Source organism: Muscardinus avellanarius (assembly GCF_963383645.1).
Source record: "Muscardinus avellanarius genome assembly, chromosome: 3".
NCBI lineage: Eukaryota > Metazoa > Chordata > Mammalia > Rodentia > Gliridae > Muscardinus > Muscardinus avellanarius.
Genome location: NC_137788.1, coordinates 45,431,737 through 45,574,040, shown reverse-complemented (window position 1 = coordinate 45,574,040; position 142,304 = coordinate 45,431,737). Strand labels below are relative to the sequence as shown.

Sequence of the window (142,304 nt, the reverse complement as noted above, 5' to 3'; positions counted from 1 at the left end):
TTTAGGAAACTTTCATCAACCTGGCAAGACCCTGATTTAAAAAAAATAATGTTAGGGCTGGGGGTGTCGCTCAGAAGAACTCCCCTAGATTCAATCCCCAGTACCAAAAAAAGAAAAGAAAAAAAAAATTGCTCAAGCCCCAGCCCCAGCGATCTTCTGCAAATAGCAGCCAAATCATCCCATCCCCAGAGGCTTCTGGCACAAATTAGCAGCCAAGAAACACCTCAGGGCTCAGTTCACCTAAGCACAGACAAAATTTTGGTGAAGCCAGGAGAGGGGTCCCCGCAGCAGCCTAATTCTGGGCTGTCAGTGGACTCATGGGACAAATTCAGTTCAGAAATGAAGTCAGAGTGGGTTGTGGCAGCTTGGCCTGAATCACACTCCCTGCTGGGGCTGGCAGGGGAGCCCTGAAAGGCCAGCATCCTCTGGGTCTCCCTGCTCTAACCAAAGGTCTGGCCACCAGACCTTGTCTGGCCATGTTCCCACCTGATTTGTCTTTCTTTCTTTCTTTCTTTCTTTCTTTCTTTCTTTCTTTCTTTCTTTCTTTCCTTCCTTCCTTCCTTCCTTCCTTCCTCTCTCCCTCCCTCCCTCCCTCTCTCTCTCTATCTATCTCTCTTTCTATTTTTCCTTTTTTTGGTGGTACTGGGGTTCCTGGAAGCCCTTCTACCTCCAGGCTATACTCCCAGACCTTTTTTTTTTTTTTTTAACTTGGAAACAGGGTCTCTTAAGCCAGCACGGCTGGCTTCGAACCTGTGCAATCCTCTGGTCTCCCAAGCGTGGGGATTACAAGCGTGTGCCACCACGCCTGGCTCGCTCTTCCTTCCCCTTCCTTCCTTCCTTCCTTCCTTCCTTCCTTCCTTCCTTCCTTCCTTCCTTCCTTTCTTTCTTTTACACCCCCATTCCTAATTTTTATTCTTTATTTTGAAACAGGGTCCTACTAAGTTGAGGAGGGCCTCACTAAGTAGCTGAGCCTGTCCTCAAACCACAATCCTCCTGTCTCAGCTTCCCAAATGCTGGGATTACAAGCGTGCGCCAACATGCCTGCTCCCACCTGATGTGTCTTTCTGATTGGCTCCAGACATACCGACCTGCCCCCTGCTGTCTCTGCCTGGCAGGTCCTGATGCCAGGGAGGCAAGGGGCTCCTGGGGGTGAGGTGCCTGGGCTGGTTCTAGGCTCACTCTTGGGGTGTGGCTGTTTCTGCCCACTCCTTACCTGGAGCCCAGTGGATAAGGGGGCACGTGAGCTCCCAGCCTCCATGAGGAATCTTCCTGGGACTTTCACACCCTGCCCATCCTTCGAGGACGGCATTAGACACCTCCTCCAGGAAGCCCAGCCAGAGAGGCTCAGGTACAGCCATGGACCCTCGGGTGCTCAGGCTTCCCAGCTCCCTGTTGAAAACTCCAGGCTCCCGCTCGCTTTATGTTTTGAACAGTCCTTGAAGCCACCTGAGATACTTCCACTGGGTGGTTTACTTTCTGGCTCTCTGATTGAATGTAAGCTCTGTGGGGGAGGGCTTTGTCCTTTTTGCTTGCCCTGGTATCTACACGTGCCAGGGCATCCTCAAATGTTAAGGAAAGAACAAATGCAAGGAAGAGTGAGCAGCCTGTGCAAAACTCAGGTGTGAGCCACGCGGGAGGTGAGGTGGGGCATAGAAGGCGGGGTCCCAGTGCAGCTCCTCAGGAGGTGGGGCAGCAGGGCAGCAGTCACAGCTGAGAAGGGCCTGGAATGCCAGGCCCAGGCTCAGAGCATGACGGGGCCATGGCAGGGTGTTAAGGGGGGGGGGCAACAGGATTGTATCTGGGTTTCAGACCATCTCCTGACTGGGTGGGAGGAAGGACTTTGGGGATGGAGTTGAAGCAGTGAGATCGTCAAGGAGGCCAGGGACTTGGCCAGGTGAGGAGGAGGGGGCACCTGGCCCAGGTGGGCAGCAGGGGAGGGTGTCCAGGGTGCCATCAGGAGAGGGTCGGAGGTGGGGCCAGCCGGGGCTGAGTGGCCTGAGGAGTGGGGTGGGGTAAGGAGGCCTCTCATACTGGGTTCGGGGTTCATCCTCACCAGCCATGTACTGGGGAAGCTTCACCCCAGGGGAGCGGGAGCTGGCGCCCGCACCTGGCAGCCCATCAGGACTCTGGCAGGCACTTGCTTTTGTGTGTGTGTGTGTGTGTGTGTGTGTGTGTGTGTGTGTGTGGTACTGTGGATGGAACCCTTCTCGGGCTATACTCCCAGACCTATTTTTATATTTTTTAAATTTGGAAACAGGGTCTCCTAAGCCAGCGAGGCTGGCTTTGAACCTGAGCAATCTTGCTGTCTCCACCTCCCAAGCACAGGGATTACAAGCGCATGTGTGCCACCACGCCCTGCCAGCACCTGCTTTTAATTGTGGGAAGTTGGAGCCAGTGTTCACCCATCCAGTGTCTGCCATGACAATGGCGTGTGAAACCCCTGGGAAAGTTCACTTGAAGCCACAGCCGGGCTGGGGTGCACAGTCCCACCAGAAAAGGTGGTCGGCCGGCACCAGTGGACGTCTGCCAGGTGCATGGGTGCAGTGGGTGTTTACATGCATTCAATCCTCACAAATAGCGAGGTAGAGATTTTTACCCCCAGTTTACAGGTAGGAAAATTGAGACCCAGGAGGCTAAGTAACTGTTTGAGTCAAAGAGTGGCTGAGCTCTTTCCACATTACCATGCTGCTCTTCAAAGGGAGGCTGAGCAGAAGACACAGGGCAGGCCAGGCCAGGGATCAGCCATCGGGAACAGATTTCCACCCACCACGTTTCTGCTCATGATCCCCATGGCTGTCCCCAGCCTGCCTTAGGGGACTCTGCAAACACCAGCACCCATGTGAGGGCGAGAAGGGTGGGCAGGGCAGCGGCACCTCATTCCTCAGCGTGGCTTGTGCAGGCTAAGGACAGGCTGCCGGTCCTAAACTCCATCCCCTCTGTCTGGGCTTCCACCAATAACATGGCCTGCCTTAGAGTTCCCACGTGATCTCAGGTCAACCCAGCTGGACTGTGAATGACCTACACCTGCCAGTTCTGCATGTTTCAAGCCCAGCGAGGGGCCACAGACTGAGGAGTCCTGGCCCACAATCCCAGCTCTGGCCCCGACCAGCAACATGACCTTGAGCCTCATTTCCCAGAGGGCCCAAGCAGCCATGGACAGGATGCAGCTAGTACAGACGTTTGTTTATTTTAGTCAAGTTGGTTGCAAACATTTAAGAGATAAAAGATTAGGACATTTTATTTTTTGAAAATCTAGATTTCCAGCTTTTCTTGAAAAATCAGATGATCAGTCCCACTGGGCAACAATCCCTGGCTTGAGGTCCACTGTCCAGCCCCCTCAGGCCGCAGCCCCAGGAGGCCAGTGGGGCTTCTGCTCCTACAGTCAAGCTGGGAGAATCCAGCCTCTTATCTCAGGGTCACTGGTCATTAGATAGGTGCAGGGTTGATGGTTTAATAAATGAATAAATGCTGAAAAATGAATACTAACAATATTGCCTTCTCTCTGCTCCATACCTTCTCAGAGGACAAGGGGGAGGGGTCTGGTGTTTTATAAACTTTAAAGTGTTAGAAATAATAGCATCAGCCGGGTGTGGTGATGCACACCTGTAAACTCAGTATTTGGGAGGCTGAGACAGGATGATTGCAAGTTCAAGGCCAGCCTTAGCAACTTATTGAAGTCCTCAGCAAACTAGTGAGACCCTGTTCCTAAATCAAAATTTTAAAAAAGGTTAAAGCCGGGCATGGTGGCACACGCTTGTAATCACCACGCTTGGGAGGCAGAGACAGGAGGATCTCACAAGTTCGAAGCCAGCCTCTCTGGCTTAAGAGACCCTGTTTCCAAATAAAATATAAAATAGGTCTGGGAGTGTAGCCTGGAGGTAGAAGGGTTTCCAGAACCCCAGTGCCACCAAAAAAGAAGAAGAAGAAGAAGAAGAGAGAAGAAGAAGAAGAAGAAGAAGAAGAAGAAGAAGAAGAAGCAGCAGCAGCAGCAGCCGGGTGTGGTGGTGCACACTTGTAATTCCAGTACCTGGGAGACAGAGACAGGAGGATCTGGGTTCGCGGCCAGTTCACGCATGTCAGGCACTCAGCTACTTAGTGAGGCCCTCCGCAGCTTAGTGAGACCCTGCTTCAAAATAAAGAATAAAATTGGGCTGGGGATGTAGCTCAGAGGTAATATGCCCCTGGGTTCAATCTTCAGTACCAAAAAAAAAAAAAAAAAAGAAAAGAAAAGAAAAAGAAAAGAAGGAGATAATAATAGTATTGAACACGTATGTTACACTTACCAGGCTCCTGGCCATGTTCAAAGTGTTTTCTTCCATTACTTCTTCTGCCCCTCACCATGGCCCCAGGAGGTGGGACTTTTTTTAAAGGACAGTAGTACACCACTCACGGGGCTCTGGGAGGATTATCTAATTAAGGCAGGTAAAACGCCTTGAAAAGAGTGCGGCACATAGGAGGTGCTCGATGAGTGCTAGCCACGGACACGCATGCCGGGCGCTGAGCTCGCGTAGTGAGACGAGCCCCCTGAGGCGAGCTGGGAGGAGGTGAGACGCACCCGAGGCCACCAATGATTGGCAGGAAGCCACGCATGGGCTGGAGGGACTGGACTCGGAGACAGCCTCTGGCAGGGCAGAGAGCTAGGGCTGCGGGAGAGTCTTTGTGGTCCATGTTGGGGTGTGGCGCTTCCTTCATCCCTCTCGGGGCCCTAGCTCTGTGACGGAGCTTCATTGTGCGTTGCCAACTCCTGGGCCTTTTCTCCAGCTGTCCCCTTTGCCTATCAGCTCTCCCTTCTCCTCCAGAAAGATCTCTATCTTCCTGAAGATGGAGTCTGTTGCCTTCCCCTGAAACTCCACAGCCCCGTGGCCTTTGTCATACTCCATCATATACCATCATGGCCATGTGTGTCTCCCTCACCCCTGAACAGTACACTGAGCAGTATTACACAAACATATATGCCCCTCCAAACACACAGCAACACCCTTGGAAACACACCACGCAGAAATATGCCAGAACTCTCTTTCCAGTCACACCAAGGCACTGGCATGCACCGGCATGCACATACCGCCCCCACGTATGACCAGGACTCCCTGGACATGTTTCTACTGAAGCAAGCGATAGGGTAAGATTTGTGCTTGCACGCGCGCGCGCACACACACACACACACACACACACACACACACACTGCATACTTCTAAGCACTCACAAAATCACACCCCAAAATGCACATGCAGAGACATGCACGCCACCCCGCAGTGGGATGGTTTACTGTTCACTGATATGCCATCCTGTGCCCACACTGGACTCTGAGCGGCTGGGCAGGCTCTGGCCTGGGGGCGTCTCCTGGGAGACAGGCTGGAAGGCCCAGGAGCAGGCCTGGGAAAAGGGGCCACCCCTCCTGTGGAGCTCATGCCTGGAGGGGAAATGGATGATGTGTCTGTTGGTTCTTAGAGGGGGAGAGTGGTCCTCAAATGAGGGCTCCTGGGGTGACTCCTGGTTCCCTTACTTTCAGACCTCTCCACCCAGCAAGCCCCTGCCCCCAGGCCACTGCTCCAGGACCCTTGGCAGACTTGCCCCTTAACATAATGGGCCAGCTTTTGTCAGTATTGGCAGAGTGCTGGACCAGACCTGGTGAGAACTTGGCCCCCCGGGACCTCCAGGGTCTCCTCTTAGCCCGGCACTGCCAGCCCATGAGCCCATTCACTTTAGGAACATGGTCTCATGGGATCCATTGGCGCCTTTGACAGGGAGCATTCTTCTGCCCAGTACTTGGGAGGCTGATAGAGGAGGATCACAGGTGTGAGGCCAGCCTCAGCAATTTAGCAAGACTCTCAGCAACCTAGTGAGACCCTGTTTTGAAATGGGCTATAGCTCAGAGGTAGAATGCCTCTGGGTTTGAGGAGAAGAAAATGGCCTGCGGTGACTCAGCCTTCCCAAGGTGGCTGCTGTCCCCGCACCCCTAGGCTAGGGCAGGGCTCCCCTCAGCTCTCACCAACCACCTGGGGAAGCAAGAGGAGCAAGCAGGATCCAGGGGGTGGCATCTTTCCTTGGGGCGTGGCGAGGCAGCAGGAGAGGTGTTCCTGGGGACAGCTGGCCTTCCGGGCTCAGGGAAGCCCTCTCCTGCACACCTCGGGTCAAGCTGTAGACACCTGGGGGACACAGTGGCTGCTTTTACCAGGACCCCAGTCCCACTTGCGATGCTAACAGGCTGTGGCCAGGCTGCCAAGTAGAGGAAGGTTCCTGTGGGACCCCAAGTTCTCAAATCCCTGACCCGAAGGAACTGAATGTCTCAGGCTGTCTTGGGCCCTGCAGGAGAATGAGCTGGCCCTGGGCTGCCATCAAGAGCTTAAGAGATTAGAGTATTAATGCCTAAAACTAAGAGACCTCCATGCCAGACTGACTGCCTTTAGGAGCTAGACAGGTTGCCCATGAGCAGACAGAACTCGGGTTGAGAGAACCACGACACTGAGCCGCTCAGGCCTCAGCCTCCCTGGCTGGACTTGACTGGAGATTCACACCATGGCCCCCTGTGACGGGCCCCGCCCATCAGCCAGTAAGTCCGAGAGCTAAGATGGCGCTGAGCGGAAATTCCCCAGAGCGCTTAGGTGGTAAACAGCTTTCAGGAAGTGACGACAAGAGCATGAGATACACGGGAACACCGCATGCCATAGGGCAACAGCCAATGGACTGGCTGTGCCCATGAGTTGTGCACGTGAACGGTCTGCTGATTGGCTGTTGGGCTCTATATAAGGGGAGGATTTCTGGGGAGAGGGGAGAGAAGAGGAAGAAGATCTACGGGAACTGTACAAGAACCTGGGGTAATAAAACTGCTTGAGGAAGATCGTGTAAGAGTCGTCACTGCGACCGACAGCCCCCGTGTTAGGAGGCTGCTGGGGGGGGGGTGCTGCCAGCTGCCCCTTCACCCCACCATAGAGCACTTAGTATGCCTACAGGACCACAGAGTGCTAAGTGTGCCTACGGGATCACCAGTCTTATTCTTTTTACCAGATTCAGAGGAAGCCCCCCACTCCCCGCCTAACCTGCCAAGGTGACGGAGGCCGTGTGCTGTGATATGATGTGTCTGTTCCCACTAAAACTCAGGTTGAAATCTAGACGCCAATGGAGCAGTGTTGGGAGGTGGGGCCTTTAAGAGGGATTAATGTTTTTCTTGCAAGACTGGATTAGTTCTTTCAGGAATGGATTACTCCTTACAAGGGCCGGTTGTTAAAAACTAGGTCAGTGCTTTTGCCCCCTCCCTCTCTTCTGCAAGACTGGCTCTCTCTGGCTCCCCTGGCCATGGGATGCCGTCTGCCATATTATGACATACCAGAGGCTCTCACTAGCTCTGGCCTCTAGATCTCGAACTTCCCTGCTTCCTTAAACTATGGGCAAAATAAACCTCTTTTCTTTATATATTACCTGGTTTCAGGAATTCTGTTACAACAACAGAAAACAGACCAACACATTGTGTAACTGAGTTCTTCTGGAAGGTGTATGGACAGAAGTGATGTTCACTATTAAAACCCCTATGGTGACACTCCTTGCTTTTTCTTTGCTGCCCACAATGGCGTTGTGTTGAAGACAGTGTTCCCTTAAGCTGGAAGGAACTTGGATCCCTGTGTGGACGTGAAGGAGAGGTACTCAGGAGACCCACTGACCTATCTTGAACTTGTGTGAGCAAAAAGTCTGTTTTTATTATTACTTCATTGAGATTTCAGGGCTGAGTTGTTAACTCAGCATAGGTTAGACCAGCCTGACTACTAACCTCCCCTTTAATGAACTGTATAGTTGGAAATTATATATAGGCTGTTATTTGAAGAAAGAGCTCTGTGACTAAAATCTGTCTGAGATGTCTTCTCTCAGGCTCTTGTAGCTCTGATATCCTTGGGATTCTGTTTGCAGGTAGCTTCAGGACAGTGGAAGGCAGGAGCCTTGAACTGGTCATGTATGCGACTGTGACCTTGGGCTGGCATTACATTTTTCTGAGCTTCTGTCTCACCTGTAGAGTTCCTGATGCTTCACTTCAGGGAATGAAGTGAGGACTGATGGGGACCTATAAACTGTAAAGATGGGGTGTCATCATACACCCCCAACTCCCACCCCAGGCAAGGACAGGGAAATAGATTTCAAAGCTTTATTTCTAAGGATTACCTGGAGAACGTCTAGAAGTCCTAACATTTCATTTGTTCCTTCAGTAGGCAAATATTTATTGTCAGCACCCTTTGCTGGGGGGCCACAACCTTCCCGTCCTTTCTCTCGTGGACAGTCTCCTGTGTTGAGGGAGGAGGGTGGCGTCCACCCCCATAGCCACGATGGTTCGCCTCCACTGAGCGCGCACTGTGTGACCAGCCCCATGGCTCAGTTACGCCTCAGTGAGTGGGCGCTTTCCTCATCCTCAGTAGGAACAGAGAACGGTTGAGCTGCCAGCCCAGAGTTACAGGCGGGACATGGGGAAGGCGGGGACTGGACCCAGGAAGTGCTGTGCCGCCATCCACACACAGCCGCAGCGCCCTGCGGGTGCTCCCACCTCTGCAGTGTGTGCTCATGAGCACGCTGGCGGGGTGCAGGCGGGGTGCTGGTGGAGGAAAGGAGGCTGTTAGGAGTGGGATTCTAGGACAAAGCCGAAGAGTAAAAGTGCTCTGTTGCTTTAACCCTCTGTCCTTACTATCTCTTCAGTGCCCTCTTGGCTCACTGGATATGAGCTGCTCACACTTCTCCTTCCTTTGCTTTTTTTTCAGTGCCTCTTTGCTGCCCTCAGGATTCAGCCCAAGACCCTAGGCGTGGCATTCGAGGCCCCAGGAGGTGCGCTCCCAGCCCTGTGTGCTGAGTATTGCATACTTAGCTTGAATGGCTGTGTGAGCAGAGCCCCCAGCCCTGCCTGCTCCCTCGCCCTGGGGCTCCTCCAGTTTCTCTCCACCTGCAGCAGTCCTCCACTCCCGCCTGGCTCCCAGGGGACCTCCAAAGCCCGTCTCCAGGCAACCAGCCCTGGGTGGGGGGTAAGGACCAGGGCATAGGAGGTAAGGGCTTGCTTTATCTGCAGCCCCAAGGACAGTTACCCAGACTGGTTCAAAAGGAAGCCAGGGCCAGACCACAACTACCCAATGAGATGAGGGCCAGGCTGTAGAACCAGCATTTAACACATTACACACACACACACACACACACACACACACACACACACATACACACATGTAAATATACACGCACATAGACATACAAAAGAGATGGATGTTGTTGAGTAGGCTGGTCATATAATTTATTATCCAATTCAGGACCTTTCTCAGAAAATATAAAGGGTGACAATGAATGATTATGTTCAGAAAACAGTTGTAAACCAAGTATGCCTTGGGATGCTTGTCAGGATGTATACCCACCTTGGATATAAAGCATAAACGTAATAAACATCTTTGAACCCAACTTAAAGTTGAGAGCCTGACGGGCACCATGGGCTCCTTCCTCCTTATCCTGTTCTCCTGATTCCCACTGAAGCCACCACTATCGTGAAACTCATGCAACTCACTGCCTGAGTCAAAACAAACAAACTGGTATCACATACATGGGAAAATGTAAACACCCTAGTTTGGTTTTGCTTGGTTTTGAGCCTTATAAATGTTGGATCCTGCTGTGTCTTCAACAAGCTCTTCTCACCCAGCGTATGTTCCTGAGACTCCTCCGCAGAGTTGGCTGCAGCTACGTTGGATTCATTTCCACTGCTCTATAAGGTTTCATTATATGGAGATGCCACCATTTATTCCTTTTCCTGTTAAAGGCACTAGGATGGTTTCCGGGCTTCTGCCATCATCAACAGTGTTGCCGTGACCATCCTCTTACAGGTGATTGTATGCAAGAGTTTCTCTAGGGTTCACACTTGATAATGAAGTCACTAAATATTCCACTTTGCATATGCCAAAGCAGGTGCAGCAATTCGCACTGCGTTAGGAGAATGTAAGGATGCGTGCCGATTCACACCTCACCAATTCATCTCACCGTCAGACTCCTTTTTCCTGAACAATCTCTCTGTGGTCTTAATTTGCATTTTCCTGATTTCTATAAGGTTGAGCCTCTTTTCTTCAGGTTTGTTTTCCATTCATGTTTCTTCAGCTGTGAAATGCTTATTCGTATCCTTTGCTCTTTTTTAATTGAGTTGTCTTCTTAAGGATTTGTAAGAATTCTTTATGTATTCAGAGTAGTCATGTTTTGTTCATTATTTATGCTATAATATATTCTTCCAGTTTGTGGATTGTCTTTTCAATAATTGCAAAAAAAAATTAACTTGGAGGAAGCAGAGACCAAGCATGAGAATAAGCACTTCAGTAGAAACAACATCAACAAAATATCACTAATATCCTCAGAGAAATAAAATATCACAGCTCTGAGAAAAGAACAAGACAATACAAAAAATGAAGTCATAGAACAAAAAGCTCTTAGAAATATAATGAGATATTTTTAAAAAATTGTGGAAAGTTAAAGAAATTTTCCAGTTGGGCATGGTGACTCACACTTGTAATCCCAGTGTTTGGGAGGCTGAGACAGGATGATCACAGGTTCTCCATAAGCCTCAGCTACTAAGTGAGGCCCTTTGCAACTTAGTGAGACTCTGTTTTAAAATAAAAAATAATAAGCTGGGTGTGGTGGCACACACTTTTAATCCCAGCATTAAAAGGATGCTGAGACAGGAGGATCGCGGTTTGCAGACAGCCTCAGCTACTTAGTGAGGTTCTTTGCAACTCAGTGAGACCCTGGGTTTCAAAATAAAGAATAAAAAGTAGGGCTGAAGGTGTAGTTCGGAGGTAGAATGCCCCTGGTTTCCACTCCCAGTACCACAAAAATATAAATAAAATAAAATAAAATAGGGCTGGGGATATCGCTTGGAGGTAGAACGCCCCTGGGTTCAATCCTTAGTAACACACACACACACACACACACAGAGAGAGAGAGAGAGAGAGAGAGAGAGAGAGAGAGAGAGAAAGGAAGAGAAATTTTCCAGAATGAAGAACAAAAGGGCTGAAAATAGATGAAAAATATATGAAATATAGAGAACCAGTCCGGGTGAGCCAATATTTGAATAATCAAGTAGTCTTAAAAATAAAAAAGCATAAAGAAATCATTATAAAGGTATGTATAAAATTTTTTCTTCAACCTGAAGATGGTAAGTTTCCAGAATGAGAGAACCCAGTGCGTGTCTAGCATTATGAACAGAAACGGATTTACTTTAAGACACACTAAGGCCACAGAAATCTAAAAGCATCCAGAAAGAAAGATAAAGGTTTATAAAAGATTAGGAAACAGAATACCATTGGACTTTTCAAAAGACACTCAAAGACAATGTGCAAACCTTCAAAATTCAGATAGAGCCAGAAATGGTGGCGTACGCTTGAAATCCCAATACTTGGGAGGCTGAGACAGAGTATTGCAGGTTCACAGACATCCTCAGCTACTTAATGAGGCCCTCTGCAACTTAGTGAGACCTTGTTTTAAAATAAAGAATGAAAAATAGGGCTGGGAGTATAGCTCAGAGGTAGAATGTTCCTGGGTTCAATTCCCAGTACTACAAAATAACTAAATAAAGAAATAAATAAAATAAAAAAATTAGAAAATTATTTCCAACTTGGAATTTTATACTTAGCCAAACTAGCAAATAAATGTAAGACACTTTTAGATAAGTAAGGCCTTTAAATTTTACCTCAAAAACCTCCTTATAGCCAGGTATGGTGGCACACGAATGTAATTCCAGTACTTGGGAGGCTGAGACAAGAGGATCATAGGTTCCCAGCCATCCTCAGCAACTTAGTGAGGCCCTCCACAACTTAGTGAGATCCTGTTTCACAATAAAAATGGAGCCGGGTGTGGTGGCGCATACTTGTAATCCCTGCACTTGGGAGGTGGAGACAGGAGGATCCCACAGGTTCGAAGCCAGCCTGGCTGGCTTAAGAGACCCTGTTTCCAAATAAAATATAAAATAGGTCTGGGAGTGTATCCCGGAAGTAGAAGGGTTCCATCCCCAGTACCACCAATAAATAAATAAATAAATAAATAAATATAGAAATAGGGCTGGGAGAGTAGTTCAGAGATACAATGCCCCTGGGTTCAGTCTCCAATCTCCAATAACACACACACACACACACACACACACACACACACACACACCCTGAGAAGAAAAGACCCATCAACTCCTGTATTAGTCCTTTTTCTGTTTGCTCAATACCACAGCTTGGGTAATTTTTAATGAAATGAGGATTATTCTTGTTCACAGTTCTGGTCCAAGGTTAAAGGAGCACATCTGGCGATGGCCTTCTTCCTGACTGAGTACCAAGGCTGTGCAGGGCCTCATGTGGTGAGAGACAGAAACACCTAAATGTATCTGGTCTCTCTCCCTCTTTTTATAAAGCCAGTAAGGTTCCATAATGAAACTCCGCCCTGATGACTTCAATTCTAATCACCTCTCAAAGGTCCTACCTTTAAACAACAGAGTCAGACTAAGTTTCTCCCCTCTTGATACCTTACAGTGGGATTAAACCCCAACATGAGTTTTGGAAGGTATAAACCATAGCATCTCCTTTTAGAAAGCTGTGGGGAGGCGTTCCCCCAAATACGATGACACGGGAACTTGGAAGTGAGGGACTGAGCGCAGGGCGCAGAGCAGAGCAGGCTCCCAGGGGAAGGGGAAGGAGAGTCTGCCGGGGCGGGAGCAGCTGGCCTCCCCAGCAGCCAGCCCCAGATGGAGCAGTCGGATCTGTGGGGAATTCGTGGAGAGGAGTAAGTTGGTAGAATATTTCATGCGGATGATTGAATGAAGAGGTTTATGTGAATGAGGGAGTTTGGGAAAGCATAGGGATGAATATGTGGAAAGCTAAGCAAGAAATAAAACGATAAAGCATCAATCACTAATTCTAGAGAAAACACAATGCTATGCAGAAAAATGTTAATCACCGCACACGGCAAATACCATTTATTTTATTTGGTCACATAAATTCTTGACAGGATATGACAGCAAAAGCACAGGCAACAAAAGAAAAATAGATAATTTGGCCGGGTGTGGTGGCGCACGCTTGTAATCCCCGCGCTTGGGAGGCGGAGACAGGAGGATCGCGCTGGTTCGGAGCCAGCCTCGCTGACTTAAGAGACTCTGTTTTCACATAAAAATGTTAAAAAATAGGTCTGGTAGTGTAGCCCGTGGGAGTGTATACCAGAGGTAGAAGGGCTTCCAGGAACCCCAGTACCACCAAAAAAAAAAAAAAGATAATTTGGAATAAACTCAAGATTTCATATACCAAAGAACACAACCAGCAGAGGTAAAAGGCTACCCAGGGTGAGAAAAAAACCTTGTGTTCTGAAAAAGTGTTACTATTTAGAAATATGAGAAATCCTATAGCTCATCATTAACAACAAAAAAAACTGATTAAAAACTAGACAAACGGCTGGACGTGGTGGCCCATGGTTGTAATCCTCGTGCTTAGGAGGTGGAGACAGGAGGATCGCGCAGGTTCGAAGCCAGCTGTGCTGGCTTAAGAGACCCTGTTTCCAAATAAAAATATAAAAATAGGTCTGGGAGTGTAGCCCGGAGGTAGAAGGGTTTCCAGGAACCCCAGTACCAAAAAAAAAAAAAAAAAAAAAACCCTAGACAAAGGATTTTAACAGACATTTCCCTCAAAAAGATAAACAAATGGCCAATAAACATCTGAAAAGATGCTTGAATCATTAATCATTAAGAAAATACAAATTAAAACCACAATTAAAAAAACTCACACTCTTCAGGATAGCTATTATTAAAAACAAACAAACAAACAAGCTGGGCGTGGTGACACATACTTGTAATCTCAGTATTTGGGAAGCTGAGACAGGAGGATCACAGGTTCGAAGACAGCCTCAGCAAGTACTGAGACTCTCATCAACCTAGTGAGACCCTGTTTTAAAATAAAAATAAAATAGGGCTGGGGGTGTAGTTCAGAGGTAGAATGCCCCTGGGTTCAATCCTCAGTACCATAAAACAAACAACCCCCCCAAAATAAAAGTGTTGGCGAGATTGTGGAGAAACCGAAACCCTTGTTCACTGTTGGAGGGAATATAAAATTGCACAGCTGCTGTGCAAAACAGCATAATGGTTCCTAAAAAATTTTAACTAGAATTATGACATGATTCAGCAATTCCACTTTTCAGTATATTCAAAAGAATTTAGAGCAGAGACTTGAAGAGATATATGTAGACCCATGATTATAACAGCATTATTCACAATAGGTAAAACGTGGAACCACCTAGGTGCTCACTGATGGATGAATGGAGAAACAAAATGTGGAAGATACACTAGAATATTATGTATGCTTAAAAAGGAAGGAGAAGCCAGGCATAGGAGCGCATGCCTGTAATCCTAGTACTTAGGAGGCTGAGACAGGAGGATCACAGGTTTGGGGCCAGCCTCAGCAACTTAGTGAGACCCTTGCAAAATAAAAAAATAAAATAGCGTCAAGGGTGTAGCTCAGAGACAGAATGCCCCTGGGTTCCATCCCCAGGACCAAAAAACAAAACAAACAAAAACAAAAAGAAAGAAATCTAATACACACTATGACATGGATGAACCTTGAAGACATTATGCTGAATGAAAGAGTCAGAACCAAGGACAAATTTTGTAGAACTCTATTTCCCTGAAGTGCCTAGAGTAGCTGAACTCATAGAGACAGGAAGCAAAGGGTGGCTGCCAGGGGCCGGGGGTGGGCGGGAGAGTCAGTGTTTGGAAGATAAAAATGTTCTGGAGATGAAAGGTGGTGGTGGCTGCACAGCAATGTGAATACACTTAATGCCACCAAACTGTAAAAATGACTAAGATCGTGAATTTTGTGATGATATATTATCACAATTAAAAATAATTTTTAAAAAGCCAGGCGTGGTGACGCACACTTGTAATCCCGGCATTTGGGAGGCAGAGACAGGAGGATCGTGATTCACAGCCAGCCTCAGCTACTTTAGTGAGGCCCTTTGCAACTCAGTGAGACCCTCTTTTGTTTATTTATTTTAATTTTTTGCTGGTACTGGGGTTCCTGGAAGCCCTTCTACCTCCGGGCTACACTCCCAGACCTATTTTATATTCTGAAACAAGGTCTCTTAAGCCAGCGCTGCTGGCTTTGAACTTGCATGATCCTCCTGTCTCTGCCTCCCAAGCGTGGGGGGGGATTACAAGTGTGTGCCACCATGCCCGGCTAGACCCTGTTTTAAAATAAAGAATAAAAAATAGGGCTGGCGGTGTAGCTCGGAGGTAGAATGCCCCTGGGTTCTATCCCTAGTACGGCAATAAATAAATAAATAAATAATATATATATATATATATAGCAATAATTTTAAAAATTCAAATGACAGAGTTAGAAAGATGGGTGGGGTTGACCCAGTCAGTGTTGTGTCTGAACATGAATGCACATGTGTTTAGGGTATTGGCATGTATGTTGGAAAGCTAATTCCTTGTCTTCACAGTAGGAAGTCAAAAGACAGTTCCTAAAACTAAAGATCAGGAAACTGAAAGAAATGTGTAATTTAATGATATGAAAGTACGTACCAAAGGATTCAGCAGAGTTGACAGCAGTCGCCTCTGGGGAGAGAGAAATGGAGGTGGGGAGCAAATGACTTAAGCTTTTCCAAACAAGCCTGGTAGAACAATGTGATTCTCTAAACTACGTGCAAATAAAACTTTGATAAAAATTTTTCAAAAAGTACTGAGCACAGTGGCCCACACCTGTAATTCTAGTACTTGAGAGACTGAGACAGAGGATCACAGGTTTGAAACCAGCCTCAGCAATTTAGTGACATTCTGAGCAAACCAGCAACACCTTGTGTCAAAAATGAAAAATAAAAAGATAAAAAAGGTGCTGGGCGTGGTGGCGCATGCTTGTAATCCCAGCCTTTGGGAGGCAGAGACAGGAGGCTCGCAGTTCGTGGATAGCCTCAGCTACTTAGTGAGGAGCTCTGCAACTCAATAAGACCCTGTTTCAAAATAAATCATAAAAAATAGGGCTGGGGGTGGAGCTCAGAGGTCGAATGCCCCTGGGTTCCACCCCCAGTACTGCAAAAAAAAAAAAAAAAAAAAAAGTAAAAAGGGCTGAGGGTGTAGTTTGAAGGTAGAACACCCCTGGGTTCAATTCCTAGAAATACACCACACACACACACACACACACACACACACACACACACACACACACAAGTAAAAAAGAAGTCAGATCAAAGAAGCAAACAGAAACTTGCCACATGGCCCCTGGAAGGCCTTGATACACACCTGTCTCAGGTGCAGGGGTCAGGGCTCCTGCACCCCATCCCTTCTCCCAGAACAAATGGGGGCACTCACAGCTGGTGGCCCTTAGAGAAGTGATACTTCTGCATGGATGAGGCCTGTTGTTTACTTGCAGAGTCACACATTCATTTTAATCTGTGTTGGAAAAATGCAATTAGTATATCAAACCTGTGATTTCATGGAGATTATTGCTTAGGATGAAGCCAAGCTCATTAACTGAAAGGATTTAAGGAAAATACACTTGTCCCTTCCTATTTATGAGTTCTACATCTTCAGATTCTACCAACGACGGATAGAAAAATATTAGAGAAAAATGCATCGGTATTAAGCACGTGTAAACTTTTCTCCTTGTCATCGTTCCCTACACAATACAGTACAACAACTATTTAGCATTTTCAATGCATTAGGTATTCTAAGTACTCTAGAGATATTTAAAGTATTCGGGAGGATGTGTGTAGGTTATATGCAAATACTACACCATTTATATAAATGGAGGACTTGATTCCATGGATTTTGGCATCCCTGCAGATAAGATCCCAGGACCACTCCCCCTCGGATAGGAGGGACAAAGCTAGGAGGACAGTAGAGGAGACACGTGGAAATAAGGAGTCACTCAAGGTGGATGGGAGCCACTGAAGACAGGAAATACTGACCCAATGCAGCTCCTCAGGTTAGGAGGGGGGCACAAAGCCTGGAGAGGAAGAGTCAGACAGTGGAGGAGGCCATTGTGACCCCAGCTCTCCTGAGAGCGCAGGCCAAGAGGAAGAAACCCAGGGTAGGTTTCTCCTGCCTTCTAGGAAGCCCTGGGCCACTGTCATCCTCCCGCTGGAGTCTTCCTAGTAAAAAGGAGGCCTCCGTGGCGGCTCACAGCGATTGCATTGATGAGGGCTGTGGAAAGTCCCTCTGGGGTGCTTGCTGACTCTGTATCGGAGTCGGCAGCCAGGGCAATACCGAGAGCAAGCACCTGCATAGTGTGTGTTACGCGCTGAAAACCCTTCTGGGAATCCCACACGTGTTAACCTCTTAATCCGCACACATCCTATGAGATGGTGCGGCAACCAGCCCACAGGACAGGCCCTGAGGATAGCCCCCGGGAGTCACGCTCCCACTCAGAGCAAGGCTGGCCCGTGTGATCAAGAGGACATTGCAGAAAAGATGGAGTGTGCCCCAGAGGTTAAGTCCCAGGTAAACCTGAGTCCGGCCAACAGCTCTGTGTGCATGTGTGGTGGGGTGGGGTGAAGGGTGGGGTTACTGGGGACTGAACCCCAGGGTATTCTACCTCTGAGCTATACCCCAAGCCCTATTTTTTGTTTGTTTTTGAACAGGGTCTCTTGCTAAATTAGTGAACACTGGCCTCAAATCTGTGATCTTCCTATCTCAGCCTGCCAAATATTGGGATTATAGACACGTGCCACTGATCCTGGCTCTACCAGTATATTGATGGCAGCCTTGTGAGGGATCCAGAGCCAGAATGACCCAGCTGAGCTGCCAGCGACGGACCCACCAGACAGTATTTATTATTGCCTTGAACTGCTAAGTTTTGGGGTCATTTGTTACGTAGCCACAGATAGCCGATACTATCAGGTAGCACTGATTTCTCCATTCTGTAGATGAGGAAGCTGAGGCACATCAAGGTCAAGTAATTGCTACCTAAGGTCACACAGGTAGCAAGTGACTTGAACGATAGCGGTTTGCATCTATCTGGAGTTTATTTCATGAATTAGCATCTTCCATTTTTAGGAAGGCGTCAAGGAGACCCAGACACAGAAGGGAGCGGCAGACAGTGACACAAACGCAGAGAGACTGTGACAAGGAGAAGCGGACACCGCTGGCCGCACACACGAAGCGTGGCGGTTGTGCTTCTGTAGAGTGAAGGCAGGGCCAGTGGGAGAGCTTCGTGTCCTTGCAACCTAGCCGGATGGGCTCGGGGCCTCTGCTCTCGGAGCCTGGCTGAGCAGGCGACACAGCCTTGGGTACGGGGCACCGTGGATGGGATCTGACGTACCCCAGCATTTTCCTCTCTGGCTTTCTCCTCCTGTGCCGTCACTGTCTGTCCCAGGCTATCTGCCCCCAGGTCAGAGACCCTCCCTCAAGGGCAGGGATAGAGTCTTGCCATCCGTGAACCTCCCTAGCTCGGGGCCAGCCAGGATGGGCCGGGTGAGGGGCATGCCGACGGCCCCCTGGCCCTGGCCCTGGCCCTGGTGAGGACTCGTTTGGCCACAGCTCCCTTTAACAAGTCAGTTTCTGACTTGAGGGGCTCTCCATTGGGTGAAAGATCCAACAATGGCAGTCCAGGGAGACGGGATGCACGGTACTGGGGCCAGGGGAGCAGGAGGGCCTCTGTGATGGGGCCGGAGGCTTCCCGAGGAGGAGGAAGCCCGGGAGCCAATGAACCGAGCCCAGCCGGGCCAGAGTGGTCTAGGCAGGGGCTCAGTCTGGCCAAGGTCTGAAGTGCCAGTTCTTAGGGGGTAGAGTAGGGAGCAGGGGTGCAGAGTGGGCTCTGGAGGCAGGGTGTCATGCTGAGAGCAGGTGAAATTAAACCTATATCTGCCTCATGGGGCTTCATTGCCCTGGGGCTCAGTGTTTGGGGTTTTCTTTGGAAATCCAGGGCAGGGCAGGGCCATGTGCTTGAGTCGCCCAGGACTCAAGAGAGAGGAAGGGTGAGGGCAGGCGTCAGAAGCTGCCAGGACCTCAAGGTTCACCTGGTGTCTCCATGTTCCGAGGGCGGGTGGGGGGTCTTTCTCCCTCCCCCGGGAATGAACCACTTCAAGGGCCTGAAAAATTCCCAGTTCCAAGTCTGCCTTTTAGTGGTTGTGTGGCCTCTCTGTTGTCTGTCTGTGAAATGGATACACACACAGGCTGTGTGCAAAAGCTATAGTGATGGAGAGAGCAAAAGATGAAGTGCTTGGAAGAGCGCCTGACCCTCCAGAAATCATTAGCTTATATTAATATTTGACGTGACCTTCTTTTAGCATTTTCAGTTATTTGGACATAATTTATCTAATGTTTGTTATGTTCCAGAACTTGTCCTCCTGGGCACAGAAACCCTCTGTAAGGGCAGAAACAAACACTGGTCCAATTGCCCTGTGCCAGGGACCTAGAGATGCAGGAGAGCTGGTCTCTGCCTTCAGGTGATGGCAGTGCAGGGTCCTCAGGGCTATGACAAATGGAAGCTCAGAGACTGCAGGGAATTGACCCAAACTGGGTGAAGCCCGGAGAAGCTGGGAGGGCCTCTGCTTAGGGGGCTGAGGCGGGACAGAGAGATGCCAATTCGGGCAACTTGACAAAGGCTCCCTTGGAGAGGTGGGGGAAATGTCTGAGATCTATTTGTAGTTTGTTCTTTGAGTATTAGGAATCCATTAAGTATTTTATTTTTTCTCTGGTACTGGGGATTGAACCCAGGGGCATTATACCTCTCAGCTATACTCCCAGCTGTATTTTTATTTTTTATTTCGAAACAGGGTCTCACTAAGTTGCCTAGAGCCTAAGTTGCTAAAGCTGGCATTAAACCTGCAATCTTGTTTCAGCCTCCTAAGTACTTGGATTAGAGACATGGGCCACCACACCTGGCCCATTAGGGGGTTTTGAACAGGAAATTATGTTTGAATTATAGTAACGATAAGTAATATTTATTATGTTGCTACGGTATTTTGGGATGCTGTGCACACACACGCACATCTAAAATCTCTCGGCAGCCCTAAATTGATAAATACAGTCACCACTCCCATTTTTCAGATGCAGAAATGGAGACACAGAGGTTGAGTAGCCCAAGTTTTCATAGACAGAGAAGGAAGGAACAGGCTCAATCCAGGCAGTCTGACACAAAGCTCAGTGCTCTTGGCCCTTCTACCTGCTGCCTCCGAACCTCGAAGATCTGAGAGCTGTGATGAGCCTTAGAGACTCCCCATCTCCCCCATTTCATAGATGAGAAACTGAGATTCAGCGGTGGGAATGGTTTTCCTAAGACCACAGAGCAGAGGAGGAGGGCTGGATCTGGAGGTCAGCCTGGGTAGCACGAGGGGCTCTGTCCTGGGCTCCCCCGCACAGGCATGGCGCCGTCACCGTGGGCAGCGCTGTCTAGCATGAAATCCAAACTCTTGTTGTGGCTGACAAAGCCCTCCTGCCATCAGGGCCTGGCTGGATCCCTGCAGCCTCTCCTGAGCAAACCCCCTCCTGTCACCAGGCTCCAGCCTCCCTTGAGGCTTCTACGTTGCTGTTCCCCCTGCCAGGAACACCCTTCCACTTAATCTTATGTGCTCAGGCTCCTTCTTGCCATTCAATGAAACTCCCCTCCTCTGGGAATTACCCCCATACTCTCTTATCACCCTGGTTTGTTTCTCCCATAGCAATTATGATGATCCAACATAATCTTCTTTGATTCCTTGCTTTTGCATTTGTCTCTCCCAACTAAGATATAAGCCTCAGGAGGGCAGGCAGGGGCCGCACTATGTCTACACTGCATCTTTGAGCAGTGCCTGTCACATAGGAGGCGCTCCATACATTTTTGTTGAGGGTTCATATGTCTGCATTTGATTGTCTGTTGATGGTCTGTCTCCCCACAAGCCAGGGATCTCCATGGGGTGGGCACCATGTTTGATTCACCTTGGCATCCCCAGGCCCAGAATATGCTTGTCGAGTGAATGGATGATCAAGAAACGGGTAATAGCAGGCACACCCTCAGGTCTCTTACGGTCCAAGTCCTTTCTTGTGTGTGGTGCTGGGATGGAACCCAGGGGCATTCTAGCTCTGAGCTACACCCCCAGCCCCACTTTGTTTTTATTTTTGAAACAGGATCTCACTAAGTTGGCAGAAGTCTCACTGCTTCCTGCAGTTGTCCTCAAATCTGTGATCCTCCTGTCTCATCTTCCCAAGTATTGGGATTACAGGTGTGCACCACCACACCAGGCTCTAAATCCTTTACTTGGGGTGATCGCAGCCATTGCTACTAGGCTACCCTGTGGGGAAATTCAGAAGATTCAGAAGGCTGTGGAGGCTGGGTGGCTTCCAGGTCTAAGGTTAATATCGCCCACCCACCTGCCAGGAGAAGGGCAAGAAGGGAGAGGGGTGGACCTATTCCTGGGCCTTGGCACTTGCAAGCCAGACCTATTTAGCTGCCAGTGTCCTCAGAGCCAGTTCTCCACAGAAAGTTGTATTGTTGGGTTAGGCTTACCAGCAGCCAGCTAAAATCTAGTCCCAGGTTCTGTCCTCCACACTCAGCCCCCTGGAGTGGGTGATGTGAGGCTGCAACACCCCAGAGCCCCCTTTGGCCAGAGGCGGGCAGATGCTCGGCGGGGATGACACATTCCTTCTGTGGGCCGCCATAGTCTTGCTTTCTCCATCACAGCAAGGATTACCTTGTTGTCCCTGTGGGAGCCCCTGATTGCCGGTCTGTCTGGGCAGTTTTAGAATACTAAATGTGAATGAATGAACAGTCTATTAGCCGGGCCCAAGCTACCTGTCTCACATCCCTGCCTGTGATGGCATGAGCCTGTAACGTTCATAGATGCTCATGGTCACAGAAGGTAGCCACGTGTTCTGAGCTGATGACGGTGCAGAGGTCCTGCCCAGCTCCCCCAGCATCTCCCTGGTCACATTGTGGTGCCCCTAACGCACGCAGCACAGGCCTCTGTGTCCTGAAACATTTCCCCTCCTGTCGTGGCTCTGCCAGACATCCCTCTGCCTCAGATCTGCTTGTCACCTCCTCCAGGAAGCCTCTACTGCCTCCCTTGGGTCTGCTACCTCCGGGAGCAAGAGCCTCGCTTGGCTCCTCCTGTGTCTGCAGCGGAGTCCTGCGCGGGGGTAGAGGGATGCTGGCGAGGGAGGAGGAAAGCCAGGGAGGAGGGAGGATGGGAGGAGAGAACCAGGCAGGGGGGAGGAGGGAACCAGGCAGGAGGGAGGAGGGAACCAGGCAGGAGGGAGGAGGGAACCAGGCAGGGGGGAGGAGGGAGCCAGGCAGGAGGGAGGAGGGAACCAGGCAGGGGGGAGGAGGGAACCAGGCAGGAGGGAGGAGGGAACCAGGCAGGAGGGAGGAGGGAACCAGGCAGGGGGGAGGAGGGAGCCAGGCAGGAGGGAGGAGGGAACCAGGCAGGGGGGAGGAGGGAACCAGGCAGGAGGGAGGAGGGAACCAGGCAGGAGGGAGGAGGGAGCCAGGCAGGGGGGAGGAGGGAGGCGGCGGCGGCGGGAGGAGCGTGGGGCGGCGGCGGCCGCGGGGGGGAGCGCGCGCGCCGGCGGCGGCCGCCCAGGGCCGGGGCCGCGCGCCCAGCCTGAGCCCGCCCCGCCGCCGAGCGTCACCGAACCTGCTTGAAATGCAGCGGAGGAGCCGGGGCGGGCGGCAGCGGCGGCGGCGGCGGCGGGGGCAGCGGCAGCCCCTGCGCCGCGGCGAGGACTCGGCGGACTGAGGCGCGGCGGCGGCGGCGCGGGGGGGCGCGGGGCTGGGCGGCCGGATCCCCGGGCCCGCCATGGGCCGCCCGGAGCGGGGCGCGCTCCGGCCGCTGGCGCTGCTGCTGCTGCTGCTGCAGCTCCAGCATCTCGCGGCCGCGGCGGATCCGCTGCGCGGCGGCCAAGGTGCGTGCGCGGCCGGCTCGGCTCCGCGCCGCTAACAAAGCGCGGCCCGCGCCCGGGTCTGCCCGGGCCCGGCTCGCGGGCGCCGGCCCTGGGGGGGGGGGGCGGGGGCCCGCCGGCCGAGAACTTGCCGGGGGGCGTGCGGTGCGGGTGAGCCGCGCGGCCCTGGGTGGGCGGGCGTGCGCCGCGCGGAGCCCCCGCGCCCGGTGGGTCCGCCCTGCGGTCGGGTGTGCGGCCGGTGTCTGAATGGAGGGTGTATCCGAGTCGTGCGACGCCGACGGTAAATGTGTGCCTGCTTCGCGGTGCCACCCAGCGGCCCGCCGCCCGCGGAGGCCGTGGCGCCCTGCCCTCCCTCGGGCCGAGGATGCCCGCAGCCCCGCGCCCCCGGCAGCCCCCGGCAGCCCCCGGCTTTCCTTCTCCCGGCGACTTCCCCGCGCTCGGGGTCGGCCACCCGGCTCACGGCCCCCTCCCCACGCAGGCCCGGCCAGGCAGTGCGAAGAGGACCAGTTCCGCTGTCGGAACGAGCGCTGCATCCCCTCGGTGTGGAGATGCGACGAGGACGACGACTGCTCGGACAACAGCGACGAGGACGACTGCCGTGAGTGGCCAGCCGGGGCGCTCGGACCTGGGAGGGAGGCGGCGGGCGCCGTGCTCGCTCCGTGAGCACATGGCTCCCGCCGCGGCCGGCCACCTGCCCCAGCCTGGTGGCTCTCCCGAGCCGGCTGCCGCGCGTCCTGGTGGGGCCCGGGGCGGAACCCCGGGCGGAATCCCGGGCGGGCCGGCCCCGGGAAGCGCCCCGCCGGGTGGCAGGGCGGGGTCTGGGCGGGGGCGTCCCTGCGCCCCGGCCCCCTTGGGCTTCCACCTGAGCGCCACCCGGCGAGCGCGGGTTTCAAAGTTCCACGCGGCTGGGGCCGCGCGGAGCTCCTTTTCCTGGCCGTGTTTTGTGAATGAATGGGCTCCCCGGGGCCCCTGATTGGCTGGGCTAGGAGCACCCCATAGGCCTCCGTGGACCCAGCCACCAATCGTGGAGCCGGCGGTGTGTGCTCGCCGGGCGCAGGGGCCGTGCCCCGGCCGCGCCCTGACCGCATCCTCTCGCGCTCTCCCGGTAGTGGTGCAGGCAGGACGTCAGCGCCCGCTACTTTTTTGTCGAGTCACGGTGAAGACCTTTCCGAGCCACCCTTCTTACCCGACTGCGCTCTCCTGCCAGCCGGGTCTAGGCCTGAGTCATGGGCACCAGGAAGGAGGGGGCCGGGAGAACGGTGCACTTCCTGGAAGGGGCCCGAGAAGCCCAGGTGATGGGTGAACCCTCGGCTGCCTTTGTTGAGCGTGGTGCTGGGTGCAGCTGATTTTGAAGTTCCTTATGGGGCTGTGGGGTCTGTGAGATTGGACTTCAGTTAGGGAGTGGTTGCCTGGGTGAAAGGAGTGTAGTTCCAGGAACAGACTCAGGTAGCAGGTAGTCGTTCATTCATCATGACTGAGGCCCCCTTGTGCCAGGTGTTGGGTACTCTGGAGAACGTGCCCACCCCATCAACCTGGAAGCACAGGGTCCGAGGGAAGGGGGCCTCCGGTGGGCAGGAAAGGGAGGGGACACATGGATGGACACGTTGTTGAGTCCTTGGGTTTTTCTGACTGTGTGCCAGGTAGCCTCACTGTTCACTCTTAGAACTAACCTAGAGTGGGCTCTGTGCACATGTTCCCACTTGTCTTAGTTTCCCCGCCTGACCACCTGGGCTAATAATTCCTGCCCTGGAAACCTCACAGGACTGTTCTGAAGACTAATTCTGAAAACATGTCATTGGAAGTAATGAGACTCACATGTGCTGATCACTAACTGTGCCAAGCACCAAATGCTTATCTTATGCCAACTCCTGTAATGCAGGACCAAAAACCTTGAGGCCCCGGGGCTTACGCTGAGCTCCTCAGCAGCTGAGCTTCTAAGTAGGAGTCTGAATTTAAGCATCTGTCTCCAGTGGTCTTAGCCTAATCATGACCATTTCCCAGGACATTTGAAGTTGTGAAAAATGGCTGTGGCTGAGTCTCATGTCTGAATTGTTCTTCTGGTCCCCTTAGAGGGGAAGAAGGGAGCCTCTGTGCTGGCAATGCTGATGTCCTTGGCTCTCTAGGAGGGTGGCTAAGAAGCAATTGCATTTCTTGTCATCTGCTTCATAGATAAAGACTCAGAGAGGCTGAGCGGTTTGCCCAGGGCTGCAGGCTGACAGGACTTGGTCAGGACCGCTGCCTGCCTCCTGACTCACTGTCTGCTGTGGCGGGGAGTGTGCTGTGCTGGCAGGCTGTACTCTAAATGTCAGGCCTGTCACTTTCCATCTCTTCCTGAGGCTTCGGGGGAGATGGAGGAGAGAAGTAGTTGGTGGCTGGGTGATCCCAGCTGGGGCCAGGTGAGCTGAGGTGGGCAGTCTGGGCTCCTGTGGTTCTGAGATAGATGGGCTTATAGGCTGAGTTAGTGGACAAGAGCCGATGACTCGGAGGGCATGAGGTGGAGAGGTCGGCGGCTCTGCTTGAAGTGCTGAGTGTTGATTTCATGCCACTTGACTTTTCTGAGCCCAAGTCCTCACCTGCCAAACAAGATAGCTGTCCCTCCATGCTTGGTTATATATGTAGGAAGTCATCTCGCAGAGCTGGAGAAGAAAAGAAATGGATGAGTGTCCCACCTCTGTCACCTTTAGAATCCTTTCTTTTTCTATCTGAGGGGTCCCCCACTCCTGGCCACCTGCTAGCTGCACTGAAGTATTTTCCCTCAGGCTGGACTTTAACCTGTGATCCTCCTGTCTCAGCCACCCAAGTACTGGGATTACAGGCTTGCGCCAACACACCTGGCAGGCTTTCTGTCTTAAAATCGGTGGCATGGAGCCCATGTTATAGAGAACACCAAAGGTCAGAGAGGTGATGTGCCTCTCCCAGAGTCACCCAGCTCCTCAGGGTTGAAGCTGAATCTCAAACTGAGGCCTTCTTAATCTGATCCTAGTGGACGTGGCCCTTTGGAGATACAGCTGTAGCTGGTGGGATGGGAAAGGGAAAAGCTCCCGGGGCTTCAGTTTCCAGCCCAGAAGACCTTCAAAGTGGAGGAAAGGGCTGGAAGCCAGAGGGCCAGGCCCAAGAAAACCTAGGAGCGGCTCGGCCAGGGGAAGTCAGATGGGATTCCTGGGGGTGGGCGTGGGTCACGGAGACCAGCCGCCCACTGGGCCCCGCTTTCCTGTTGTTCCTGGTGTCTAGAGGTAGAGGTGGGGATTCCGGTCTCTCGCTAGGCCTTTTCTTCCAGAGTGACAACCACAACACGATAAACACCTCCTGAGCACTTGCTGTGGGCCAGGCCTGGCCCGGGTCTCACACATATCCGCCTGTGCCCCTCTGTTCTCTAAAGCGAGGCAGCCCTGTGATGTAGCCCAAGCATTCCTAGTCTGTACAGGCACAGAGAGGTTAAGTAACTGGCCCAAGGGTCAGTGATTTTAGGGGAGCCGGCTGGGGTATGAACGCAGATGCGCAGCCGTGGAACCATGCTGTCTCTGAAGCTAGCTGGCAACCTTTGATGGGCATCCCAAGATTCCATTTCTCTTCAGATGAGATCGTGTGTGTGTGTGTGTGTGAGTGTGTGTGGTACTGGGAGTGGAACCCAGGGGCTTTTCTACCTCCAGGCTATACTCCCAGACCTATTTTATATTTGATTTGGAAACAGGGTCTCACTAAGTTGCTGAGGCTGGCTTAGAACCTGTGCGATCCTCCTGTCTCCGCCTCCCAAGCGCTGGGATTACAAGCGTGCGCCACCACGCCCGGCTTCTTCAGATGAGCTCTTAAGGAAGAATTCTCTGTGACTTTGTGGGTAGACAGGTGGACTGGTTTGGTGCTCACATACCACCACCTCCAGTGTATTTCAACTGTCTTGTTTCCCCGGTCCTAGTTACCCGGCCACCTCATGGTGAATAGAGTGGCCGTAGCCCAGCCTCCCACAGCCAGACTGCAGGAGCCCACGGCCTGCCAGGCAGCTGCATTGTGAAGTCCGGGCTCAGCACAGCTCCTGGCTGGAGCCCACATCTGGCTTGCAGAGTGCAGCCTGGATGCCAGGCCCAGCTTCACCTGCTCTTCTCTGAACCCCAGTTTCTTTACCTGACCAGGTAACTCTACCAGAGCCCTCCAGCTCTCAGGTACCCTAGGAGGAAGCGAGCATGGGTGACTCTGCATTTGGCCCTCCATGCCCAGCCCTGGTGCCCCTCCACCCCTTCCTGCCTCTCCGTGTAGTCTGGCCACCAGACTGTAGCTCTGTAATACCGTCACCCTTCTGCTACTTACCACCAGGCCTTGGCATGTGCCGTTCCTTGTGCCCTGAATACTTTCTGCTCCTTCCCTGACTAGATCTTTCTGTTGTCTTCAAAGATTCAATGTGGGTGTCACTGCCTCCTGGAAGCCTTCCCCCTCCCTTTTCCCCTGCCCCAGGTTGAGATAGGGGAATTGAGATAAGGGATTTCTGGACCTTTGTGGAAATCTTTACTCAGTGCTGTCCTGGATCAGGCATGCCTGTTTGATGCCCCGGCTGTCACCTTTTGGCTAATTGGCCGTGAGGGTGATAGTACTCCCTCCTTCTGGAGGTGCTGTGAGGATTAAAAGGGATAAGGTACTTAGTGAGTGGTAGGTGTGTTTGAAAGGCAGTGGGGACACCTCTGTGGAGCAGTCTCACTGAGGGCTGGAAAAACTGCAGGCCACCCAGGAGCCCCTGCTTGGCCAGATGTTTCTGAAGGCTCCTGAACCAGGTGCTCACCTTACATCCAGAGAGTCCCCAAGGCCACTCAGCTCCCAGATGACCTGGAGGTGGCAGAAAGCAGCCTGGGGATGGGCCAGGGAAGAAATGAGTCCAACAGGTCTGGTTGGTCTCAACAAGGAGTAGCCTGGGGCCCTAGGAAGCAGGTCCTGTTTTGCCTCCAAGTGCCTTTCCTCCTAGCTGCACCTGCCTCCCTCTGCAGGCCCCAAGCTTGCTAGGAGTAGGTCTGTGCCCCTGGAGATGGTCCCAGCAGACCTGGGGAGTGTTTGCTGAAGGCTTTCCTTTGGGCCTTCCCATGGGCCCTCCTGAGCCAGGTTCTCTGTGGGTCCCTTGGCTGCTTAGGCCTGCTAGGACTTGGGCTGCGGTTAGGGCTGCTGGCTTCTTCCCCACTTGTCCGCAGGCAGCTGACTTGAAAACATCCCCTCCTTGGGGAAATGCTGGTAGCAGGAAGCCATAGAGCCCTGGCTGAAACCAGAGAGGGACCCCTAAGGAGGCAGAGCCCAGAGGGCAGGTGGATCAGGTGCCTTCCAGGGGTGGAAACAGGTAGATGCTCTTCTGGCCCCAGGGTGAGTAGTCATACCTTCAGGCCCATGCTGTTCCAGGAAGCTAGTTCTGGGACTTGGGGAGGGCGTAGGGCTGTGACCTGGGGCTCTAGAGCCAGGCCCTGAGGCCTCCCGCATTTGCTGGGCCTGGTAACACCTGCCCTGCAGATGCCCACACACCCAGGCCCCCTAGTCTTTAAAGGCCGGGCACAGTGCCACTTCGCCCAGGGTGCCTTTCCCAACCTGTCCTCCAGCTTCTGAGCCCCCACAGCATGCCTTGTCCTTCCCTCTGCCAGCCTTGTGTTGGGCACTGGGACTCCAAAGTCAGTAGTTCCCCAGGGAATTCCTAACAGCAGCTAGTGGCTGCTGCCAGGTGCCCCTGACTGTATCGGGCAGTTTGCTTTCTTTAGCTTTGCTGCTCACAACATATGACGGCCATTCTCATATTATTCCCCTTTTAAAGAAGACGAAATGGAGGCACAGAGAGAACTGACTTGGCTGGTGATGCTGGATTAGACCATCTGCCTGGTCTAGAACCCAGACCCTACCTCAAGCTTTCCTCTCTGAGCTGTCCTCCCTGGCGGGATCAGAGGGCCTGGTGTTCAGAGAGCGTGGGGAGTGGTGTGGTGTCCAGCAGCGCCCCCTGGCTCTAGGTTTCTGGCCTGGGGCTAGGAAGGGGCCCTCTTCTCTGGAGACCCCACAGAACCTCAACTTAAGGCCCCCTTTCCCAGCCGCCCATGGGTCTGAGCCTTCACAGTTTCCAGAGGCTTCTGTTAGCTATTCTATTCAGAAAAGGGAACTGAAGACTGACAGTTTGTCGCCGATCCGGATGGTCCTGAGAAGCCTCTGTCCAGTGTCCTGTCACTCCCTCTTGTCCTCTTGGTCACACAGGCCCTGGCTGCCTCCTTGCACCTGGGCTTCTCAGTGCTCACCCTGCAGAAAGGTGAGACGGAGGCCCCAGTGGCCAGAACTCAGGCTCACCAGGGATGGCGCCTGCCAGCCCTGCCAGGGGGTGTGGACTGGCCCCTGGGCTCCCCCAGGCCCCTGAGACCTGGCTGTCCTGACCGTGAACTCCTCACCCACTGTGCCTGATCCCACCCCTGGCCACTTTTGATGTATTGTCAGACCCCTACACACCCTCAGCCTGGGAGGGTAGACTGCAAGCCTGGGGCACTGAGCGCCTAGGTCCACACAGTTCCCAGGACCCTCACTGTTGCCGCATACCTGCCCTGTGGCACTCACCAGACAGACACCCCCAGGGGACTGCAGTCTAGGAATCCATGAGGAAGGCCACTGGCCACCATCCTGCACTGGTCACTGGCCTTGCAATGCTACAGGCTACAGGGTACTTCATCACCACCACCCGGAGGCTGTTTCTGTTTCCAGCCCTCAGCCTGTCCTGGCACAGGACAGACTTTTCCAGTTGTGCCTCAGGGGATACACTTGGGAGACAGACAGTGTGAGGTTCAGTTTTCATCCCCACTTTCCTGAGGAGGAGGTTGAGGCTCAGGGAGGTCTCCAGATTTGCCCAGTTATGGGTAATGCTAGAGCTGAAAGTTACTTCAGTTGATTCTATTTCTTTATTTTTCCCATGGAAGTAACTTTTTATTATGTGAAAGTAATTTCATACTTGCAGTAACCCCCTCTCCCCACACACACACAGTAAGACAAAGCAAAAAAAAAAAAAGGAAGGTGGCCATCTCCCTTGGTGACACTACTGGTAAGCGTGTCCTTCCACAGTTTTCGCATTATGCCAGTTGTTTTCTCCTCATTGTACATGACTTTCCGTGTCAGTAACAGTGGATTCATGCCATTGTTTAAAAGGGCTAGAAGAGTATTGCATTGTGTGAATTGCCCATAATTGGATGACATGTTCTCCTTTGGATAGACCTGTTTAGTTGCTTCCATTTCTTCCCCCTATTCTGCACAATGCTGGGAGCAGCATCCTGGGCACTATATCTTTGTGTGTTTGTCAGATTCCTTCCTTAAGTTACTGGGAAAGGATAGCTGGGCCTGTGCATCTAATTGTTGCCACTATGCTCTCTAGAGAGGTTTGGTTCCCCCATCTCTCAACACCCCTGCCTGCCCCCCTTTCCAGTGAGGCCGCCAGTCCAAAGGCCTTCCCCTTTCCTGAGCACAGGCCTACCTTGTCCCAGCCCCAAGGGACAAAGTAGCCATATCTAGGCCACACAAAGCAAAACAAAGCGAAAGGCAACTATGTTCTGGCCCCAAGGACTCCCCACCCCCTGGAACAAAACAAGAGAACAAAACTGTCCTTCATCTTCTCAACCTATCAGCCGAATCCATCTCCTCCATGGCACTGCAGACATTGTTCTGCCTCTGCCCCCAACTTGCTGCGTGACCCTGGGCCAGGGCTCCCCTGTCTGAACTTTGCTTCCTCTTCACTTCTAGGTCCTTCCTCCCACTACCACCACACTGAGCAGACTCCTGCTGCAGCTGGGCTCAGGTTGGAGTTTGGCCCGTCCCTCTTGGGGGCTGTGCCCTCGGTGTCCCTTACGGCCTTAGGGAGGGCTGGGGTGAGTGCAGCTGGCATGGTGAGTTGGATTCTGGGTTGGTAGACAGAGGGCAGCTGGGATTTTAGCGTCCACCTCTAGAGCAGCCCTGAGGCGCAGGTTCCTGGGACCACTTTCCCTTCCACCTTATGCAGTGATTAGGTTGGATGCAGTCCAGTGATGGAGAGAAACGGAGTGAGGTCCAGCAGCTTAGGAGCCATTCTGAAATGAGGATAAGGAGCCCACATCATGGAGGTGTGCAAATGGGTGGGACCCAGAGCTGGGCCCTGGGAATGAGCATTTCCATTCCCCTCTTGAGCCAGGGATACCGGCACAGGGAGTGATGGAGCAGAAGGACCATCAGCGCTTCCCCTCCTCCTCCTCCAAGGACACAGCGAGAGGCCAGCTGCTGAAGCAGCAGCAGGGGAGATGTAGGTCAGCTGGCCAGTGGGGAGGGCCCGGCAGCCTCTCTGATCGGGAGGGGCTGCAGGGTCCTTGCATCCCCTCCTGCCTGCAGCCCTAGATCTGGTTGACCAGCCAGCTCTGCATGGTTAGCTGTCCACTGGAGGCCTCGGTTCACCCATGGGTCCAGGTTGATACCCAAGAATCAGTAGCTGATGAGAGGCCCAGGTTAAGCTGCCCAACTGAATGGTGGGCTTTCCTGACCTGATCCAGGGACACCGAAGCCAGCACTCCTCCCCACCCTCCTCCCCCGCTTCCTGGACCCCAAGCTGCCATCTGCTGCCCCCGACTCTCTGAGCCCCCTCTTAGTCACAGCCAGGGGCACACGAGCTTGTGTTTGGGTGTGTGCTCGAGAAGAGAGGGTGTGCTTTGAGAGGGAAGTGGCCATTCATTCTGGACACACCACGGAGCCCCTGGGGCCAAGGTGATGCGTTTCCTCCCACACCCACCAAGGTGGCCCAGAACAAGCCAAAGCCCCCCACCAGGTTGTTGTGGCAGAGAATTATTTGTAGTTGGAGAGGCGCCAGCAGTCTCTGTTCCCAGCCTGCCCCCTGCATGGCAGCCTCTCTTCCCCAGCCATAGCCTGCAGTGCGCTGCCCGGCCCCACCCGAGCCAGCTCGCCCCCCCTCACCCAGTGGCCCTCTGAGTCTGCTCACCCAGAAGATGGCATCTCTACTACCCTTTCTTTTTTTTTTTTTTTCAGTACTGGGGATGAAAACCAGGGGCATTCTACCTCCAAGCTACACCCCAGCCCTATTTTTTTTTCTTTATTTTGAAACAGGGTCTCACTGAGTTGCAAAGGGCCTCACTTAAGTAGTAGCTGAGGCTGTCCTCCAACTGTGATCCTCCTGTCTCAGCCTCCCAAATGCTGGGATTACAAGTGTGCACCACCATGCCCGGCCTCTACGACCCTTTCTGCACTTCTCAGATTCTTTTGTCTTCTGGAGAGTTAAGGTGTTCATGGCACGGCCAGGCCTCAGGTTGGGGAAGCCAAGGAGCCTCCCCCTGTTCCTGGTAGCTCAGGAAAGAAGCAGGGACAGAGGCAGTAAAATCCAACCCATCCAACCCTGCAGGCCTGCTCAGCCCCTCACAGAGAACATGGTCTAAACTGTACACACAAAGCCAGAGCCAAGTATTCATTAGCAGAGCCTGCATCTGCTTAGGGATTTGGGGGGTTTTTGTTCCCCCCTTCCCTTTATTTTTGCTGAGCTCTGACCTGGCTGGTTTTTGTTTGTTTGTTTGTTTGTTTTGAGGGTCTGGGGATGGAACCCAGGGGCATTTGACCTCCGAGCTACACCCCCTTCCCTATTTTTTATTCTTTATTTTGAAACCTGGTCTCACTGAGTTGCAGAGGGCCTCACTAAGTAGCAGGTTGTCCAGGAACCGTGATCCTCCGGTCTCAGCCTCCCGAATGCTGGGATTACAAGCGTGTGCCAACACGCCAGGCTTTTTTTTTTTTTTTTTTTTTTTTTTTTTTTTTTTTTTAACTACCTATAAGCCAGCCAGAGCAGACTTTATATTGGCTGCCTATGTGACACTCTGTGGTCTCCTCCCCTCCCTGCCTGCCACCACTGCCTGCTTCTCCGGGCTAGGACCTCCACCTTGCGAGGCCTCTCAATGTTGCCAGCCCTGGGTTTTAGCTTCAGCCTTTCCACTTCCTGGTGGGGAGGCCTGGGATGAGTTCCTTGAGATTGAACCCCAGATGCCTGTTTTGTACAATGTGCGGAATATTCATTCTTGGCCCTTGGAAAGTAGCAGAAACCTCAAGGGCCACAGTGTACAGGTTCTACACAGCCAGTCTTTCCCATGCTGTGAATTGGACCAAACCGAGGCAGAGCGGTGGGTGGCCTGTGTGGTGTGCCTGCCCTTGCCTCCTCCTTCCCTGGTGGCCCGGCTTCCCTCTAGGCCTTTGGTCCCTCCCTGCCTTGCAGATTCTGAGGTCTCCCCTCTGGGAACAGAGGCTTGAAGCCCTTGTCACTGCTGGACGCTGAACCACACTGTCAGTATTGGCTTCCGGGCTCTTAGCCCTGCCCCAGTGACCAGGCAGCCTCGCTGTGGCCCCAGCTTACCATGTGGCCGAGAGAAGTCCCTGCCCCTCCTTGGGGCTCAGTTTACCCATCTGTACTGGGAGAGAGGATTACATCAGAGGTGTGAGCCACTTTGGGCTGTGTTTGAAGTTGAACCCCAGCTCCTCTCCAGGCCTGACTCCACACCTCTGCTTGGTATGCATGTAGCCAGGTGGGAACCGTAGATGTGAGAGCCCCTCCGGCCCCTGCCTTATCTGTGAGAGGTCAGCCCACACTACCTCTCCCGGCTGCGGGACCTTGGGCAAGTTACTTCACCTCTGAGCACCTGCTTCATCTTAAATGAAGCCATCTCTGTCTGTGCTCGAGGTAACTGCTGGATTGATTATGGAAAGTGCTAGGAGCGGCACCTGGTACATGATTGATGCTCATTTCAAGATCAGCCAGCCTTATTGTGACCTCTAAACCTTCATCTCCCATCTGTCCTCTAGGGTCCCCCTCCTGTGCTGGGTGGGGTAGGCGGAGCCTGGAAGCCCCCAGAAAGATTCCTGCATCCCCCCCTTCTCTCCTGTGGCCCCAGACTGGAACTTACTGGCCCAGTTTCATTAGGGAGAGTCCTTCCAGGGACCTCATTAGGAAATGAGCCCAGAGCCTCGGGGACCCGTGCAGGAGGAGGTCGCCTGGTGTTTGCCCTGCCCCCCAATATGCCCAGGATGGTCAAGGTACTTGGCCATTAGAGTTGCAACTGGGGCTGGGATGGATGTGTGCAGTGATAGAGCTCTCACTTCGCACGTGCACGGCCCAGGGTTCAATCCCCAGCATCACAAAACCAAAATCCAAACTGGGGAAAAAAAAAAAAAAAACTAACGCATCTAAGACACGAAACACAGGCAGCCAGGGCTGACGGGACTGACTTGCCTCCATCCAGTGTCCCTTGCTCTGTTTCTCCTGCTCCTGGACCATGCACTCCCTGGGTGGATGAGGCAGCCTCCCGAGCCAGTGCAGCATCCCCCAGGAGCCTGGCACGAAGCTCAGGTCACTCGCTGGCCTGGGGCTCACTGGCCACCAACCTAACTCCTGTGCCTGGGCGGCCCTCCTGTTAGACATGACCCTTCTGGCCATCCCTCTGCCTCCTACAGCACTCCTGCCCACTCTGAGTCCAGCTCCCCCGCCCTCACTCCAAGCCTGCCCAGTGTCCCTTCCTCTCTGTTGCAGTCCTTGCCTCTAGGACCAGGAGGCATGGCCTGTGACAGCTGAGGTCACGCGGTGCTGTGGGCTTGGGGAGCTGCTTCTCTGGCTCTGCCACACCCCCAGTGTGGGGTTCATGGGGTGCACATCCTTAGCACTCTTCACCTTGGCCTGTAACCATGACTTGTCTCCTAGGGCTTAGAGAAGGGGAGGGTGAGGACAGATATGCCCTGCCTGGAGCTGGTAGAAGCACATGTCTGTGTGTCACATGCGCAGACCTGTGATGACCTGTGTGTGGCCAAGCACACGGGCAGGGCACCTCTTCGTCCCCTGTGGGCCAGTCCGTAGCACAGGCATCGCCTAGCCATGGTCAGGACTCTGGGAATCCTTACCATTCTCTTCCCTCACCTGACATGGTCCCCATCCCCACCTACCTGCCAGTCCAGGCCCACTCCCCAGCCCACTGCCTTGCCCTCCCCAACCCCACAGCAGCTCCTTTCCAACCTGTCCTGTTTGCAGTTCACCTTCTGCTCTGTAGCCAGGTGCTCCTAAAGCTGACCTCCATTGCTCGGCATTCTGCAGTAAAAGCACTGTGCAGATTCAAGGCTTCCCAATGAGTAGCCGTTCAGAACCCTTCACCCCTAACACGCCCCTGTCTCTGCAGCCCTGTGGACTCTCACCATCCCCGTTTCCAATCTCCAGGATGCTGCTCCAGCAGCGCCCGTGCAGACCCGTGGCCCAGAAGGTCTCACCCCTGCAGAAGGTCTCACCCCTGCTTATGGGGCCCCAATGTACCACTAGAACCACTGTTTGTAGGGAGCCTCCCCTCGGCCTGCGGGTCAGAGCCTCCTCTGGGCACCCCCTCCTGTGTTTCCCCCATCTCTGTCCTTGTCACTACATTGGGTTGACCTGGGTGAGAGTCTGTGGTTCAGGACACAGACCACCACCTCAGGGGGATGCCCATGGGGGCGAGGAGGGGGTGGAAGGTGTCTCTGGGCCTTGCAGAGGCCTCGTGCCTTCCACCCTGTACAGTGTCAGCTTCCTGGGCTTGGCATGATGCTGCTGTGAGTCCTGGAGAAGTCCGTGCAGACTGGGCTCCTGGAGTCCTCCTTCTGGCGCTCGCCTGTGCCATGTGCTTTGCCAGCAGCCAGGCAGGAGCTATGGATGGAAGAGCAGACCCTGCTCTGGGAACGTCGCTCCCCTGCCTCTGTGTGACCTCTTCAGCCTCCTCTGCTGTGAAGGGGCTGGAAGACCTTTGAGCGCATGCATGCGCTGGCTAAGCCTGGTGTCGGCACTGCAGTAGAGCAGAACTTCTTCTCCAGTGGGTCTCAGGAGCCCTGGGCGCACTTCACAGGTGGGGGAGTAGGGGTTTTCTCTCTGCCCATGAAAGCACCCCCCCCATTTGCTTAGCGCGTTGACATTGCCTCACATTTGCCCCCTCGAGGTTGGTCGGCTCCCCCTGGTCTGCTCACAACTGTCTCTGTTTTAAAACTAAAAGTCCCACGTCTCAGGAAGCCCTTTGGTCCCTGGAATGGTGGGCCAGTCTCCCTGCACCCTCAAGCCCTGCCACTGTTGCCCCAGGTCAGGACCAGGGGATTCCATCACTTGCCAGATTAAGTGCCAGCTCACTTAAAAACAATGAAAAAGCTAGTTTCTCCTCCACTTTTGGGGAGAATTCAAGAGGAATAGAGCCTCCTGAAAGCCTGGAAGAGGCAGAGCTGGACTTCCTGTCTGGGCCTCAGTTTGCTCACCTCCCATTACCATGATGAGGGTCAACACTGACAGGCCTGCCTGCGCCTGTGCCATTGCCATGGGTGCTCAAGGCTTTTCCTGTCTGCCCAGGTCCCAACCTGGCCACACCTCTCCCAAGAGGAGGTCAGTGCTAAGAGCCTCATTACCACGCTAAATAGGAAGAGGCTGGAAACACCAGCCACCTGCCCTGCACAAGGTTCGCAGTGGGTAAAGCCCTTTCTAGGTGCGGTCTCCAGGCTCCTAGGAGCCCTTGTGGGGTAGACCTGGCAGGAATTGTTATACCCATTGTACAGATGGGGACACTGAGCCCTCAACCCCACCAGCACTGACTCTTTGGTGGCTGGAGAGATGGGAAAAAAAAATGGTGGCCATGCTGTGATTGGTCACAGTGGTTGTACGTGGGGGCCGCTGCCTGGCTGGTCCTCTTCCCCTCCACGTGCCCACTCTGTAGATGTCTTCATCAGTAGGGAAGGATGGAGACAGATGGAAGGGGAGGGAGAGACGCAGGAGGGGGAAGAGAGACTGGGGGTGGGGGGCGCTGGAAGGCAGGGGGAGGGGAGGGTCCAAGCCGCGTAGCTACTTCCTCTTGTGGTTCTCACAGTCTGTCTGCACCAATTCCTGACAGATGGAGGAAAGGGGAGAGCTGGTGCCAAGAGGCTGTCACCGCAGGCGGGCAGAGCCGGGGAGGGTGCTTTGTGGCCAGGATTTGTTCGGGGAGGGGGAAGCAGCTGGTGGTCTGGCTGTGGGGCTGCCTTGGAGCCCGCTCCCCAGAAACTGCTGAGGGGTATATGCCTGGGGGGCAGGAACGTGGGCAAGGGCTGAGCCTGCCTCCTGTCTGGGATGGCCGTGCCCCTGCCAGGCAGACAGTTGCCTCTCCCTCTGACCTCCACACCCTGCTTTCAGCAGGGCCCTCCCCTGAGGACACCTCCTGGCCACCCTCCCTGGGTGCTGGGAGTGGACAAGGGCTTTGGGAGTGGTAGAGCTGAGCTACTGCCAAGGTGAACCAGGGTAGGAAGAGCCTGGGGACAGGGAGGCCCTCAGGACACAGTGGGCTCAGAGCAGGGGCCACCCAGGCCAGAGCCCAGCCCCATGTCTTGCTGCCCCAAGCCCCCTTCATGGCATGGCAAAGGGCCTCCCTGCGTTTCCCCCAGACTCTGGGACATTCTCCAGGGGTGGGCAGGCCTCACTTGGGGTTGATACCTTCCTCATTGTGTGTCTTCAGAGTATGGGTTTCTCCAGGCAGGACTGGTTTACGTGCTCTCTCCAAACCCCACCCTGCCTCACCCCCAGGGCCCAGCTTGGCCAGCACAGAGAAGGGGCCTAGTGAATGCTTGTTGAATTCATGAATGCTTCGCGTGCTTAACTCCTGAGACGGAGGCTTCACTCCTTTATAAAGCAGTTCTTTCCAAGATTTCCAGAAAGTTCTTTCTGTCCTGAGAGGCCTCATATGCCCCAGACCTGTCACAGGTTTCATTAGAGCCTCTAGCTGGTCCTGCTGCCCCAGAGCAGCCCTGTAGCTATCAGACACCCCATGTCCAGCCCGTCCAGCTCCTCAGCGGCCCTGACAGTTTTGGGTCTGTCTCTGCTGGGCTGATCTTTGGGTACCTTCTGTCCTGGGCCTACCTCTGTACCAGGCAGGGCCTCATCAGTCCTCACACTGGGCTCTGTGGTGGGTGCTCTGCTCTCTTCACAGGGGAGGAAAGTAAGGTAGAGGCCATAAGGGATTTAGGGGCCACGTGGCTAGCCAGTGTCTGACCAGGAGGTTGGGTGGGCTGGCCCCAAAGGCCTTTGGAAGCAGGGGATTGCGCCAGGCCTTGGGGGTGCTTGGGGTCTGGCAGGAGGCACTGGCTTGGTGAGGGGTCCTGAGGGTTTTTCTGGAGGTGGGGTCTGCCCCTGCCCATCTCCTCTGGCCTCCCCACAGTTCCATGCATGTCCTTGATACCAAGCCTCCATCTGGGTAACCTTCAGGTGACAGGGCCTGGGGCCCAGAGCCCCTTCTACCCCTGAAGGCAGGGTGCAGGTCATCCAGGGCAGACCCAAAGCCTTTAGACTGACGTGACAGGTGACCGGCCTGCACAGTGACCTGAGATGGATGCAGGATGGCAGCCGGGGCCCTGAGTGTTGGGGCCTTCTATCTTGTCTGGTGAGGTGTTGAGGTAGGTGGGTGGGGGCTGGGCTTTTTTTCTGCCATTGCTAATGTTGGTTCTGGTCTGAAATATCCTGCCATTAATATTAATAATGGCAATCATTAATGATAAATTACAGTGTGCCTGCCCCAGGCCAGGGCTGGGCCAGCTGCCCTGGGGAAAGCCAGGAGGAGCAGGGTCAGTATCAATCCAGAGAGCAGGGGCTGCGCCACCCGCTGCACTGGTCTCCCAGCGCCTGGCACTGGCTGGGCACTCAGAGCGGGGTGGCTGGGCTCTGAGGGGCGGGGGCGGGAGACTGAGAGCTGGGAGGATGGCCTAGTGAAGTCTTAGTGGCTGCAAGAAAGGCTTCTGGGCCTCTCCAACAGGCTGCCTGCTCGGTGGCCAAGGGCACGTCTTCCTTTCCTTTATCATCCATGGATTCATTCCACAAATATGGCTGCAAGGTCCTGTGCCCAGCCCAGAGTGGCCCCACAGCCTGACTTTGGTTCCTTCAAGAAGCTCTTGCCAAATCCGGGCGTGGTGGCGCACGCTTGTAATCCCAGCATTCGGGAGGCTGAGACAGGAGGATCGAGGTTCGTGGACAGCCTCAGCTACTTAGGCCCTCTGCAACTTAGTGGGACCCTGTTTCAAAATAAAGAATAAAAAATAGGATAGAGGGTATAGCTCGGAGGTCAAATGCCCCTGGGTTTCATACCAGACCTGGAAAAAAAAAAAAGAAGGAGGAGAATGAAGAGAAGGAAGAAGGAGGAGGAGGAGGAGGAGGAGGAGGAGGAGGAGGAGGAGGAGAAGGAGAAGCTGCTCTTGCCAGGGAATGTAATGGGCAGCTATGGTCCCTTTGTCCCAGCCATAACACTCTGGGTCCCAGGTCAGATTGCATGAGACTTGGAGAAGTCAGCCCCCACCCTGTGCCTCGGTTTCCTGTCAGCACAGTTGGCTTATGGCAGTTACTACCTCAAGGCATTGCTGGCTGGGATTAACTGATTTGATGATAATTGTTCATTAACACTCACTGATGCTTGTTAGGGGTGAGATGAAGATCTTGGGGTCCCCCTGCTTTCCATGCATCACCCCATGATCCTTCACAGCCTCGTAAGGGGAGATTTGCCCTGCCCTTTACTGATGGGGATGCCGAGGCACAGAGGTTGGGAGACTCACCCGAGGTTGCACGGCTTGTGAGCGGCGAGGCAGGATTCAGACCCTGGTTTCTTGCTTTCAGAAGCTCAGGTGCAGCCATTGCACCAGCCCCTTGGAACAGGTGTGCAGAGCTGGGCCGAGCTTCTGCATGCCTCCAGACCCCAAGCCACTCCCAGCCTTGGTAAGGGACAGCTCCTGTCAGGGTTGTGTCCGGAGCTCAGAGAGCCCTCCTTGGACCTCTCACCTCCCACGGGAGCAGAGGCGCGCAGGCCAGGGCCCGGGCGAAAGCTGGGGGATTTCCCGACTCCTGTTGAGATCTGTCACAACATTAATGTTAATTAAGCCTTGTTAATTCAGCCCTCTGCTTACGCAGAGCTTCTGACAGCAAATTACTCATAAGTGAGGCGGTAAATTTATCGCTGCATTTTCCCAAACACTTAGCAGCAAAGACTGAGCTGGGAAAGGCAGAGGGAAGGCTGGAGGGTGAGCGATGGTCAGTACCCTCCAGCTTGAACCCTGCGTCCCTCAGGGCCCACACGTGGGGCTCCCTGGCTGAGGGTGAACTCTGGCCCTCGCTCTCTGCCTCATCCCTGTCTCCCACAGCAGACCGCTCCCTCTGTGCTTTGTACACATCCTGTTCCTTCCGTTTCCTCCCACGGCACCTTCAAGCACACCCTGCACATAGCTGGCTCAGTAAAGGCGGCGTGGATCTGGATGTGCAGCCCCAGCCACCTCCTGGGGGGGCCAGCACCTTCACACTGCAGACCGAGCTCCAGGCTCTTGAGGTGTGCAAGTAGAGCTGGGAGAGAAGCCTTTTCCCATCCTGGTCACGCGGGACCTTTGGAACCAGGATCAGGCCCACACTCTGGGCAGGTGGCCCTTGGCCCTGCCCTCCTGCTGGCTAGGTATCAACACAGGAGGTGAGGGGCAGGGCCTCACCTGGTGCAGCAGTCCCTCCCTCTAGGCTCTGCTGCCCTACTTGGCTTCACCAGGCCTGGTATATTTGGAATAAACCCAGGCATGGGTATCTAGAATTTTTTTAAATTAATTAGAGCATTAAATGGTAGCCCGGTGGGAAAATCCCACCATCTGGCTATCACAGGAGAGGCAGGGGAAAAAAAATCTCTGCATATTTTTCTGCAGTGTGTGAGCATCATATGAAGCCACCTGTGCATGCGTGGTCATATAGCCTGTGTGCTTCACATGTGCATGATGTGATGTGTGTGTGTCCAGTGTGTGGTACACATCTGAGTGTACAAGTGGGCAGTGTGTGCCTCTCTGTGTGTACACGTCCATCTGCACAGGGGTGTGCCATGTGCCTGTGCCTGCGGGTCTGGTCTGCAGGACTGTCTTAACAGGCTTCTGCGAGTGGGGTCTGTGCCCAGGCCTGGCTTTTGGGCACCGTGAGTCCTGCAGGTCCAGTTGGGCTGTATGTAGAAAGGACCTCGCGAGCCTTCCTTGTGAGTTGATAGGATGGGATAGGCTTGGCAAGGGCACAACTGGCCTCTTGGGAGGAAGAGGCAGAGCTGGAATCCTTGACCCTTGATTGACAGATGGGGAACCCCAGGCCTGCCCAAGCGCAGAGCCAGGCTATGGAGTGGCCAGGACTGGAGCCTGGGCCTCTGTCCATGTGGTGCTTTTTCTGCTCCAGCTCCTCCAACCAGCACATTGTGCCTATGGCATCCTTTATGCTGTTAGGTTTTCATGGCTCAGAGAGGTTCCCACAAGGGTCCCACCTCCCTTCCTCAGGGTGCCTGGGGGCAAGTTCAGAATTCCCACTGCAGATCCTGTTCCTCTTGCTTCACAGAGGGAGCAGCTGGGATGCTGGAAAACACTGCCGGTCTACTGACTTGATTTGTGACCTCATCCCATCTTGTCCTTCTCGGAACCTCCCGGACTAGTTGTATGGACTAAATGAGGAGGCACATGCAAAGGGTTCCACCAGCCTGAGGTGAGGTGGACAGATGAGGGCCTGGCCCAGAGGCAGCCATTATACTGCCCAAGTCTATAGGTCCCCAGTGTTTGCTGAGGAGTGGGCCAGGACATGAGGCCCAGGACAGGGGCTGGTGCCCTCCCCAGCCTTGCAGGTGAGCTGAACTGTTTCCTAGAGCTGTCTGCCTGGTGGTTAGCACTGTCCTCCCGCTTGGGCCCCCCACAAGTGGCTCGTGGAAGGGGCTGGGGAGCAGAGGCCCACGCCCTCACCCAACAGGCAGCGATGCAGGCCTGGCGAGGGTGGGTGGCTTACTGAGGGGGAGCTGGGCCCAGAACCCAGGCCTCCAGGCCCCTGGCCCTGCTCTCCCATTACCACATCGCTGTCTTTGGAAAGGAAGAAAGGGGACGACAAGAAGGGCCTCATATACCTGGGGGAAAGAACTTGGGGTGCCATCCAGCTGGAGAGAACTTGAAATGGGCGAAAGCCACAGGTCATTATGCACAAAAGAAGGATTTCAAAGAAATGTCTTAATGATTATCGTTTTTACCATCCAGTATGCAGAATACTGGGTGGTAAATATAGTTTGAATCTCTGGCTGTAAATTCTTTGCAGATAGAAAAGACCCAGTGTTCCAGGTTGCGAATCATTCATTCACCATCATGTGCTCCTGTGCAGAGCTTACCCTGTCTCCAGTGAGCTGCTGGCCTGGTAGGGAAAGAGCAGAGTAACAGCAACACAGGGTGATGAGTCTGCAGGCCAGAAGCGGTCCCAGTGCCCCGTGGGATCATGGGAGGCTTTCCCAATAGACTGGAAGAAGGTGTCCTCCATGCAAAACTTCCAAAGAATGAGGCCAGTGTGCTCATCAGATCCCTGGCCTCTCAGCAAACTGGCCTTTCGTGGGCTCTAGCTTGGGTAAAATTGCCTTTCAGCTCTCCTCCTCACCCACTCTCCCTGGACTTGGGCCCTGCACGTGGGCAGGGGGCCATCCTAGAGGACCTGCTCCCTAGGGGAGACTATGGGACAGGAGTGGAGGCAGCTGGACCTCCACTCGCCACCCGGGGCTGTGACCATGTGGGATTCCTCGGGGAAGCTGCTTCTGAAAGTGTCTGCCCAGTGACAAGTCTACCCACCTAGACCTTTCTCTCCCTTCTGGTTTATTTTTGTTTTGTTTTGTTTTATCTGTACTGGGATGGAAACCAGGGGCATTCTACCTCCGAGCTACACCCCCAGCCCTATTTTTTATTCTTTATTTTAAAACTGGGTCTCACTAAGTTGCTGAGGCCCTCAATAAGTAGCTGAGGCTGTCTGCAAACCATGATCCTCCTGTCTCAGCCTCCAAATGCTGGGATTACAAGCGTGCACCCCCACGTCCGGCTCCCTTCTGTTTTATATGTGGAGAAAACAAGTCAGAAAGGAGCCAGGTGGCCCAGGACAGCCAGCCAGGCCTCATGATGCCCTTCAAAACTGCTTGAGAGCCACTGTACCCAATGCCGTGGGTGGGGTGCAGCCGGCCTGTGTGTGATCACACAGTGAAGATTGGCCGTCACAGTTTTTATGAGGACAGCACAGGTCCAGCCCAAGTCAGCTGCCTGTGGTCACATAGCTAGTCAGGGACAAAGTCGGGATTTGAGCTCTGGGTCCCTTAACCTGTTCCTGAGAAAGAGGGCCTCGGCAGGCAGAAGACCAGAATCTTCCCAACCTTGGTGCTAGGAGGAAATGCTCCCTTGAAGAAAAGACCAAGGTGCGTTGAGTTGTCCTAGGGCGGTGAGAAGTGCTCGCAGGGTGGGCCGTCTCAGACGTGGCTTCCCCTCCATCCAGGTTGTGGTGAGACCTGTCTTACTAGGGGAAGCATGCTGGCTCAGGACTTCTGCATAAGGAGTTCTGAGAAGATGTAGAGGTGACCATGGTGTGGGCCAGGATGCCTGTGCAAGTGAGTTTACCTGGCCCCTGGCCTCGCTCCTTACCTGTGCCCGCCTCCAGCCAGGTGGTTGTGCTGCCGACCACGACGGGCCTCAGGTGGTGGGTGGTCTGGTCAGAGCCTGGAGCCTCAGTCCTCCCAGAAACCAAGCCCCTGAAGCTCTTCTCTGAGCAAAGGCTACTAACACCTAGCAGGGTGTCTGGCCAGCAGGAGCCCCTCGCTTGACTCGTTGGCTTCCAGCAATAGAGGCTTTCCAGTTAGGACAGGAGTTGGCAGAAGCTTGGCCCTCACAGAGCCCGGGGTGAGCACCGGGCGAGGGGAGCCCCAGCACCTTCACCCTCTCCCTGAAGCGGGCCCTCTCCCTGAGCACTCGCCAGGCCGACCAGCGTGGTTGCACGTGGGCCTGCCTCTCCTCCCTGCTCTGGCAAGCTGTCTCCCAGGAAACGGGGAATTTCCCTCATTCCCATCATTAGGGTGCCAGGGCAAACAAACAGCCTAATCCAGATGAGCCCCAGGCCACAGTCACTCTCTTCTAGGGTTTTCTCTTTATTTCTAGCAATTTTGAGAAGCCTGGAGTAATTGTTATTCCACGCAGGTTAACAGAATTGCTGCCTCCCCGGCATTATGCCTTAATTTCCTTTATCACATAGCAAGTTGGAATTAATCGCCCCTCTCCTCCTTTTTTCCCACCGAAACCTATTACCCAGCCTGTCTGCTGGTTAAAGTCATTTTGTGGCAGCTCTTGGCTCCTTTCCACTTCCCTGGGAATCTTTCTGACCAGAGCCAAAGAATGAGGAGGGGTGAAAAATCCATTTGTACAAAGTGGGGATCTCCTGTTGAGAACTTATTTCCCTCCCTGTTCAGGAGGAGGGAACGTGTCCAGCCTCCAGCCAGCACAGCTGAGTGAGGCCCCCGTTGCTGAGAGCATTCAGGGGAGCCCTGTGGCCATATGTCAGTGGTGGGAACAGGATTCCTGCACCGGTGGGTGGGGGAGGGGCAGGCCCTTTTAGCTCCAACACCTGGATTAGACTCCGTTATTCGGAGATTCTAGGGTTTTATTGTTTGTGAGATATATTTTCTGTGATTTCAAAATTGGAAAGATCCTGTGACTCCATTAAAAAAAAAACTTTCTAATTTTTGTACTAGAAACTGAACCCAGGAACATTCTACACTCTATACTATACCTCCCAGCCCTTTTAAAAATTGCAGCAGAATAGGTCTGAGTACTTTTAAATTGTGTGTTTTAATACTCTAAGACTATGGAGATATGCTATTATGTGATATTTTATGGTGGTGATTCTGTGAGCCTCTTAGGCTGCAACTGTGGTCCATGCTGAGGGCCCAGGAAGGGGTGTCAATGCCTTGCTGAGATGGCCTTGGGAGTGGGACCGCACTGGATGGCACTTCTCTGGCCTCATTTCCCCCATTTATGAAATTTGAGGGCTGGGCCAGATGGCCCCCAAGGCTTGAGTCCCAGGTGTGTTCTGCCTGCAGCCCCTGCAGCCTCCTCCTGAGCCTCCCCACAGCATCCTGGGTCAACTGGCTCCTACCCAGCTCCTTGTGGGACCCGAGCGGAGCCCCTTGTCCATCTTCCCCAGCCCTCTCCATCCATAGGAAGGCAACTAGCTCTCTCAGAGTTTCCACAGGAAGGCCTCGGCAGTGGTGGTGGGAATGAGCCGTAAACAGCATCACCGCCAGCCCAGATGGCCCTCTTTGCCATGTAATTTCCATCTACAGTCTCCTTTCTAAAAAAATTTTATACTAGCTGGGCGTGGTGGTGCACGCTTGTAATCCCCGCTCTTGGGAGGCTGAGACAGGAGGATCGCACAGGTTCGAAGCCAGTCTCAGCTACTTAGTGAGGCTCTCAGCAACTTAGTAAGACCCTGTTTCCAAATAAATATATAAAATAGGTCTGGGAGGATAGCCCAGATGTAGGAAAGCCCCTGGGTTCCACCCCAGTACCACAAAAAAAAAAAAAAAAAAAAAAAAAAATTTGTACTAGAGACTGAACCCAGGGGCATTCTACCTCTACACTATACCTCCCAGCCCTTTTAAAATTTTTATTTATTATTTATTTTTGTTTTGTTTTGAAACAGGGTCTCACTAGGTTGCTGAGAGTCTTGCTAAGTTGCTGAGTCTGTTCTCAAACCTTCAATCGTCCTATCTTGGCCTCCCAAGTACTGGGATTATAGGCATGCACCACCATGCCCAGTTTACAATCTCCTTTAATTCTCACCGCCTGAAATTGTTGGTCCTGTCTTATAGATGAGGGAACTGAGGCCCTGAGAGGTTGACTTATCTGTAATCATATACATTGTTCTCAGGACCTGAACTCTTGAGTCCCTTGCTCTTAGCACAGTGCTGGCCACTGTGCGAGCTCCTGCCCTGGGGACAGACTCTTCAGGACTCTGCTACTGGGTGAGGTTTGTGGACCTCATGCTCTCACTTTCCCACTAGAACCAATTCCTGGGAAAGTTTGAAGGCTGTGATAAATGGTCCCCATTTCCCCAAGTGCAGCAAGAAACCAGAAACCGCCATTTCTGGCTGTTTGTAGAACCTATCTTTTCCTTCTGGATCAAACATATTGTCTTGGGGTGGGGCTTTCCTCGGCCCCACTGCTACCAGCCCAAATCACCTCTTTCTCTGAGGTCCAACCTCAGGCTCCCCTCTTATGGGCAGTGAACGCTCCCTAGCTCTTCCTCCTGAGACAGGTCTAGTCCTGAGACATCTCTGGGGAGATGAGTGCTGGCTAGTGGGGCTGCACATTTTTGTCTTGATGTTGACAGCTGGGTGGTGCAGCCTGGAAGGGCTCTTTATAGGCACTGTCTGAGCCCAGCCGGCCAGAAGCTGCAGATAAGCACCCAGTGGAGATCAGTCGGGGGGTGCTCTGGCCTCTGCAGGCTCTGGACTGGGGTCCACTCCTTCTGCTTGAACAGGGTGCAGGGAATTTTCAGACACTGTCAAACTGACGCCTGAGCTGCCTATGACGGGTGGGGAGAGTTTTGACAAATGGAGGAGGAAGAAGGGCCCTGGGCCTGGGGAGGGGCCAGACTTTGGAGTGGTTTTGGAAGGCAGTCAGGTGGTCAGGAATCAGAGCCCGTGACCATATTCTAAGGGAGTTGGGTAGACAGCAGGACAAGAAAAGAGGGTGCTCTGATTATGGAGTGGCTGCTGGCTGTGGATTTATGGCCCTGCACCTGGAGTCACAGGTAGATGGCCAGGGCCTGGGGATCAGGCCGCAGTTCCCTCCTGCTGCCGTCTTTGCTATGGGCCAGGTGGTGGGCAACTCCATAACTAAAGAGGAAGGAGCTCATCTTGTCCAACCCATCATGCCATGAAGAGAGCAAGGCACAGAGTAGGCAGCGACTTCCACAAAGGTCACAGGGCACAGCTGGGCCTCTCCCCCTTGGCCGAGTAGGAGATAGTCCAGTGCTCACCTCATTCTCTGTGGGATGCTCTTAACCTCTCTCCAACAAGCCAGCGGCCTCCCCAGCACAGCCTGGACAACTCCAGAGGGCCACTGCTAACCTGCTGGTCTCCTGCTGGGCACACAGGTGAACAGAGGCCACTGGGTGGCTCTTGAGGGGCTGGTGCTGGTGGAGAGTTCAGGCTGTGTCTTAGGCTTGGCCTGCCTCACACCTGCTGGGGAGAAGCCTAGCCCAATACGGAGGGCTGCCCCACAGAAGCAGCAGGTGGGTAACAGGAGATGGATTTCTCAGTAACAGGGTCTCTCTGCCTGTTTGTCACTGGGATGGGCCCATGGGGCCTCTCTTTGGAATGTTTCTCCTACCGGCCTAATTGGGGAAAGCATTTGCATTTTCCCCTCAAGCCCGGCTGCTTCCCAGCAGGAACAGTTGCTGCCTAGTGGGTGAAAGGTGCTGCCTGCACAGTACTGCCCACAGCAGGGGCCAGAGTGCAGGCAGGGCCAGCTCTCCATAGCTCCCTCCATGCGAGGCAGCATCTGCACCCAGGGGTCTTGGGCCCCTCTAGCCCGGCCTCCATAGCCCTGGCTGTCACTGATTGGAGCTGAGGCCCATAGAGGCCTGCCCAGGGTCAGGCAGCATCATGGTGGCGGAGTGGGCTGGACTGAGAGCTGGAGCCTTCTCACCTGCAGAAGAGCAGTGGGGCCGCCCCCTCCCTCCATCAGGGGCTGGTGGCATGGAGGGCACCGCCTGGAATGTGAGGGGCCTAGGTGAGCTCTGAGGCCACAGGGAGGTGGTCTGGCCGGCATGGATGGGAAGAGGAGTCTGAATTCCCTCTGCTCTGGGTCAGGTGCTGCCCGCCCAAGTTGAGGGGACTCTGAGGCAGAAAGCCAGGCTGGACCCTGGCCTTCAGAGGCTTCCACTTTGAGGGTCCCCTGGGTTTTCTTCCTGCTGTTTCCTGGGGCCTGGCCCACATCCGGGGTGGGTCTGGCGAGCTTGGGAGAAGGGCAGGAGAGGGGCTGCTTTCCCGGCGTGCTGCCTGCTCCTCCACATTGGCTTCTTGGCAGGCACCAGCCAAGGACCCCTGCTGGTCCCCTCCTGCCCATACCTCCCCAGACCCCCCTCCTGTCACTGGTTCAATGCCTCCTGCCTGTGTCCACAAATCACTGGGACAGGAAGACGCCTTTGTCGCCTGTCCTCTGAGACGCTCATCTTCTCTGTGGCGACAGGGAGTCCCACATACCCCAGCGAGGGCTAGGGCTTCCCCTGGTGACAGCTGGGTGGGGTCAAACAACGTTGTCGAGAGCAGCTGGGATGAGCTGGGGTCTGGGGAGGGGTTGGCCGTGGGAAGCCCCAGGTGACCCTTTGGGAGGGACTTGGAGCAGCTCCAAGAAACACAGCTCACTGTGTCATGGAGTCACAGATCCAGAATGTTGGCTGTGGGGGGACCTTGAAGGTCTGTTCGTGTAAGGAAACGAGGAACAGAATAGGACGCAGCCACATGGTGTGTGAGAGGTATGGGGCCACAGATAGTCTCTGAGTGCCTACTTGCCATCAGACCCCGTGCCAGGGGTCCCGGGGATGAGGACACTGAGGGAAGAGCCCTAGACCAAGTCCTGGCTGTGAAGTCTTGGTCAAGTCCTCCACTTCCTGGCCTCCCTCCTTACAGGGGACCTGGTTGAGGTCGCCTGGAGACCCTATCTCTTCAGTGGGGCTTGGTGCTGGCACTCATGGAGTGACATCTCTGTCCTCTGCCACACCATGGGACACCAGGTGATCCTGACACACCCCAGTTTTCCCTCAGCCTGGCCCAACTTCCTCCCTTGCCTCCCCTTCAAAGATGTCCTGCAACTGTCTCCCATGTGGCTTCCCTGAGTGTGGGACCTCATTTTGACACGTTGGTGTTTGCACCTCCTTAGTGGAATGATTGGGCAGAGTGGTCAACCTGCAAGATTTTAAGGAAGGCCTTTTTCAATTTAAAAGCAAAGATGCAGCCAGGCACGATGGCACATGCCTTTAACCCCAATACATGGGAGACTGAATTAGGAGGATCACAGGTTTGAGGCCAGACTCAACAACTTAGGCTCTCAGCAGCGTCACAAGGTTCTTAGCAACTTAGGGAGACCCTATCTTAAAATTTTAAAAAAAGGGACTGGGGAGGCAGCTCAGAGGTAGAATGCCCCTGAGCTCAATCCACTGTACCACAAAGTAAATAAATAAAAAATAAATAAAAGCAAAGATGTCTTCACCCAAAAGTGGTTCTCCCACGCCACCCTTTTCTTCTTTTATCCTCTGCTTCAAATCCTTCAGATGTCTGCCTGCCTCCTCAGCACCTGCAGCTCTTTCCTTCTTATTCTCCCCAGGTGGGATGGGAGGGCGGGATGAAGGGACTGGGGTGTCACCTGCTGATGGATGGTGGTGCCTGAGCCCTAGCCATAGCCCGCTGGGCAGCACAAAGCCTAGGCTGGGCCCCTCCCCCACGCTCCGTGGGTGCCTGCACACTGTGGGAACGGTCTGCCTCCCAGCATTGCCTAGAGCCTTGAGTCAGCGGCTGTCAGCGTGTGCTTCTGGGACTCAGAGAATCAGCCCCTTGCGGGGATGGAATCGCTGCCATCCACAGCTCATCGACACCTCTGACTCTGGCAGTAACTGTCATGGAGCTTAGAGTGCACAGATCAGTGCTGTGGCCTTAGAACTGTGGGTCCTTAGAAAGAACCTGAGACACAGCAAAACTGTTTTAAATATGATAGGCCATGGGATCTTTAGGAACAGCACATGTGTGGGGAGGGGTCAGAATTTGAACCCAGAGCTGCTGGATCCCCAGGCAGCTGGCGATGTTCTTGGAGCCCAAGGGTCCCCTGGAGGCCCCAGCAGGGCGTTGAGGGCCTGATGAAGAAACAGCCGACAAGGTCCCCCACCTCCTTCCTGTCCTCTTCCAACATGGTAGCTCCATTTTTTGTTTGTTTTAAACGCTGGCATCTCACTTGGGAAAGGGTTCCTTTGCTCTGAAATGAAGCATAGTCTGCCAGGCCCTGCGCTATGCCCCAGCTCCGTGCCAGGCCCCGCTGCAGCCTGAGAGGGTGGTGCTGGTGGTGGGTGGGTGGCAGGCAGGGCCCCCTGTGAGGGGTGCAGGTTGCTGGGCCACCGTCTCCTCCCCCTCTCACTCCTGCTGTGTTGTTGCTGCAGCCAGAGAACACTGGGGTCTGTGGTCCCGTTGACTGGGGTGACAGTTTAATAGTAGCTTCCTGGGCTGTCATTTAAATCTGCCTGCCAGGTTAGTAGGCCAGGGGCGGGCTGGCACGCCCCCTGCCCCCACCCGGATCCTGTCATTCTGCTGGCCGTGGTCGTCTTGGCAACGCCAGGGCCTGTCGAGCTCTGCAGAAGGGCAACTGTGGGGGGAGCAGCTCTTTCATCTCCCCGACCCAGGGACAAGTGGCCCAGCTGCCTTAGGGCTGGCTGCAGTTAGAGCCAGGCCACCCAGTGCTGGCCCAGGCCTGGGAGAGGAAGTGGAGCATCCCAGTCCCTTCTGGGTGTGTGTTCCAAGGTGTAGCTTTGCAGATTTGCTGTCTCCCAACTGCACTAGGGCCCCAGGCCACTCAGCGCCTGGTGGAGCTGGGATCCACTCTTCCTAGGGCCTCTCTCTGCCCCTCGCTGGCCCAAAGGGCAGGCAGCCTCTGACACCCCACATTGCTCATCTCCCTGACCAAGTAGCTTGGCATCGATTTCCTCTTCTCATCCTGAGCCCTCCTCTCAAAGAGCTGCTGCTCAGAAGACCAGGGTCTCCCCGGTGAGGCCTCCAGCTCCACTGTGGGCTGAGGGCTTTGAGTGTCCGATTGCTCACGGTCTGTTGTGTCCCCGAGACACGGGGGTCAGACTCCTCCAGGTGACTGTGTCGGTCCCTCCTTCTGTGGCCTCATCTTCTCATCTGTGGGATGAGGGGCTTATACCACACAATACTTTTCCACAAATGGCTCACTGGGCCACTTTGTCTTGGGAAATTAATAGGCATGGCATCCACAAAAGGAATTTCTTGGTTAACCAAATTTGGAAGCACTGGAGGAAGCAGTACTAGAGGCCTTCTCAGAGCCTTGGTAAGAAATAGACATTACCATGGATCTCCAAAGGGAAAAGAGCATTTATTCCCATGTCTGGTGGGTGGCCACCCCTGCACCCTGTCCTGCCCTCTGTCCCCTTTGGCCCTTTGGCCCTTTCATGGGGCCAACTGTCCATTTGTCCATCTTCACCAAATCCCATAGCAAGCTCCAGCAGCTTGGGGCTGTGGGCTTTGATGGCTGTCCTGTGCTTGGCAGGAGGCTGGAGGGGTTGAGGAGCTCGAGGACAGCCAGGCCCTGTGCCGAGCCTCTGAGGGGCAGCCTGGTGCCTGGTGGGGCCATCTGCCCTGGCACTTGCCTCCTCTCCAGGAGGTGATGCCCCAGGAGGCCCTGTTGTCCCGCTTCCTAGATACCTGTCATTGCTCTCTCCACACATGGTCCACTCCTCTCCCTTGAACACAGTGCCCTCCTCTGTCGGCCTGCCCTGGCTTCCTGGCCTTAGTGGGAATGGAAGTTAATACTTGGGCTCAGGTGTGCCCTCCCCACCCCCACGTGCTGTGTCCTGGACCAGGCACTTCTCTGGGCGCGTAAGATGCGGGGGATCTGACATGCAGACACTCAGATGACCAAGAAGAAAGCACCAGAGCAGCCGTCGTGGCAGCCCGGCCCATCTTTGTTCCAAAACCAGACTCTCTGCACTGGGGCTGCGGATGAGTGTGGGGAGTGGGGAGGATTGTGTGGGAGGGTGCTGTCTCAGGGAAGAGTGCCTCTGGGTGGGAAGCTGGGAAATGCTGAGTGATCATAATAATTTCTCAAGATCACAGTCTTGGGGTGCAGAGAGTGGCTTGAGAACCAGGCAGCCCCACACCTCCATGTCCCAGTGCAGAGGCAGGCCCAGGCAAGTCTGCTGACAGGCCCTGCATCACACACACACACCACAGGGGCCGGGCGGTGGCGTCATACTCCTCACAGGCACCTTTATGCTTTATGATCCATAAAGCCCTGATGCTGTCCTTACCCCTCAGAGCTGGCCTGTGTGTTTTGTAAGGCAGACACAGTGTCCCTGAATGTGGATGAAGCGAGGCTCAGAGTAGTTGGGCAGCTTGAGGAAGGTCACAGAGCCCATGTGCTGCAAGCAGAGCCCAGCTGACCATGGCCTGTCTGCGCTTCCCTCGGCCAGTCTTCCTGTTATAAATAGCAGCTCCTGCGTCCTTTGTCCTGGATTTCCCACTCTCCCTGCTCTGCCCTGGGGTCGGCCCCTCCTCACCACCCTCTGGAATCCCGAGTCTTTTGTGGCAGCCCATCTGTTGCTATGGCACCAGATTATGATGTCGCAGGCCCTGGATGATCATGTATCACTCCTGGGCTGTGGAGTATGGGGACTCACAGAGGTGGGCATTGTCCAAGGGGCAGACTGGCACGCAGGGACATCAGCCCCTGGAAACGGAGCCACGGTCTGGAGCCCAGCTGGGGAATCGCCCTGGGAACCGGAGCCAAGGCCAGGACAGCGCCAGGTCTGGCTCGGCTTGTTCTGACAACCTCAGACCGATTGCTCGGCCCCCGCACTTGGCCAGGCTGAGATGGTGGACGAGGACCATCGGACCGTTACATGGCATGACCCAACCGGGGTGTTCCCTGAGGTCTCCCCTTTTTACCTTTTGTCCTGTGGCAGTACTGCATGGGAAAGCCGCCTTCCACTTGGTCAGAGAGGGCAGGGACTTGCCGGAGCAACCCAGCGAGGCGGCGGCCCTGTCGGGATTGTTTTAGCTCTAATGCCAAATCCTTCCATGAAGTTACACTTCCAATAGGACCTTCCAAGGTTGTGTAGTCTAGTCTCAAACCTGAAAATTGCCATGCTGCCTCAGTTTCCCGAGGGCAGTGCAGGAGCAGAGCCCAGGTCATCACAAGCCAGGTTTATTCTGTTTCACACCTCTGGGCAGATAGCAGGGCACGGTCTCATGCAGGTGCCTCTGCTGTGTGACTGATCTGCCCCACTGGCATGCCCTGCGTGCCCTGGGCCCCGAGAGGCACGTGGCTGCCTTTGCCTCTCCAGGGTCCTCATTCTTGTTTGGTACTGCCGGGCAGCTGCAGGCCTTGGTGGAACGAGCTTGAGCTTTGGCAGCAGCCACATTTCTGTCACCTATTGTCTGTACCTCTTTGAGCCTCAATTTTCCCTTCTATAAAACGGGATTAACAACAGGTAACAGGATAGCTGTGAGGAGTCTCGGGATAGGGGTGAAAGGAGCCAGGTGGAAATTGTCCAAGCTGGCCTAGACAGTGAACACGTCTGACACCCGTGGGACCCCTGCCCCTGGCTGACTTCTGAACCACCCTTCAGGACTCTGACAGTGCTTTTGGCTGCTCTGGCCTCTTGCCCAGTGCCTGCCAGGGTCTGGCACCCAGGAGGAGGCCAGAGTATCCCTGAGCATCCAGAATCCCCAGGAGGAGAAGGTCCTGGGAGGCTATCTGGCTGTCTTGCTCCGGGTGCAGAGCTCTGCCGTCGCCTTGTTCGGGGCACTGCCCTTGCTCTGAGCTCCTGGACATTGGCTGCCTCCTCTTTCTTGTGTCCCCAGAGCAGAGGTTCGTTGAATGTTGACCAAAGCATTCTAACCATTTGGGAATTTTCTTCCACTTTCCCCACTGAGAACTGGGGAGCTGTGATGGGAAAGAGCAGACATCTGGCTGAAATTTCAAACTGTGGCCCTGCTCTGGCCCAGTTGTGACTTTTGGCATGCAACTTAACATTTCTGGTCCTGGATTCCTCTTGCATCGGATGCAGATATAACTGGCCTATTGTCCTGGGATTTTGGTGGTAAAACAGCCAGCACAGGCACTGGTACCCAGGAAGCGCTCAGGAATATTAGAACAGGAAAGAGAACAAGGAGATCTGCTTCTTGGTTTGGATGCTGAGCTTCTTGTGGGGAAATTTTCCCCAGGCTCCACCATTCATACTGAACACACTTCAAGACGGTCATGGACTGTGATTTATCAGGTGGTGGTATCGACTGATGACCTCTTCAAGCAGAGCTCAGGGAGGGCATCTGGTTCTCATCTCTACCTTGCTGTGTTTCCCTGGGCTCACCCCTTTCCCTCTCTGAACCTCAGGCTCCGCCCTGTCTGTACTGGACTGATTCCTCGGGTTTCTTCTAGCTCTGATGACTGAGGCATCTAAGGAGAGTATGAAGAAAACTCAGAATGCAGATGTACTGCAGAGACTCCATGGAAGGAAAGGCAGAGTGGACCAGGTTCAGGGAATCCAGTCTCTCCCTGAATCCCTGAAGCAGCTGGAGGTTTAAACAAGGCCAGCCCCTGGGAAGGCGCTTCCAGGGGAAAAATAGAGCTCCCAGCCCTTGATGCGTGTGAGCAGAGGCTGGACATGTGGTTCAGTGTTCCCCTGAGACCTACCCTGAGTCTGACACAGTCCCTGTGCTGCTGGAGGGACGGAGGAGAGCAGACCAGCTTGGACGGTGGGGCCAGTGATGAGCTAGAGCATCGGTCATGAAAGAGAGGCCACAGGCCAAATTCAGCCTGCTGCCTGTTTTTGTAAATAGACCTTTACTTATTTATTTATTTTTATTTATTTTGAAATAGGATCTCACTAAGTGGCAGAGGGCCTCACGAAGTAGCTGAGGCTGGCCATGAATCTGCGAATCTCCTTTCTTAGCTTCCCAATTATTAAGATTACAAGCGTGTGCCACCACACCTGACTTAAATAGACCGTTATGGAAACACAGCCATCCTCACTCACTCTTTTACCTATTGCCTTGATGGCTTCTGTTCCACAGTGGCAGAGTTGAGTGGTATGATGGAAACCAGTGACCCTCAAAGTCTAAAATACTATCTGGTCCTTTACAGAGGAAGTTTGCTGATCTCTGCTCTAGACAGGCACGTGGGAGGTTTTGAGGTTTCAGAGGAGGCCCCAACAAAGACGAGGTGATCAGGGATTGCTTTTTAGAGGAGATGATGTCTAAGGTGTGTCATGGAAAGAAGGCAATTTGGAAAAGGAGCTTTCAGACAAAGGACAGCTGAACAAGGCACGATGTTGTAGAATAAGGGGTGTGCAGGGTCCTGCCAGAATCGAGGTGGGCCAGAGTGAGAAGCACAGGAGGGGAAAAGAAGGGAGGACCACAGGATGGGGCCCTGGAGAGAGGCAGTATCCAGGTGGCCCCTGATGTCACGTCTGGCCCCCAAGTCAAGGGGAGGACTTCAGAGGTCTGGGTTCCCCAAGGCCTGAGGGAGTCTTGCTGTGCTGAGGTACCCTCCTTTGGGCTGAAAAGAGACCCCCACCCCTGCCACTTCTGGGCTTCCTGATATGGAACTACCTTCTTCATTAACAGATTATATCTCACCAAGTCATCTCCCCTTTTCCCAGTGAAGAAACAGAGGGCCAGAACGGGACAGGGCTTTGTATGAGGGCACACAGCAAACAGCACAGCAAAGACAACTTCAGGCTTCCTGGCTCCCTGCCCAATGATCCAGTGCTCTCTTTATCTCCACTTTGCTGCTCCTTAGCAGGTCTCAGACCCCTCAGCCCAAGCCTGAGCAGGGTGTGTATAAATTGAAAGCAGATTCTATGCAAAGACACCCCTACAATTCTGAGACCCAGGGCTGCTACGGAGGATGCAGGGAGTCTAGACTGGGGGTTCTCCAGGCCTCATTCCCCACATGCACCTGCCAGGGGTAGCCAGGCAACCCCCACTCACCCACAGAAGCCGTCAGGACAGCTGCCTTCCCGCTGCCCTGGCCTGCACATGCAGACTCCAGCAAGGAGCCAGGCACCAGGGCAGCACAGAGTGGTAATAAGCAGGCACCTTAGGACACAGCCCTCTCTGGCCCCGAAACTCTAGCTCCTCTCAGGACAAGGCACAGCGGGCAGCAGGCGTGGGCTGGGGCTACTATCCACTCTTTTTTTTTTTTTTTTTTTTTTTTTGGTGGTACTGGGGTTCCTGGAAGCCCTTCTACCTCCGGGCTACACTCCCAGACCGATTTTTACATTTTTATTTGGAAACAGGGTCTCCTAAGCCAGCGCGCGCGGCTGGCTTCGAACCTGCGCGATCCTCCTGTCTCCGCCTCCCAAGCGCGGGGATTACAAGCGTGCGCCACCACGCCCGGCTACTATCCACTCTTGTCCCCACTCTGCCGCCAGCTATGGAATTAGCCTTCGACCTCGCCCGTGCAGGCGCAGAGCACCCTGTGTCTTCCACTTCTGATTAATGCTCAAACCAGGGAAGCAGCAGTAGCTCCACTCAGAGCCTCTGCTGAGCACAGGTGCCTCCCACAGCGTAACTTCGCGCCCTCCTCATAGATAGCCCTTTGCTTCCTTCTCCCCCTCACATGGTTAAGAAAAGGGAGGCTCAGAGGTTAAGCCACGTCCCCAGGGCCGAGCAATGCAAGGAGCCCAGCTGGGATCCAAAGCCCTGGTGCAGGACAGAGGTTTCTGGCTGGACCTTGTCAATGCCTTCGTAGGGAATGAAGTGGTGTTTTGCCCAGTAGATGCTCCATCACCACTCTGAGCACAAAATACCACAAAGGAATTGTTTACTATTTTTTTTTTTTTTTTTTTGTGTGTGTGTGTGTGTGTGTGGTTCTGGGGATTGAACCCAGGGGCAGACTACCTCTGAGCTACACTCCCAGCCCCTGTTTTATTTTTTATTTTGAAACAATCTCACTACATTGTTGAGGGCCTTGCTAAATTGCTAAGACTGGCCTCGATTCTATAATCTTCCTGTCTCAGCCTCCCAAGTACTGGGAAGGAATTGTTTACATTTAGAGCTTGTGCTGGTGAAGGGGCCTGGGCTTCATCAGGCTGGGGGTGGAAGAGGCAGGTGACGGGCTAGAGAGCTGGCTGAAAGGGGAGGGAATGCCCTTTGGAAGTGGTGACAGTGGAACTGGGAACTGGGCTTGGAGGGAAGTGAGGGGTGTCAAGGATATGATGGACCCTGTCATCCTTGCTGGACTTGGAGGGTGGCCCCATGTCCTGTATTTGCCTGTGGAATGAACCCCTTGGTCGGTGAGGCACTCCGTGGCCTCCTGCTGCTGTGGGAGGTCGTGTGGTCCACCTTATAAGCTGAGCACGTTGCAGTCTCTCGACTCCTGACTGTGTGTCTTAGCAAAGCCTCCTGTGCCCACCAGGCCCCTCACATGCCTTCTCCTTGCCCCACAGCCAAGAAGACCTGTGCGGACAGCGACTTCACCTGTGACAACGGCCACTGCATCCCTGAGCGGTGGAAGTGTGACGGAGAGGAGGAGTGTCCTGATGGCTCCGATGAGTCGGAGGCCACTTGCAGTAAGTCCTGCCCTTGGGCTCGGGGTAGGGGGGGACCCACAGTTTCCTCATCAGCTGCTCTGGGCTGGCAGGTGTGAGGTTCAGGTGAGGCAGCCTGTGTAACTCTGTGCCCTGCTGCTAGCCAGGGATCCATTTGCTGGGCACCTTTCTGGGCTTTCTTCACAGCTCTCTTGCAGGTTGGAGCCTGCTCCTGTAGCCCAGAGAGCTAGAAACAGCCCATTGAATGCTCTGTCCAGAAGTAGCACCAGAGCGCATCCTCCAGGCCTCCCGCTTGTGTTCCTGAGGACCCTAATCATAATTCCAATGGCGTTGATGGCAGCTGGCACTTGTTAAGCGGTTACTATGTGCCAGACACCGTGTTCAGCTCTTTGTGTGCGATAATTCCTTTTATCCACACAGCAGCCTCAGGAGACAAGTACTTTCGCTTGCTGAATTTTGTAAAGCAGGACACTGAAGCTCAGAGAGGTTGAGTGACTTGTCCGTGGCCACCCAGCCAGGAACTGAGGGCCTGGCCCTTTCCTCTGCATTGGGTTTGGGCTGAACCCAGGAGCCCCATTGTCCACGGCCAGCTGGGTGGCCACAGAAGCAGCCAGGGGTGAGCTGTAGGGCCAGAGCCTCCTGGCGCACTCGGGGCTTTGGTCTCCATGATTTCTTTTTCCAGGCCCTAATCCTCAACGCAAACTTACACCCTCCAGGTCATTCCGTGACATTTGTTAAATTAAAAAGGAGATGAGCAGGGGGCGGGGAAGGCCCCAGTGGTCCAGAGGCAGAGCCTCAGCAGTGTGAGGCCAAGACAAAAGGTTGGGGCCAGGGGGAGCATGTAGAGGGTGGCGGGTCTGCTGGGGACCCAGGAGCCCCTCTTTAGGGGTAATAATGGACCTACAGGCAAAGGCAGGGACAAGGGAGGCCAAAGACCCATCTAAGGCTGCAGCTGATGATAACTGGGTTCCCTTGTCTCCTAGCAACAGAACTACCAGTCTCTGTGTGTGAGAAAGAAAGAGGGAGAGAGGAGCAAGAGCGACCCCTGCCCCAGGAAAGGGGCCCTCATTTCCTTGTACAGCTGCCCCTGCCCTCCCCAGGACCCCATCCTTTCTTCTCCCCACCGAACAGCCAAGCTCCGAGCTGTCCAGGCAGCTGCGCTGGGCAGGAGGGAGGCCCAGGGCTTTGTCCTGAGCTTCAGAAAGAACAAAGCCCGCCACGCCCACCCTGACTTCCATCCTCATGGCAACCTGGGGAGGCAGTGGATCCCCACTTAGAGAGAAGGAAACTGAGGCTGGAACTGTGCAGCCCCTTGGCCACAGCTGCCACCTGTAGTGTGCCCGGGAGGAGGGCCGTGGCCGCAGGGGGCTTTTCTCCTGCAGTTAGCCAGGTCTGCCATCTGTACCCCACTCCTGCAGTAACCAAGGACACGGGCGGGAAGGAGGGGGCGAGTAGCCTCTCTGTGGCTATCTGTGGGGGGCTAGCTCAGCCTCTTACCGTTGATGTCGCTTTTCATCTCTCCTGGCCCCCTGGGGCTCCACTCACCCCTGCTGTTTTGGCCCCTCCCTTCCCTGTCATCCCACTCCCCCCTGCCGGCCCTTGCAGCCCTCTCTCCCCTGTGGGCTATGTGGGGCCTGGCTGCTCCGCTCCCGCCTCCCAGGCTCCCTTTCATATGACAGCTGAGCAACTGGAGGCCCAGAGAAGTTGGCAGGCTCGCCTCAGACACACAGAGTATTCATGGCAAGTCCTCCTCCTGTGGCAAAACAAGCTCTCTGAGGTTTGCCAGGACACCTATAGGAGCAGCAGCCAAGGCCAGCACCCAGAGAGGCAAGGTCCAGCTCTCCTTTGGTAATTCCCAGTAATTCCTGTGAGGTCTCCCTGATCGCTAACATTCTAGAATTTCAGACTCACAATTCCAAGATTCCTGAACTCTTGGAATTGTGAACTCTGAGGCCTAGGACCCCCACGTCCCGTGCAGGTAGCATTGGTGAGAGGCAGGCAAGGCCTGTGGATGGGGAGGGCCACCTGGAGGAGGTTGTGTACTGTGGCAAGGGCCAGGCAGAACTTGGGGCAGCAGGACCTGATAGCCCACTTGCTCACAGCTTCCCGACTGAATGAGAACCCGGCAGCCAGCCCGCTGTCCATTTAATTGGCGTTGCCATAACAACCTTTATCGCCTACCAGGTTTTTGGGGCTGTGCCAGCTCCCAGGATAGAAACCCACTCCTCACCCCTAACAGAAAGATTACAGACTGTAAAGTGTAGGGTTTAGCTTCTGAAATAGTTGGGTCAGGTCTTTTAGCCTGTAAGACCTCATACAAGTTGCCTAGTTTTCCTGAGCCTCAGTTTCTTTGTCTGCAAAATGGCATAGTGGCACCTGCCTTACGGGGTTCTGAGGGATTGTGAGGCTATTTGGATTCTAAGTACTCTTCCTCCAGTACAACAGCTTATTAGAATATTATAGTCTTAGAATAGTATAAGTGAAGCCGGGTGTGGTGATGTATGCCTGTAATTCCAGTATTTGGGAGGCTGAGACAAGAGGATCACAGGTTCAAGGCCAGCTGGTGGCACATGCTTGTAATCCCAGTACTTGTGAGGCTGAGACAGGAGGATCACAGGTTCGAGGCCAGCCTCAGCTACTTAGCAAGGCCTTCCACAACTTAGTAAGACCCTGTTTCAAAAAGGAAAAAATAGGGCTGGCTGGGGTGTAGCTCAGAGGCAGAATGCCTCTGGGTTTAATCCCTAGTAACACACACACACACACACACACACACTATAGTGTAAGTGGGGTTCTGTTGAGAGGGAAAGGGATGAGAAACAGGCCCAGTTCTTATGTTTCCCCTACTATGTCTTCTGCCTCAGCTGGCTAGGGTGTCCTGTAGCTCTGGTTCTGAATTCTGTACTGATTAAACATAGCCAAAGTCCTAATGGAAAAGCCCAGAACATTTGCCTAATGAAAGCAGCATTTTGGCTCTAATTATAGCTCACTTGATTGGGGACCGCTCTGACCCACCTTCAGGTGTCTGTTGGGAGGGGGAGGAGAGGGTAGCTTCAGGGGAACAAGATACACTCCGGGCACTACTTTCTGAATATGGAATAAGTGCTTGCAGCTTAGCACCTGGAAGGGAGACCGCACTCATTAGCCAGGCTCACCTGTTACAGATCGGGAAACGGAGGCTCAGAGGTTTTCTAAGCACCCAGCCATTTAGGGACTGACCCAGCTAGAGGCATTTCGCCTGACCCTGTGGAAGAGCTTGGCGTGGCTCCCCCTTCGCTCGCTTAGTTCCACACTCTTTGCTGGGCCAGGGGCCTGCCTGCGTGGCGCTGGGACTTCCCACCACCCAAGTGCCCAGTTCCCTTAGAGCTGGCAGTCCCCACTGGAGGTTGTTTGCCATTGTAGATCTGCTCCGTCAATGAGCAGCTACCAAGTTACTCTCATTATTTTCTTTATTAATTTGCAAACTTATGAATTGGATAAAATGCCCATGGATCTGTATTTGTGGGGCAGGATTCTCCTGATATCAATAAATGCTTCCAGCTATTCCCCAGGTGGAGTTTCAAGCCCCTTTCAAACCAACTTCAGAGGCTCCCAAAGTCTGAAAGACAGTAGGTTCTTCACGCCCACCTTTTAGAACCTGGGCTGGGTGTGTGGACAGCAGGCCAGAGGGCCCGTGGGGACGCCTGTCACAGAGAAAGAGGCCTTACTTGGGGGGGGGGGCTGTGTTGTGAGCCATATGGATTCATGTGGCCCCCGGGGCAAAACCAGGCCCCTCCACCAGCCATTTGTATTTACATTTCATGAAAGCAAACAAGGGTGACTGTTTTCTGAACTCCAAATTGTTCCTAGGATCTTGAATAGAGGGATTTCAATGTTTCCTCATTTAAACTACCCATGAACCCTAGATTATTCAAGCCTGTTTTCAGACGAGAGTGCCTGGGTGCCGAGCAGCTGAGTGACCTGCCTAAGGACCTTAGTGCTCGTCAGTGAAATTTGGACCCAAGTCTATCTAACTCTAAAACCTATGCTCTTTCTCCTACACCATGCTGCCTGGGGATTTGGCCTCAAGGATCCTGAAAATGGACATCAGCTGGCCTTCTTGTACAACACCTCTCCAGCCCAAATGTGCTGGCAAGACCAGCAGGGTCTGCTTTTCTCATATACAGAGGTTAAATACCATAAGTTAAGCAGTGTAAGTTAAGCTACTCACCCTAAAGCCGTGAACAAGCAACTTACCCTCTCTGGGCTTTGCACTCTTCATTTGTAAAATGGAGGAAATAATAGAACCCATCCCTTTAGAGAGACACTGCACATCGGTACTGCCTAGGGAGAGAGGCCTGACCTGGTAGCTGGAGAGCCAGTTCAAGCCCAGCTTTGGAGAAGAACCACATCACAAGAGAGACCGAGGTTCCAGGAGACACTGGTGTGTGGGACACCGAGACTCCTCCGCGTCTCTGGACCTTGGCTCCTGCCACTCCAGGGATGCCCATCGACGCACCCTCCAACGCCTTTCTTGCCCTGGCATTCCAAGAGCCTCTGCTCTTTGGGGTGAGGGGGCCAATATCAGACAATGCTGAGTCCTTGAGAGCCTGTAATTAGAGCTGTCTATTTAGGGAGACAGCAAATGTCTTATTAATTATAAAGAAAGGAAGCAGACGGATTGTTTAATCATCGTCCTTGTTGAAAGGTTATGCTATTAACTGTATAAATATTCATTAAAAGTTCAATCGGCTGCCTGCTGCACTGGGGTCTGCAGAACCAGCCTCTGGAGGTGGTGCACATGGCCGAGGGCCGTTTCCGTCACCTCAGCTTTGGGGAAGAGAGTTTGGGACTGGTTCTGGAGTTTACAGGGTTTGATGGAAAGGACAGGGCTCTAGTCAGAGGAACACAGACCCTGTCCCTCACCTGCTCTGCACTTGGGGCCAGTTGCTTAGTCTCCTTGAACCTCAGTTTCCTCATCTGTGCAAGGGACTGCTTACCTGCAAGGCCACTGCCCTGCTCCACTAAGAAAGGCATTCCTTTCTTACACTGTGAATTCTATATTCCCAGTGGATTCCCTTATACCGCATAAAATATATTCCTAGGGGTATTATTGGCATGATGAATTTTGTGAATGGAATTTGTGCTCACAGCCAGCAGGGCCTGGTTACCTGTTGGGGTTAGGGTGATGGTGTATCTTAGTCAGGTCTGGCTATTATAACAAAATACTTTTGACTGGGTTATTTATTTACTTATTTATGGTACTAGAGATTGAACCCAGAGGCCTTCTACCTCTGAGTTATACCCCTAGCCCTATTTTATTTTTATTTTGAAACAGGGTCTTGCTAGGTTGATGAGAGTCTACTTTACTGAGGCTTTCCTCACACCCGCTATTCTCCTGTCTTAGCCTCCCAAGTACTGAAATTGCAGTCATGCCCTACTGTGCTGCTAGACTGGGTAATTTATAACCAACAAAACCTATTGCTTTTAGTTCTGGAGGATGAGAAGTCTGAGGATCAAGACTTTGGCAGATTTAATTAATGTCTGTTGGGGGCCCATTCCTCATAGACCACGCTTCCTCACTGAGTCTATGGCAGAGGGGAAAGGGAATTCTCTCTTTTATAGTTCTTGTTATAGTCCCTCTTTTATCAGTGCACTAGTCCCATTCATGAGGGCTCTGCCCTCACGACTTAATCACCTCCTAAAGGCTCCTCCTCCTAACACTGTAACGTTAGGTTTAAATTCCAACACGAATTTGCGGGAGAGGGGGACACAAACCTTCATACCATGCAGCAAGGTGAAATGAGAAAGTATAAAATACTTGGCACCCGACCCCGCAGGTGCTGGTAACGCGGGCCTTTCAACTCCGCTGTGACGTGCTGCTTCCCGCGGCCTGGCTTAGGGATCAGTGGCCGCCTTGCTCTTCCACCCCATTGCTTTCTCAGGTCCCCGAAACACTTGGATCATTTTTATCCCATTATCTTTCCGATGGGCACAGTACTGTTCTCAGAGGTCCTAGTAATCACCTAGGCTGGGGTGGAGAATTGCTAAAATGCAGATTCCTGGGCTCTGCCCTCAAAGTCTAGATTCAGTTAGTATGCGCTGAGGCCCAGGAACCTGCACTCCTAATAGCTCCCTCGCCCCTGCCCCTTGGTCCGAGGACCCTCTGCAGTGTGCCCTGGAAGACCTCATCTTTAAGCTCCCATTCCCCCTTCACTGCCCAACAATAGCCCTGAGATGGCCTTTTTGAAAGGTCGCTGGGTATAGATGCTTTCCAGAGTTCTACCCAACAGTTGTATTTGTAAAGGGAAATTTCTTTAAACTGAATCCTATTGTTAAAAATGAATTTTAGGCAAGCCTTCAATTAAGAAAAGGCAAGGCAGTTTACTTCTGCTGAGAAGGGGGCGAGCACCCCGGCGGGCAGTCTGCTCAGCCTTTTATCTCCTAATGGGAAGGCCATGACGTGTTCCCCATTGGCTGGAGTATGGCTCTTACAATCTAATCCGGTTGGCTAGTTTTTACTGGGCAGATTTTACAAAAGGAGAAATATAAAACTGGCACATCCAGGAGTGGAGCAAATAGACACGTGTACAAAGGTCCAGCATGGAGACCCAAGCTCTAGTCTGGTACACCGCACAAAATGGAAGCCTGCCAGTTTCTTGTGATCCTGTAGCTTCCATAGAAAAGATGGCATTCCTTTCTTACACTGTGAATTCTATCTTCCCAGTGGATTCCCTTATACCGCATAAAATATATTCCTAGGGGTAACTTTGGGGTCCACACTTGGGGAGACCAAAAGTACTCTTCTCCCATGGCATAGTATTGACCAGGACCTTGTTCCTGACAGTTCCCTGCTCCTCCACATTTCTGTGCCTTTTCTCCTCGTGGCCTCTCATCCCAACTATTAAGAGGAGAAAACTGGGCTGAGGCAGAGATCAGAGTGAGACGTAGTAGCCACTGCAATGGGGGTGCAGTGGGCTCTGCCTGGTCTCAGATGTAGCTGCCTGAATCCTCATGCCACTCTACCAGCTACGTGACTGGAACTTGGTGCTTATTACCATGTCTGGTACACCGCAGCACCTAGTCAGTACTCACTGAATAGATAACCAAGACTTGAGTTCTCATCTATTATGTGTGGATAATAATAAGCAACATTTATTGTTAAGAATACCAGCTGGGCGTGGTGGTACACGCTTGTAATCCCAGCATTCAGGAGGCTGAGAATGGAGAATGGGGTTTGTGGACAGCCTCAACCACTTAGCGAGGCCCTTTGCAACTCAATGAGACCCTGTTTCAAAATTTAAAAGACTAAAAAAGCCGGGCGTGGTGGCACATGCTTGTAATTCCTGCGCTTGGGAGGCTGAGACAGGACGATTGTACAGGTTCTAAGCCAGCCTCAGCTACTTAGTGAGGCTCTCAGCAACTTAGTGAGACCCTGTTTCCAAATAAATATAAAATTGGTCTGGGAGTATACCCCAGAGGATGTAGAAAGCCTCTGGGTTCCACCCCCAGTACCACCAAAAAAAAAAAAAAAATAGGACTGGGGTGTAGCTTGGAGGTACAATGCCCCCTGGGTTCCATCCCCAGTACCACAAAAAAAGAATACCAGTAATGTGTACTGTTAGTAATAATAATAGGCAGCACTCAGTACTGGGATGAGTGTTCTTCTAAGTGCTTTATTGATATTAAATTGGTCATCATAACAGGTCCTATAAGACAGGTCTTAGCTTTATCCCCACTTCATTGGAACAGAGATAGACTTTTGCCCAAGGTCACATAGCCAGTGACATCAATGATTGAACTAGGATTTGAACCCATGCGGGCAGGCTCCAGAGCCCATTCCTCAGTCTCCATGCTGAGGTTATTAAAATTAAATGGAAGCGTCTGGCACTGTCACTGGCACATCCTAGAGACCACTGGATGGGGCTGCCTGCACACCCTGGGGTCTGAGATGCTTCTCCCTTGGTTGTCACGTGGAGCCGGAAAGCTCAGGATAAGAGCTGCCTCAGCCCTGTGCAGGGTTCTCATTCTTCCAAATTGAGAACCAACCCTGGGGCTTCAGGTCCCTGACTGAGTCAGTCAGCCTCTGATTGCGGCTGCAGTAATTATAGCTGTGCAGTCCCGCTGGGCCCTGCCATGCAGCGGCTGCTCTCAGCAGCGGGCTCACACCATCAGCAGGAGAGGGGGCTTGGAGGGGTGGGCTGGAGTGGCAGGGGCTTTGGTGAGCCCTCCTACAGCGTCACTGATCTGGGAGGCAAACCCAGCTTCAGTCGGGCATCAGCTGGACGGTGGCAGGAGGGTGCAGAGCATGGCGCTCTATTGCTGGAGCTTGAAGGGCTGGAGGAGTGGGAGGGGCGGCCGGACAAGGCAGGTAGGGGCCATTGGATGGGCCATAGGAGGGACTCAAATGTCAAGGACAAGGGGGCCATGAAAGAGTGTTAGGCAGGGCAGTGGTGGGAACTGATTTGGAATTTGGAAAGACCTAGGGGCACATAGGAGATTTAGATGAAGAAGCTGAGGTGGGGCAGGAGGACCCTGGTGGAGCACCCTGGGCCAGCTGGCCGGGGCTGGTAGTAGGACAGGTTGGCACAATCCTGTGTCTCTCTTGACTAAGCCATGCATGGATGTCTGTTTCCACAGCCAGGCAAGTGTGTCCTGCAGAGAAGCTGAGCTGTGGACCCACCAGCCACAAGTGTGTTCCTGCCTCGTGGCGCTGCGATGGGGAGAAGGACTGCGAGGGCGGAGCGGACGAGGCCGGCTGTGCTACCTGTGAGTCGGGGCCAGAGCCCAGCGGTGGCTGCTTCTGGGGAGGGGCGTGTGTCCCCGGGGGCCTGGCAGGTGGGAAGGAAGGGAGCACAATCAGGACAGTAGGAACAGCCAGGCACTTCGGAGACATTTTCTTCCATCTTCACAACTGCTTCATGAGTAGCCATTGCCATCCGCATTTTATGGGTGAGGAAACTGAGGCTCAGACGAGGGAGGAAAAGCGCCCAAGGCCGAGTGATGGAACTGAGATTCAAATTCAGGTCTGGACAGCGAAGCTTCTTACCATGGCTGACATCACTCATCCATTCCACCAGTGTACCAACCTCCAAGCAAGGGCAAGGGAACCAGGGATCGGGCTGAGTGGAGAATCTGGTGGCCAGGGCATTGTGCGGAGGGGACAGATTCCTGAAGTGTGGGACGACTGTTGCTGAAGTCTCAGATTCAAGCGCACACGTCACAGGGCAGGGAGGACATTCCCGGCAGCCACAGCAGGGACAGATGGAAGCGGTCACCAGGACAGTTCCACATCGCTGAACTTCAAACACAGGATTATCTCCTCCCAGGGAGCAGGCCAGCAAGGTCTGGGCCAGTGGGGACCATGACCGGGCCTCACTCATTTCAATCTGATGGGTCCCTACTGTGTGCCAGGCCTGGAGCAAGGCTCTGGAAGGGATGAGATGGACCCTCCACAGCCCTCCCACTGGGGCACGTGATTATAGGAGAAAACAGACTGGCTGCCAGGCTGTGCTGAGATACAGAGATCCCTCAGGACGGCTCCTGCCGGGCACTCACCCACTGCCGCTCTTGCCCCACCGCCCTCCACCACCTCCCTGTGTGCCCCAGCCATCCCTCCTGGCCCAGGGAAAGGCCACCTCCTCCCAAGGATGCTGAGTCCCAGCACTCTGAGATTCTAGGTGTGGTGCTCTGATAAAGCAGCTGGTGGTGTATGGGCACGGTGGTGTGGGGGGAATCCTGGCCGGCACCAGCAGTTCCAGTGCCCCAGTGATGGTAATGGTTCATTTCTTCAGCTGTGATAACTGTTTTGAAGACTCACTGGCCCATGAGAACCCTCTTCCCTCCTCACCCCCTGCCCTCATAATCAGATGATCCCTCCAATATAAAGGTCATCAGCCACTACTACAGAGGGTGAGAGTATCTCTCACTAAGGCTTGTTGGGACAGGAACATTCCCCATTAATTACAGGAGCCAGGGGAGTTTGAAGGTCTTCTGGACTTTTGTGCTACAGAAAAAAAATATCCTCCCTGCTCCCACCCCTCAGCACCTCTTCTTTTGTGAGTGCTGGAGTCGGGTGTCTGGGCCTGGGTGGAATGGATCTTAAAGTTACTGTCAGCTTCAGAACCTTGGTGAGGGCTCAGTATTAAGAAGCACTTTCTATCAGAACTGTCAAAAGGCAGTGAGTTCTCCCTCCTCCAACATGCACTGGCCGAGTCTGGTCAGGAGAGAGGGAGCCAATCTAGGCATCAGCATCCTCTTGGGGGGCTACTGTACCTGTTTCCATGTGCTTTCCCTACCAATGCTCCAGTATCTCAAAAGCCCAGGATAAAAAAATGCAACTGCCAGAAACTTGGTAGAGCTGTCAGAAACACATGGCAGCAGCTGCCTACATTGTGACACCAAAGACATCATTTTATGCTCAGTGACAATGAAAATCTACATTTTCCCATCAGAAACACAGACTTTGGGTGCCCCCCTGTGGAGAGATCTGGTGCTGCCACCACCCGTTACCTGTGGTCGTAGCCCCTGCACCCAAGGCCCCAGGCCAGATCTTGGCGAGTGTCTAAAGACAGAAGAAGAGGTTGCTGCCCCAAAAAATGCTTATACTCCAGGACAAGAGAAGAAACCCAGAAAAGCTGAGAGGATGAGTCAGAGAGGGAAGGACGTGCCCTAAACCTGAGTTCTGGTTCTCTTGTCTTCGGGGACTCTGTGACCCGGGGTTTGCTCAGCGTCAGTCTGAGCCTCAGTTTTTCTACCTATGAACAAGCACCTGGGCTGGCTGGTCTCTAAGGTCCTCCTGGTTTCTGAGCTCAGACCAGCTCACCAGAGGGAAGAAGTCCAGGGCCCCCGGCAGGCCATGACCTGTGCCCTTTATCATGTGCACTCCTAGTTACCCCTCACACCCCGGCAGTCTAACCCATCTGCTCTGCTTCACACCACCTTGTGCTGGGAGCTCCTGCCAGGCCCTCAAGGCATCTGGGCTGGCTGTGAATGCCACACAAAGGAGGGCAGAGGCAGAGAGAGATGTCCAAAGCAGGGAAATGCAAAATGGTTATAGAAGGAGGAAGTGAAATTTGGGCCCTCACAGGACAAGAAGTCACAATAGAAAAAGGTAGAGGCAGTGGCAGGCAAAGGTGGGTTCCCAGCAGATGGAGCCACTTGAGCAAGGCCTCCGGTGCAGCCACATGCACTGGGCCCAGCAAACTCAAAGGTGGCTGGAGCTGGGGCATGTATGTTCAGGACTGAGGCAAAGGGGCCAAAGCAATAGATGCCAGGTGGGCCTCAAGTCAGCAGGCGGGTTATGCTGTGTGCATAACCTGTGTGCATGCTAGAAGGGGACAGCCCCAGACCCAGTTGCCTGGGTCAGTGCCATGACACAGCTTATTGCCTGACCTTTGAGACTGGCAGGGCTTGGCGCCTTAGAGCACCCCGCCTCCCACCATGCTGCTGGCAACGGGGCAGGAGTCCCCACTGGTGTAAGCTTGGGAAGGGCAAGTGTGTAGCCAAGGTTTTCACTGGAAGCTCCCCTCTGCTGCCTGATGGCACATCCCACCCAGGGCTGCAGCAGGACTCACTCTGGCTTGGAGGTGAGAGGCCAGGTAGTCAGGGGATGGGCCCTGCCGGCCGACCGGCTCTCTGTCCTGCGCAGTGTGCGCCCCGCACGAGTTCCAGTGCAGCAACCACTCCTGCCTGGCCGCCGTGTTCGTGTGCGATGGAGACGATGACTGTGGCGACGGCAGCGATGAACGTGGCTGTGCGGACCCTGCCTGCCGGCCCCGCGAGTTCCGTTGCGGTGGCGATGGTGGTGCTTGCATCCCGGAGCGCTGGGTCTGCGACCTCCAGTTCGACTGTGAGGACCACTCTGACGAGGCGGCTGAGCTCTGCGGTCGAGGGGGCCTGGGGACCACATCCGCGCCCGCAGCCTGCGCACCCACCACCCAGTTTGCCTGCCGCAGCGGCGAGTGCATACACCTGGGCTGGCGCTGCGATGGTGACCGGGACTGCAAGGACAAGTCAGACGAGGCCAACTGCCGTAAGCCCCCTCCGCATCGCCCAGCCCCGCCCAGGGCCTGCGGACGCAGGCTGCCTTGCCTTACCTTGATTGGAATACACTGCTTGACCAGGGAGACTTAGGCTGGGAAAATAAAGTGACTTGCTTGAGGTCATGCTAAGCGGTGGAGCTCAGAGGCCACGCTTCTTCACTGGCACCTGACACCCCCATCATACCTCCACCGGCAGCCCTGCCCCAGGCCAGGCAGTCTTGCACTGGTCTCTGCCCAGAGACCTCCCGCTGGCCCTTCCTAGTGTCCCCAGGACCCCGCTGCCTCCTCTCACAACACACCTCATGCTGTGATGTCCTCATTCATGTACTCCTCAGTTCCTCTATGCACCCCAATCTCCTTGAGACTTGGGGGCTTAGGTAGTCGTGGCTCTCCTTCCCCAGCACAGCACCTGGTTCAAGAAGGGTTGGCTGAGTAAACCAAGTGACTAAGTCTTGAGCACCAAGACTCAAGGGAAGGCCACATGTCTGTTCTGGAGGAGTGGTCCTGGGAGAGGATGTTGTCAGGGAACAGGAGGCCAGAGTGTTCATTCTGGCTCTGCCAGCCAGAGTACCACATGACCCTGAACAAGGCCTTCTCCCTCTCTGAGCTTCAGTCTCCCCATTTGTACACTGGCGGTGCCTTGGCCAGGTGTCCTCTGAGGACTTCTCAGCTCGGCTACCGGTTCTGTTCTTGCCAGGGGTGGATATGGCATGGGGTTTGGGGGGAGAGCTGTCCTGGCACTTGCTAACCCTGAACCTCTCTTCTTGCCCTTTCCTGGCAGCGCTGGGGACCTGTCGTGCAGAGGAGTTCCAGTGTGGGGATGGCACTTGTGTCCTTGCAATCAAACGCTGCAACCAGGAACAAGACTGTCCAGACGGGAGTGATGAAGCCGGCTGCCTACAGGGTGCGTCCAGTCAGGCAAAAGGGCAGCATCCTCCGTGAGGCCAAGCCTGATCTCTGCCAGGCCTGGAAAGAGCAGAGCTGGGAGAGGTCTCCTCTCAGTCCCTGAGATGCATTTCCCCCAAGGCATCCTTGCCCCCTGAATCACCTGCCCCCCAGGGGGTCCTAATGGCACCAGAACTGGATTTTTAAGCACTTTGCAAAAGGTGAAAGAGGCCTAGGGAGGCGTGAAAGGGCACTGCAGGAATTCCAGCCCACCCATTGTTAACGTCCTAGCTTCCAAGTGGCTCCCCTCACTAGTTCTCAGGCTGAGCAAAGGCTAAATCCTGCTGCCCCCCCCCACACACACACACACACACAGCTCCCTGAGTCCTCAGATGACTGGAAAAGAGATGGTCTGTCCAGCCTCTGAAATCTCTAGAGCTGCTGCAGGGTCCCCTCCCCAGGCTTCAATACTGCCAAATCAGACACACACGCCCATGGCCCTGCTCAGCTAGAGGACACATGGACCCTGAGATCCCTGGGATCCTGTCCTGTCCCAGGCCCTAGAGTGTATTGTCTGTCTACCTCTTGAGACTGGTGGGGGTTGGGGCTGGTGCTGGAACTCTGCTTGTCCTCTGTGGGCTCCAGCCCAGCCTAGCCCTGGCTGTCCTGCCAAGGTCTCATGGACACTATCCACTCTCTTGTCTGGCCTGACAGAGTCTACTTGTGAGGGTCCCCGCAGATTTCAGTGTAAGAGTGGCGAGTGCGTGGACGGCGGGAAAGTGTGTGATGCTCAGAGGGACTGCCGGGACTGGTCAGATGAGCTGCTGAAAGAGTGTGGTATGGTATCTGTCTACATCCAACAGCTGGACTTACCTTCCTGCCACATCCCCTTCTGGAATCTGGGCTGGGGCCCTAACATGCCCCTCTGCTCTGACCCTCTCTCTGGACATGTGCCCTGTCCTGTGGCCTCAGATGGGGCTCGTTGTCCTTGGGGTGTCTTGTTCTGTATCTCTGAAGCTCTGAGGGCCTTTCCTTTCCAGCTCAGCTGCTAAAATTTATGTATGATGCTTTTCACAAACTTGGCCTCTCATTCCTTCCATGTTCAGACCTCTGAGTGTGTGCTCTCCATAGTTTTCTCTCTTCCTTGGTTCAGGCCCTACTGATCTAGCCAGGGCCCTGGCCTGAGACCTCTAAGGCCCTGCAGGAGACCCTGGGGAATGCAGCCAGGCAGCCAACTGAGGGGCATCAGGGCCACTGGTCAAGCCAGGCCTTGGTGGGAGTAGGGCGTCCCCTGCAGCAGGAAGTGGTACTATCCTAAGCCCTGAGGGGAGGGGATCAGACTCAGGGCTGGACTAGCTTGAGAACTGGAATGAGGCAGCCCCTGAGGGCCAGAGCTATCAGGGTGGGTTTCAACTAGAGGCAACAGAGGCTGGGGGGGGGGGGGCATCCAGAGAACACACTGGAAACCCAGCTTGGACCCAGGATGTTTCATTCATCTTTTCTCTGTGGATTCCAGAATCTCAGGGATTCAGGGAGATTTGTACAGAAAGCCCTGAGAGAAGAGTCTAGATCAGCCCCCCCTTTAATTCCCCCCAGCACCTCCCCTCCTAGGCACTCAGAGAAACTCCATTCTCTGAAGCTCCCCAGGAACAGGAGCTTTCCTCCCTTTTTGAAGATTAAAACAACAACAAAAACAAACAAAAAGATTATAGAAGGAAGAATAGCTGGGAGACCTTAATCTGAGCTTGTGGGAAATATACTCTCTCCAGCCTCAGGCCTTGCCAAGAGAAGGCCCAGAAGCAGGAACCTGTGGAACGTGGGACGGGGAAGCAGGAGCAACTCAGCCCAGCTCCCCACACACCCACACTTGTAGTTAGCCAGGGACTATTGAACTTCTAAACTCTTTTCTATTTTGCATGACACGCCAAAGAGAAGTATGTACGCATGTGTCTGTGTCTGTGTGGTCCTTTTGACTCTGCTGGTGAGAGGCCAGTGGCCAAATCCATGTCTCCTCTGAGCAAGGTGGGGAAACTGCATTTATATTTCTCTGCACGTGTTCCCACACCTGTGTGAATGTGTCCATGTAGCCCGTGGGTCTGTCTGTGTCTCTGCACATAAGCTTGTGTGTGTGTATGTGTGCATGCAGGTGTGCCGTGCAGGTGTGTGCATGTGCTGGGGAAAGTGACATCACGGCTTCCTTCCATGGACGCCTCAAATGTTATTCAGGCATCTCTGAGCCACTACTCCCTTCCTTCCTCTCCTGGCTCCCCAGCAGAATCACCTGCAGCTCAGCAAAATTAGGGAAGACCAGAGACTTTCCCTCAGGTCTTCACAGAAGGGTTGCCATTGATATGTAGATCCATTATCTTTCCTCTTCACCGTCAGCCCTGGAGGACTCTGTACCTTTCTCTTATCAGAAGCCAGGATCACTTTGATCTGTCACTCCATCAAGTGCTCAGTAAATAGAACTGTGGAGTGCTGCTACCTGCAAAAGGAGAGGAAGGAAGCGAGGGGATGCATGGATGAGGTAGTGAGTGAATGGGAGAGCAAATGAAAGGATGGTGATCAGGGAATAACAGTACAGCAGAGGTCAGGGCGGCTTGGAGTGACACGATTCCTGAAGGTGGTACCCCAGAGAGCACTCCAAAGCTAGCGTGTCTCATCCCAGCCCAAGAGGCGGGGCTTCCGAGGGCTGGTCCTGACTGAGCCACCCCTCGGCTCCTGAGTCATGGGGTTGCTGTGGTCTTGTTCTTTCAGTGGCACCAACATTCCAGGGAAACAGGAGGAGGCCCAGGGGTAAAGGGGACATTCCCTAAGCATGGCTCGGGCTGGAGGAGGGGCGCCCACAGCTATGCATGGCCTGGGGCGGGCAGCTCAGTTCAGCTGTATGCATGGCCGTGGCTGGCTCAGCTCAGCTCTGCTTGGCTTGGCTGGAGTGGCAATGCATGAGTTGGTGGGCAGAGGGGTGGTGTGGTATCTTCCCTTGGCTTGGAGATTTAACCTTCTGTGATTCTAAAGTTCAGGAGATGCTGTGAGAACTTGGTGAGCCTTGGTCCTGGACTCCCTGATCTCCCCTAGGACCCTCCAGAAGGTGGTGAGGGAGTAGAGGATGGGAAAACCAGACCCAGATGACCTCCTGGCACCCCTTCATCCCTTGCAGCAGTTGGTAATACTGGGACCAGGCCTGTGACTAGGTGGAGGAACAGGGAGGGACAGGTTCTGAAAGTAGAGTAGTTGAAAAAAAAATCCATCATGTTAGTTCATGGTAGGAGAAAGCAGACTTGGTAGCAGGTGAGCGTAGAGAAAGGCCTGGCCTGGGGGTCTTAGAGAACTACAAGTGTAGAAGTGGGCATCCTGTGTTTAGACTCCTGCCTCTGGGTCCTGCCCAGAGAAGCACATAAATAGATGGGGTGTCCAGAGAAAGGCCCTGAATGACAAGGGCTCAGAAATCAGTGCTTCCAGGAGATTCTGAGAGAGCCACTGCTGGCCAGCTGTGCACAGCAGAGCCACCGTGGGCAGGGCTGCTGGAGGAATCCCTGCAAGGCATCACTTCATGAGGGGCACCAATGTCCCGGAGTAGAGCTGGCTGCCCTGGGAGGGAAGTGGGTTCCTGATGCCAATCATGTGCAGACAGGGACATCTCAGAGGGCCTTCTTGGGGTCACCCAAGGGCTCAATGTTATGCATGCAAACCCCTTCAACCCAGAGGTCATGAGGAAGGAGGGGCTTTAAGAAAACTGGTTGTGAAAGGAAAGACCTCAGGCCACCAGGGAAAGCCTTCCGTCTTCGGCCTGGCGGTGGGCAGAGCGTGGCGGGGAAAGCCAGGGGTCTGTGCTCTGCACCTCCTCTTCCCAGCCGCCTGGTTGGTGAGGCTGAGGCTCAATGAGGTCTCCAGCCCTCCTGTCTGGGCAGGAGTTCTGCTTCCCCAGGCTTTGCTTCCATGCTGCTCCCTGCCCTGCTCCCACCCCCTCTGGGCTCCTGGCCTCTCAGGAGTTCGCTTCTCTCCCCAGGGCTGAATGAGTGTCTGCACAACAATGGCGGCTGTTCCCACATCTGCACTGACCTCAAGATCGGCTTCGAGTGCACCTGCCCAGCAGGCTACCGGCTTCTGGACCAGAAAACCTGTGGTGGTGAGACGCCCATCCCCACCTGCCCAAGCAGAGGCAGACTCGCCTGCTAGTTCTGACCTCACTCCTCCCCACAGACATCGACGAGTGTGAGGACCCAGATGCCTGCAGCCAGATCTGTGTGAATTACAAGGGCTACTTTAAGTGCGAGTGCCACCCTGGCTACGAGATGGACTCAGTGACCAAGAACTGCAAGGCTGTGGGTATGGACACCCCAAAGGCACCCCAGGCTCCAAGGCAGTACTGGAAGCAATATGTGTCTACATGCATGAGGAGTAGTTATGGGCATGTGCATGCACACATAAAGCAGGTTGCATACACAGTGCTTAGGTGTGAATACATATACTTACAATGTACTGCACACACTCACCCACACAGACATTGCACAGAGCCACCAGTATGGCCCACAGAGAAGGCAGCTGCACAAGACAATGTAGAGATACAAACGAGGACCACGTGCACAGCATAGGCAGCCCCCTCGAGGAGCATGACATGTATGGCCTACACACTGATCAGCTCGGCCAAGTGAAGTAATTCAAAACGAACACCTAACTGTGTTAGAGGCACTAGGGGTTCAGCAGTGAGAAAAATAGACACGGAGCCTTGTCTGCCCTTATTTGTTTGTATTCTAATGGGCGAGATAGACAAGAAGTTAGATAAGTAAAATATAGTGCCTGGCAGGTGGTGATAAGGGCCAAGGAGTGTAAAGTAGAATATGGGGGGGGGGTGCACCATTGTTTTAGGTGAGCAAGGAAGCCCTTACTAAGAAGGTGACATCTGAGCAAAGAGCTTAGGGAAGTGAAGGAGTGAGCCACCCAGTTATCATCCACAGGAACAGCATTTCAGGTGGAGGAAGACAAAGTACAGAAGCCCAGAAGCAGGAACAGGCCTGGGGGATTGAAGGGTCAGCGAAGAAGCTGGTAGAGTTGGAGCAAGGAGACCAGGAAGAGATGAAGTTGCAGAGGTGACTCAGGGAAGATCCCAAATAGCGGACCTGATTTCCTGCTAAATCTGATAGAAGCTGCTAAGGGTTCTGAGTAGAGGAAGAACGTGTTGTGCCATTTAGGCCTGACTGGCTGCAGTGTTGAGAACAGACTGCAGAGAGCAAGGAAGAAAACCGGGAAACCATTTAAGAGATCATTGCAGAAGAGAAGAGAGGTGATGTGCCCGGACCGGGGGCTGCAGGGGATACTGAGAAGGGGACAGACTGTGGCTACGTCTTGAAGGCCAGCCAATGGGATTTGCTTATAAATTGAATGTGGGATGTGAACTATAAAGAGCAAAAGATAACTCTAGGGTTTTGGCCAAACAACTGAAAAAAATAGGATTTCTATTTGTGGACTTGGGAAATATGGTGAGAGAAGCAGTTTTTGGAAAACTGTTTAGAAGTCCAAGTGGAGGCATTTAGTAGGCAGTTGGATATACGAGTCTGGAGTTCATGTACATGAACACAGTCTCTAACACATAGATCACAACTACACAACAGCCATAATATTAGATATATAGTAGCCCATAAACCCAAATTCACCACCCACAACATATACTATATAACATACATATCACACATACCATCTAACCTGTGCTTACCTCCACACAGGACACATGTGATGTATGACCATTATTTATGTACAGTGGAGACAATGCACAACTATCCACATATGCACAAAGTCCATACATATGACCATCTGAAGTACAATCACAACAAAAACTCAAGTCATAGACACACAGGGTCCCTCTTCCTGTCACAGCTCTGATTCAGAATTAACTCAAGCTCCCTCTCACCCAGCTCCTGACTCCAGAGAGGTGACACATCACTGTTTTCATTTTGAGTCTGTTGGTGGCAGAGCAGGTCCCAGGACCTAGCTCTCCTCCTTACCCCTTCCTGCACTTTGAGCCCTATTTTCTGTGCTCTGTATCACAGATGTGAGGGAGGGAGGGAGAGAGGGAGGGAGGGGATGCAGGGACAGGCAGCTCCAGGGGCAGTTGTTGCTAGGAGCTGCTGCTCCATGTTGGTACCCAAGAGTGACCCAGTCATCTCAAAACAGCCTGCGAAGCCAAAGGCCTATGGACAGGGAACTTCTATATGGAGTATCCAGGAATGCCTAGGTTACTGATGATCCTCATAAACTCCAACCCTAAGTCTAAAACTGAGTTTTGTGTACATATGGACAGGTGTGTGTTGTGTCTCTATATATAATCTGTGTCAGATTTCACACCGGTCTCACCTCTGCCACTAGCTCAGGATGAAGAGCAAATATCACCCAGGTCATAAGGACCCTTTGTAATCTGGCCTCTGCTAATCTTGTGCCATCTTCTCAAACACACGCTGAATGAAGACTCCCAGCAACCTCTTCAAGGGTTCCACGTCTGCCCTCCATGCTGAGTCATCTTTCTAAGGCACTAACTTACTCAGGGGGCCCCTTGGCAGTGGAGCCCCAGGCCCAGGAGGTAGTTGCTGGGAAGAAATGCGTTCTAGGTGGGGAAGGGCACAAAGCCGCCCCTGGCTAGGTAATGACAGATAGTCTGGTAGTTGGAATCAAGGTGTGTTGAGGGGTGCTGATGAGGCTAGACAGGGAGCATGGATTACACTGCACAGGCCTCAGTGCAGGCCTAAGGAAGAAATTGGAAGTCATAAAAGGCTTGGGGGAGTTTTTATTTAATGAAAAGAATAAAACTGTTACGCATGGTGCTTTGCATCTTGTCTTTTTACACTAATTATACCATCTGCTCCTCTCTCCTGTGACGTAGGAATTACCACACCTATTCTATGGGGAAATGAGCCATCACCCAGCAATCTAGTGGCAGAAGCTTGGTCTTCAGACCCCCTGCCTCTTTTGATGACCCTCTTTTTTTTTTTTTTTTGGTGGTACTGGGGATGGAACCTAAGGGCCTCCTACCTCCGGGCTACACTCCCAGACCTATTTTATATTTTATTTGGAAACAGGGTCTCTTAAGCCAGCTGAGGCTGGCTTTGAACCTGCGGGATCCTCCTGTCTCAGCCTCCATAGCGTGGGGATTACAAGCATGCGCCACCACACCCGGCTTGATGACCCTCTTATCTCTCAATTTCCCTACATGGCAGCTGGCAAGAGCCCATCCCTAATATTCACCAATCGGCACGAGGTGCGGAGGATAGACCTGGTGAAGCGGGACTACTCACGGCTCATCCCTATGCTCAAGAACGTTGTGGCACTAGACGTGGAAGTTGCCACCAATCGCATCTACTGGTGTGACCTCTCCTATCGCAAGATCTACAGGTGAGCGGCAAGTCTCTTATGGCCAGGCCTGGACGGGTGGGCTGAGGAGGGGTCGATGGAGGAAGAAAGGAAGGGTGGCCTCTGCCTCTAGGGCTTCTCAGGACAGAGTTGGGCTTGGAAGGAGTACAGGATCACAGTGGCTATGGAAGACCAGGACTTCATCCCCTGGGCAGCCTAAGCAGAGAGCTCTGTTGGGAGAGCAGCGTTGAGCCCACATGCCTGGACTGTGTCTGCCTCTAGTGAGGAAGTGCAAGGCAGAGCAAAGAGGAAGAAACCCTTTGCTCAGGTGAAGACTAAAAGGCAGCTCACATCTGTGTGTCAGACCCTGGAGACTCAAAGTTGATGCAGACCTGGTCTCTGCCTGGAGAGTCCCACTGACAATATAGTGACATCCATTATGGTAATCGTGCAGGGGAAAGTACAGGGGAAACCTCTGATCCAATCTGGGGGTTGAGAAATCCTTCTGGACAGCAGCACTCCCAGCACCCCTGACCAGGACCACAGTAGTGGCTTGGGCACTTGGGAGCTCCCCGCACGCCCAAGGAGGTTCTTGTTCTGTCTCAGATGCCGCCAGCCTATCTCCTGCATGTCCTGATCTACTTGCAGGACTTCTGATGGCCAGGCACTGGATAGGCACTGATTCACTTTTGAAAAATTATGGGATAGATGGGTAGATGGAAACAAATATCTCAAGTACCACTCTTTGACTATGAGATTCCTACCTCCCCCCACACATAGAAACATTGAGTTCACATGTATATACACAGAAATGAAGCTACAGCAGAACCTATTTAACATGCGTAACCAGAAGAGAAAGATTTGGTGAGAGATTGAGTATGGGACCGAAGGAAGAAGGGTCAAAATTAAATTCCAGGTTAATTTGAGGAATCTCAGGTGTTTGGCTTGGGGGTTTTGTGAATGGTGATCTGCTCTTTGAGATGGGAGGTACAGGAGGACAATCTGGAGCCGGGGTTTGGGAAGTCTGCCTGTTTGGTAAGGGTTAAGAATGGGGATAGATGTTATGGGCATGTTGAGTTCAAGATGTTCATGGGACATCCAAGGACAGCCAGTTGGCTTTTACAGTCTTAAAAGAATTGTCAAGATTAGAGAGTTAGAATTATGGACGTAATAGACAATATGGAACCAACCATCCAGAGAGGGTATGGTCATTATATCTACCTGCCAGTTTCTGTCCCCCACTATACCAAGCTCCGCCAGGCCAGAGTGTGCTGATTCAAGCCTGAACCTCTATGTGGTGGCCCAGGGAATGTACTGAATATAAATGAGCCAGGTTCCTCTAAAATCCACTGGCATGGCCCAGAGGGAAGAAAGCAGTGCACAGGCAGCTCCGGAGGGGCCTGTGGGTGGAACATCTGCCAGCTCTGGTTTCTCCTAAGTGCCTACATGGACAAGGCCAGTGACCCGGCAGAGCAGGAGGTCCTCATTGATGAGCAGCTGCACTCTCCAGAGGGCCTGGCAGTGGACTGGGTCCACAAGCACATCTACTGGACAGACTCAGGCAATAAGACCATCTCAGTGGCCACAGTCGATGGCGGCCGCCGATGCACCCTCTTCAGCCGTGACCTCAGTGAACCCCGGGCCATCGCTGTCGACCCCCTGCGAGGGTGAGTGTCCCTATCTTAACTTCCCGTTTCCCCACCATAGGTGCTTAGTCCTCATATGTCTATCACAGAGGTATCTTGAGGGCTGCTTAGACAGGCCATGGAGAAGCAAGTCCATGCATGGCCTATATCCTGTTAATCCCATCCAGTGGTTCTTTGGCCATTGGTTGGCAGGGTTCTCCCTGGGCTCCCCATTCACTCTGTTGTATCACAGAATTGGAGCATCCCAGTGCAGAGCAGGGCTCTGTAGATTGTCTTGTACAAGCTCCTAGGCAGAGGCCTTTCCTTAGGCTGCTATAGGTAGGCATCTGGCAGCTGCTCACATACTTCCAAGGACAAGGAGCTCATTACTTCTCACGAGGCCTATTTCACTGTGACACAGCTCTGCTCATTACAAAGTAGGTCTTTTTTTTTCTCACAGTCTCAAATCTGTCTCCCTATAACATCTTCTGTTGTACCTCAGGAGTTAAATAAAGCATGTCTACAGGACAGCCAGCAAGATTGGAGGACCAAGGTCACTGGGTCTACTCTGCTCCTGGCTTCCCACCTCCTTCCCCACCCCGTTGTCCAATCACTAGACCCCTCACCAACTAGGCTGCCTTACTCTGCCCACACCTCAGTTTAGAGGGTCAGAGATTCTGAACATAACAGGACCCTTTTCTTCCCTCAAAAGAGATGGTATTGGTTGCTTAGCAGCCATACTATGTTAAGTTTCACCAGCTTTCACCAATTTCACCAGTATCACCAGCTTTCTCCTGCTGTTTCCTTGGTTGTTACACTGAGATTTAAAACAGCAACAACAACAACAACAAACCCTTAGCCTGACATGGTAGCACATGCCTATACTCCTAGTACTTGGGAGGCTAATACAAGAGGATCTCAGATTCAAGAACAGCCTCAGCAACCCAACAAATCTCTACCTCTCTTAGAGAGATTGTTTCAAAATAAAAAATGCTGGAAATAGTTCAGAGGTAGAATGCTCGGGAGGTGGGAGAGAAGGAGAGGTCTTCAAGTCAGGTCAGGGGCTGGCCACGTGAGAGGGTGTGTAAGCCCTTCAGAAGAAACAGCTGCCATTTACCAGCAGGAGTCCAGTGCCCCCAGCACAGTACTAGGTCCTTGTTAGACAGAGACATCTCATTAACCCCCACTTCAACCCCACTCACTGTTCTCACGCAGACCTGGTACTGCACCTGCCACACCCTATCTCCCAATACAGTTCCACCCAGCCTTGATCCACTATGGATCTGTCCAGCTCCCAACAGGAAATGCACTACACACTAAAGTAAGGTAATGAGAAGAGGGAGTGACAAAGGGAAACTGTTTACAAAGAAGTGCTATAGCCCTAATAGGCCCGAGGCTTCAGGAACACAGAGGGTTCCCAAGTTGTAAAGGTCATCTACTTTCTCCTTTGCAAACCAGGAAAGATAGCTACAGGACTCTTACTATGCTGGCACTCTAGGGGTCTGGTTAGAGCTTCCAGAAGTGGGAGAGATGGGCTCACAGGCTGTTCAGCTAAGGTTGGTGGACTTGTGGGGAATCTAGGCTTACCCAGGTCCTCAAATGAGGTGAAGGCTAAGGTGCTGCTAGTTCTATGATTTGATGGTTCTAAAGGATTTCAGAGCTATTCTCAGACCCCATTAAGGTTCACCCTCAACTGTTCAGTGGGTCATTGAGCCTCTGTGACTCAGAGCACCCCAATCACATCCTCATCAAAGCCACTGGGTTCTTCTATCTTCCAGGTTCATGTATTGGTCCGACTGGGGGTACCAGGCCAAGATTGAGAAGTCTGGGCTCAATGGTGTAGACCGGCAAACACTGGTGTCAGACAATATCGAATGGCCCAACGGAATCACCCTGGGTGAGCCCGCCTCTGGGTTGGGAGCCTGCTCCAGCCTCCTGAATCTTGTTTTGGGCCTCCTTGTGGTGCCAGTGTCCTTGTTTCCTGATGGTTGTTTCTGAAGCCTGGGATTGCGGGCAGGAAGAGGGACAGAGGAACAAAGATCCAGGCTAGAGTCCCAAGTTCACGACCTGAGCTTCCCCCTCTGTCTTCCTCCCCAAGATTTGTTGAACCAGCGCTTGTACTGGGTAGACTCCAAGCTGCACCAGCTGTCCAGCATTGACTTCAGCGGAAGCAACAGGAAGATGCTCATTTTCTCCACTGACTTCCTGAGCCACCCCTTTGGGATTGCTGTGTTTGAGGTGAGCCCCATGAGGAGAGGTGTGGCCCTGTTAGGAAGCTGAAGCCTAAAGGAGGCTTGTTCAAGTAGGATGCGTCCCTGAGACTTGTCCAAATGGAAACAAAGGCACAGGGAAGCGGACTGACATGTCTGTACACAGCTGCCTACGCACACGGGCCTGGCAGCTTCTGTGTTCCCTTCCCATGAGCCCTCCCTCAGAGCATTACAGGTGAGTTGCTAGACACGGATGCTCCCTCTTCAACACGCAGCACTGTATCTCATATACTAAAGGCTTCCAGTAAGGGGAGGAAGGGAAGATGGAATATGTTTCCCTAGACTCATTTACTGTAGGAAATGGCCTCAGAGATGCTGTGCAGTTCGGTACCTTTGTTGGACCCTGGGGTCACAGAAGTGAGTCAAACACTATCTTAGTTCTCAAGAAGCTTCCAGAAAGGTGAGGAGTCAGGACCCCTCTTTGCCCTGATCCCAACCTTTCTGAGGAAACTAGAATCTACCAAGACCTCACATACCCACCTCTTCCCTGAAACTAACCGTGCCACCATAAGGCCTGGGGACAGTGGTCTGTGGTGGGCACTGGCACTGGCAGTATTTTCGTGGAGCAGCTTCACTCAGCACTGCTCTGGGATTGTGGGCAAAGCTCCACCTCTAAGTCCAGCTCCTGCTTCAAAAAGACAGGTGTGTTTGGACACATGTATATGTGTTTGAGTATATTTGTGGCATGTATAAAGTATGTGTATGTGCACGTGTATATCCAAATGCCTCAGAGTAAAAGTATGCATTCCTGTATGTCCCGGTGCTTGTATTGTGCTCTTGGTATAAATGTGCACACCAATATTTAGACAAGCTTGCTGAGGTGCAAGTATGCTTTTATGTGTGTAGATGAGCATCTGAGTTTGTGACTGGATCTGTGTATGGATGCATGGCTATATCTGTAATTGTGAGTTTGCCTACAGATGCATGTCTAGCCTATATGGACTACCCATGCAGACCCGTTTGTGTATCAGAGGCTGTAGAAGGTCCAGCAGCAGGTAGCCCTCAGTAGTTCACACACCCCTCCAATCCTAGTCCCAGGCCCCAGTATTGGTTATAACATAGAGATCCAACCTTGGGTTTCTGCTGGCTCCCTGAAGCAAGCCTAGCTCAGCATTAATGAGTAGGTTTTTGGCCTTCAGGCCAACGCTCAGAATGACCAAATAAGGGGAGAAGAGGAACAGGGGCGTTTACATCACGGAGCAGAGGCTGAGAGCCCCTGAGACTCTGTGGCCGGGTGGCTCACAGACACCAGGGCAGTTCTCAGACTGAAGTCATGAGTTTAGACTCTAGGCTCCCATCCTCCACATCTGTACTCCACAGGACAAGGTGTTCTGGACGGACCTGGAGAATGAGGCCATTTTCAGTGCAAATCGGCTCAACGGCCTAGAAATCTCCATCTTAGCTGAGAACCTCAATAACCCACATGATATTGTCATCTTCCATGAGCTGAAGCAGCCTAGAGGTGAGCCTTCCCTGGTCTCTGGTCCCGACCCGTGTCCTCACCCACAGTGAGGGGGCTGTGTTCGCATTCTTGTTACAAGTCAGCATCCCTAGGAATAACAACTCTCTCTCTTGTTGGTAGAGTGCTTTGTCATCACATATTTTGTCTCATTTTGCCTCAAGCTCTTTGTGAAATAAGGCTGCATATAAATATATAAATTTCCTACTCTTGTCAATTTTACCAAGTATGCATATTATTATTCTCATTTTGCAGTTGAGGAAAAGGGAACTCAGAGAGGTAAAATGTTAGCAGGTAGCAGAGCTACTGCCTAAACAGATCTGATTCCAGAGTTCCTTCCACCGTGACACATTACTTCCCATTTGCTCTTTGTACCCGTTTTGCAGTATACCTAAGCTACTGCGCCATAGAGCTGTACATAGCTTGTTGGTTGGATACAGAATCGAGGATCATACTGCTAGGCTGTCTCCTCTTGTCACTAGGATGTACTAATTCTAACTATAACTGAACAACTGAGGTGTTGGCTACCAGGAAACACCCAGTGGGAAAGCAAAGAGGGTAAGAAGATAAAATTGGTGCCTATTTCTAGATCCAGAAATCTGAATAAGAGAGACATGGCATGTGGCATAGAGGGGGAAAATATGGGCTTGGGACTTCAATATACCGCAGTGTAAATTCTGTCTCCAAAATTCCTATACCTCTAGTATAGCTCAGACAGATTTGTTCTCTTTGACCCTAGGTGTCTTTATAATATCCGCTTCTCAAAATTGTAACAATCAGAAGAGAGTAGGGATAAAACACCAAGTACAGTGTTAGAAGGTGCCCAATAAAACAGGGAAAGCTTTTTAAGCAAGCCGAGCGGGAGGAGCCTCATCTCTGGGAGGCAGAAAGACCTGGCTTGTCCTATCTGTGTCCTACCTGTCTCTGTCTTTCTGTCTGCCATTAGCTGCAGATGCCTGTGAACTGAGTGCCCAGCCCAATGGAGGCTGTGAGTACCTGTGCCTTCCTGCTCCTCAGACTACCAGCCACTCTCCCAAGTACACGTGTGCCTGTCCTGACACCATGTGGCTGGGCCCAGACATGAAGAGGTGCTATCGAGGTAAGCAGAACTCCCAGGGTGGGTCGCCCTGCCCTGCAGAAATCTCCCTTCAGCTGCTTAGACACAATATGCTCCTGTTTTTTCTCCATCATCTATGTCTAACTGTTACCTTTGCACACTCGTCTTTTTTTTTTAAACCTTCCTTGAGCTGGGCGTGGTGGCACACGCTTGTAATCTCCACGCTTGGTAGGCGGAGACAAGAGGATTGCACTGGTTCCGAGCCAGCCTCTTTGGCTTAAGAGACCCTGTTTCCAAATAAAAAGTATAAAATAGGTCTGGGAGTGTAGCCCGGAGGTAGAAGGGTCCAGGAACCCCAGTACCACCAAAAATAAATAAATAAATAAAAATAAATAAATAAACCTTCCTTGAATGCTCCTGTCCCATGGACCTTCTGAGGCTTTCTCTTCTCCCAAGAAAAAAATGCACATATACATAGATCTTTCTTTTTTCTTTTCTTTTTCTTTTTCTTTTTGTTTTTTGGGTACTGATATTTGGGGCTCATACATGCTAAGCAAGCAATCTACATCCTTTTTTTTATTTTTTATTTTGAAGCAGGGTCTTAGTAAGTTCCGCAGGCAGGCCTTGAACTTACAATCCTCCTACCTCAGCCTCTTCAGTAGCTGAGATTATAGGCATGCATCACTGTAGTCACCCATAAAACATCTTTAATTCAATTTTCAGGAAGCTTCTAGAACCCCTTGAAAACTTCAAGAACCCCTAATCTCCATAGCTTTAGTTACTATTTTAAACAGAGATGACTATGTGTTTGCCTGTCTTACCTAGAACTTACATGATGTAAAAGCCCTTTGGTATGACTAGGACTAACAGTCATAATACTTAAACCACATAATTTATGTTTATTTCCCCCATCTTGATATATAGCCAGTCATGGCCTGTTGTGTGAACATAAGTCTGCTGCATTGTTTTTGATTTCCAGGTTTAATTGTTTAAAGTAGACTAAGAAACTAAACCTAATGATGTAATAACATCAGGGTAAAATGCTTCTAGGCTTATATTGACTGAAGCGGCATTTGAGCTAAGTCCTGAGGATAATAAGTTCCTACAGGTAACTCATAGAGGCAAAAATGTAGACACTAAAGCAACAAAATATTCTGTCCAAGTGAACTCTATGGTCTTTCCCCTCTAGCACCTCAATCTACCTCAACTACGACGTTAGCCTCTATGACGATGAGGACATTAGCTGCCACCACGAGAGCCCCTGGGACCACCATCCACAGCCCCACCTATCAGAATCACAGCACAGAGACACCAAGCCTGGCAGCTGAGGTCCCAAGCTCAGTTAGTGTCCCCAGGGCTCCCAGCATCAACCCGTCTACCCCAAGCCCTGCAACCAGCAACCACTCCCAGCACTGTAAGAACATGAGCTCTGCATTCTATCATGGCATGGAGGGCCTGCGGGGCGGGGCGGGGGGGGCAGAACTAAATACTGGATACCTCTGAGGAGGAGACAAAGGGAAGGAGAGTACCAGCCTGTGGTTTAGGAGCTCTAAGTGCCCCTACATCTTCTAACCTACAAAGAGGAAATACTAATAACTCACTCCCTGCCTGCTTCACAAGATTGTCAAGAGAGACAAAGGAGGTGTGTAAGTAAACATGCTCAAACACGCAGCCTGTGCCACCTCTGTGTGTGTATGTCTGTGTTTCATACGTATGCATGAGGGGTATACTTTGGGGTTGGAAAGCTCTAGTCTTGGTTCCCAGCAGCCCCAGTGAGCTGCCCAGATGGTAACATCCATAACTATGGTCTGTTCATTCCTCTTATCAAACCCGGGGCTGAAAATAATTAAGTTCACTGCTTATTAAATCATCAGGATCAGTAATTGTCACTGCTAGAACTGTTCTATCTCATTAACCAGCAAATACCTTTTTAATTGAGTTACCTGCCGGGGGGAGTTCATTTAAAAGGATAAACTATCTTTTAACATTTCTTTCATTCACATATGGCCCAGAAACCAAGCAGCCTGGTGACACCTTTCTGATTAGGTCTGTGTTGCCAGCAGAGACCGAATCCTCAGAGTTGAGCACTCACCTTGAAGTTTGGAGGCAGAATGTGCGTGAATTCCAGTTCCTCTCCAGTGGGGGCAGAGACTCTGACCAGCCTCTTCCCACAGGCCTGGTCACATGCTAGGTTCAGCTTCACTACCCAGTGTTTGCCCCAGCCCCAGAGTGAGAGTTCTGTGGTACTGCCAGTTAGCTGTGTAAACAGTGCAGCCCTCTTCTCCCCTGAATAGTCACATTGGCTTGAGGTGACTTGCAGAAAGACACATGGACAGAATGGGATTGGGCTGCTGCCAGGGAGCAGTCATCCCCTCACCTGGAGCAAATGTGGATGAGAGCTCCTCCTCTCATCTCAGAGGGCTGTTGTGAGGATTCAAGGGGAAAATGCTTTTTAAACTGTAAAGTGCCTTACAAATGTTTTCATGAAGATGGTTTAAGAGTGAGAAAGATGGCACAGTATACTTTAAAAAAAAATACAGTGTATTTTCCAAGTACTTTTTAGTTTAGGATGTGTGTTTATATATCTTTCTAAATTAGACCTCACAACAACCCCTACTCCACTCACCACATTCTTTGAACCAAGCAAGGCTGTACTAGGCATTGCGCTAAGTATTTTATATGACTTTTTTTTTTTTTTTTTTGCAGTACTGGGAATGGAACCCAGAAGCATTCTACATCCGAGCTACACCCCCAGCCCAATTTTTTATTCTTATTTTGAAACAGGGTCTCACTGAGTTGCAGAGGGCCTCACTAAATAGCTAAGGCTGGCCGTGAACCCAGATCCTCCTGTCTCAGCCTCCCAGATGCTGGGATTACAAGCATGCACCACCACGCCCGGCTTTAAATTCTTACATATCCCTAGGAGGAAAGTAATAGCATATCACCATTTTCAAAATAAGAAATATAAAATGTTTTTACATATATTTTTGTATATATGAAGCATATATAACATTTTATATATAATATGTGTGTATATAAAAATATGTGTATATATACATATATATAATATGTGTGTAATATTTGGCCAAAATCACATAAGTAATAAATAATAGATTGGATTTGTACCTAAGAAGTCTGACCAGGAGTCTGTGCTCTTGATTCCAACACACTATTATGTCCCATTTTGTTGACTGATAATGTGGGAAGAGAATGGAACTTGAATCATGCATTTGAGTTCAAGTCCCAGCTCTGTCATTTATCTGTTAAGACATAATTCATAATTTCCCCATCTGTGAAATAGAACTTCTATCCTGATTTCCTCACAGGAGTGTTTTTGTTTGTTTTGTTTTGCGTGGTACTGGAGATGAAATCCCGAGGCATTCTATTTCCGAGCTACACCCCCAGCCCTATTTTTTATTCTTGATTTCGAAACAGGGTCTCCTGAGTTGCAAAGGGCTTCACTAAGTAGCTGAGGCTGTGCACGAATCTATGATCCTGTCTCAGCCTCCTAAATGCAAGTGTGCACCACCACGCCCAGCATGACAGGAGTTTTGATAGGATCTAGAAAGACTGAATTATTAAGCATTAGCCAGGTTCATTTAGAGTGAGGCTCACGGTTGGGTGGTCCTTATTGCTTGAAGCCAGCAAGGTTTGGACTTACAGTAATGGAGCATCATTCTGCAAATGCTTGTTTTTCAGACGGGAACGAAGACAGCAAGATGGGCTCGACAGTCACTGCTGCTGTCATTGGGATCATCGTGCCCATAGGTAAGTGGCCCCATGTCACTGTGAAGAAAAAAAAGAGACCCCGCCCAGCTCCTGGGGAACGGCACTAGGAGAGAGAACGAGGTACACTGAGCTGCCCCACTGACCCATCCCGCCCCAGCAGCCTTCCTGCCACCTCTCAGGCCTGATTTAATTTTGTTCTTAGCCTGGCACACAGGCTGGCTAAGACCCCACCCCAGCTGACCATCCAGCTTGCCTCCCCCGTCCTCCTATCACTACTCTGCACTGCCTCCATGTGATGCCCAGGAGTGCTTCCTGGGGACAGAGCTCGGTGCTCTTGCTCACACTCTCCTGGCTCCTGGCCATGGCTGGCACATGATAGGAAATTACCTATTTGTTGAACTGATGGGTAGAGCTGCTTGCCATCCAACAAAATTTATCAAGCAGCTACTCTATGCCAAACTCTGTGATAAGGGGTGGGAAGGTGATTAAAGGTGAATAAGACATGGTGGTCCTCTCCTTCAAATGTTAAGTCTCACTGAAAAGACAATATAATGTAGAAAAGTTCCTTATGACATGGTAAGTCCTAAGGTTAAGCTGTGTGCTCTGAGATTAGTGGGAGTGCCAAGGAAGAACTAAACTTAGGGAGAGAGAGAAGGAGGGAGGAAGGGGGAGAGAGAGAGAGAGAGAGAGAGAGAGAGAGAGAGAGAGAAAGAAAGAAAAGCAGGGCAGCTTTCCTAGTGGAGATGATGCCTGAGCTGAGTCAGCCATGTGAAGGAGAATCAAGAGCAATCCAAGCACTGAAGACAGCATGAGCAAGGCGGCAGGGGACAGGACTGGAGTCTGAACTAGGAGCTCAGCGTGGCCGGACTGTGACACTGCTTAAGACCTCACAGAACCCTGGGCTGACTCATTCTCTCCCAGCCCCATGCTCACATAATTTCCTCTACATCCTGTTGTTCGCGCCAGCCTCAGCTCTCGGCGGGGTCTTTGAATCGTGGTTGTCCATTTATAGGTTTCTCTCCTTTTCTTGCCCATGAATACCTCAAGGAGAGGGCCTTTGTCTTTTGATCCTGGGAATCCCCAGTACAGTGGTAAATTAGTGAGTGAATGTGTTAAAAATGTCTCTCCTGTGTAAGATGCTGTATCAATTGCCAAGGATACAGGGGGGAAAAAAGATAAAGACTTTAGGAGCTACTCTGATTAAAGACTACTAAAGTCTACTAAAGACTGAATTATAATAGTGATACAAGGTAGATGTTAATACGTATAATGTGCTGTAATAGAAATGATGATGGATAGAGAGGCATGGTAGAATTATAATAGTGATACAAGGTAGATGTTAATACGTATAATGTGCTGTAATAGAAATGATGATGGATAGAGAGGCATGGTAGAATTGCGGCCTGATATTCTGGTAGAGGAATAGTGGAAGGAACGGTAATTCCAGAGAGAAACTGTTGAATCTGGAGGAGATGGCATTTGATTTGGCCTTGAAAGGCTTTACTAAAAAAGATGATAGAGACTATTATTCCAAGCTTTTTTGAGTGGTGTAAAAGACAATTCAACCCTATTTCTGCCATCCTGTGCTCTATAGAAAGGCATATATGGGCTAGTTCACTGACATAACCCAACCTGGTATAATCAGTACTTTAAATTTCTCCAATCTAGCCAGGCGTGGTGGCTCACGCATGTAATCCCAGTATTTGGGAGGCTGAGACCGGAGGAGCGCAGTTCACAGACAGCCTCAGCTACTTAGTGAGGCCCTCTGCAACTTAGTGAGTCCCCTGTTTCAAAATAAAGAATAAAAAAATAGAGCAGGGGGTGTAGCTCGGAGGTTGAATGTCCCTGGGTTACATCTCCAGACACGCAAAAAGTAAAAAAATAATAAAACATAAGGTAACTATATAAGGTAACTTATTTGTAGAAATATTTACACATAATGAATACTAGATAATAAATACTAAATCTTTTTTTATTTTTTTTATTTTTTTATTGGTGCACTGTATTCATACATCATAGTGGGATACAAACTTTTGTAGACATACATGCACACATCGCCCAGTCAGCCCCCACCCGATCCCCACCCCATTCTCTCCCCATCCCTCCTTCCCATGCTTGGCTTAGTGGTCGACATCTAGTATTATAGCAATTTATCCAAAATTAAAAATGATAATTTCACATAACAGTTTCATTTGTCTGATACCAAGCTTTTGATGACTTAAAGATAACATTTCAATATTTCTTTCTGCTTTCTTTCTTACCAGAGAAGTTTTTTACTATTTTTTTTTTTTAGGTGAAACTATCATATATTTATATATTTATTTTTCAGAAAAAAAAAATCTATCCTAATATGGAATATGGACTCTAGATACCCAAAACGATCTTGAAAAAGAACAAAGCTAGAAGATATATATTTTCTGATTTCAAACCATATAAAGCTACAATAATTGAAACAGTGTAGTACTGTTCTAGAGGCAGATATATAAACCATTGGAGTTAAATAAAAGCCTAGAGATAAATTCTTCCCTATATTGTCAAGTTATTTTTGACAAGGTTTCCACGAACATTTGGTGGTGGAAATAATAATCTTTTAACTAAATATTGTTGAAAAATAATAATTACATGGAAAAGAATAAAGTTGGACCCTTACCTAATCCCATATACAAATATTAACTCAAAATAGATAAAAGACCTAAATATAAATCTTAAGACTATAAACTTTTAGAAGAAAATCTGGGTCATAAAACCTCACAACATTGAAATTGGCAGTGATTTCTTGGATATGATTTCTATGGCACAGGCAACAGAAGAGTATACAAACTCCCTAAAAAATAAAAAAATATTGTATATCCAAAGACAATGTAAACAGAGTTAAAAGTTACTAATAGAATGAGATAAAATATTTCCAAATGCTATATCTGAAGGTATATTAATATTCCAACTAGACATCCTAAAAATTAACAACAATAAAGGCAAACAATACAATTTAGAGGTAGATAAAAGACTAACATAAATAATGAATCTCCACAGATAACCAATCTTAGTTGTCTGTTGGATGGAAAATCTTGTTTCTCTGGTTCTGGTGTGTGTTACCTATTTCTTCTTTGTAGTTAATCTCTTTGAGTATTTTCTCTAGCACTGGTTTTGAAGACATAAATTCCTTCAGTTTCTGTTTGTCATGGAAGCTTCTTATTTCCCCATCTAATTTGATAGAAAGTTTTGCTGGGTAGGAAATTTTTGGCTGGAAGTTGTTTTCTTTCAGAGTTTGGAATATGTTACTCCAAGCCCTTCTGGCTCTCATGACTTGGTTTGGGAAGTCTGGAGTGATTCTAATTGGTTTGCCTCTGAATGTGACTTGGCCCTTTGTTTTTGTTGCCTTTAAGATTCTCTGCTTGGCTTCCACATTGGTCATTTTGACAGTTATGTGGCGTGGGGATCCTCTTCTCTGATCCTGTCTAAAGGGAGTTCTATAAGTTTCCGGGACCTGTGTATTGACCTCTTGCTCTATGTTTGGAAAATTTCCTGCTATTACTTCCTTGAAGAGATTGTTGATCCCTTTGGTTTCACCTTCTTTTCCCTCCTCTATTCCAATTATTCTTAGGTTAGCTCTCTTAAAATGGGCCCATATTTCTTCAATGTCAGATTCCTGCTGTCGGATATTTTTTCTAGATTAGAAACTATGCGTTCATTTTTGGAATGATCATCTTCTAAGAGTGAGATTCTGTTCTCCATGTGGTCTAATCGGTTGTTCGTGCTTTGAATTGAGGCCTTTACTTCATTAATTGCATCCTTTATCTTTTGGCTCTCTCTGAATTCTTTTCGAAGCACCTCTATTATTTCTACAGTTATTTTCCTGATTTGATCTTCTAGAAATCTCTGATTTTCTGTTTTATCGGGTTCTGATGTTGTGGGGTTGTGGGCATTCATTGCTCCAGTGTTATTCCTCTTTCCCATGATTTCGGAAGTTTGTGCCTTCTCTGGGTTCTTCCCTTGGGTCACTATGACTTCACTTAAGGTGCTCTGGATCTCGAGACTGTAGTATCTCTGACCCCACTACTCCTTTACTGAGTTGTATCACAGAGTCTCCAACCCAGGGAGTCGATAGAGGCTGCTTTAGACTATGGTGGGTGCCAGGTTGCACATTCTCCTATGGTGTGATATCTCTGCCACCGCCACTCCCCCACTGGGTCAAGTCCCAGGGATTACAGTACTGGGATTTCTCCTCTGTGGCCCACAATTTGACTCACTGTTCTTGAGTACGCAGATGTAGCTGTACTGGACTCGGTGAATTCGCTGCTGCTGCCACTGGTGGCAATATGGCGCCGCTGCTATGCCCTCGGCCGTGAGGCTGGCATATTTCTTCTTGGTTTTGAGTTCTACTCTGAGTCCCTGCAGCATGTGCTGAGCTCAGCCACTGGGAGCTTTAGATGCTCCCTGCGCCAAAAGATCCCACCTGGCTGTTCCGCAGCGGCTCACCTCAGCTTGCTATAGCCGTCTGGTGAATTCGCCGCTGCCGCCACGTCCTCGGGCATGAGGCCGGTGTATCTCCTCTGTGGCTCTGAGCTCTGTTCTCAGTCCGCTTTCTCTCTGGAGCCTGGTGATTTTTTTTGTTTCTCTGGTGATGGTGTTTTCTGGCTATGAAAGGCGCTGATTTTGTGGTAATGGAGATTGGTTGTTAGCGGGGCTCTTAAGCCCCGCTTTTCTCGGTCGCCATCTTCCCGGAAGTCCGCAATACTAAATCTTTATATGTGTTAAATATTTTCTCCCAGTCTAATATTTGATTTTTAATTTTTATGGTATCTTTTGCCATACATAAATTGAAATTTTTAGAAAAAAATGCTACTGTGAATGTGCTTTAATTCCATTATATTTTCTAAATGCAGATCTGATTTTTAAGTATCAGATCTGTTAATCTTTTGTTTTATGATTTCTGAGTTTTGTGTCTTGCTTAGAGTGGCCTGTCTCATTCTGAATTATTAAAATATCCTAATATTTTCCTCTTGTTCAAACTACTTTTAGAATTTGCATTTTTATATTTGGAAGTTATCTTAAAGCATAAAGTAGAGATTTAACTATTTTTTTCTACATACCTGTCTCATTTCTTCAAAACCATCATTATTATTATTATTATTATTATTTTGGTGGTACTGGGGTTCCTGGAAGCCCTTCTACCTCCGGGCTACACTCCCAGACCTATTTTTACATTTTTATTTGGAAACAGGGTCTCCTAAGCCAGTGTGCGTGGCTGGCTTTGAACCTGCGCGATCCTCCTATCTCTGCCTCCCAAGCGCAGGGATTACAAGCGTGTGCCACCACGCCCAGCTCAAAACCATTATTAACTGGTCCATCATTTCCTTCTGACTTGAACTGTCACCTTTAATACATGCCTAAACATACTAGACTGTTTATTCTCCTCCACTGATTATCTTTCTATCTCTATAGTATCACTCCATGATATGCTCATAACATTTTCTCAGCTGTTTTTATTCAATTTTCTTCTATATAAACTTTAGAATAATTGTGCCAGTTCTACAAAAGTTATGATAAAATTATTATTGAGATTGTTTTTGATATATAAATTTATATGGGAAGAATTCATAATTTTGTAATATTGAAGTTTTCCATCCTGAAACATGACATCCATCTATTTCAATCTTCTTTTGTTTTCTTTAGTAGAATTTTATAGATCACATATGACCTGCATATTTCTTATTAGGCTATCCCAAGTAATTTATAGTTTTTTATGTTTTCTCATTGGTTATTGCTAGCTAAAAAGGAAACTTTGGATTTTTTATGTTGATTCTTAACAAATTTAAATTTTTTCTAATAGTTCTTTTTAACCTGCTTCTCTAAGATTTTCTAAACATACAAATAGCTGTTAATAACAGTTTACTTTCTTCCTTTCCCATATTTATACCCTTCATTTTTTATATAGTATTACTGTACAACTAAATCTTCAGGATATTAAATAGTGGCAGTAATAACAAGCATTCTTCATCTGTCCTATCTTTAATAAATATCAGTTTTCATAATCTTACTCAAACAGAAATTCCTTTACAGAGTCCTAGATTAGTTGATCAACCAGCATCCACTAGAGTGCCTAGAGAGATTGCTTACTACTTTATGAAGCTGCTTGCCATTTGTGTCCAGCTTTGGTGGAGAAAGCTTCCTCCTTATTAATATATTCCATTATTCTAACTCAAAGCCTATGTTACCCTTCTGTGTGCCCTCCTAGACTTGTTCTTCTGGTGCATCCTCAGCTTTGGAGAAAAACCCTCCACCCTCTCCCACCCTTCACTCTCCTGCTTGGGGAAAGAATGGTTTTCTTAGAGATCCAGAGAAGCAATAGCAATTGAGCAGAAGAATGCGGCAGAACTTCACTCTTTCAGCACATGTCGCCAAGTATCTCTTCAGTGCTAGCCAGGCACTGGGCACAAAGATAAATAAAAAAAACACGGTTTAACTAAATATATGTGTGTGTGTGTGTGTGTGTGTGTGTGTGTGTGTGTGTGTGTGTATACCCAAATGCTTGTAATACCAGCATTTGGGAGGCTGAGACAGGAGGATGCCAGTTCAGGGACAGCTTTAGCTACTTAGTGAGGCCCTCTGCAACTCAGTGAGACCCTGTTTCAAAATAAAGAATAAAAAATAGGGCAGGGGTGTAGCTTGGAGGTTGAATGCCCCTGGGTTCCATCCCCAGACTCGCCAATATATATATTTATATATATACATATATGTGTGTGTTATAAGTAAGATATATGGTCTGGGAGCACACATATAGGAAGAACAGACTATGCCTAGAGCCCTTGGGGAAGACTTCATCTTTAAGCTGGATGTTAAAGGATGCGTAGTTAAGGAAAGAAGAGAGGAGAGAAGGGCTTCCAAGCAACAGAGAAGGAACACATCGTAGTGCCTGAGGAGCAAAGGGCAGTAAAGTTGGAGAGGTGGCAAGATTAGCACTGCTGTCTGAGCCATGAGCCAGAGCCTCCTGGATGTCCAGTGTAACATGTTCCATGTCCCTTTCTCCAGCGGTAATAGCCCTGCTCTGCATGAGTGGCTACCTGATCTGGAGAAACTGGAAGCGGAAGAACACCAAGAGCATGAATTTTGATAACCCAGTGTACAGGAAAACAACAGAAGAGGAAGATGAAGATGAGCTCCATATAGGGAGGACTGCTCAGATTGGGCATGTCTATCCTGCAGTAAGTGTTCCTTGGTGGGAGAATTCCTTCCTTCTTTCCTTTCCTCCCTTCCTCTTTCCCTCTCTCTTTCTCCTTTCCTCCTTTTCCTTTCCCCTCCCTCCCTCCCTTCCTCCCTTCCTTCCTTTCCCCCCTCCCTCCCTTCCTTCCTTTAACATTTATCAAGAACCTACCATGTGTCAGGCACACTGGGGAACAGAGACAAACTGATGTAGGTGGTTGGGTAGTAGGGTATCAGGACCCCCTTTTACCTAGAGATTCTTCCTAGCAGGAAAGAAGCCAGATATCTTTCTGCTGAGGCCTGGAAGGGTCACTTCGCATTTAATTTGAATGTATTACTATGTTACTGTATTCTAGTTTTGTTCCAAGGACCTCCTTAGACATCAGGGTTTAGAAGTAAATAAGAAATGCACTTGCTCCCAGGAGCTGGTGGAGGAGTCAGAGATACTGTGTACACTTCCATAACTGTGCTAAGGCCATGGTGGAAGCTTAGGAGTCCCTTACTCTAGGAAGCTTTCCTTGGTTTGGTTTGTTTTCCTACAATCCCCTAGCCTCTCTCCATCCCAGCCACACTCCACTCCACTTGTCTTGTACTTAGTGGTCCTCCCCACTAGAATGTGAGATCCTTGAGAGCAAGATCTGATATGATTAGTCTGTTTCCCTGGTGCCTAGCACAGTGTAGTTGGCTTCCAACAAGTATTTGATGAACAAATACTACAAAAACACCAACAAGGGAGCTATTGATTCTGTCCAGAGAATTAGGCAAGGGCTGTCTCACAGAGAAGGTAACAGATGAACTATGTCTTTAAAAGATTAATAGCAATTTTCCAGGTAGAGAAGGAGGGAGCTGGCATTCCAGGGAGAAGCATGTCTTAGAGGTACAAAAGAGCATGGCCTGCTGGGGGAGCAAAGACCACAGAGTGGTTGGAGCAGGTATCACTGTTGTGAGCAGAGTCAGGGGGCTGAGTGTGACCTCAGAGGTCATCCAGTCCATCCCCCTGTCAGGCAATCAGCAGCTTTGATCGCCCACTGTGGGCTGAGCCCTGTCTTGGGGAGACCAGAGAACCGGAAGACCCAGCCCCTGCCCTCAAGGAGCTTTTTGTCTTGCCGGGGGAACCAAGGTCACAGCTGCACCAACTCCCGAAGAACCCTCTTTCCGAGCTGCCTGTCGTCAAGTGCAAGGTAGGGCAGTGCCACTCTGAGCCTGAGGGGCTGGTGAGTGAGGTTCTGAACCCAGGCAGATGCAGCCTATCTTAGAAGGCTTTCTGGGTGTGGAAGGCTGTGAACTGTAAGATGGGTGTTGGGGCAAAGCGGAAACATGGGTTAGTTGAAGACCAAGGAAATGGCACATGGAAGAAAGTGACTGAATGTGGGGCAGACGGAGCTGCTGAAGTGGCTGGGTGCGATGGCGCAGGCCTATAATCACAGCTACCTGGGAGACAGGCAGGATGATGGCAAGTGTGAGATCAGCCATAGCAACTTAGTGAGACCTTGTCTCAAAAAAAAAAAAATTAGCAATGTAGCTCACTGGTAGAGTGCCCCTGGGTTTAAACCCCAGTTCCACAAAAAAAAAAAAAAAAAAAAAAGAAGTAGAACTGCTTCTGCTGAAGCAAACTGCTGATAAAAGAGAGATGAGAAATGGAGTTGAGCCAGTGAGCAAGGTCAGCAGATGGCCTAGAGGATCCTTAGCCTCGGCCAGTCTAAGCAAATAGCCAATTTTGTAAAGCTTGGAAAGAGGATAGTGCAAGAAGCATTGAGCTTGGAATTAGAAGATGACTCCCAGTTCTACATCCCGTAGCCCTGTGAGCCTAATCATTTCTCTCTTACTATTTGTAAATTATTTGTAAAATAATTTTTTATTTGTAAAATGAGAATCCTAGTCCCCATTCAGTCTGCCTCCTAAGTTTAGAAAGTTCAAGCAAGAGAGCACTTTGTAAAGTACGAAACAAGCTGCACTGGTAAAGTGGCATTGTTCCTAGAGAAGGAAATGACTCCTGATGAGCCTAAGGCTGGAGTGATAAGCTCCTGCCAGTTACAGAGAAATAGAGTTAACAGAGTGAGAAACTTGTTTAGTGAGCGCTTACTATGTGTCAGACACTGTTCTCAGTGTTTCACACATAGTTTCACAATTACCTCATAGAGCTGATATTATTAGCCCCATTTTGCAGATGAGAAAACTGGAAACGCATAGAAATTGAATAATTTGCCTAAGAATCATAGCCAAGAAATGGCAGAACTGGGATTCAAACTTCAGTCTCTATTTACACAAAGGCCTTTGCTCTTTTCACTGTGTCATGAGGTAAATAGCCTGAAGCTCTGGAAATCAGTATTCTCAACCACCTGTCCTCTTCCCCTGTCCCTTTCTCTAGTAGCTCTGCCTTCACTACTGGGGCCTGTCTTGGTCAAGAGATCTGTCTTGGATAGAGTGGGAGGGTGGCTGGACTAGAATAAGATGGTCTCAAAGGGTCTGTGTGAGTGGAGCATAGCCATGACAGTCATGGAAAGCCACAGATAAGCCAAAGATGACTTGAAATGCGCAAGAGTCACTTTTTTATCATGTGCAGAATGTCTAGATGAAGATAGTGTACACTGCTTAGATTGATATGGATACTCCAGATCCCATGTGTGTTAGGTACTGTATCAAGACACTCTACATGTATTATTTCCCATCAACCCTATGAGATCCTTCTCAGATAAGTGAAGTGGCTAGCCCAAATTCACGTAGCTATGAGGAAGATAGTGAAACTAGAGTCTATACAAAGGAGGGTATCCGGGAATTGGAAGAGCAGCAAACAAGATTAAGACCAGTTAGAGGAAAGCTAAATGTGTCTCCTGGAAAGGAAAACAGAATGAAAAGAAGGGAATTTTGAATACTTTATGTAAATTTCAGGGTTTTCCTAGTTAGAACTTTGAGTCTAAGGCATAGAATCAGAGAATATTAGAAGATATAAAGACATTGCCGGGTGTGGTGATGCACGCTTGTAATTCCCGGGCTTGGGAGGCGGAGACAGGAGGATCAGGCAGGTTCAAAGCCAGCCTCACTGACTTAAGAGACCCTGTTTCCAAATAAAAAATATATATAAAATAGGTCTGGGAGTATAGCCCAGAGGTAGAAGGGTTTCCAGGAACCCCAGTACCACCAAAAAGAAGAAGAAGAAGAAAAGGAGAAGAAGAAGGAGGAGGAGGAGAAGGAGAAGAAGAAGAAATAAAGACACAACTTTTACATCATTATAGGGAAGAATTCAAATCTGGTATCCACAAGGGAATAGGCTGGCTCCGGGGTTAGTGAGCTCACCATGTAATAGCTGTTTGTGGAAAAGGGAGTCTGGCATCTGTTCTCTGGGAAGTAGAGATGAGGGATAGAGGGAATGGACTTAATTTACCTGCATTGCCTTCCAATTCTGTTTAACCAATTGGAAGGAGTATGGTATGTTACCAACGTTAATTGTGATTAGCATCTGAGAGACAAGTTGCTAATAACCAATGATTTAACATTTGACAGAGCTAACCCACTGAAGTTGACCCAACCTAAAATGCTATAAGGGAAGAAAGTTTAAATCTCTGCTGCCCTCCTTTACAAAGAGAATGATTTAAAGTTACAACTCTGGATTTACATAGAACTGGGATCCAGCTTTAGTTGAGATACTTGCTATGTGTCCAGAACAAATATTTTGTAAGCTTGGGAGTCTCAGTTTTCTCATCTGCAAAAGAAATATAATAAATATTGTCTCTTGGCATAATTTGAAGATTATTGTGAACTAATACCTGTAAAGTAATAGTATGTCTGGTACTTTGTTGACAATCAATAGTAGCTTTTGTGGATCTAATGATTATTTCTTTGGTCTATCTCCCCAGCGAGTGGCATTAAGCCTTGAAGATGATGGACTGCCCTGAGGATGGGACCACCCCTTCGTGCCTCATGGAGTTCAGTCCCATGCACTACTCTCTCTGGATGGTGTGTGACTGGATGACTGAGTTTCTATATAGGAGTCTGTGTGAGTGAGTGTGTGAGTGTGTAACTTTTTTTTAATTTATGTTGCAGAAAGGTAACCACAAAGTTATGATGAACTGCAAACATCCAAAGGATGTGAGAGTTTTTATATGTATAATGTTTTATACACTTTTTAACTGGTTGCACTACCCATGAGGAAATCATGGAATGGCTACTGCTGAGTGACTAACATGATGTACATAACCAAACGGGGGCTGATGGTACAGTACCTTACTCATCGTATAAATACTATATTTACAGAGAGTGTTTGATTTGGGGGGACTTTTTTAGGTTTGGGGGTTTTGTTTTTTTGTAAATAAAATGATTATGCTTTGTGGCTATCCATCAACATAAGTAAAAAAAGAACACTTCAACTCCTTCCCCCACTTAATTATTTATTAACATATTTCAAAAATAAGATTAGTTCTATAAATAATTTAGAGAAGTGAAAGTATTTATTTTTTGTATGATTGGCCCACCACACAGACTCTGTGTGTGTTTATGTGTGTGTATGTGAGAGAGAGAAAAATCTGTAGAAAAGAGGCACACCTATGGTTATTATTCAAGTACATATAAATAAATTTATTTTAAAACTGTCCACAAGAAGGGTATCTGCAGTTTTCAGAGAAACCTTTGGAAATTTGGCACAGAAAGTAGATACGCATGTGATAGCAGAGACAGATCTCTTCATCTCCGGCTCTTCCCGAGACCCCAGTAGGCCAGGAAAAGCCTTTCGGCTCACCTGTGGACTGTGGCTGCTGTGACTCCACCTGGGCTTCCTTATCTGTGGCTAAGGTCAGTGTACAGATTTTACACCACTCTGGAAGCTCTCATGAGCCTAAGACAGAATATACCTAAGCCTCAGCAAGTCCTTGTTTTACAACTTAGCTCTTTGAGTAACGTCTTCAGTTTCCTTCAGGACACTGGGGTTGAATTCAGGAAGCTCCCTCCGAAGCACCCTGAAGGCTGCCATCTTTACCAAGCTAAGTGGGGAAGTTTTCTGAACAACTCTAGTTTACTATAGGGACTGCTCAGGCACTGAACCTCTGAGACATGCTCTGGATGAGGCTAAGGGTGGTGGAACAGGTTTTAGTACATCTCTATTTCTCTCTTCCCCTTCACTCTACCATTTTTTTTACGTGGGGGAAACATTTTAAAGTAATAAATAGGCTTCTTACCATCACATGTTCATATAGGTGAAATTCATTTTTGGCTTAAGTCAGAAAAAGTGGCCAAACCTGAAGTCATATTTGAGAGGAAATGGCATACACAATATTACAACATATTGAGTATATATGTTCTCACAGGGATTTGGTTTGCTTTGTAAATAAATGGAAAAAGTCTTGAGTATATGTATAGATTTTTTTCATTTTGGACACCTTTGCTTTTCCTGGGCCTTGGGGTAGGTGGGGAGAAGTACTCTTTTCTGTCTGTGGAATCTACCATCGGAAACAATCCTGCGTTCCCAGAAGGAAGTCAGTCGCCACTGGCTTTCTTATCCATGATGTGACATTTTCTCAACTCTGCTGTCCTGTCACTTCACTCCCACCAGACAACGAGGGACACACACAACACGGAAGTGTTTGGCTTAAATAGGAGCAGAGGACATGTATCTAACCTTAGCATAACTTAACACCCTTCAGCCAGTGTCGCCCTACCCTCCTTCCAGCCACCCCCAACTCAGTGAAGCGTGGATGGCTCACCAGCTTGATGGCCTTTGAATCTCCAGGCAGACAATCCGCAGTTCTATCGTCCTGTCTCTAGGATCTTGCTCTACATCACTCATGGTCTCCTAACCTCTAAAAACTGTTCTGGAGCTCAGGCATTCTATTTTATAGCTTCCTGTGACATGCATGTCTTGATGGTCCTGAGACCCTGAGAGGGTAAATGCAGTTGCCCTAGATGACCGATACCAAGCAGAATTTTGAGAACACATGGCCAACTCCTGTGGAGTTTAATCACCTTCTACTGTTCTTTGAAGAATGGAAAGTCAAAATACTTTGGACTGAAGAAAAGTGATGAATGAAAAACATTGAAATTTATACAAAACAAACAGCTTTTCCTGTAATCTTCCTCAAAACAAATTGTATTTCCTGGGGAGTTAAATTATAACAGTGGCTAATGCATCATTTTAAATTCTCAGTCAGAGCCTGGCCTCTCCAAGGAGGAGAACATACCAGCTGGAATCTCACAATGACGATGAAATTCACAACTTTCTCAGAAATATCCATGTTTCCACAATATGCTACAACTGCAGTTTGAAAGAGGCAGCTATGAGAGCAACCTACAAGAAATAAATTGAGGAATACGTCTTGAATGGCAGTCAATTACATGAAGTCTGAGGAGTTAGATCCCCCTTCCTCCTACTCTTGGAGGCTTTTTGAACCTTATTTTGAGGTTTCATTACATAACTGTTGCCTTTGCCCCACGTGTATATGTATCTACAGCCAATAACAGATCATGGAGTCATTGGACTATAGAGCTGGAAGGAGGCTTACCGACAATGCCGAAAGTGCAGAATACTTATCACACAGTATTTCCTTTATTAAAAGAAGCCACCCCATCTTTCCCCTCCCTTTGCTTCTCCAAGAGACAACTCTGGGCTACCTGAACATTGTTTCAGACCTGCTTCCTATCATGTGGCTATTGTTCCAGTGGATTTGGCAAGGCACTGGCAGAAATGGCCTCCCAGAAACAAGGAAGACAAACTTTATTTAATATTTACTACTACTTTTTTTGTACTGAGGATGGAACCCAGGTGTGTTCTGCCTCTGAGCTACACCCCCAGCCCTATTTTATTTTTTATTTTGAAACAGGGTCTCACTAAGCTGCTGAGGATCTTGCTAAGCTGCTGAGGCTGTCCTCGAACCTGCAATCCTCCTGTCTCAGCCTTCCAAGTCCTGGGATTACAAGTGTGCGTCATGGCACCTGGCTATTTATTACTCTTGATAGCATGATTATATAAGAAACATACTGAAGTAACCTGTAACCTCAACTGGCAAAGAGAATGAGATGGGGACTAGATTTATGGCAATAAGTACTATTGATCCCTTTGGTTATCTCCATGTGAGTACATTCATTCCCTAAAACCATTCACTAAGTGCTAACCGTACGGCAGGCACTGCAGATGTAAAGGTCAATCAAATATTTTCTTTCGTTATGGAGTTCATAGTAGCAGTAAGGAAGACATATACAACAACAAAAAGGAACAATTTGGTGTACCTTTAAAAAGGCACAAAGGAGAGAGGGGCCAGTCTTCCTAAGGAGATGAGAAATGGGGTCATCACAGAAGAAGTAATCTTAAGCTAAGTCCTAACAATTAAGAAGGGGTATCCTGGCTGCTTCTAGCACAGGAAACCCTGAACAAAGACAGAGGCATGAACCTGCATGGGGACTTCACTACTGCATATTCATTATAAATGGAATAAAAAAAACTCAGTGGGACTTAGCAAAAAATGAAGCTGAGTAGAAAGACAGGTTCAACATAAGCACTTTATAAAATACTTATATTTAATTTCTGATTTAACTAAGCAAACATTTCTTGGTTATTGCGTACAAGGCACTAAGTGCACTGTGGAAAACGTAAGATGCGTTGCCAGCACTTTGCAGACATGACATTATCCAGCCTCACACTTTCCAGTGGCCAAAGGGAAATGTTGACTGCTTTTCATATATTTGAGTCAGAGACTTTTGATATGGTAAATGAAAACAAATTTAAAGGCAGTGGGATTTTCACAGAAGCATGCCATGTTGTCAAGAGCCTCTTAGATTTTCTCAGCTGTGAGAAAGAAAACTGGAAATTATAAAGATGTAGGGTCTGGAAAGAGGATCCCAGTCACTGTACAGTCGGGTACTAGTGGGAATGCAGGAGGGCCATTCGCATCCCACAGGAATGTGAACCACCCCAAACTCCATGCATACACATCATTTCACAGAATATAAATAAGTTAGCAGTTAAACGTTTCAGAGCAAGTAATTTCCTTTCCCATAAATGCATGAGGATAGAGTATCGATCTTCTCACACTGTATTCTTAGGGTATTGGGAGTTTTCAGGATATGAAGAATTTAGAAGGTGGAGGAATTATAGCTTCAAATGTTCAGTTAATAAAAATCAGGAAGCTCTTCAGGCTATGCACCATGTGCACAGCCAAGAATCAGCAGAAACCTGCATTTGCAAACACTTTGTGCTATAAAAAGTAATTTTAAAAAAGCCACCTGTATAAATATATATATATTTAAAGACAAGGTTTTGATACTTTTTTTTACAAAAACTACAAGAGAATACAAATACCTGTACAAACCCCGTGCTTTTAAAAGAGCATTTTGTTCTATACAAATTGTTAATTTAAGGGTTAAGTACTGGTTTGCAAACTCCATTGCATTGTATCCAAATAAATTTTCCTTGTTTGTCTCCTTCCCACCCCAAGTTTCCCGTAACTTGATGTAACAGGCACGTTAGAATGTTGGGTTCCACTAACCGTTTCCGTTCTCTTTGTCTGTCATTCCAAGGTTTGTTAGCTTCTGTACTCGGTTCCCTCTTCCCTGGCTTCTGTTCCAGAGACAGAGGGACTGAAGGTGACGAGCTGCATCTCACTAGCTCTACTCACATCATCCTGGTGAACTGAAAACCAAATGTGGATATTTGTAAAATCAGTACACTGTTTCTAGAGAGAGATTAAATTCATTTTTAAAAATCTGTATCGTTCCATTGTGATACTTTCATGAGGGGGAAATGAACTATCACTATTTGAGTTCCTAACATGTGCCAGGTGTTCTACATAAATCAGCCCAATCTTGGCAATAATCCTGTAAGAGAAATATGATCAGTGCTACTCATCCCCATTTTATAAATGAAGTGGGTGAAGTAACTGCCCCAGTCAGTGATTTTTGGTGGCCTCCAAAGAGCAAACTTACATAGCATTTTCTGCCTCTTCTGGCTAACTCACGTCTATCTTTGAGTACCCCATTCAGGTAATACCCCCCTGAAGCCTTCCCTGTTCTCTCGGTCTAGGTTAAGTAATTAAACCCTGTGCTTCCATAATAATTTTTGCTATTTGCATCCCAGTGACCTGATACTCTTATGCCAGTGGAGTTGCTTTTACCAAGGCCATCCAGGATTTCCTTCATTATAAAGCATTCCCCATCCATATCTTGGCCTGGAAGCAGTATTTAAACAGTTGGCCCCCTCCTTTCTTGGAATTCGCTTATTTTGGCTCCCATGACACCACACTCATGGTTTCCCCCACCTCTAGCCATAGCTTAGTCTCTGTTGCCTACCACTTAAATTATGATATTCCATCTCAAGTCTACCTTTATTTCTATTTCCATTGCCACTCCCTGAATATGAGTCACTATCATTTTCACCACTGCTATGGATTACTTTTAACAACTACTTATCTGAATTTCATATGTTTAGTTTTTTCATTTTCCAATCCAACCTACAACATGGCAGTCAAAGTTACCTTTCTATCTTGTAAGTTGCATTACATCGTGTCACCACACCTCTTACCTTTTTTCCACTTTCCTGCTTAAAATTTCCTTTGGCTGGGCGTGGTAGCACACACTTGTAATCCCAGTACTTGGGAGGCTAAGGCAGAAGAATCGCAGGTTCAAAGGCAGCTTTGGCAACTTTGCAAGGATCTCAGCAACCTAGTGAGACCCTGTTTCCAAATAAATGAAATTGGGCTAGGGGTGTGGCTTGGAGGTAGAATGCTTCTGGGTTTGATCCCAAGTACCAAAAATAAATGAATAAATAAAACTTCCTTTGGCCGGGCGTGGTGGCACATGCTTGTAATCCCTGCGCTTGGGAGGCGGAGATAGGAGGATTGTGCAGGTTAGAAGCCAGCCTCACTAACTTAAGAGACCCTGTTTCCAAATAAAAATATAAAAAATAGGTGTCTAGGAGAGTAGCCCGGAGGTAGAAGTGTTGCCAGGAACCCCAGTACACATACAAAACAAAACAAAACAAGAAAACTTCCTTTGTGTCCAATCAAAATCCAATATTCTTGGGTATCCTAAACTCTTCTGGCTTATAAAGGGCCTTCCTGATTTGGCTTCTTCCTCTTTGCCAAAACTCATCATTAATTTCTCCATATTCTAATCACATCATCTGGGCCCTCTGGAACATTTCCTTCAAGAAGCCTTCTCTTAGGGCCCTCGACTGGATTAGGAGCCACCTCACATACTTCCAGAGTGGTCTGTTTCCTCTACTGGTAATCCTTATCCCTAGATTATGGTCACTTGTATACTCCTTAATTGCCTTCTCTGTGAGCTCTATAAAGATGGCTTCTCATATTGTATCCCTAGCACATGACACATCTTAGATGCTCAATAAATTACAATGAATTCAGGGATTACAGACACAAACCATAGTCTTTTAGCTATACCCTGTCACATATCAAAACCCTGGATTCGTTTACAAATGTCCTTTAAATTTCTCAATACTCTTATTATTTGCCATATTCACACATGCCCAGATTCTCCTGTTACATTATAATTATTATAATTTCACTCTTGGGGAAAGATGTGTCAGTTCAGTGCATCTAGATACATAACTGCTATTATCACCTAAAGATTGTTGTGACGATTCAAAGGACAAGCACATTTAAATGGGTTCAGCCAAGGGATCAATATGTATTAGGCGTTTAATACCTAATGGTCCCCTTCTCTTTCTATACAATTTCCTGTTACCATTCATATCTATTGCCTTGTTATAAAAATGCCTCATGATCTTATGGGAATTTACAGTTGGCAAAGTATTTTCCAAGCCATTTCTTTTGTACAATTTTATTTAGTTCTTATTTGTTGTATTCACGGTGCTAGGGATCAAACCTGTGCTAGACCAAACACTTTACCATTAAGCTACTCTCCCAGCTCTATTATCTTAACTTCAAAGATAAAGCAATTCATATCTAAAAAATTGACTCTCTTTGCCTTTGGTCACATTAATCGCTGTTAAGGAATTATTTTAAACTGAGTCTCCAATGGTCTTTTTCTCTCTGGCACACCCGCTCAACTCTACCAGCAATGCTTTTTCGGGGAGAAAAGGACTAAATGTAAAGACTGAGAATAAGAATCAGAGACTAGTGGCCCAATTTACAGAGTAGTATACAATTATAGTCATCAATAATGATGTGTACAGTTATAATCTCCAATGATTATAGGCCCCACTAATGATATCATTTTAGCCCTATTTACAGAGTCATTCAGTAACTGCAACTTTTAAAGCAGCCTTCTATAATTGGGATTTTTACTGTTCTTAGCCTATTCCACCTTAACCAGAAAGCTTTCACGGAGGTCAACAACTTCAGCATGAAAAAACAAAACCTCTGGTCAGTGGTCCCTGTCCCTGTCCCACCTGGGAGCTTTACCAAAAAATACCAATGTCTAGGTCCTCCGTTAGAGATTTTCATGGGTTTGGGGTGAGGCCCAGGCATTGATCTTTATTAAAGATTCCAATGTGTACACAGGACTGAGAATCACTGGAAGATCAAATATCCAGTTTAACTTCCCTACACAGCACTTATTCTAGAGGCCAGTGAGGCAGGAAGAGACGGGAAGAAATAAAAGGCAGTCAATCTCCACCATCTGGTGTCAAGGAGGTGTGTGTGTCTTTTACTAGGGATTGAACCCAGCGGTATTCTACCTCCAAGCTACATCCTCAGATCAATTTTTTTTTTTTTAAACAGGTCTCGCAAAGTTGCTGAGGGCCTGCGATGCTCCTGTGTCAGCCTCCGGAGTACTAGGATTACAGGCACGGGCCCCCACGCCCAGCTGAAAACCCATTTCTTAAACAGAATAGTTGGGTCAAAGCCAACTCTAGACCTCCACATCATCGTTGTGCGGGGTACTCCAAGGAGATGGGTCATTTCACCTCACTGACTGTCAAGACGACGTAATGAGGAACTTTGACTCACAAACGTATCCTTTAAGACGCAGGTAGAGCCCGACAGAACGAAGGCTCGAGGTGTTGAGGCCCAAGTCTCAGCAAAGTCTCCAGATCTCAAAGTGGAAGCTTGGAGGCCCGCCCCCTTGTCCACCAGGAAGGGCGCGGAGGGCGGTCCAGGTCTCCCTCGCTCCCGCCTCCGGCGGAGGGGCGTGGCCTCCATGACCCCGCCCCCACGGCCGCCCACCCGGGCGGCGCCCTCGTCTGACGTCACCGCCGCGCGCCGCTGTAAACGTCAGTATCCGGCGCAGGCCGCGGCGGAGCGGTTTGCTCCTTCAGTTCCGTCTTGGTCTCCCCTTGAGAGCCATGGAGAGTGACTTTTATCTGCGTTACTACGTGGGTCACAAAGGCAAATTCGGCCATGAGTTTCTGGAGTTTGAGTTCCGACCCGACGGTAAGAACGGCCTCCCGCCGGCCAGGAGCTGGGCTAACCCCGGAGGCGGGCGAGGAGGCGTGGGGGTCCCGGGATGGCGGAGGAATCGAGCCCCGTGCAGCCCGGGTCTGAAAAGGACACTCTGCCTCCACTCCTCTGGTTACTTCTACTCATAGGTAGGGATTCTGTTTGGTGACAGTTTTGGTCAGGTTGCTTGCATTTCAACAAATGTTGATTGAGCCCCCACCTTATGCCACGCTGGGTCTCACTCACTAGGGATACAGCAGCGAAAACACTTCCCCTCTCGTGGAACTTGTGTTTTGGTACTGGTAGAGATCATAAACAAGCAAACGAACATACAAAAAGGTGATTCCAGATAGCGAAGAATGATCATAAAATATTTTTAGAATAATTGCTGGATGAGCTACTTTAAGATAGGGGGTCTTTAAAGTTCTCTGAAGAGTGGATATTCACACTGACTTGTGATTGACAAGAAGAAACCAGCCTTGTGACGCTCAGGAGGAAGAACATTCTACTGAGGGAGTAGCGAGTGTCAAGGTAAGAACAAGCCAGGCATGTGTCAGGTGGTCAGTGTGGTGACTGAACAATAGTGAGCTCTGGAGAGAATAGGAAGAGATGGTGTCAGGTTGATAGGTGTGGACCACATCAGGTAAGTGTTTATAGGCCATGGTGAAGAGTTTAGATTTCTAAGTACAGCAGGATAGAATTGGAAAGTTTTAAACAGAGAAAAGATATGACCTGTTCTTGAAAAACTATTCTAGCATTAGGTGCAGAATGGGTGAGAGGCACAGGGCAACTAATGAGAAGTTGCTTACAGTGTCAAGACAGAGGATGTTGGTTGTGACTAAGGTGATATAAGTGGAGAAGACTTAGCATACTGTTGAAGGTAGAACCAGTTGGACTTGGTTGGTTGACAATGCTGAGAGGGCATCCTGTCGTGAAGGAAAGAGAAATCAAAGATGATAGAAGACCTGAATTACATGGAGTCACAAAGATGAATCCCAAAAGCCCCAACTGTTAGGGAGATAGATTTATAAACACACAATGACAAAACTGTATTAGGTGTTGTGGTAGAAAGAAACAGGGAACTTTGGGAGCATTCAGACAACTGATCCAGCCTGAGGGTCAGAGAAAACTTATTTTCATAAAATTACTTGGGGGAGGGAGAAAGGACACACAATAGTGTTTAGGAGTTGGTTAAGAGATCAAGAGTCAAGGTGTTCTGGGCACAATTCACAGTAAAGAGGCTGAAAGTTAAAAAGTGCTTGGGATGTTTCAGGCAGAAACAGAGTAGTTTGATTCCAGCTGTGTGAGAAAATACTGCAGAGCTGAAGCTGAATAGGAGGCAAGGGTGAAGCTTAGCTATATGCCATGTTAAAAAGTTTGGGTTTTTGCTGGAAGTGGTGGTACACATTTGAAATCCTAGTATTTGGGAAGCCGAGATAGGAGGATTATAGGTTCTAGGACAGCCTCAGCAACTTAGTTAAGGCTCTCAGCAACCTAGTGAGACTCTGTTTCCAAATAAGAAATAAAATTGGTCTGGGGATATAGCTCAGAGGTAAAATGCCCCTGGATTCAATTTCCAGTGACACACCCAAGTTAGGGTTTTGTCAGGGAGGCAGAGGAAAACCATTCACATTATCAGCATATTAGACTAACCTGATCAGATAGGTCAGTTACTACAGCACCTTATCCACTGTATGAAGAATGAACTGAAATGGAAGAGACTTAAGAGAAACAGTGCAGAGGCTGTTAGAATAAATTATTTACTTTTTTTTTTTAACTTGTGTCTTCTGTAGAGGAAAAATCATGTTTTCTATTTCCTTTTATATTCTTCATCCCCACCAGATATCCAAACTAGCCTGTTGGTTACATGCATGACCAAAGGGCCTTATGAACCAAATGTGCTCAATGACAAAAGCACAATTTTTCCATTACCGAAATGAGTATTGCAGCCAGGCGTGGTGGTGCACACTTGTAATCCCAGCATTTTGTGAGACTGAGACTGGAGGATTGTGGTTCCAGGACAGCCCCAGCTACTTATTGAGGCCCTCTGCAATTTAGTGAGACCATGTTTCAAAATAAAGAATAAAAAATAGGGCAGGGGTTGTAGCTTGGGGGTTGAAAGCCCCTGGGTTCCATCCCCAGTACCGCAAAAAAAAAAAAAAAAAAAAAAAAAATGAGTATTGCATGGTTACACGCTACTATTTGTAAACAGCATCCTACATTTTTCAAAATGCTTTCATAACTCATTTGAACCTTAGCACATCCTCTGTGCAGGTAAGTTACCAACCACAGTTCTTGTTTTCAGTTGAGGACATTAACCTGTGTAGAAATGTGATTTGCCAAAGTCACAAAATAGTTGGCTTATGTTGTTTTACCACACCATAATTGCCTTTGCTTAAACTGTACCTCAGTATCAGCTGTATTTTTTTTTTTTTTTTTTGCTAGAAGACTGTTAAATAGTGTAAAGAACTGAAAAGATGAGTGTCATTCAAACACCAAAGGTCTAAGTAGTAAATTTGTTAAGAAACTTTGAAGACATTGTTGGTGGGATTGCAAATTAGTGCAACCACTTTGGAAAACAGTATGGAGAATCCTCAGAAGAATGGGAACAAATCTACCATTTGATCCAGCAATACCACTTCTGGGTATCTACCCAAAAGAAAGTAAACCAAACTACCAAACTAATGCATGTGTATCTATGTTCATAGCTGCACAATTCACCATAGCCAAACTGTGGAACCAGCCAAGATGTCCATCAACAGATGAATGGATTACAAAACTGTAGGATATGTACACATGGAATTCTACTCAGCCATTAAAAAAAACTCAGTTACATCATTTTCAGGGAAATGGATGGAACTGGAGGACATTATGCTAAGAGAGATTAGTCAGTCACAAAAAATAAGAAAGCAGATGCTTTCCCTAATATGTGAGAGTTAGGGAGAAATGGGTCATAGGAGGAACTCTAGATGAAAAAGGAAATCCTATACAGGAGCAAACAAGGCAACCTAAAGGAGGAGAAAAGAGGGGGGAAGAGGAAAATCTCTAAAACACACAATGTACTTAAACATATCGAAGTCAACCACTAAGCCGAGCAAGGGAAGGACGGACGGGGAGAGAAAGGGGGGGGGGGAGGTTGGGTAGGGGTTAAATCAGTGATGTGTACATGTATGTGCACACAAGTTTTTTACCCCAATATGATGTACAAATATAATGCACCAATAAAAAATTTTAAAAAAAAGAAACTTTGAAGAGCAGTTAGGATACATTTTAGACAGCAGGTGATAGTCTTGGGAGGCTAATAATACTTTATTCGTGTTTTTATTGTATTGGCATTTATTTATTTATTTATTTATTTTTCCCCTCACAGGGAAGTTGAGATATGCCAACAACAGCAATTATAAAAATGATGTCATGATCAGAAAAGAGGTATGAGCCTTTCATTCACTACAATTTTGCCTTTGCCTTACATTTTTTCTGTTCTTTCTAGGAATAGTATTTAAAGATAATAGGAAAGTAGACACGTGTCTGTCTCTTTCTCTCGTTTATGTACTTATTTATTTATTTTGGTTTGTATTTCATTTATAATGATGAGTCCAGTTACTAATAATTATTTGAAGTCTGGTGTACCTGGGTTTGAACCCTCAGTCTGCTCCTTACTAATCAGTGTACCTTGAACCTGTTCCGTGGCTGAGCTTGGTCAGCCTCTATTTCTTCATCTATAAAAACAGGGACAATAAGACCATTCTCAAGCCTGTCATAGAATTAAGTATATTATTGGGGGTGGGGGGTTCCTGGGAATGAACCCAGAGGCATTCTATCACTGAGCTACACCCTCAACCGTTTTTATTTTGAAATAGTGTCTCTCTTAAATTACCACATGTACTAGCACACCCAACTTAAATATATTACTATTAAAGTGCTTGGTATATTCCCTCAACCACACTACTTTTCTTTGTGTTGTATGTGTGTTATTGGAGATCAAACCCAGAAGCATTCTATCTTCAAGCTATACTGCCAACCCTGTTTTATTTTTCTTTTTGAAACAGGGTCTCACTAGGTTGATGAGTCTCACTACTTGCTAAGGGTATCCTCAAACCTGCACTCCTGTCTCAGCCTTGTACTTGGGAGTACAAGCCTGTGCCACCATACCTACATAAAGGACAGTACTTCATGAAGAGAGCTATTTAATTTACATCAAAAGGAAAGAAGAGCGTGGGAAAGCAGTAAGCATCATTGAGTGCATGTTAGATGGCACTAGTCTTTTGTATTCAGACTAGAGGTTGAACCTAGGGACATTCTACCTCTGAGTTATACCCCTAGCCCTTTTTGAAAATTTTATTTTGGAGTCGGACATGATGGCGCACGCTTGTAATCCCAGCACTTGAGAGGCTGAGAAAGGAGGATTGAGCAGGTTCAAAGCCAGCCTCAGCTACTTGGTGAGGCTCTCAGCAACTTAGTGAGACCCTGTTTCCAAATAAAGTATAAAATAGTTCTGGGGGTATAGCCTGGAGGTAGAAAAGCCCCTGGGTTCCACCCCCAGTACCACAAAAAAAAAAAAAAAAAAAAAATTAAATTAAATTTATTTAGAAACTAAGTTGCTGAGGCTAGCATCAAATTGGCAATTCTCCTGTCTCAGCCTCCCAATTACTGGGATTATAGGCTTGTGCCACGTCACCCAGTTGATATGTATGATCTTTTTTAACCCTGATGATAAGATCATGTGGTACATGACATTATATCCCCTTTACATGTGAGAAAATGAAGGCCAAGATATTAAGTATGGGGCTTATACAGTCATCCTTGCTAGTAAGAGAAGAACAGCAGGAATCTAGATTGGTGTTCACCTCAGTAAAGTCCATGTATTCCCATTCTGCTATTTTCACCACACCATTGAGGCTTCAGCAAAGCTACTCTTTCCTTTTAACCACTTTGCTACTTTTGAAAATATCTTAATACAGCTTAGTGTGTACATAATTATACCAGGAGTAAACTAGACCGTTTATATGAGTAAAGCAAAAATTTGGACACCTGTAATTGGAATTACACCTGTACTTGGGAGGCTGAGATAATTTTATTTTTGAAACAGGATCTCATTATTTTATTGTGGGTTTGAGGCTAGCCCTAGCAGTGTAGCAAGAATCTCAGCAACTTGGTGAGACACTGTTCCAAATAAATAAATAAATAAAAAGGACTAGATATGTAGCTCAGAGGCAAAATGCCCCTGGGTTCCACTTCTAGTACGTACATACATACATACATACATACATACATACATACATACATACATACATAGGCTCGGATGTAGCTCAGTGGTAGAGTGCCCTCAGGTTCAATCACTAGAACCACCAAAAAAATAAAACAAACTAGAAGGGAAACAGAGGTGTTATCATTGCATACTGCTGACCTGGTGCTCATCTCCAGCATGCTGAGGCCAAGCAGTGCCTTCCCACTTATGGAGAGAGTGCCAGATAAGAGAGTGTTGCTTAGAGGATACCACCTAAATTCTGTTTTTTAACTTGCTTTCAGGCTTATGTACATAAAAGTGTGATGGAGGAACTAAAGAGAATAATTGATGACAGTGAAATTACCAAAGAGGATGACGCTTTGTGGCCTCCTCCTGACAGAGTGGGCCGGCAGGTGAGTATTTTATTGACTATCCTTATAGTACTAAAATCTTCAAGGATGATGAAGTTTACTGTTCTGCATGACATTGAATCCGTGTGTATGTATGATATTGTTTTACCACTTATAAAACTTTTAACTCCATTAACTCATTGAGCCATCACAAATATTCCTTTACACTAGTAATCTGTTGGCTAGTATAATTAGAAACAAAATTCCATCCAGAATAGCAACAAAAGTTATGAAGAATTTGGGAATAAATTTAATAAGATCTGCAAAAACTTAAGGAAAGGACTTTATAGAAGGACCTAAAAATTTTGCTTTTGTTGGATAGGAACATTCATTATCATGAAGAAGTGACTTTTCAACAAAGTAATTTACAAGTGCATTCAAGTTTATAAAAAAATCACAACAGGATCATCTCTAGAACCTAGTAGAATAAGTTTTAAAACCAGGCATGGTTGTATACACTGTAATTCCAGTACTTAGAAGGCTGAAAGTGGATCATCGCAGGTTTGCGGCCAGCCTCAGCAACTTAGACCCTGTTTCCAAATAAAATAGGGCTGGGAGATGTAGCACAGAGGTAGAATGCCCTGAAGTTCAATCTCTAGTACCACATACACACACAAAAAAAATGTTTTAAATTCATGGAAGTTCAAAGGAGTAGGAATAGCTAAGATAACACTGAAGGTTTCTTGTAAACTAGTCATTTGTAATATGGTATTGCCTCAGGAATTGACAAACCAGTTGAACAGTATAGAGAGCCCATAAACAAATATGTGAATACAGGAATTTAGAACAGTATATAACAGAGATGAATTTCCATATATATATATATATATATATATGGGGAAAGGATAGATTGTTAAATTATAGCAGGACAACTGGCAGGATATTTATGGAATATTTTTAAGTTGTACCATTTATATAAATAAAGCAAAAATTTATAACATAGAAGAAAATATAAACTTATTATTTCTGGCTAGAAAAGTTTTTTAAACTCATCAAGGTAAAACATTGGTAAATTTGACTGCTTTAAACTTAAAACTTCTGTTTGGCAAAGATATCAACAGAAATTAAAAAATAAGCCACTGAGGGTGTAGCCTTGGAGACTATATACAGGAGGGGACTCCTGCTCTCTCTGCTTCAGGCCGCTGTGCTGACAGCAGCTTTTCTACACAACACATCCTGCTGCTGCAGTTCCTGCATTGGAGCTGGCTGACTGGGCAGAACCTCTAAAATTGTGAGCCCAATAAGCCTATTGTCCTCTGAGTTGTGCTTGTCAGTGTTTTGGTCACAGCAAAAGAAAAATTGAATAAAACAGACATCAAGATAAAGTTGAAAGATAAGCTAGAAGGAGTTATTTGAAAAATATAATTAGCAAGGAGTTTCTATCCAGACTACATAAAGAACTACAAATTAATAAAAAGACAACCCAGTGGCAGAATGTGCCAGGGTTGCCGGGCGTGGTGGCACAAACTTGTAATCCCAGTGCTTGGGAGGCTGAGACTGGAGGATCGCACAGGTTCAAAGACAATCTCAGCTACTTAGTGAAGCTCTCAGCAACTTAGTGAGAGCCTGTTTCCAAATAAATTATAAAATAGGACTGGGGGTGTAGCCTGGAGGTAGAAAGCCCCTGGGTTCCACCCTCAATACCACAAAAAAAGAAAAAAAAAAGAATGAGCCAGGGTTATGAATTTATAGGCTTAAATTAGTGGCCAATAAATATGAAAAGATTTTGTTTCATTTGTAAGATGAAAATTAGGAAAACAGTGAGATACTGTTTCAAATCTATTAGAATAATCAAAAAAGGCAACATTTTAAAAAAGGACTTGGGAAAAAATGAAGTTCTGTATACTGCTGGGAATAAAATTAGCACAGCTATTTTAAGGAGCCATTTGGTAGTATTCCAGCAGAGTTGAAAGATTTTTTTTTTGGCAATTCTAGGGATCTACCCAGGGCCTCCTGTGTACTAAGCAAGTACTCTGCCACTGAGCTACATCCCCAGTCTCTGAAAATACTTTTATCCTTCTTGTAGGAATTTTCCTAGAGACATTTTTACATAGTACAAAGATATACATAGAATATTGCCACTTTGTTTATTGTAACAAGAATTGGGAACTCCAGCTTGCTTCAGTAGAAAAATGGAATATCCTCAAACATTTAAAACAAATGAATAAAATCTATGTAACTCAACATGGATAAATCTCATAAATAATACTGAATGAAAAAAGTAAAAATGATACATTTAGTATGACCATTTATTTAGAAACTTAAATTTTTTTTTCTTATTGGTGCATTGTAGTCATACATCTTAATGGGGTACAAGATGGTAAAGGCATACATGTAGACATCACTCAGCCCTTCCCCAATGCCCACCTCATTCCCTCCTGCTCATGTGTGGCTTAGTGATTGACTTGGATATGTTTGTGAATGTACATTATGCATATTAGGGAATTTCCCACCCTCCCTTTCTCATCCCCCTCAGGTCACCTTATTTGCTCATCTAAGGTTTCTCCTCCTTTGTATAGAGTTCTACCTATTGACCCATTTCTCCATTAGGGAGGACATCCGATTTTTTACTTTTTGTGACTGGCTAACCTCACTTAACATAATGTTTTCCAGTTCCATCCATTTCCCTGCAAAAATGACATAATTATGTTCTTCTTTATGGCTGAGTAAAATTCCATTGTGAGCTGGGTGTGGTGGCGCACACTTGTGATCCCAGCATTCGGGAGGCTGAGACCGGAGGATCACGGTTCGCAGACAGCCTCAGCTACTTAGTGAAACCCTCTGCAACGCAGTGAGACCCGGTTTCAAAATAAAGAATAAAAAATAGGGCAGGGGGTGTAGCTCGGAGGTCAAATGCCCCAGACCTGGGGTTCCATCCCTAGGCCTGCAAAAAAAAAAAAAAAATCCATTGTGCACATATCATGTAGAAACTTTTTTAAACATACTGCCAAACATAAAAGCACAGTGGAAAGAATGCTCTCCAACTTCAGAGGATGGAGGGAGGAGAAAGAATGGGAGATTGATATAAACTTCATAATATTTCTTTCAAAAATGAAGGAAAAATAAGTAGTGCTCACTAGAATGTAAGTAGTCCTACAGGGGCAGAGATCTTTGGTTTTACTGATCTTTGTTCAGTATTATGAATAATAACTTGCACAAGGCAGGCCTCCTTAGATACCTGCTGAAGGTTTATGATATTTGTGTCACTATTTAGAAATTGAGATCTGAGGTCATATAGCTACAAGTGGAAAAGCTGAGATCAAACCTAGGTTAAGGATATTTTTTCTTGTTCCATGTTGCCCAGAAAGGTTGGATCTTTTAGTATTTTATTATGCATTTATTTATGAAAATGGGGATTGAATCCAGGGGCATTCTACCCCCAAACTACACCCCTGGCCTTTTTCTCTTTTTTTTTTTTTTTCTTTGGCGGGTCTGGGGATAGGATCCAGGGCATTCAACCTCCAAGCTACATCCCCTGCCATATTTTTTATTCTTTTATTTTGAAACAGGGTCTAAGTAGTTGAAGCTGTCCGCAAAGTGTGATCCTCCAGTCTTAGCCTCTCGAATGCTGGGATTACAAGCATGTGCCACCACACCCGGCCCCGGCCTATATTTTATCCTTTATTTTGAAACAGGGTCTCACTCAGTTGCAGAGGGCCTCACTAAATAGCTGAGATTGGCCGTGAACCTACAATCCTCCTGTCTCAGCCTCTTAAGTACTGGGATTACAAGTGTGCACTGCCACAGCCAGCTATGGTATTTTAACTTAAAACACACCACTATGTCATACCACATTTTATTTTGTTTTTTGTGGGTCTGGGGGTGGAACCCAGGGGCATTGGACCTCCAAGCTACACCCCCTGCCCTATTTTTTATTCTTTATTTTGAAACCGGGTCTCACTGAGTTGCAGAGGGCCTCACTAACACACCACATTTTAACAATGTAAGTACATGCAAAGTAGTTTGTAAATTCTAAATCTCAGAAATAACGGAGCCTGGAGGACGCAACTTTCACTTAAGTGGATGAGTTTCTTAAGGGCTAAACCAGCTCTGTCCTATTGCCCAGCACTGATTGGTGCTTAAAGTAAGATGCTTATCAGCCGGGCGTGGTGGCGCACGCCTATAATCCCCGCGCTTGGGAGGCAGAGACAGGAGGATCCCGCAGGTTCGAAGCCAGCCGTGCGCGCTGGCTTAGGAGACCCTGAATCCAAATAAAAATGTAAAAATAGGTCTGGGATTGTAGCCCGGAGGTAGAAGGGTTTCCAGGAACCCCAGTACCACCAAAAATAAAAAATTAAATTAAATTTAAAAAGTAAGATGCTTATGTGGCCATCTATAGTAGGTTTGGGTGATCTGGCAAATAATGAGTCCCTCTTCTGTGTACTTGAGAAGTGTTCCAGTTCCGCTCCACTTGGGATTTTTTTTTTTTTTTTAATTTCTAGGAGCTTGAAATCGTCATTGGAGATGAACACATTTCTTTTACAACATCAAAGATTGGTTCCCTTATTGATGTCAATCAATCCAAGTAAGTGTATATGTTTTGGAGTAAGTTGATAAACCCATAACCATTATGGGAAGATCTGATGCAAAAGCAAGACAGAGTTGGCCCGCTTTCTTCTTTGCATTAGGAAGTAATTATAGTCATTCAAATTATAGATAGCCCACACTGTTTATGGGGGATTGGTTCCAGAACACATTGTAGACATCAAAGCTGTGATTGCTCAAGTTTCATATAAAATGGTTTCATATTTTTATATAACCTATGCATTCTCATGTATACTATAAATCATTTCTAGATTACAGTATCTAATACAATGTAAATGCTATGTAAACAGTTGGTGTACTGCTTTGTTTAGAGAATAATGACTAGAAAAAAATCTGAACATGTTCATTATAGACACAACCATCATAAACCTACCAACATTTTTTTTGTGTGTGTGGTACTGGGGGGTGGAACCCAGGGGCTTTCTGCCTCTGGGCTATACTCCCAGACCTATTTTATATTTTATTTGGAAACAGGGTCTCACTAAGTTCCTGAGAGCCTCACTAAGTAGCTGAGGCTGGCTTTGAACCTGTGCGATCCTCCTGTCTCAGCCTCCCAAGCATGGGGATTATAAGCGTGCGCCACCATGCCCGGCTAACATTTTTAATCCATGGATGATTGAACCCCCAATTGAACAACCAACTCAGAACTAGTGCATGCAGAATCTACAGATTTTGGTCAACTGTATTTTTAAAGGCTATTCTATTATGGTGTTTGACAGTCAGTGCTACTAAATATTCTGAGTGACGTAGACTAATGGATGGGAGCAGCCAGAATAGGAAATGAAGTATGCCCAAAGAAATGCTTGAAATAAGCTGTGGAATAACCGAGTTTTCCAAACGGCTTTCTCAGTGTGACCCATTCAGAATAGCACATCTTAAAGTCTTGGTGAAATCTGAAATATTTTAGGATATGAATTTAAAAATTCACATTGCCAACAAGGCAAATGAAAATGTTGAGACAAATCGATATGCTATAAATAAAAGTCTTTAGAGCCAGGCATGATGGTGCATGCCTGTAATCCCAGTAGTTGGGAGGCTGAGACAGGAGGAGCACAGGTTCACAGCCAACCTCAGCAACTTAGTGAGGCTCTTAGACCCTGTCTCAAAATAAAAGACAAAATAAAAAGGGCTGAAGGTGTAGCTTGAGGTAGAGTGCCCCTGGATTTGATCCCCAATTTAAAAAAAAAAAGGTTGTTTTTGCCAGTTTTTTCAACTTTTTAAATATATTTTTTTTCCTTTCTTGCATTTTAGGGATCCAGAAGGCTTACGAGTATTTTATTATCTCGTCCAGGACCTGAAGTGTTTGGTCTTCAGTCTTATTGGATTACACTTCAAAATCAAGCCAATCTAGATCAGATTGGTCTGGACATAAGGGGGGGCAGGAGTAGTTTTTAATTACCATTATCAGGAAATTTTTGTGTATATCAGGGTAGTATTTTTTATAAACTATAAATGATTGTCTTTAATAAATATGTTTTAAAAATCCAGATTTGTTTTATTTTATAAAGATCTGAATGTGTAAACACTCCTCGGTTACTCTGTAAAACACAAACATCAGCTGGGCCTGGTGTTAAATGCCTAAAGTCCCAGTCCTTGGAAGGCTGAGACAGGATAGCAGGTTCAAGGACAGCTCCAACAACTCAGCAAGGCCCTCTGCAGCTTAGTGAGACTCTGTTTCAAAATTAAGAAATAAACACACAGCGGAATTCTACTCAGCAATAAAGAAGAACAAAATCATGTCATTTGCAAGAAGATGGAAGGACCTGGAGAACATTATGTTAAGTGAGATCAGCCAAGCACAGAAAGAGAAGGGACATATGTTTTCTCTAATATCCCCAAACTAGGGAGTATTAGTGATACCACAGGGACTCCAGACAATGGAGGGGGAAACTCAGCAAAGCTAGAATGGAAGGGCAGGGGAGGAGCAAGGCTGAAGTTGATTAATGGAGGAGCTACATTCGAATATGTGTATAAGTGTGAATGTAGCATGGTTAACCTGGACACTCATTGTTGGGAGGGGGGAAAGGGAAAGCGGGAGAGGGGGAGACCAAGTACTGTGTGAATATATGCCATTGTCAATATGATCCACATTATGTGAAACTTTAGTTTACCAATAAAAATTCAAAGTAAAATAAATATAGAGTTGAGGATGTAGCTCAAATGAAAAATCCTGTGTTCAATCCCCAGTAAATAAAATAAAAATTAACTCCCACAAGCATCATATGAAAGTATTGCCAAAAAAATCAAGCCAATTTTTTTAGAAACTACCATTTCAGGGAATGGAGAAAATAGTAAAAATATGAGAAGCCTGGCATAGTGGTACATGCCTATAACCCTAGTACTTGGAAGAGAGACAGTGGGATCGTGGGTTCAAGACCAGCCTCAGCAACGTTGCAACTCAGACCCTGCTTCAAAATAAAGAATAAAAAATAGGGCTGGGGAGCCAGGTGTGGTGGCGCACGTTTGTAATCTCCGCACTTGAGAGGCTGAGACAGGAGGATCGCTCAGGTACAAAGCCAGCCTCAGCTACTTAGTGAGACCCTGTTTCCAAATAAAATATAAAACAGGTCTGGGAGTATAGCCCAGAGGTAGAAAGCCTCTGGGTTCCACCCCCAGTACCACACACACACACAAAATTATGTGTGTGTGTGTGTGTGTGTGTGTGTGTGTGTGTATGGTTGGTAGTGTAGCTCAGAGGTAGAATGCTCCTGTGTTCAATCCCTAGTACTGCTCCCCTCAAAAAATTATACATACATAAATACATACACAATGAGGATTCAATTAGCAACATTCAAAGGAAATTCCAGAACAAATAAATTTCAAAGAAAACTGAAATGGAGTGGAAACCTATAAGGGAAATTTAAAAGATATTTTCATTGCTGGGGTATATCTCAGTGGTAAACCAATGACCTAATTTCATTCCTTAGGACTGGTATACCAAAAAGAAAAGAAAAAGAAAATGCAGTCAATGCAGTATTTGGACTCTGGGTTATGACCAAAAGCATTGAGACCAATGACCGATAAGGAAATTTGAACACTGGTTATTTGAAGACTTCAATGAAGTAGTGTTAATTTTTAGATGTGAAGTTGCAGTGTGATTAGGGTTTTTTGTTTGTTTGTTTTGGTGGTACTGAGGTTCCTGGAAACCCTTCTACCTCCAGGCTACACTCCCAGACATACACCACCATGTACACTTAAAAGATTTTAAAAATCTTTTAAGCTGGGCTCGGTGGTGCACACCTGTAATCCCTGTGCTTGGGAGGCTGAGACAGGTGGATCGCACAGGTTCAAAGCCAGCCTCAGCTACTTAGGCTCTTAGCAACTTTGCAACCCTGTTTCCAAATAAAATATAAAAAAGGGCTGGGAGTATAGCCTGGAGGTAGAAAGCCCCTGGGTTCCACCCCCAGTACCACCCCCAGTACCACCAGAAAAAAAAATCTTTTATAGACACATGTAATATTTCAGTAGCTATCACAGTGTGTGGGGCAATACTTTGGTTTAATACATTATAAGATATAAAATGCCTGGTCACAGAAAAGTTTCCCAGTAATCCACTTTAAAATCAGGAAACCAGTGGCCAGTAAAAACTAAAACCAAACCAAGAGGTACAAATACTATGGGAAACTATTGAGCAGATAGATCTGTTGGGAACTTTTTTCTGCTAAACTGCATGGTTTCTCTAGGCAATTTGCTAGATTGTACCTGCTGAAAGGAAGTGGGCCTTAAGTCTCTCTCTCTTTTTTTTTTTTTTTTTTTTTTTGGTGGTACTGGGGTTCCTGTAAGCCCTTCTACCTCCAGGCTACACTCCCAGGCCTATTTTTACTTTTTTTTTTTTTTTTTTTGGAAACAGGGTCTCCTAAGCCAGTGTGCGCAGCTGGCTTCAAACCTGCGCGATCCTCCTGTTCCTGTCTCCTAAGTGCGGGGATTACAAGCGTGCACCACCACGACCGGCTTTAATAAGCCTCTTTTAACTCAAGAGAAATGACTCGCTTAAATTCACATCCCTAAAGACAATCCAGCTTGGGATCTGACTCAGCTCAGTGCTTTTTCCATCACTCTATTCTGCCTCCTTCAGAAATTACGGGGCAAGTTAGGGGCAGCCCAGAATCCAGTATATCAAGGTCCATCTTCAGTGCATCTCCTTCCATAAAGGGATCTGGGGCAACAAAGGTAATCTGGTGGTACAGTAGATCTTAAAAAAAAAGTCACTCCAAACATTACAGAAATGGCACTGAGGACCTCAGAAGGTAAAAAGTCTCAAATGGGCTCTACTTTCTAATGTTGCTGCCCATAACTCCTGCATGTAAGGTACCAGTAAGGCAGGTGGGAGCTTGGAGGAGAGCCATCTGAAGGAGGATGTGTAGGACTACAGTAAGAAATGGGTACAGGGCCGCCCCTACAGAGGCTAGATATCAGGTCTTGAAGGCAAATCAAGGAGCAGTTTTAGAGAAGAAAAGCACCATTTCCAAATCTTGAAGGCTGCTCCTGATGCCAAAGAACAGGAACTTTTGACTCAGTGTCAGTAGAAAGGACATTGGATCACTGGTGCATGAATATACAGGTAAAACTGTGTGTGTGTGTGTGTGTGTGTGTGTGTGTGTGTGTGTGTGTGTGTGTTACTGGGGATTGAACCCAGGGACATTCTACCTTTGAGATACATCCTCAGCCATATATTTAATACTTTATTTTGAAACAGGGTCTCACTAAATGGCAGAGGGCCTCACAAAGCTGAGGTTAGATGCGAAGCCTGAGATCTTCCTGTCTCAGCCTCCCAAGTACTGCGATTACAAAGGTGCACCACCACGCCCGGCTAGGCAAGACTTTTATAGAAGATTCTGAGAAGGAAGACACTGGCTCCCCGCAATGACAGAAAGTGCTAGTTTTATTCTTGTGAAAGGGCTGCTTACAGGGGTGAGCTAGAGTCCAGGAATGCTAACTGGCATTAGGTGCATTTTTTAGGGTGGCTCAGTTGACATCTTGAAGTCAAAGTTACATTCCTCATACCGATGATGTACCCTGTATAAACATCTTTGCCCTGTGATAAGGATGGGTTGCTACTGCTAAGAGTACATCGGTGGGAAGTAGAAGAGAACACAAATCATGCAAGCATCAAGTTAAAGTCCCTGGAAGTTGCTGTTTGGAGCATCTCCTTTAGATTATGATTGGAGAGTTATGGGCGGGGAGAGCATCGCAGCTTTGATGATAAGGTTATTTGAGGGTGGGTGAGTGAGGCACATACAAGCTTTTGATATATGACAAACTTTGAGTTAAGGTAGGGAAGTAGGAAAAAGCACACACCACCTATAAGGAGTACAGAGGCAGGCAAAGCAGAGGAGAGCCGCAACAGAGAGCACCAAGGGGCAGGAAGAGGCCTGGCGGAGGTTTGGAGCAGGAACTATTTTGTTCCTTGGCAAAAAATCAGAGCACCCTGCACTCTGCTCACCTCCACCAGTCCCAGCAGCGCTGGGTGGTGCAGCAACCGCCTGAGTGGCAGCGTGGAGGCCCCGCCCCCGGCGCGCAGGGAGTGTGCGCAGACCCGCCCCCCACCACGCCTTTACGACAGGCCGGAAAGTACTGGCGGCAGGCGGCGCCTTGCTGAGCCGGGCCAGCATGGGGGTAAGGGGGGAGGCGACCCGTAGCCGGGCCGGGCCGGACGAGGTGGCGAGGGTCTGGGAGGCAGAGCCCGCGCCTGGAGGGGAGGAAGGGAGCGGGCTCGCGCTGAGGGGTCGGGGCTGGACGCGGGCGCGGCCGACACAGCCAGTCTGGTCCTCCCTCCCCTCAGAAAATCGCCCTGCAGCTCAAAGCCACGCTGGAGAACGTCACCAACCTCCGGCCGGTGGGCGAGGACTTCCGGTGGTACCTGAAGGTGCTGGGGGCGGGGCCTGTGGAGGGGCGTGGTCTGGCCCTTAGGCATCCTGTGCTTCTAGGACTTCCGACCCCAGAACAAGTCCCCCTCCTCGTTCTCGATTTTCAACAGGAGCGTTCTCTTCGGCCGCAGGAGAAATATTTAACCAAACATATTACAAGTTTGGATTTTTTTTCTGGCTGGAAGGTTTAATTTACTTTTTAAGTTTTTATTGAATAATCTTACAATCTTGAAACTCTTCCTTTTGAAAGGTTTTTTGGTTTTGGTTTTGGTACTGGGGATGGAACCCAGGGGCATTCTACTCCCGAGCTACAACCCCAGCTCTATTTTTTGGTCTTTTTATTTTTGAAACAGGATCTCACTGAGTTGCAAAGGGCCTCACTAAGTAGATGAGGCTGTGCGCGATCCTTCTTCGCCTCCCAAATGCTGGGATTAAAGTGTACCCACGCCCGGCCCCTTTTGTAATTTTTTATGTTTACTAAATATTTTATGGTCTGGAAGCAGACACTAAACGAATGCTACTTGAAGAAAACTTGTGACAATTCACCCATTCTGTTTGTTGATCTGGTTTTATTTATTGTGAAATAGCTTAATTTTGTGCATTATCCACCCTACTCCCCCCACACACATACACACTGGTAAACCTGGTACCCAGTGGTATGGTTTTCAGAGTCCCTCTTATTTGAACAATTTTAAAGCCCTTTCCTGTCCCGGATCCCAAAGCTTGTGCTCTGTTCTCCTCCTGGTGTAAACCCTAGCGTCCCTCTGTTGAAAGCCTTGTCTTCAAGAAGCCATCTTTGACCACTTGTATTTCCAAATATATTGAAGACTGAGTTCCAGGGTCAGTTGGGGAATGAGTATTCTTTGGTTTCAGAAACCACACAGTCTAGTGAAAGAGACAGAACAACAGGAGAGTGATGAATACTTAATCCGCAGACCAACAGGGCATGCAAGAGCACAGAGGAAACTCCTAACACCATTTCTATACCAAATAATCCCTGAATTCCCAGCCAGACTGGGCACTGCGGAGAGGAGACTGGGCACACCAACATGAGAAACAACTTGACTTGTTCTTTGCCCAGAGAGAAGTCTGGTTTTGTCCTAGTAGGGGCTGGTTGTGAGGTTAAAGTGAGAGTACATCAAGAAGGTAGACTATGAGCCTGCCCACCTCACACAGTCCTTCCCCTTCCCTCAGTGTCTGCCCAACTAAGCCAGCTGTTTACTAATACTCTTTTCTCCCCCCAAGATGAAATGTGGCAACTGTGGAGAGATTTCAGAGAAGTGGCAGTACGTCCGGCTGATGGTAACGTTCCCCCCCACCCCCCCATATATATATATATGTATATATACATACATACACACCTCTGGGCAGGGATCTGGGGAACTGACCTTCAACTCTACTGTCCTCTGGAACCTGCTTCTTGTGGCTGGTGATTATTAACTAAAGTGTTAATTCGCCTTATGTTTTATTTGTTGATCCAGTTTTATTTATTTATTTATTTATTTATTTTATTGAGGATTGAACCTAAGGATTTTTACTTGGGAAACCTGTGTTCTGCCACTGAGCTATTCGCCCAATCCCAGTATTCTTGTCCCAACAAGTCACTCATCTCTCTGGGTCTTGGTCTCTTCAACTGCATAATAACTGGTGGGACAAGGTCTCCTCGGGACCCTTGCGTGTGGTTGAGATGTGACCAGAGGTTCTGTTTACTCCTTGCCAGGACAGTGTGGCACTGAAGGGAGGCCGAGGCAGTGCCAATATGGTCCAGAAGTGCAAGCTGTGTGCACGAGAAAACTCCATCGGTAGGTCATACCGTGTTTGCTGCGCTCCGCAGGCTGGCCCTTAGCTCCCTCATACAGGACCAAAAGCCGGCTCATCGTAGGTCCGTGATCCCTGTGGGTGAACTCGGGCCTGAGGTGCTGAAACCTGTGTAGTTATTTTTCTTTCCCAGGGCCACATCTGGGCACCTGGGTGGGGCCCAGGTATGGAATTGAGTCAGATTTATCTTCTCTTTTATGTTTCAGAGATTCTGAGCAGCACCATCAAGCCTTACAATGTAAGTTTGTTGCTCTAGTGGCAGGCACGGTGGGATTAAATCTAAACTGGAGGCCAGGAGGCCTGGGTTCTAGAATTATTGCTGTGTCTGAGTGACCTGCCGTAGGGTCACTTGTTTGACCCTATGGGTCAGATGAGCACATCAGTTCTTTAATTCACTGAGTTGCTCATTCACTCAGTCCCTCATTTATTCACCATACACTTGTGCTTGCTAGAGAAGACTCAGGACAGGCTATTGCTGTCAGTGTTTAACTCAAGCCAGCTGCTTAGTTCCGTGACTGAGAGCGCCTGCCTTGTATACACCTTGGACTGGTAAGCCTTCTCTGAAACCATGGCAGGGAACTGGCAAGCCTCTAAAACCATGGCAGGGATGGTCCTTTGGTGCAACTCATCTTGGAGAATGCTATGTTATTATTAGAGAGTTATTCGTTACTGTATAACTAGTTAACCCAAATGTGAGGGAGAAGGGATGTACTCTGAGTCTTCCCCCTCCCCCTGTACTGAGCAGTTATTTGTATTTATCCTTTCCTCATTTTACATTTATTTTACAAATTTGAATCTTGTCCAATTTTCACAGTGTCCCAAAGTTAAAGAGAATAATTAAATGAAGACTTGCCCTCAAGTAAATCATAATGTAGCAAAAGATACAGACCAACAAACAACAAACCAAGACCCAACAGACAAGTGCTTCACCATGCTGGACTTGTGGTTAGAGTGCAGGGATGTTACCATGAATGACAGGATGAGAGGGAATATTGGGCATGGCACTTGGGTTCTCCAAGCTTATGGCTCAGGAGATGAATTTCCTGACTACCCACTCCCAAAGAGGTACCCCCTCCACATACATATCCTGTTTCAAAAATTTTAACATTACAGCATTACAGATGGTTAGCAGAAAGCTATGGCCAACGGTGCTAGGACCATTTGGCTGATCTGGAGACTCTGTAGCTTAATGTCCTTATTTATATTTTTAGTATTTATAATTTTATCTACTATTTAATGAGAATACTGTCAGGTCCTATGCTGGGCTCTTTGCACATATTTCAAATTATCATAATTAACCTAGAGACGCTTCCTCAGCTCCATTTGACAGTTTAGGCATCTTTTGTCCAGAAGGAAAGAGAGGCAGAGTTCAGCCTTGCATCCAGGCGGGCTAACCCCAGAGTCCACACTCTTCTGAAGCATCCATGTCCTTAGAAGTCCTGTGGGGAGACGTACCCCAGGCAATCTCCTTATAGAAAAGGATTGAGTTGAGCAGAGTGTACACCTGTAATCCCAGGACTTGGGAGTCTAAGACAAGAGGATCACAGGTTTTGAGGTTAGCCTCAGCAAGTAGTAAAACTCATTAGCTTAGTGATTCTCTTTTTAAAAATAAAAATAAATCGGGTTGGGGGTGTATATCAGAGGTAGAATGCCTCTGGGTTCATTTCCTAGTACCAAAAAAACAAAACAGGTACTGAGTTGTTCCCAGTTTCCAATCCAGGCTCACAGGGGCAGCAAGGGCCCACGTGGCAAGGACAGGGCCATGGGGCCATCCCGAGGGTCCCTTTGGGCCTCTCCTTAACACACTTTCTTTCTAGGCAGAGGACAACGAGAAGTTCAAGACAATAGTAGAGTTTGAGTGCCGGGGCCTCGAACCGGTTGATTTCCAGCCCCAGGTGTGTGTGTCCTTATGGAGAACCTGTGTCTTCGGTGAGGGGATGTAAGACGGGACAGCAGAACCTAGCTTCCTACAGAAGCCACCGACTAGGAATCCCCCTTGCTGAGACTGTACAATTGTCACTTGCTCAGTGCCTTCTGTATGCTGGGCCCCGTGCCTGTCACTTTTCGTGTACTTCACTTAATCTTCGCAGTAACCCTGTGAAGTAATTCATCCTACTTCTCAGCTGGGGACAAATCTTGAGAGGTCTTGCAGGTCGGCCAGGGGCCACAGTGAGCTGTAGCTGCACCCAGGTGTGCTGGCTCCGCCGCGGCGTTCATCAGCCCTGATGCCCCTTGTGGGGCGTCTTCACCTTCAGCAGATCTGTGACGTGAGGCAGGAGACACGGTGTTGTCATCCCCATTTCGTGAATAAGAAAATTGAAGTCCAGAAAGAGGAGTGACGTACCTGGGGTCATTCAGCAAGTCAGGAGGAGTGGACGGGTTTACCCCTGTCCTCCTACCGTCAGGACCAGGGCTGATCCTGAGGCAGCTGCCAGATCCTGGAAATGCAGCACTTACTCCAGAACAACTGCTTTTCTGTCCTCCATCCCAGAGTCTTTGCTATAAAAACCAGCTTCCTGGCCAGTGCTCGCATGCCAGTCCAGTGCCTCCTGAGCCTCAGACTAACTCCTGCCTTCCTGTCCCCGCAGGCCGGGTTTGCTGCTGAGGGCGTGGAGTCGAGGACAGTCTTCAGTGACATTAATCTGCAGGAGAAGGTATGCCGCTTGGGTGCCTTGCAAGGTTCTGTAGGATGCCTGTGGGAATTACCCTTTTGGTGAACAAGGCTTATCAGTGGAAAGCTGGTCTGCATTTTGTGCTTTTTATGTGTTGGCTGGGGTCAAGGGTACTGGGGATTGAACCTAGGGAATTCTGCCTTTGAGCTACAACCCCAGCCCTATTTTATTTGATTTTTTAAATTTGGAAACAGGGTCTCACTAAGTTGTGAAGGGCCTTGTTAAGTAGTTGAGACTAGCTGTGCACCGGTGATCCTCCTGGACCACCATCCCTGGCCGTTTTGTGCTATTTGTTGGTGATTTTATTGTTAAAATGACCACAAATGTGCTGAAGTGCTGTCTAGTTCCTACCTGCAAGAAAGCCAAGAGGTGCCCAGTGGAGACGTGTCTGATACGCTGTTTGGGTGGGAGTCACAGTGCATTTGTCCTTGAACTCCATGTTAGTGAATCGACACGTTTTATTGATTGATTGATTGATTGATTGATTGCAGTACCGGGGATGGAACCCAGGGGTATTATACCTCTTAGCTACACTCCTAACCTGATTTTTTATTCTTTATTTTGAAACAGGGTCTCATTAAGTTGCAGAAAGCCTCACTAAGTAGCTGAGGCTGTCAAACCGCAATCCTCCTATCTCAGCCTCCTGAATGCTGGGATTACAAGTGTGCACAACCATGCCCTGCTAACTACACATTTTAAACAAAGTGTCTTTAAACAGAAAAGAACACATGTAAAACAACATTATTTATTGATCAGTTGATGAAAATGTGACCAGAGGCTTGTAGGAACCAAATCCTGTATAATTCCTGGGAGCACTGCTTAGTATTGTTTAGTGTTTTTAGTGACTTCATAGAACCTACCCACTATTACTGTATTACCAAGTATCTGTATTATTGAGCATGTTACTACCTTGCAGAAAGAAACTCTTATCCTCAGGCCTCAAAGGAAGGGCAAAAACTTCATTCCAAGCCAGGTACAGTGGTGCACACCGGTAGTTCAAAACTCTGGAGGCTGAGGCAAGAGGTTCGCTTGAGTTTAGGAGTTGGAGGCCAGAATAGACAACATAGTGAGACTGGCATCTCAAAAAAAAAAAAAACAAACCCCACCCACTCGTTCCACTTACATAGCACCTAGTAACATCAGCAGCTGGCGTTTACCGAGCTCCTCTGCACCAGGCGCTGTGCCAAGTGTCTTGACAGGTGCCTCCCATTTGAGTCTTGCAGCATTCGATCTGAAGTCTTCTGTCATCTTGTTTTATAGAGGACAGAAGTAAAGAGAAGTTAAGTGACTTGCTCACAGACACAGGCTGAAGAGCTGGCCTTTAGGCCTGAGCGGTCTGTCTCTGTTTAGGGTTGTACATGTTGATGAAGAGCCTGAGCTGGGCCTCTTAAGCCCTAGTTCTCTACTCTCCGCAATGTGTCCTTGAAAGGCTAACCCTGTGCTCCTATTTTATAGGACTGGACTGACTATGACGAGAAGTCTCAGGAGTCTGTGGGAATCTACGAGGTCGCCCACCAGTTTGTGAAGTGCTAAGCCCTCTTCCTGCACACTTGCCCTAGAGAACTGAGAAGAGACAAAGTGCCCCAAGCAGCAGCAGGCACGGAGCAGGTGCCCTTGCCCCTCACTCCTGGCGGCTGTGCCAAGCCCTCACGGTGCGCATGCTGGGCTCTGTCACGGTTCCCAAGCCCCACCAATAAAGCCCCAGTTCATGCCACACTGATACATGAAGGCAGAGCTGAGAGCACCCCTCTTCCACAAACAAGAATTCACGTCGGAGGTCTTTGACTGCTTTCTGCACCTTCCCACTGTTTAAAGCCCTGCACTGGATCCCATTTGCAAGAGGTGCGGGAGCACGCATTTCTGAGGGCTCTGCAGGTCAGGGAACGTGGGCAGGTCAATCCAGAGGATGACAGTCCAGTGGCACAAAGGGCAGGGAACCTATGGGATGGTGCCAGGCGCCTCCAGTCCTCAGCCAAAGCACTGCTTGGGCCAGCGCGGTTCCCACGTGAACCCAGGCACCTCTTAGGTGGTGTCAGAGGTCAGCTCTCACCCCTGGCATGTATCTGCTCTTAGGACTGATAGTCTTCAGGTCTGCTCACTTGCTATGCAGGGTCACCCCCAGCAATAAAGAGACTCAACATGAAAGTTCCTCCTGTTCTGAGTCAGCCTCTCTGCTCCCTAGAATGTCCTCTGCCTTCCTGCTCCTTTTCCTGTTTTTCACTCTTATGGCCACACTTAGGTGTTCCTTTACCTGCAGGCAACACTTTGGAGTTGTGGAGACTGGTCACAACCTGCTAACTCTCCTAGGCCTGCTTCCTGGATTCTGATCCCCACACAACAGACAAGGTTGTTCAGTGCATTTCTAGGCAATGAAGATGTCCATTTGGAATACCTATCAACGTAGACCTTGTTTCTTCAGTGTTTTGCTGGAGCCTGAAATTTCTTGAAAGAACAAATTAGTTCCCATGTTTTCTACTTTCTAAGAGTAGGTAAGTGCCCACTTCCAGGCTGGTTGTGGGGAACTGGATCCCCTGGTTTCAGACAAAGCTATCATGTCAGGGGTGGTAGGAGGTGTTCGCCTTCCTCCCTTTCAAGTCTGGCCACTATATTGTGTCTTCTAGGTCCCCTGCATTCCCTGCTTCCCAGAATCTCCTACACCTGACATCAGGGCTTTAGTTTTCCCTCAGCCGGCTCCCACCCACTGGGTCTAGTCCCCACCTTGCCTAGAAGCAAGTAATAGAGGAAATAATGGGCTGAAGAAGCCGCCTTTCTTGTTTTTAGTCTCTGTACCAACTAATTTGTGTTAAGTTCATAAAGTCAAACACTAAAGGGATCTCAAGATTTTCTTTATATTTTAAATTACTTTGTCATCTTTCAGGATAGGTAGGGGAACCCAAGGAGTTATGAACAAATTAAAAGGAAAATGAACTAGATTGTCAAGAGACGTAGAAAAGATGGCTCATGCCTGTAATCCCAGTACGTGGGAGGCTGAGACAGGAGGGTCAAAGGTTCAGGCCTCAGTAATTTAGTGAGACCTGTTTCAAAATAAAAAAATAAAGTAGGGCTGGGTGTGTAGCATAGAAGTATAATGCTCCTGAGTTCAATATCTCATACCACAAAAAAAAAAAAAAAAATGCAGAAAAGCTGTTTAGTAAAATTCAAAATCCCTTTCACATCAGGTTCTTAGCAAACTAGGAATAAAAGGGTACAACCATTACCTCACAATGGATATCTACAGAAAATCTATAGCAAGTGCCATGTTTAAAAAATGAGGAAATAGCTGCTGGGCTATCGGCGCACGCTTGTAATCCCCACGCTTGGGAGGCTGAGACAGGAGGATCGCACAGATTCAAAGCCAGCCTCAGCTACTTAGTGAGGCTCTCAGCAACTTAGTGAGACCATTTCCAAATAAAGTATAAAATAGGTCTGGGAGAGTAGCCCAGAGGTAGAAAGCCCCTGGGTTCCACCCCCAGTACCCCCCCATAAGCACCGAAAAATAAAATAAATAAAAAGTGAGGAAATGTTTGAAGAATACATTCAGTGTCAAGGTACAATAAGGACTCCCATCACTGCTTCTGTTTCTTATGGCATGACCAGATAATAGAAAGTAAAAAGAGATAGAAAAGGAAGAAACAACTCAGTTTTCCATAGATTTTTCAGTTAAGTCCAAAAGAACTAACAAGTGCTGGATTTAAGGTCAATATTCAGAAATCAAATGTATTTCAGTATGCTACTAACAAGCATAATTCAAAAAGTAGGCCAATTAGAATAGCAACCAAAAAATACTTCCCCAAAGGTAAGTAGGAGTTCGTCTATCAAAAGCAATTCATGCCTGGGAAGCTGAGACAAGAGAATGACAGGTCCAAAGCCAGCCTCAGCAACTTGGTGAGACCCTGTTTCAAAATAAAATAGGGCTGTGGGTGTAGCTCAGAAGTAGAACACCCCTGCATTCAATCCCTAGCATTCCCCCTAAAAAGAGTAAGTTCGGTTCCCTTGTGCCCTTTCACCTTCCCCCTCGTGAAGATGCAGCAGGAAGGCCACACCAGATACTGTCACCCTCTGCCTGTAGATCTATGAGCCAATGGATTTCTGTTTGTTATAAATGGGCTAGCCGGGCATGCTGGCACACTCTTGTAATCTCAGCATGTGGGAGGCTGAGACAGGAGGGTTCCCGGTTCAGCTACTTAGCGAGGCCCTTGGCAATTCAGTGGGATCTTGTTTCAAAATAAAGAATAAAAAATAGGGCTTAGGGTGTAGCTCAGAGGTAGAATGGCGGAATGTCCCTGGGTTCCATCCCCAGCAACACACACAGCCATATCTCTGATAGTGTTATGGCAGCAAGAAATAAAGAAGGATTAATAACTGTTTGGGATGGTCCAACTTAAAACATAAGCTAGCTAATAACCACAATGAGATACCAGTTCAAACTCATCAAAATGTTTGTGATTTATTTATTTTGGTGATTCTGAGGATGGAACCCTTCTATCTCAGGGCTACACTCCCAGACCTATTTTATATTTTATTTGGAAACAGGGTCTCTTAAGCCAGCGAGGCTGACTTCGAACCAAGCATGTCATTACAAGTGTGCACCACCATGCCCTGCAAAATGTTTATGATTTAAAAAGACGGATGAACTGGGCACAGTGGCACACAACTATAATCCTGGCTGCTCAGGAGGCCGAGGCAGGAGGATCACTAATTCAAAGGCAGCCTGTGCAACTTAGTCACTGTCTCAAAATAAAATATAAACAGGGCTGGACATCATAGCTAACCCTGCTAGAACCCTTCATCATATGACTCCAAGACAAGACAGAAAAATGGAGCTGTAGAGAAGAATGCTGAGCAGAGACAGGCCAGTGTGCCCAGCACACGCACCCTGAATATAAGCATCAAGGATCAGCCCTGTAACACTCAGTCGAGGAGTTGGTATTAAGAGCTAACAGGAGGGGACCTTGCTGTTCAAGTGAGGTCAGTACCTCACTAGACAGTGGAGGAGGAGAAGCAGACACTACCGAGCAGCAGCAGGACACACATTAGGCTCTAGCTATGTGCTTAAAGTTAATCCTTGTGATATCCCCACTCCTTAAGAATTGTAAAGAGGATTAAGTGACAACATATTGAAAGCAATTTGTAACCAGCCTACAAAATGCTTGGCTATGCCTCTACCATCTTGCACTCTATTAAGATGTATGACTACAATGCACCAATAAAAAAAAATTTTTAAAGCTGGAGCTGGGCATGGTGGCACTCGCTTGTAATCCTAGCATTTGGGAGGCTGAGATGGGAGGATTGTGGTTCGCAAACAGCCTCAGCTACTTAGGCCCTTTGCAACTCAATGAAGCCCTGTTTCAAGATAAAGAATAAAAAATCGGGCTAGGGGTGTAGTTCAGAGGTAGAAGGCCCCTGAGTTCCATCCCCAGTACCGAAACAAAATTAAAGAATTAAAAAGATGAGATAGGAATAGGGGTATAGCTTGAAGGTAGAATGTTACTGGGTTTTTTTAAACAGTTGGCATCTGTGAAGATGAAACAGTGCTTTCCATACTTCCTATATCGCCAGGAGCCAGTGGGAACTTACTGCCAGAAGGTTCTTTGTGGAGATTAGGAAATTAGGTTAAAAATACACACACACACACACACACACACACACACACACACACACACACTAATAATAATAATAGAAACCACTTCTAAGCAACAATTAAATTTTATTTCTGCTTAAACAATAAATAAACCTGAGTTATTTTTCCGAACCTCATCTCCTGATCGATGGATCTTAAAACTGAAATCTCGCATTATCTTTAGCTGTGATCTAGTCCCACTCAGAAATGATGTGTTTAGCTTCGACACCATGATCTTGCATCATGACTAGCTTTGTTAGGCACAGAACAGCACCACATGGGGCCCCGTTTTCATGATGGGGAAGCAGTGGGGCCTTGACCCTCCCCCACCCAGAAGCTAAGTCTTGATAGATTTGCCCTCTAAGGCATCAAACATGTCTTCTAAGGACTTCTCAACGCACTGGAGGAACTCCCGGGCATTGCGTCCTGGGTAGGAAGAGACGTTGCAGCCTATCCAGTTGTCGTGAACAGCATACCCAATGCCAAAACCATCAGGGACCACAGGTGCAAAGCCGCCGAGGTTCACTGCTGGGCTGCTCAGCGTGCTGGTAGACAGGATGTTGTGATTTATCTGCCTGTATGCAGGGTCCAGGTAGATCTCGGGCAGGGTGATCCCTTTGGCTGCTGCCAGGCACCGCAGAGCAAACAAGTGTCGGTCAAAGCCCTGGCCTGTCAGAGACAAAATGGGAAACCAGGAGTCTAAGAATCTCAGAACTGAAAAGGACCTTATGTGACCCTCCCATCTGTGACAGAAAGTCCCTGGAGAGAAAAACACGGGCCTGTCTACCTCTGCAGGTATACCTCCAGCTCACCAACCTTTGGAGCAGCTTATTCCAGAATATTTTACATTATTTTAATAATACTTCCCAGCTGTTAACAGCTGAGCTAAAAATGAGCCTAGAATAAAATTATTCTTCAAAAAATTCTGAATCAGTTTAGTCAAAGGTTAAGTTAATAGTTGAAGAAAGCTATGGACTCAAAAACTAAGATAAGTTGTGGCTGTAGCTCAGTGGTAAGTATGTGCTCAGCATGCACAAAAGGCCCTGAGTTCAAGCCCTAGCACCACCGAAAATAAATAAATAAAAAGACAAAACCCCAAGTCCAATTCATATGTAAAAGACAAGACTGAACCAGTGGAACAGAACACGAGGGATCCAGGACCAGGTTCTAATCTCAGCTGCCTACTCAGTTGCATTTGCTGTGTAACACGGCCAGTGACCTCAATTTCCTACCTATAAAATGGAGTAGGAAAACATTGGGTCTTGGAGGTCCCTTCCAGTCCCAGGACTTTATAGCTACTTGAAAGCACTGGACTATAAGATCTATCATGCTCTTTCCAGGACTTTATCACGTGAATTTTTATCACAAAGAGGTAAAGAAAGACTGTGCTCACACTTGGGAAGAGGCTGGGCGTGGCAGTGCATGCTCATAATTCCAGTACTTGGAGGCTAAGACAGGAGGAGTGCAGGTTTGAAGACAGCCTCAGCAATGTAGTGAAACTCACAGCAACCTCACGAGAAAGTTTCAAAACAAAAAAGAAAATAGGGCTGGGTATATAGTTCATAGGCAGAACACCCTGAATTCAATTCCCAGTACCCTACCCCCCCCAAAAAAAAAAAAAAACCTTGGGAAGAGCTTCTGAAATGACTTTTTTTTTTTTTTTTTTTTTTTGGCAGTACTGGGAGTGGAACCCAGAGGCTTTCTACCTCCGGGCTATACTCCTAGACCTATTTTATACTTTATTTGGAAACAGGGTCTCACTAAGTTGCTGAGAGCCTCACTAAGTAGCTGAGGCTAGCTTCAAACCTATGCAATCCATGCCGGGCGTGGTGGTGCACGCTTGTAATCCCCGCGCTTGGGAGGCGGAGACAGGAGGATAGCACAGGTTCGAAGCCAGCCACGCGTGCTGGCTTAGGAGACCCTGTTTCCAAATAAAAATGTAAAAATAGGTCTGGGAGTGTATCCCGGAGATAGAAGGGCTTCCAGGAACCCCAGTACCACCAAAAAAAACAAAAAAAAAGCCTATGCAATCCTATGTAATCCAGGGATTACAAGTGTGTGCCACCATGCCCGGCTTGAAATGACCTATTTTTAGGGATCTGAGGTGGAAGTAACAGGGTCTGGGGGCTTACAAATCCTCAACTGTCAAAAGTGAGTGTAAGCCAGAAGTGGTGCATACCTGTAATTCTAGTAAATCCTAGTACTTGGGAGGCTGAGACAGGTCATAGGTTTGAGGCCAGCCCCAGGAAATTAGCAAGTCCCTCAGAAACTTAATAAGACCCTGTTTCAAAATAAAAATAGAGCTGGAGTTATAGCTTGGAGGTAGAATGTCTCTGGGTTTAACCTCCAATAATACCCCAAAGTCAAATCTAACAAGCAATAAATGATAGAAAAGAGAAACATGAGTCACAATTGAAAGTGACCTTAAATGAGGGGAAAGTTAGATGTATTTCCCCATCCCTGCTCAGGACACAAGAACATTCTGATCCCTAGTGGCTGGTCTGGCTACAGACTGCGAGGGCAAGAAAACCTCAGTTGGGGAGCTGGCAGGTGAACTCGGCTGTGGGTGGAGTGTTACTGAGGCCTCACCCATTGCCGCCTCCTTGGTCAGCTGGCCGTGGTACTTGGAGCACTCGGCCATCATCTGCTGCAGCTCGCCGGCACTGTGCTTGGCAGGCTCCCTGACGAAGGCCTCAGAGCACCTCTTCGTGAAGACTGAGGCAGGGCGGATGGTCTCAGTGCGGCCGTGCTTGAACGCTGCTGTGCTGCAGGACTCGTAGGTGGCCACCGTCTGCCCATACTGCCGCAAGAAGGCCATCTGGAAGGCCAGCTGGGCCACGGCGTCTGGGCTCAGCTTCTGCTTCTTCAGGAATTCTTTGCCTCCTCTCTGAAACTGCACACAGTCGATGTTGAGGGTCTTCATGGTGGCATCAAACTTTTCCTTAGCAGCAGTGATGCCGGCCTTTAAGGCACTGTCCAGCTGGAAGCTGAGTTTTTGCACAGAAGCAGAAGAGTTGGTGATGGCTGGCTGGCTCTGGGGAGTGATGGCAGGGGCCTGAGTGCTGTCTTTAAACACTTCATTGAAAAACCTGAGCACGGCCACACCATCGCCCCAGGCGTGCTCAAAGTGGACTGCGGCCGTGCCATCCTTGGCTACGATGAGGTTAAAGGACTTATCAAACCAGCGGTTCGTGCCATCGCCGTGCAGCATAGTGTGGGACAAGTGGACGAGGTCCTTGACGGGGAAGTCGTCTAGGCAGAGGCAGAACACAGCGGAGTCCACCTTCCTCAGGGTCTCCTCATTGCCGCCACGTGCCAGCTTCTGCCTGAGCTCTGCCCAGACGTCTCGGTTCTCACTGGTCAGGTATGACAGAGGGAACTCGGGCGCGGGGCTGCTGTCTGCAAGAATGTACTTCAGATGTGCCTGGATTTCTGAGGGGTTTACAATGTTCCCATCTCGATCCAAGACATCAAAGACATAGAAATGTCCTTTTCTTAGTACAAGGAGGTGTCTGGCCTTTTCGTCAGTGAAGAGTTCATCCCGATTGAGTTTGGGTAAACGAGTTGAATTGAAAAGGCGAAAATACTGGGACATGTCCAGGGGATATGCATTGACCAAGTAGGCCCCATACCAGGACAGAGAGGAAGGCACAAAGCGTATGAGTCTCTTAAAGGTCTTAGTGTCACTTTTGGCAGGGTTCAAGTGGAACACTTCTGGCTCCAGAAGGCCAGCCCGGAGTGTCTTCAGAAACCGGACGGCAGAAACAGTCATGTTGGTGGCCCGGGTGAGCTGGTCATTGTACTCAGATTTGGGGTCAGGATTGAAGGCCATAAATGGATTAAAGTTCAGAACAATGGAATCTCGAGCAGTTAAATACATATCAAACCAGGGGCCTGAAAGAAAGGGGGGGGGGAACATCATTAAAAAGTTAATGCAGGCCGGGCATGGTGGCACACGCTTATAATCCCAGCATTTGGGAGGCTGAGACAGGAGGATCATGGTTCACAGCCAGCCTCAGCTACTTAGTGAGGCCCTCTGCAACTCAGAGAAACCCTGTTTCAAAATAAAGAATAAAAAATAGGGCTGGGGGTATAATTCGAAGGTAGAATACCCCTGGGTTCCATCCCCAGTACCACAAAAAAAAAAAAAGAAAGAAAAGAAAAAAGAAATACAGCAAAATGGTCATGAACTGACCCACACAAAAACACCTTATCTAAATTTTTAGAACATAGGGGACACAGAGAAATTTCTAAAAGCTTCCTGAGACAAAGGAAACCATCATAGGATCAAGACTAAGAATAACAGAAGACCTAGCAACAGTAACACTGGAAGCTAACACAATGGAGCACAGCCTTCAAAATTCTGTGGGAAAATTATTTCCAAAATAGCAACACAAGTTACCACTAAAGCATGAAAGTGGTTTTAAAACTTTTGCTTTTTGTATTCTGCATCAGGACAATAAAGGGAATGTGTGTTCTGAGAAAGTAAACTAGAAGCTAAGAAAGGGGAAAATGTGAAATCCAGGAAATAGGAATCTCAACAGGAGAAAAATGCAGAGACGCCCCAGCTCATGTTGAACTATCCCGGGAACTTCACCGCAGGCCAAGAGTTCACAGATCCGCCCAGAGCAAGCCAGAAGTTCTGAAAGAAACTTCATCAAAAGACCAAATTAACAGAGTAGCTAATGTGCTCTCAGACATTCAGAGGAGATTCAGATGGCTTGGGAGAAGCATAGGGATAAGTTATTAAACAAAAGAAAGGATGAGCCGGCGTGGTGGCACATGCTCGTAATCCCAGTATGTGGGAGACAGGCAGGAGGATCACGCAGGTTCGAAGCCAGCCTCAGCTACTTAGTGAGACTCAGCAATTTAGTGAGGCCCTGTTTCCAAATAAAAAGACAAAAAACAGGTCTGGGAATGTAGCCCTGAGGTAGAAAGCCCATAGGTCCCATTCCCAGTAACACACACACACACAAACACACACGAAAGAAAGGGTAAGAATATCAACTTCAGAGAAAAATGTTTGTATAGGAAAGGAAAAGTAGTCCCAGTATACTATATGACTCAGCTGACAATAGCATTTGTATGATCATAATAGTCAAAATGAGATATTCAGTTAACAAAAATTATAAATAACTGGAAAAATGAAGGGCTAGGAAGGGTGTGATTTTATACATTGTGAGGGAATATAAAAGACTGCCAAATTATAATAATAGATGTCAATTGATAATGACTAAAACTAAAAAAAAAACAAGACACAGTAATATATGTTTATAATTTTTTTTTTTGCAGGTCTAGGGATGGAACCCAGGGGCATTCGACCTCTAAGCTACACCCCCTGCCCTATTTTTTTTTTTTTATTCTTTATTATGAAACAGGGTCTCACTAAGTTGCAGAGGGCCTAAGTAGCTGAGGCTGTCTGCAAACCGTGATCCTCTGGTCTCAGCCTCCCAAATGCTGGGATTATAAGCATGCGCCACCATGCCCGGCTCCCAGCCCTATTTTTTATTCTTTATTTTATTTACTTATTTATTATTATTATTATTATTATTATTATTATTATTTTATTTTTTTATTTTTTTGGTGGTACTGGGGTTCCTGGAAGCCCTTCTACCTCTGGGCTACAGTCCCAGACCTATTTTATACTTTTTTTATTTTTTGGAAACAGGGTCTCTTAAGCCAGCACAGCTGGCTTCGAACCTGCGCAATCCTCCCTCCACCTCCCAACCGCGGGGATTACAAGTGTGTGCCACCACGCCCGGCTTTATTCTTTATTTTAAAACAAGGTCTCACTAAGTTGCAGAGGGCCTCACTAAGTAGCTGAGGCTGGCTGCAAATCTTCCTGTCTCAGACTCCCAAGTACTGGGATTACAAGTGTGTGCCACCACACCCTGCTAAAATAAGATTTTTTAAAAAGAGCTGGGAATGAAGTTCAGAGACAGAACGCTCCTGGGTTCAGTCCCCAGTACTGCCAAACTAAGGGGAAAAAAAAAAAAAAAAGGAAGTGGGAAGAACTTGGATAAAGACCTAGAAGAATGGAAGGCTAGTAGGTTCAGGGAACTCTCGAGTTCAGATTGGAAGTGTGAAGTGTATCAGGGAGAGTCATGGGAGAGGAGGCTAGAGAGGGCAGCTAGCCATCCTCTTCAGACTGGCCCCTATTAGGTTCCATCGCCATCGACCTACAGAGAAGGCAAGTCACTGCTCCAGCGCATGGGCCCCAGTCTGCACCTTAGTGGAAGAGCAACTCACGCTGCCTTCATAGTTCTTTCAGGAAGCCGGGGGTGTTGCTTCAATGCTGCTCTCACGGAAAACATCCCTGAGACCAGAGCAGGAGAAAGGTGCCTTATTTTCCACTATGGGAGAGTCTGGGGAAAAGTTGTGCCCACAGCACAGCCCACCTACCTGAAATGTAGCTTGTGTGTTTATTCTGCTTGTCCTGAGCAACCAGCTCATTGTGCAATTCTTTTCCAATCCCATTTTCAAAATTCTTAGAAAACTGTTCTGTTTTCCTGAAATGTTCAAGAAAAGACAGAATTAAACCATAGTAGGAAATACATAATTTTTAGGTTCACGGCCAAGAATTCATATAGGGAGCTTTGGGTCCCCAACAGCATATCCCTAGAACTTGGGGATAAGATTAGAAAGTACCTGTGAATAGAAGGACAGGAATCAGTCAAAACAGATAGACCTAGGAGATGAGGACGATTAATCAATAGCTCACAAAATAATCTGAACTCCAGGAAGTAGTTTGGCATAGAGGAAAGGACATAAGCTTTGGAGTCAAAAAGAGCTAAGTTTAGCCAGCTGTGGTGGCGCACGCTTGTAATCCCCGCGCTTGGGAGGCGGAGACAGGGGTATCGCGCAGGTTCGAAGCCAGCCTCAGCTGGCTTAAGAGACCCTGTTTAAAAAAAAAAAAAAAAAAGGTCTGGGAGTGTAGCCCGGAGGTAGAAGGGTTTCTAGGAACCCCAGTAACACCAATTAAAACACACACACACACACACACACACACACACACACACACACACACACACAGAAAACCACAAAAAACAAAAAAAGAGCTAAGTTTGAATCCTAGCTCCATCACTTTCAAACTGTGATTTTGCATGTTACTCAAGCTCTCTGAGTCTCAGCCTCTTGATGAGTAAATGAGAGATAATAACACCACCTTACATAAAGTCTAAAACATAATACTCAGTAAGTGGTAGCTATTAATTTATTATCATATTAAGAGAAACTTCAAATGACTAACAAGGAATATTTAAAACCAGAGTTCATCTGCTTGTTACTATCCATTCTGATTTGAATGGCAATGTCAGTTAACTGTACCAAAAATTCCCATTTAGTTTTGGGGGTGTGGTGGGGTGGGGTGGTGTGTATGTGTGCACACACACATTTTATATGGGGGATTGAATCCAGGAGAATTTACCTCTAAGCTACATACCCAGCCCTACTTTATTTTTATTTTGAAACAGTCTCACTAGGCTGATGAAAATCTCACTACTTGCTGACACTGGCCGTGAACCTATGTCCTCCTGTCTCAGCCTCCCAAATACTGGGATTACAGGCACGCACCACCATGCTTGGCAAAAAATTTCCATTTTGGAAAAATAATACTGAACAATACTAGGCTATAAAAGCTTAATGCAACCCACTTTTTGACAATATCCAATGTTATTTATTTATCTATTTATTTTGTAGTACTAGGGACAGAACCCAGGGGCATTCTACCTCTGAGCTACGCCCTCTGCCCTATTGTGTGTGTGTGTGTGTGTGTGTGTGTGTGTGTGTGTGTGTGTGTGTGTTACTATGGGTGGAACCCAGGGGCTTTTCTACTTCCAGGCTATACTCCGAGACCTATTTTATACTTTTTTTGGAAACAGGGTCTCACTAAGTTGCTGAGATCCTCACTAAGCAGCTGAGGCTAGCCTCAAACCTGTACAACCCTCCTGTTGTACTGGGATTACAATACAAGCATGCGCCACCACGCCCGGCCCCCAGCCCTATTTTTTATTCTTTATTTTGAAGCAGAGTCTCACCGAGTTGTAGAGGGCCTCACTAAGTAGTTGAGGCTGGCCAAGAACCCCGATCCTTCTGTCTCAGCCTCCCAAATGCTGGGATTACAAGGGTATGTCACCATGCCCAGCTCCAATATTATTTCTGAATTTATACTGTATTAGTTTCCTAGGCCTGCTATAACAAACTACCACAAAATAGATGGTGCTTAAAGCAACAGAAATTTATTCTCTCATAGTTCGGGAAGCTAGAATACAAAATCAAGACATCAACAGAACCGTATCTCTAAGACTCTAGGGGAGAATCTGCTCTGGGCCCTACTCTTAGGTTCTGGTGTTGCCAGTAATCTTGGTGTCCCTTTTTGATGCCAACACTAAGCTCACATGGCTGTCCCTGTGTCTCTTCTACTCTTCTTATAAGAACATCAGTCATACTGGATTAAGGACCTACTTTACTCCAATAGGACCTCATCTTAACATACTACATTTGTGATAACCTTATTTCCAATAAAGTCACATTCTGAGGTTTTTAAAAGAGCATAAATATGGGAGGCGCATCATCCAGCCCCATAAACATGCTCGACAAGGCAAACTTCTGGCCTGCCATTTGGTCCTCAACGGGCCTCCCTATCAGGCACATATGCCCTCTGCAAAGAACCAGTGCCAGCAGGCCTCCCAGGCACAGCTGCCAGGATAAAGTACAAGTGTGGCATTGGGCTTATCAGCCATCTCCTGCTGAGTCTGGTGAGAGGGACTCTCACCTCAAGGCTTGGTCAGTCCTCTATGAATGAAAATCTATCTCCTGTACTTGCAAATGCATAACCTAGGTAGGCTCCAGGGACCCAACCAAGTCAATGCTGCCTGAAGTGTGGTCCTCCGTATATGCCAGCAGGCACTTCTGAGCCACCCAGCCACGGTCGTCAGGGCTTCTCAGTGTTTACCTGAACTGGCTGTCATCCAAGAGCGGCTTCTGTGCACTGAGGTATCTCCTAATGGTGTCTTCGAGCTTGGGAATAGGCAGCCTGGAAAGAAAGCGAGGTCAGTGTGAGGCTGACAATATGTGGAAGAGGTTAATTAACTTCACAGGCAAAGCAATAAACTAATTACTGATAATTTCCCTCCACACAACAGCAACAAAGGGAGGCCCCTGACAAAACAGAACTGAAGGATGGAGCTGGGGCTGGGCTCACGTAGAAGGCTTGCCTGGCACACATTGGCTCAAGTATGAAGTCGTGGGTCTGATCCCCAGCAACACACACACACA

The 142,304-nt window shown here is 49.0% G+C and overlaps 4 protein-coding genes across 11 annotated transcripts in view; 3 read left to right on the top strand and 1 right to left on the bottom strand.

The window, feature by feature from the left end:
* Window positions 1-22,725: 22,725 nt before the first annotated feature.
* Window positions 22,726-98,427, top strand: LRP8 (LDL receptor related protein 8; the record flags this gene model as incomplete). 8 transcript variants are annotated; one of them, XM_080691113.1, is made up of 21 exons in its annotated part: window positions 22,726-22,831; window positions 23,307-23,426; window positions 56,847-56,969; window positions 65,565-65,693; window positions 68,575-68,958; window positions 69,750-69,872; window positions 70,568-70,690; window positions 72,611-72,649; window positions 73,863-73,982; window positions 74,057-74,182; window positions 77,062-77,236; window positions 78,634-78,861; window positions 80,598-80,716; window positions 80,918-81,057; window positions 82,410-82,551; window positions 83,495-83,647; window positions 84,795-85,019; window positions 87,305-87,373; window positions 94,364-94,536; window positions 95,539-95,715; window positions 98,389-98,427. In XM_080691113.1, 21 exons carry the CDS (start codon window positions 22,726-22,728, stop codon window positions 98,425-98,427), a joined length of 3,033 nt encoding a protein of 1,010 aa, XP_080547239.1. The 8 variants fall into 8 exon arrangements, with proteins under 8 accessions (XP_080547239.1, XP_080547240.1, XP_080547243.1 ...); XM_080691114.1 differs by lacking the exon at window positions 72,611-72,649; XM_080691117.1 differs by lacking the exons at window positions 68,575-68,958; window positions 72,611-72,649.
* An 8,348-nt stretch (window positions 98,428-106,775) lies between these two features.
* On the top strand, window positions 106,776-118,475 carry MAGOH (mago homolog, exon junction complex subunit; the record flags this gene model as incomplete). Its single annotated transcript, XM_080693151.1, has 5 exons — window positions 106,776-106,863; window positions 110,240-110,298; window positions 112,399-112,509; window positions 116,949-117,031; window positions 118,303-118,475. The coding sequence occupies 5 exons, from the start codon at window positions 106,776-106,778 to the stop codon at window positions 118,400-118,402; spliced, it is 441 nt and encodes a 146-aa protein (XP_080549277.1). The 3' UTR covers window positions 118,403-118,475.
* Window positions 118,476-122,223: 3,748 nt separating this feature from the next.
* CZIB (CXXC motif containing zinc binding protein) lies at window positions 122,224-128,941 on the top strand (the record flags this gene model as incomplete). The annotated part of the gene is made up of 8 exons (XM_080691419.1): window positions 122,224-122,273; window positions 122,809-122,917; window positions 124,164-124,220; window positions 124,639-124,720; window positions 124,943-124,974; window positions 126,554-126,631; window positions 127,325-127,390; window positions 128,864-128,941. The coding sequence occupies 8 exons, from the start codon at window positions 122,224-122,226 to the stop codon at window positions 128,939-128,941; spliced, it is 552 nt and encodes a 183-aa protein (XP_080547545.1).
* A 4,424-nt stretch (window positions 128,942-133,365) lies between these two features.
* The window catches only part of CPT2 (carnitine palmitoyltransferase 2), a gene marked incomplete at its 3' end in the record, with an annotated part of 17,615 nt that continues 8,676 nt past the window's right edge, over window positions 133,366-142,304 (bottom strand). The window contains exons 2-5 of the mRNA XM_080691163.1: window positions 141,982-142,062; window positions 139,431-139,537; window positions 135,618-136,922; window positions 133,366-133,697 (exon numbers count right to left, since the gene is read on the bottom strand). Coding sequence (XP_080547289.1) covers window positions 133,366-133,697; window positions 135,618-136,922; window positions 139,431-139,537; window positions 141,982-142,062 — 1,825 coding nt within the window. The remainder of the gene's footprint in view (window positions 133,698-135,617; window positions 136,923-139,430; window positions 139,538-141,981; window positions 142,063-142,304) is intronic.